Source organism: Taurulus bubalis (genome assembly GCF_910589615.1).
Source record: "Taurulus bubalis genome assembly, chromosome: 6".
Taxonomy (NCBI): Eukaryota; Metazoa; Chordata; class Actinopteri; order Perciformes; family Cottidae; genus Taurulus; species Taurulus bubalis.
Window position 1 is genome coordinate 10,888,234 of NC_136594.1, and position 121,896 is coordinate 11,010,129.

Below are 121,896 nucleotides of genomic sequence, written 5' to 3' on the forward strand. Positions count from 1 at the left end.
CCACCAATCAGATCCCTGACTCAGGCACGCTTCAGGGTGACCGCAAAGGAACAAAAAACAAATGCTGGCCAAATAAACCAGCGCTGATCTGAAGCCACTGAGCCCGTCCAGTCTCAACAACAGAGCTGTCAAGAGGCTTTCAGGGACAGACCCTCATTCCTCCACGCTTTCTCCTTGAGGATTTTCTTTTTACCCCAATTTTTGATCCTCTCCTCTCCTTCTTTTTATTGCCCTCTCCTCTTTTGACTTTCTTCCTCCCGCTCCGCATCCATCTCGCTGCTTTCTGGCTCCCTCCCTCCTTCTCTCCCTCTGTGTCACTCGGCCCATCTGGGCTGTCTGGTGGAGTTGGGAACATCGGTCCCTGTCAGGGGAGCTCAGTGGGGCCCTGTTGAAGACACAAAGGGCGGATTACTGCAGCTGCCAGTCACACTAAGACCCACACAGCGGCTCTTCGGAGTCTATTCCAGTGTCCTCAACCCTCACACCCAGCCCTATCACAAAGGGACATCATTAGCTCCGGCACAAAGGATCCCCCTGCACACCCCGTCTTGAGCAACACTGCAATCAGGCCCACAAATAGCCTGATTAGTCCAGATAATATGCATGTGTAATGTATGCTAAAGCAGTGTCATCTGCTCAGAATAGGAAGCGTGCGTTGGGAGGCTTTGTTTTTGAGGAGCATCTTTCACACACAGTTCCCATCATGTCCGATCATAATAAGGATTCTTAGTGGCGGTCTCACGTTTCCACGATGTTGTTGTTTTTTTGTCTGTTTTTGCACGATGTACTCCTAAACTTTCAATCACTTTTATTTACACTAGTAGGGAATGGTACATTAAAAACATAGAAATTACAGAATATGAAAGTACACCAGAGCTTTTTGGTTTTGTTTCTGTTTTCTTTCATTTCTTTTGAATCATCTCAAATCATTTTAAAGCATCGGAGGATTACATTTAGGCCTTATTATAAAATAGTTATGTTCAACTGAAAGGTTAAATTATATATTAAGTAGTTTTAATTATGCATCAAAAAGGTGTTTTAATTGCACTCTCCAGGAGAATTTCGCTCCACATTGAAAATATGTTTTTGTCTCAGAAATAATTACATTTGATCACAATTGCAAGAACAAAGAATTTCCCACCCATCACTCTCACCTCATCAAAAACTCACAGCATACATAGTTGTGCGATGTTGTGTTGAACCAAGTTTAATTTCATTTTCACCCACTGTGATCCAGCCCGATCCCCTATGACAGATCACGCTGAGCATCTGACCGGATCTGCTAATGCACCGAAGCCAGCAGCACTCAGGGTGCCGAAAACACATTTTCACTGCTCCAACACGCATGCTGGGCCGCTGCCTAGCCCGGTTATAATGTTGGCTGCATTTATAACTAATAATGTCTCCATTCATACAGTTTGGCTCAGTAACAGAGTTCATTGCTCAGAGAGCTGCTGTCTCTCTTTCGGACGAACATACAAATATTTCGTTCTTCTTCTTCTGTGGTCATGTTATTTGACCGGACACTTCACACTGCCTACAGACTGCATGACAAAGATCAAACGGTTAACAGCACTGCCGCTCATGCTAATAATCTCGAGATAGCCTTGACATTTCAGTAACATGTCCCACTGAGTGGATGTTATCATTTCTTTAGATCTAATGGGTCTTAAAGAAATAGTTCAACATTTTGGAAAATGCACTTAAATGAAAAAATAATACAACTTTCTGTCAGTTTTATAAACATAAGGCTTCAGCCAACAGCTGAGTAGTTTATCCTAGCATAAAGACTGGAAACAAGGGGAAACAGCTAGCCGGCCATGTCAAAATTCATTAATAAACAGGATGTATCAGTTTTATTTAATCCATCCGAAGTATGCATATAGAAATGCGTAAAAAAACATACATTTACAGTTTCATGGGTGTTTTTGAGATGTACTATTTCTTGGTCAGGAGCAGCTGGGGGCTGTATCTTTATATTCAACTGACACAAGGAACGGTGTATATTTTTTCATCTAATTCTGAAGCGTATTGCGATTCTTTTAAATACCAGGATATACGCCATTTAGTTTTCAAGTACTAGGGATTGAAGCAACATTGTCTTTGACAGAAACTGAAGGAAAATATCAGCAAGGATTTTAATTTGCCATAACTGCTCAAATTACAACGTCTTTTACATTACAATTGCATTGCACCTCTTCCCCTTTAATTGTTGGCTGAGGATCTAGACTTTTCCATATCAGCTGTTTTATCATTGACCCGAGGAATTCTCATAACCTTAAAACAGTCTTTGAATGTGTTGGATTAAAGCAAGGAACAATATAAAAATGAGGCTCAAAGGCGTGATAAAGAGGTTGAGAATGCCTTTTAAGTCTGAACCTGAACCAGTGGCGGTTTACAAAGAGAGGAAACTTTTGAATGTTTTATGTGGTGGTGGTGGTGGTGGTGGTGGGAGGGACTCTGTCGACGGAAATGTGTGAACATTTTAAGTGTCATCTCTGGTGGATTTGCCTCTCTGAAATCATTATCTGGGTATTCTCTCTAACCTCTATGTCTCTTTGTCTTTGCATCTGACTTAGTCGTTCCTAAAAAAGGTGACCCCTCCAACAGCACTGGCATTCCCAGACAAATACAATGTCTTGGCGGCGAATGCATTGGATGGAGATGAAAATGGAGAAATGCACCAGGGAGGGAGGCTTATTTATGAGCATTACTCTTAGCAAAGGCCAGGGCAAGTTAAGTGATTCAGAGGAGGGAAAATTATATCAACAGCATACGGAAGGCACAAACACAGGGAAAGACAGAAAAGGAACAGTTGGTCCCCGCACCCTGAATGAAATGCCTCCCTGATGCATTTTGCGCAAGGAAATTCGGAAAAATAGTAAGAATGCAGAACATTCTTTAAGGTGTGGTGGCACTAAATATCCCTCTCGCAGGCTTTTCGTGACTGCACTTCAGAAAGCAGATGGCAGGGCGAGGCAGGCCAAGAAGGATTTTTGGCACAGACACTTTACTATACATCCTCTGGGATTTTACTGTTTCAAATTTGGCTCAAATTGGGCCACGACTTGGGCGAGACCGAGGCCAAGAGTTCAAACGCTCTCCGAGCCGCATACTTCAGCTGTAATAAAATTAGCAACAAGACAAAACAGGCTGTAGCTTTACAGGAGACTGTACGTCTCGGACCCCACATACTGCCTGTATCGCACTTCAGAAATATTACCTGCAACCACATGTTGGAGCTCAGAGGAACGTGCGCAGGGGGGAATTAACATTTTCAGTTTAGGGTCAGCTCAGAAATAAGGGCAAGTTACACAGAGCCGAGGTCTCCGTTTGATCTCCCTTTCCACACCAACGAGAACAATGGCGCCGTAATTTACAAACACATGAAGTCATGCATGCACACAAACATAGACCTCAACACAAATATTTCAAAATCTTTCTCTAAAAACTCAATTACTCACACACAATCCCAGACAGAACTTTTTTTACGGACAAAGCTATTTTCAAATATGTAATTTAAAATATCACATAAAATGCATTTTAATATTAGTATTCACCACTACTTTCAGAGGTAATTAAAGCAGTGACAGGATAAGTAAATAATATCTGTCTACTTGAGAACATGGCTATTCTTTTTTCTCCCTCGCCTGAGGCCTGCCAAGAAGAAATGACTCATTTGCAACAATTTCTTCATGTTGGGAGATGTGGGGGTGGGGGTACGGGCAAACCCTTAGACAAAGGAATGAAATGAGTTGTTTCCCCACTCTGAAATAGAGTCAAACCTAAAAAAAACAACATCTGATGCTTTTTAAATACAACAAAGGAGCGGAGCCAAGGTGCCTAACTAAACCTGTCAAATTGGCAGCATGTGCCTGTGTCTGGAAATGCTTTCCTCTCTAGTAACAACTCCTGGGAATTGTGGACTTTTCTTCTGTGAGACTAAAAGAAATCAATCAGCACGAGTAAGTATCACACTCCAGTGGTTTTAACAGTTAATATCCTGATGGTGCAGGCTGGTGCACACAGGATCTCCAGCAGCATGGTTAAACATTGCTTGCTCGGGCTCAGAGGCCATCTTCAGCTGTGATGGAAACCCACACAACAAAAACAATTCCCAGATTATTATTATTTTTAATTTACTTATCAATTGCTGATGGCAGGGTATGGACCTAATAAAATAATGACGTGCAAAGGAGTGAATCTATGATGAAGAGTTTTATATAAAATTGTATGAGAATACAGTGGTTATTAAAGCTAAGATTAAATTTGAGCATGGCATATTTTTCATCATTTTACCTTTCAAGTACAAAATACTTCATATTTTATGACAAATGACGGGTTTATGGCAATTAAAAGGTGCTCCGATCAGTAGAGATTATATTAACAACGGGTCAAATGAGTGTGTATACAAAGAGGTTGCTCTTAGACATGACACACCTGGTACTTCCCACTCTGCGGTGTGTATTTTTTTGCTCAATGTAAGTTTGCTATGATTCTGTTTTTTTGCTCTCATCAGTAATATTTTCAGCCACAGGGGGCAGCAGTGAAAAACCCACTCTACGTCACCTGCTCAGCACCAAAGGACAGTCGACTAGCCGGTGAACATAGTGCCAGATATTTCCCTCTGGAGTTTGTAGAGACTAAAAACAGAGCCCAAAGAAGAATTAATGTTATACTTATTGTCATAAGTTGATTGAAGCATTAATTCAAATGATAATGGTCTGTGTCTGCTGGATGTGTAAATAAGCAACTGCTTTTCAGTTTGGTTCCAGATTATTTATGTTTTTATCTCAGCCAAGAGAATCATGCGTGTGCGTTTGTCCACGGCAAATCTTGCAGACGGCTCCAGCAAACTCTCAGCTGAGAAATCAAGTCAATGTGAAAGTGCCAAATTCTGCTTTTATTACCTGTTTTTTAACGCCAATGACACTCTGCTGACTCCTCACGCACTACACCAAACCAAGTGAGACGCAGCTCAGTGCATCGCCGCCTCTTCCCTGCAACGCTCCAAAGGGATACGCCTTGTCCGAACAGCCACGCAGAACACACGTGCACTGCGATGGTCTAAAGTTAACAATACCTGGCCCTAACCTTCTCACATCCAGGTGCAGTCATGCTTAGGCTTCCACACTGATATGTACACAACCTTGCACGCTCACGCGCACTCAGTGAGCAAAAGCAAGCTGACCGTGTTGACTGTTTAGCCCTCCGTGTTGATGTGATGAGACACCCAGGCTGATAACACAGGGCCAGAGGTACTGCCGCTCCGTGTTTGATCTCAGGCAGCCAAGGCCGGCTGAGGCTGGGCGACGGGCACAGACGGCGGAGCGAGGTCAGTGAGGTGTGCTGTGTGCTTGATTACAGGCTGGATGGGGCCCCGCGACCTCTTAGCAGGTCAGCGCTGAACCCTGACCCTGACCCAGCAGGCCCTGACGCAGTGCTCAATGCTTTCTCCAATAACACAGTGGGATGAAAGGAGTAGCAGTGTGAGCCGAGAGGACTGGACCACTTCCCCTTTGGACCTGAAGAATGTAGCAAACACAGCAGTGCACAGTGGAGGACGTCTGCTGGTAAAGCTTGGCCAGCCTCTGGACATATGCGGGCCCTGCGCAATAAAAAGGAGCCTTGTCATGCCTCTATAACCTGATCAATTACAACAGTCGAGACCTTGCCCTTTCCCACAGCGTAACTGAAGTGAAAACCTCGAAACTTTCGCTTAGTAGAAGACAAAAAAAATGAAGAAGATGTGTTTTTTTCCTTCATCTCCTGTTGGATATTTCAGTACCCACTGTGTTGCATTTTGTGTAGGTCATTTCAGATCATCACACGGAGTTAAACGACTGCCCCTATCAACAATAGAAACCCATGATGCCGATGGGCAAGCTCAGCAGATTCCTGCAAACTGACAGGAGAGAAGGTGGCCGTCCCAGCTGGGTGAAGTTTGTAGGTAAACACCTTCTCCATTAGTTTCCCTCAAGGCACCTGGGTCAGTCAAGTGTTAATCTGCCCATTAATCTTCAGGAGTGACAGCGAGAATGGGCTGCATGTGCACACACAGAGGAGAAAGACTGCCTGTCATGATATTCTAGCACCGGAGGATTTTTATTTGGGCTACAGTGAGGCAACACGTCCAAGTATGGATCGATGTGCGATGAGTTTTTGAGGAAAGTCAGCGAAGCGATAAAGATTATGTCCCTGCATGTTTGTCCAATGTTGTCCACCGATGATGGCGGCATGCGGCATTCAGGTTTTTGAAGCTTGGAGAATGTAAGTTAATACCGTCTCGCCTGTGAGTGTGAGCCAAGTCTGAGAGGAAAAGTGATCCCTAACTCTCCCACTCTTTCTCTGAGGAGCTTACTCAGGGCTTCTCTCTTTTCTGTCAGCTTCACTGGCTGGAAAAAGATAGGAGGGTGGAGTCAGGTGCCACTTGGTGTGAATCATTCTTTATCTTTGTGAGTAAGACAATAGATGAGTTTGCTGATTGGATTTGGAAATATGTACAGAGTGGATATGAGGAAACTTGTTTATCAAGTATATTGTTTCAAATGTAGTAATGCTGCAGCGTTTGCTGCATGGCTCTATGGTGGCAATGTCGGTTACTTAGAAAGAAAAAGAAAGGATCCTTTTTTAATTTAATTTAATTATTCTCTGCATTAAACCCATCCTTGGTGGTTAAGGAGCAGTGTGCTGCCCTGTAAGGCACCTGGGGAGAAACTGGGGGGTTCAGTGTCTTGCTCAAGGACACTTCGACATGCACACTATGGGGAGACCAGGGGTTGAACCGTGAACCTTGCGGTCGCAGGACGCCCGCTCTACCTACCCATGAGCCACAGCCTCCCTAAGTTGGTGAGTCCATCACTTTAGTGGAAATATCTCAACAACTATTGGATTGATTGCCATGTAAGTTTGCACATATTTCCACGGTCCTCAGAGGATGAATTCCACTGACTGAGGTGATCCCCTAACTTTTACCTTAGCACCACCAGCAGTCCAAAGTATTTACTTATCCTGTAAAATATCTCAACATTATCACATGGATTGCCGCAATTTCTGACATTTCCAGCTCCCGAATGATGAATCCTTTGGTGATCATCGGACTTTTCTTCCAGCACCACAATGAGGTTGACTTATGTGGTTTTACGTCAAATTCCTCCCCTTCAAGGATGAATTGAAACAACTGACCACCAAACTTTTTTTTTCTATTTGGTACCATTGTGAGGTCAAAACATAACTTTGACCAAAACAATAACTAATGACATTCCCATCAGCCTTAACTGTGCTTTGTGTTTAGTGATAATCAGGAAATGTTAGCATGCTAACACACTAAACTAGGGGTTATGAATGTGGGAAACATTAAACCTGATCAACATAACCATGTAAACCTTGTGAGCATGCCTGCCTGCTGATGTTAGCATGTATCGCAAAGCAAAACAAGCTGCTAGCATCGTCGTAGAAAAAAAAAGGTTTTACCTTCACAGCACCATCATGATGTGAGTTTCCTTGCCTTATTGTGTACTCAAGCCTCTCCTTTCATAATTGGACACATAAAAAAAAAAACATACATTGCAAGACAAATTCCCCTCCTTTTCCATCAAGGAGATCATTTTGTTTTAATGACAGTTTGTCTGAGACAGCCTCCTGACAGCGTGGCCATAAATCAACAGATCACACGTCTGCTTCTCTCTTCCTCACCTTACCCCCAAGACACTTTCCTCCCCTTCAAGAAGGTGAGTCATCTTCCACCAATCAAAGAGCAGCACAAATAATCACTCACCTCAAACCTCCCCCAATTTTGATTTGCACGTTTGATAAATGGTGTCTTCTCCCTGCTTTAATTGCAAGCTCTTTTCATCATAATTTGATGTTTGTTTCCTGTCATTTTTAGTGGAGATGGCCGAGAGCACAAGGGCTATAATTTCTACATCAAGGAAGTTGTTATGAATGACAAGCAGGTGGAATATAGACAGCAGAGTAAGTATTTCACCGCTGAACTCACCTGGCAGGTGAATTTAGGAACTGATATTGACAAGCCATCACACTGAAGAGGCGGACGCTCACACATGCAGACCCAGACACACACACACACACACACACACACACACACACACACACACACACACACACACACACACACACACACACACAGCAGAAAGAGGGAGATAATTAGGGTAATTTCTGTTTGAAGTATTGTGCATTGCAATGAAAATAGAACAGATAAAAGATGAGACAATAATAGATCTAAAGAGGACCTTGACTGAATGTTGTTTCAACAAAGAGTTTGACACAATTCATATTGTCTGCTAAACTGATATGCTCTCCCAACTTTATGAGACAGGGGGGAACATGATATAAAACAAAATATGCAAGACATGCATTATTTTCATTAACACTTCACACCACGATGTGCAGACCATTAATATCATTTCATTCTTCAGATTGACTGGCGTGGAGGGAAATAAGGAACAAATCCACTGATGATGAATTATGCTGTGTGTATTGATATATTCCTTCCTTATATAACATGCAAAATGTAGTATCTAAAGTGAGAGAATACTGAATTCAGGTCACACCGCAGCAGGAAATCTTCCTTTTCATGTGAGATCCAGAGCGGTCACTCTTATGAACTCATTAGGAGAGAAATGCTAATGTAGCTCTGTTTTTTTCTCTCTCCGCTCCTTAATTCTATCTCTTTTCTCTCCACTTCAACTTTCCTGGTTATTTTAACAACCGTGGCCGCGAAACACAGAGCCTTGCTGGAGAATATAATGTATTTTGATGTCAAGAAAAAGTGTGTAAGGTGGTTGTGACAGCATCGTCATTAGGGAGGCTGCATGCCGTCCACCGCCTTGGCATCAAGTCGCTAAACTAGAATTATTACACAGCATACAAAGCCTCATCCATGCTGGGTTATTACTGAGTATTCTACAGCTGCAAAACAATAGTCATTAAATAAATGAAAAACTGGTTGAAAAAGAAAATCTATATGCTCAGTGAAATATGTACATCAGTGTTGTATCCTGATGAACAAATGACCCCTCCTCACTTTTCTGCAGCTGCCTCTCATTGTGCAGCAGGGAGTGTTAAATAATAAATATCTCACTCACCCAAGACTTCCACAAACTCTAGTTTCCTTTGCAAGGCCAGCATATGCTATTTGGGTTATTCTGTTTAGGCTGTGCAGGAAACGCAATCCAATTTAAACCTTAATATACTTTTTTACTCGTTCCTTTGGAGGCCAATACAAAACTGCAATAAGTAACATTTGCAATAATAGGTTCCTTTTTTTGGGGGTCAAATATGTGTGTTGTTTTATTTGTCTTACCTGTAATTTGCACCTTGAATATTATTATTGAACTGAGTTTCAGTGTATAGAATACCTATAACCATATCTGTGCTTCTTAAAAAATGTACTGTCTGTTGTTTTTTATTACTATTTCCAGCGGGAATGTCCACATCTTGATTGACCCCTTTGTTTTGTTGATATTGGCCTAATAACCAATGCCTTGTGTGAATTTGTTTTACATTAATACAGTTTTTGTTATTCTTAAAATTTAATTTAATTTGCCACAAACTGGGCAGAATTGACATAATAATCCATAAAGAGTTATTACACATATATGGGACTATTTTGTTATTATATTTCATTTGTTTACAAAAAGAAAATCCCATTCACAGACGAGAAATGCACATCATGTTGTCTTAAATGGTGACATTACTCATGTTTGGGGACAATTCTAAACCTAAAAAACTGACATTTGAATAGACTGCTGCATAGAAAGTAGTGTTAACACCAATCAACAAATCAAATCAATCGAACCAGCTGTAAAACTTCTGGAGCCCCGTAGAGCCCAAACAGACAAAACATTTTCAGAAATTGGTTTAAAATCCTATTTATAATCAATTCTCTTTGGAATAGGACAAGTGATAATACGATGTTTTTGGAGCTGCTAAAGAAGGCCGAAGGTCTCAAACATAACATCAGGGTTAGTCTCCTTAACAAAGTCGTATGTATTGTATTTTATAATATAGTGGAATGCCAATAAGCCAAAGCCAAAAATCAAACGTGAATCATTTAGTCTTGTGATGTATTCAATCTGTTTCATTTTTCACAGTTTGGATCTCTTCACCTTGGGCCCTGCAGGCCTGCACTGTCTCTTTTTAGTATCTTAATAGGCCTACCAAAAATCGTTTTTTCCAGATTCCCCCTTCCTCCCAATTTTATGATTAAAACCATATCCAAGGTGAATGCTGTTAAAGACACGAAATAAAAATATATTTCAAGGGAATGAAATTGTTTCTAGCGTGGTTTTAGGGTGGTGGTGGATGAAGGTAGCATCATTTCAGATTGTGCCAAAAAAAAAGGGGCGGATAATTAAATTAAAGAAGTACTGTAATGAAGCAGAACCGACACTTTGCACCGAGTAGGAAGGGAAACAGCCAGAGTTTATACCTTGTATCACATTTTTCTTCTCCTAATTTTTTGGCTGGAAACAAGAAATATAATGTTAAAGATTTTTGTATTTTATTGAAAGGTTTGGTTGTTCGGGTCTGCCTGTGTGAAACATTTCTAATTAACGCTCTCTCTTTCAGTGCTGTATTTACGCGCGTGTCGGTGACTGTATCCCGCGTGCGTGCGTGCCCGTGTCTATGTGAGTGTGGGCGCGTGGGGGAGCGCGCGCTTTCCGCTATACTCTGGAATGCAGCCAGTCTCGGCTCTTTTGAATCCAGCCTCGGCTGCCTTTGATCTTTTTTTTTTCTCGCTGTATCCTTACCCGGAAGAGAACCCCTTCTCTCTCTTTTTTCTCTCTCTTTTTCTCTCTCTCTTTTTCTCTCTCTCTCTCTCTCTTTCTCTCTCTCTCTCTCTCTCTCTCTCTCTCTCTCAGCTGGGATGAACGCACACGTGGAAATGTTGGCCCGGCTCCATACTCGGACCAAATTTAGTCATACAAAGGCGAGGGGGAGAGCGAGGAGGAGGAGGAGGGAGGAAGGGGTGGAAGAGGGAGGTGGTGGTGGTGTGGGGGAACCGGGCGGGGGGAGTCGGGGATGAAAGAGCCAGCCGCCGCAAGATCAAAGGGAGCCGCGGCTCCGCCCCGCTAACCCCACCTCCGCGCTTTATAAAGATCTGCCTCCCCATCCCAACTTTGATTCTCACGCAATCTTTCACTGCTCAGACTGACACAGAAAGCACAGCACTTCTACTGCTTTTTTTGTTCTGTTTATTTTCTTTTTTCTCTTGAAATGTTCCGAGTCACAAAGTTCAAGTTCTTCTTCTTCTTTTTATAATATTCCCATATTTTCATTGCTTTTTTGTTGCATATTTGCTATTATTTGTTTATTAAACAATGTACTTATTTTGTATTTATTTGAATGCATTATGGTTATGGTCTGCCAATCATTACTCCACAAACTGTCTATTTAGATGTGTGTGTGTGTGTGTGTGTGTGTGTGTGTGTGTGTGTGTGTGTGTGTGTGTGTGTGTGTGTGTGTGTGTGTGTGTGTGTTTGTGCTAATAATGAATGAAAATATAACATGTGTCCTCTTTAGCATCTCCCCATAGATCAGATGTGTGTCTGAGACTGTATATAAATCGAGGTAGCTGCCACATGTAAAAGTTTTGGGACCCCACCATTATATCACATTTTGTCACATTGTGTTGCAGTAACAAACATGTAATATTCGCACATATTGTTAGAAAAAATGAAAGCACTATAACTGAAAGCATGCCCTTGATATTGCAATACAAAGCCATTTAAAGAGGCAATAATAAACAGCCCCTCTTCAATCCCCCCTTCCCCAAATGTTGCTGAACATATAAATAAACAAATGATAAATACATATGATTATTTTATAGGTTGATGAAAACGTATGACCAGATACACACATCTAACTCGTATTTTTTAAATGGAACAAACCCCTAAATATCTGTTTTATGTGGAAACCAAGGTTGTTGGGTATTACCAGAGAAAACGACACTATTGCTAATTCTTGCGTTCATATTAAATTTCACCTCTCCTGTGTCAGCCAAACAAGTTTAAACTCGTCTTTTTTTCTCCTCTATTTTTCTGTTATACTTTTTGTTATTCATCATGATTGTTTTAACTCATCGCACAGCGCGTCAGCCTCAGCGCGTCTCTCCCTCTTCTTCTTCTTCTTCTTCTTCTTTTTCTTCTTCTTCTTTCCCTCCTGTCTGCCCATTTGTTGTGAGCCGTGTATAAATCTCTCTCAGGAGGAGTGTCAATCGGTGCGGTGTCAATCAGAGCTTCGGCTTCCCTTTCATCTCTCCTTCCTCCCAATGACTGGAGAGAGAGAGAGGAGGAGGAGGAGGGAGCGCGGCTACATTACCAACACACACATACACACACTGGTTACATTACACTGTGGAAGCAGTGTGGGAGCAGTGGGAAGTCGGTCCACGGCGGTTTTTTCCTCCACTCTACCTTCTTTTCTGATTGTTTTATGACTTCTGCTTTTATCCCTCCTGCGTCGAGGATGTATTTTGAAGCATGAAAGCGGCGTACTGCGTTGCTTGTTGTCTTGTCTGAGTGTTACAACTGTGTTTTCTTCCAGTTGCACATCCATCAGTTACCTTTTCACCTCAAGGCGGTGTTTTGGTTTTGTTAGCCTACTTTTTTTTTCTCTCTCCACTTTCAAGGACGACGCAGCTTCTTCACTGGACCACGGAGGAAATATTATTTATCACTTTTATAAATGCACTTTTTTAAACGTTGAGGCATTTTTTTTTTTTTTTTTAACTGGAACATATCCCTCGTCGGGTGTGTGATGAGATTTTAACTCGTGGTTCGTCTTCCTTTTTTTATCCCCCCCTCCCCACCCCCCCACCCCCTCATGACATTGAGGCGTTCACTGGACTCGTATTCTGAGCCTTCAACATCTCAAGTTTAGCATATCAAGTTGTTCGGGTCTGAGTTTTCAGTCCTTTCAGTCGAAAACAGTCGTGGTGAGAGAGAAAAGGGGACGCCGGCAGCAGCTCCTCCTGTTGCTCCGGTAAAAACACACCGGCAGCGGTGCTTTGAACGCCGCTTCCTCTGCGAGAGGGAGACGCTCGCGCACTCGGTTTCGGGGGATTTCAGTGGGACTTTTCCCCTCTGTAGTTTCGCGCGCGCACGTGTATGTCTGCGCGTGTGTGTTGTCTTCGGTTTTCTTGGTGAAACAAACAAGAGTAAAAAAGAAAAGAAAAAAGAAACCCCCCCAAAAATGCCACAGTTATCAGGCGGCGGCGGCGGCGGCGGCGACCCGGAGCTGTGCGCTACGGACGAAATGATCGCGTTCAAAGACGAAGGAGACCCGCACAAGGAGCAGATCTTCGCCGAGCTCAGCCACTCGGAGGAGGAGGGAGACCTGGCGGACATCAAGTCGTCTCTGGTCAACGAGTCAGAGAGCAGCCCCAACAGCAACAGCCACGATGTGAGTAACGCCGCGGTGGTGTGGGGAATGATGAGGGAGAGAAGACGGTGGGTATTAATGTGACCTCCATCAGAGAGGAGAAACAGCCGAAACAAAGTTGTTCTGTGGGTTTAATCATTTAAAGACCTCGTTTTCATTACATTAATTACTCAGGGTTTACCTGAAGCTCACAGCATTACAAGATGATGTGAGCTTTAAAGAGAAAACAGGCCTAACATGAATTTCCTCCTGTGAGACCCTGCTCAGTTTCATAATGTGTTAAGCATCTTTAACATGAAGATTTATCTCAGATTAGAAAGAAAAAAAACAAGCTGAGTTCAGGTGCATTTATAGCCTTAACTGCACGTTGCACTTTAATTGTATTCATCACGGTACCACTGCAGTCTCCACACTCAGGTGTAGCAGCTTCACCTCCAGAAACCTCCTCTGCATGTTACATCTGAAGCACCCAATTTACATTTTTTGAAACCTTATAGGTCTAAATGCACACATGGACATCTGTGGCAGTTATAGTTTATTAGTGTGGAGTATAATATGCAAACCAAAAAACAAACTGTAAATATATAATTTAAGATGTAGGAATTGGGGCCTTGTGTGCTGCCAGTGACAAGTAGGCTAATAGATGTATTTGCAGGGATTCACGTTAACCTTCGGCAGCTGTTAACACCAGACTGATTGGCTTAAAAGCTATTGACAAACAAGATGATTCATTTATTTCAAAGGTCACAAAAGGACAACATCAACAATTATTTTGTTACCAAGGTGTGAATCGTTTTCTATCGTCATTGTCCTATTTCATAATTGTCGTGTTCGTTTAATGGTTACCCCAATTTATGTATTTTTTTGCATGCTTTGATGTTGCGAAAAATATTGAACAGCTGCATTAGTTTTTGTCAACGCTTACCAATCAGATTAAAAGGAGGCATCAAGAAGAAAATCAAAAGAAATGTCTTGTGTAAATGCAAATAGAATCTCAATTGCAGAATGTATTAATGATGCATTTTTTATATTTCCAAAATTTTTACTTTTTTATTCTGTGCTTGCAAGATGCCATTTTATACACCCACATAAAGACGCAGAGTAGCCATTCAACATCACAGTTTAAATGATTATTAATCAAATATTCTGCATCCATCATCCCGTTCACCAACCTCAGGATGCAGGCTGCAGCTTCCCCATCACGCAGTTAGTCGCCTGTTTTTGTCATTAACCGCAGTGTTAATGAAATTTTGGGCACATCCTGAACGAGACTGTATACATCCACCACCAAATGTCCTAGAGACACACGAGACAGAGGCTGAATGTTAATTAGGAATCCAGTGAAGCTCCCTCGCTCAGCTTGAAGCCATCCTGAGGGGTCTGAACTCCAAAAAGAGGTCCTCTTCCCAATTCTGATTCGGAAAAAAGAAAGGAAAACGGCTGTGCGAAAAGCAGGGGATTTTATTTTCGTCGAGCAAAAACTGTCTCCACCATTTTCTCTTTTCATGGGATGATTTTATTTCACTTTGAACAGAGGCTTTTAATTTCTAACATAAATACACGTAAACCGAGAGATGAAATTGAGAGTGGGCCTATGGTATTGAAAACAAGTTAATTTGTAAGCTCCTTAAGGACATGAAGCTTAATTAAGTGGTTCTTTTGAAGCTTTGATGCAGGCTGCTCCATCACCTCTCTAAAGATCGGTGTGTGAGTGTGTATGTGTGTGTGTGTGTGTGTGTGTGTGAGAGAGAGTGTGTATATATGTTTGTGTGTGTGTGTGTGTGTGCATGTGAAAGCTTGTTCTGCTGTGGTGACAAGCAAAAGGGACGGTTTTTGTCCCAGCAGTGTTTGTGGGTGTCTGACTCAATCAGCATGTTTGTGTGTGTGTGTAACTGCGTTTCAAGGCCATCTTAATTGATTCACCATCATTTACATTTCGTATTCTTTTTTTTTTGTATTTACAGGCAGCTAGAATGTCCCAAATACAGCAAGATTCATATCATGAAAAACACAGAGACCATTTGGAGGAGGGTAAGTGACGCCGCCTTGAGCCAGAGCTCGTTATATCAGCATGCTTTATAGGATAGCCAGCATGCCATTTAGATGCAATAAAAGCCTTTCAGAATGATTCGCTGCAGCTTGAGAAGTTGAGGTTTGAAGGAGAACAATAAAGTACAACTTTGTTTTCCCCCACACAGAAGTGATCAGTCACATTTGTGCACTGTTGATCCCCCTCTTATCAGAGCCCCTGTTGTTTTTTGCTGCACTCAGACAGATAAGCTCAGATCCAAGTCTAGCCAGGACAGGCTGTACCTTCATGGACACAGCTACCTGTTACCTACCTCGTAGATGAGGGCGCCCGCAGAACCACTCGAAGACACTCGAAAAGGAGGATGAATATGTACATTTCCGATTCGTTTTTCAGAATGATTATAAAAGACCACTCCTACAAATGAAGAAAAAAAGAAAAGAAAAAAAAATCACATTTCTGTCTCTTGTGTTCCTTATAATGCATCCCCCCCAATAAACTATTTCCCCACATACATCAGCTCTCTGGTCGCAGTGTTGCAGGCAACATGTTGCTGCCGCTCGGGGCTCTTTGCTCTCTGGGTATTGTATTCTGACCTCGCGGCTGCATGTCATCATTAGGCCTTTGAGGAGGAGTGTGTCTCCTCTTTGTTCCCCTTTCACTCCTGAATAGGATCCCCTCAAAGCAAACACTGGCTTTCTTCACAACAAGATCTGTGTTGCCATCAGGCTGTATACCACAAACACTCCCAACCCCCCGGCCTTATTACTCCGCGCGCAGTTGAGTGGCAAGTGGCGCTGCATTGAGGCCTCTTGTATAAAGCTCCCCCTCTTAGGTCAAAGGCACAGTGGAACTGTTGGGGCGTCTCCTGTTTTGACACAGTCTGTATGTTCTTCTAATTGGCGCTAATTGGCACAGAGGGGCTCCATTGTTCCTCTGTATAATACGACCTCCTCTCCAAGACGGGAAGAAAGGGCACAAACAAAAGGCCGAGGCGAAATGGGGCACGGGTTAAAGCGATCCACAGTGATATCATTACGGCTTCAAAAAGGGGGCAGGACGACTTTGTGTTCAGCGTTATCATTAATACCTGTCTGATTTATTGACTGAAGCGAATTTAGAATTTGTCATGCGTAAGATTTGTTTATGTGTTTGGTGCTCCAGTGTTGTGAGAAATACAATGAGTTTTGATGTTGAGCAATTTAAAAATGGCTTCATAGGAGCTTTTTTGCAAACATGCAGTAAATTGTCACTTTTTTCTTTTATCAGCAAAACTCCATGAACTGTACAGTAAAGGGCATCCGTACCAGGGCTACCCGGGCTACATCATGATGAGCAACATGAACGACTCCTACATGAACAATGGCTCGCTCTCGCCGCCCATGCCCAGAACGGTCAGTACCAACTCATTTTCTCTTTCTTTGTGTGTAACAATTAACGAGAGCCTGAAAACAAACATGTCAAAAAATCTTTTTGCTTGAGGCTGACAAAACTAAAATCAGCAAAGTGCACAAAGGTATCGACCTTTCCCAATTTTGCGTGACAAGGATTTATAGTTAGAAAATAAATAGCTGATGCTTTTAATTAGGGGGGAGAACAACTCTAGAGCCAGTGTTATTTGGCAGTATAGTTGAGGCAAGACATTTATTTTCTTTGGTGGGTTAAGGTTTCTGTTTTCTTTTACGTAGTCAGAAGTCGGTAAAGTCACGCTGAAAGTGCTGGTCTGAAACAACACATTTGCTTTGGCCATCAACACACTCTTGCACAAACCTGCGGGATGATGATAGACCTGCAGAGATGTGACGTCATGCTGCACCTGCTCAGGTTAAACGGAAGTTCAGGCACTTCACTTGTCATGTAACACACAGCATGCAGACTGAGGACGAAGACAGAAAGCCACCTGTTGCTTTACCTGTCCACACAGTCTCATGTCTAATACATCTGCATTATGTTTTCCATATGAATTAAGTAAAAAAGATTAAATCAAATTCCATTAAAGAATCACAGAAAAAAAGGATTGCAATACTTAATCAAATCAGTGCTTAATTAAATCATATGGTATTGCAGACATCTCATTTTTATTGACCTATAAAAAGAAGACATTGTTAGCATTTGCTGTTTTCAAGCTTCTGAAATAAAAGCATTTGCTTATATTTCATTTTTTGATTTGGACTGTTCCTTAGAAAAAAAGAGCAATTTTCAGATAACTCTGATAACGTGTTATATGTCTGCATTGTTAATTTTTGAAAATGTTAGATACCAAGCATTTGTTAAAGAAGAAGTTGATAAGGCTGATAATAATATAGTTCTTAGCTGCAGCCCTATGAGGTCAAAAAAAGGTCATTAGGCATTTTACGTTTTCATGGCCTCTTTTTTTAAATAAAAAAAAATGAAAATAGCGTGTTTATAGCTTATAAAAAGCTCTTGTGTCAAAATGCATGCAGCGCAATATATTACCGAATACATATTTAATATGATCTAATCTGTTGCTTTTAAGTCACTTTCATACCAGAACATTTAGTTTGAAGACAATTTCATGAGAAAAAGCGTCCTTGTACTGACCAATAACTTGATTAATAAAAGACAGTTTTTCAGATAAGATTTCTTGACTGTTAAACTAACAAACTTAAACCTCATAATACGATAACGATAAAAAAAAAAAAAAAGTCACTCCCAATGTTCGTAATGTTTGTATTGTTGCGGAGTATCTTTGTACAATATTTACCCCGAAGTACCAGCATTGTTGACACCCGTGTCCTTAACAACAATACGTGACCCTTGGATACTGAATGCCTGTCATACTTTCCAGAAGATTAAGAGACGGGATATACAGTATTTCTCATCTTGTTAAAATCTTAAGTGATGTATGTCTACATGACCCGAGTAAGCCCTCTAATTAGCCCAGCATGACTGAGGAGGCCTAAAGGCAACACCGCGTCTCCGAGGCTGCTCTGCACTGGAGTTTATAGTACCGTCAAGGGGCGGTGTGTGTTGTTGCAGATATTGTCCCTGTAATGGTATCAAATTCAGGCCAGCTGCAGGTCTCTCACTGGCGGCTTCCTGTGTCTGTCCCGTTTGCAAATTTCTCCTCTCAAGACAGACATGAAGCGCAGGGCACATCAGCAGCTGTCCACTCTAATCCGCTTTTGTCCAAGTCTCTGTATCACACTTGTGGTTTTGGTTCCTTCATACAGGAAACACTCACACAAGTTCTGGGTCGTTTGTGCTTTTGCAGCTCATGCGCGTTAGTTTCATCAGGGTAAAGTTGTGAAACGTGAGCTCCGCGTTATTGTAAGAATCGGCTCTCGGAGGCAGATGTGATTGTTGGGGGCAGATGCCACATGCTGTGCGTAAAGGAACTTCATTCACACGCAACTCTATCGCGGGATGGTGTTAAAATTGCATTGCTTTCCCTCTGCCAAAGTTGGGGAGGGTGAAAGTACGTGACATTGTCGCGTAAACGTGATTACCTCATGATTTGCCCTCGTCAGTTGACAAATAGAGTTGTTTATAAAATGTGGGGTATGATGCTGTTCAAATTCTCCGTCTATGGCTTGTTTTCTGGTAAATTTGATCGGTTATTCCATCGTACGCAGTGGAAATCTCGTAGCAAAATCTGCATGGAGACCAGCTGACGGTACGAGAGGAAATTACCCCTCACTGCAGATGAATCAGGCCAGGCAGTTAGACAGCATACTAACTGGCAAAACTTTTAAAGCCCCGCTTTCATTTCATTTACCATGGCTGTTTTTTTTTTTTTTCACCCAATCTCCCCCCTCACCCTTTCTTCAATAAAACGGTAGTCATTTTATATACGTTTCTCTCACTTATCCAATAAAAAGAGCCGAGGCTTGGTGGAGGGATCACGGAACATGAGTCTTCTGGCTTTCTCACTGATGTCAGTTTGCTGCGTCTGCTGCCGGCCACCGCAGCCATAGTATCTGCAGGCCTGGGATCGGTTTTCACTGAGATCAAAGGCACATTCTCCCTTTCATTCTCTTCCATCCCCAGCCCCACTGCCGCCCCCCCCCCCCCCCCCCCCCCCCCCCCCCCCACCCCCCAATCCCAGTAGTTTAGATTGATTTCCATTGACCATGACATTCCTGCACATGCCGTCCAGTCATGATGGAGCTGTTGGGAGTAGCTGATTGTCAGCAGATTTTTAGGGCTTCTAGCTTGATCGGTCGCCTCCACCGTGAGAGCTGAGACTCTGGTGTCAAGACGCTAATGGTGTTCAGTTGCGTATTCACGTTGACCACTTCAAAGAGTCGATGGTGTGTTATGGATACCCTCATGTTTACGTAATCGTATAGCTGCTTTAGGATGTGGAGTCTGCAGGGTATCCAGAGCATAACGTGTAATGATTTGGAGAGTTCATCTCACGAGGTAAATCTTTTTCTTGAAGGAGCAAAAATGCTGGGGAGTTTGTGTTTATATGCACACAAAAAGAGAAATTATGTAAAAGAAGAGAATTGATGTGTATCTTAAATTATGTTCGGGGTTAATGCAAAAAAAAAAAGAAAAGCCAACAATAACCTGGTTATTTAATTAGACAGAAGGACACTGATTACGTCTGTTGTCTTGATCAGGGGTACTGTTTCTCTCTCACAGCATTTTCAGATGAATCAGATAATACAAAGAGACCTGTCTATATGTTCTGTCTTTGTTATATATGTTGATACTTAAAGATAGGAAAGATTTTTTTCTCTGGCCTCTGTGTCTTTGTGATTGTTTATACTGACAAATGAACATGCTTTTATACAATGTTGGTCAGAATTATTATAATACCCGATTTCAATATTTAGGATAATGGTTGCTAAGTATAACTCCTCAGAGCATTTAGGATGTCATCACTTCAGGATTTATGTGTGGAAGAAGAGAAGTGCAGTTCAGTGCTTTGGTGGGCTTTCTCTTATCTTTCAAATACGTGGTCCTGCAGCCTCTCAAACTCAAGCGAGGATGTGAAAATGACAGCTTCTAAATAAAGATCAACAAGCTCGTGATGGCCAGTACATATTTTTAAACGAGCTGAAAATCTATTTTCAGATTTGGTTGTCACATGAATGTTCAAATGTGTTTTTGTTAAAATCACAAAAAGACCTGTCTTACATCTGTGGGTTGAAAGAAACCCCACAACTTCTTAGCTCATGACTTCTTACCGAAACCTTTCAAATAAACATGAATGCGTGGTTGACAAGATAAAGACACACAACTGCCTGTTCATGTGTGAGATGTTGACAGTGCAGAGATATGGTACAAGGTGTGTCACCTGACTGTGAGGATGTGCTGTGTTGCAAAAGTCGCATGGTCTTGAGCAACAGCTTGAGGAAAGGAACGGATAGAATCGCTTTTTTTTTTTTAAAGCCTAGTTTTGCTGCTATGGTGTTAAGAGAGCTCCCTCTCCTTTTTTCCCTTTTGGACCCTCAATTGCAGATCCTCATGGCGAGAAGGAGGGGGTTGGAGGGGGTGAAGCGCTGTACTTTCCTTTGATGTAGTGAGAACGTGACGGATCTGCTAGCCAGTGTCTCGCAGCGTGGAATCACTAACCCAGGCTTACCTAACGGGATTTGGTAGGACCGCTCTGGTGTCCCTCAGTGCCATGTGTGTCCTGAGCTCATGCCCCCAGCACTACCGTGGAAGATCCCTGTTAAAGAGAACACTACATTTACCAGCAGCCCTCCATGTCCACACATAATGTTCTAGATGACAGCTTATGGCACCTTGTGTAGTTTTTCTTAGTTTCACATGATGTGTGAAGTTTAGCAGAGCTGATTGCAGCATTGTGTCTTCATATTATCATCCCACTGTCTGATCATTTCCTTTAGCGCAGTACTTTTTATATGTGTATCTAAAAAAAAAGTCTCAAAATAAACTATGAAAATATGATGATATATAATTGCCTCATTTAATGATGGACACCAAATCCGTACATATCAAAGAGTCACGCTGACATTGATGTCATCTGCTGTGCAGCTCTATCAAACAGCGAAATGTGTGTGTGCACATGAAGGACAGCAGCAGGGACCTCACGCAGAAGAAACACTTGGCGTCTCAGAGTCTTTGTAGTGCCGCTGGCGCTGGGTCGTGGTGTTTTATAAACAGCACCATTAACGCCAAGGTCTCCTCTCGTCCTCCGCTGTATGGTGATGCTGGTTGACACATTGACTCCATATGCACGGTGCTAATGACGCCATGTGGCTGCAATCACCTTATCAGTATGTTTCATCTCGTGAAATGGAGCTCAGCAGAGTGATTGTCTACCAGGACTAAGATGTGTGTTGTTTCAGATGAGAGCCAAAAATACGACGATCGAGGTCTAAGTTTCTGGATTTATTTTTCTTGATAGTGTGAGTCCATGCTGATTGATTTGAGCATAACAAAATACTTTTCTATAGGTTTATACTCTTAAAACCATAACATTATTGGTATTAGCTATAAGTAGATATAATCAGATATATCTGACATAAGAATAAAAACAAAGATGAAATGCCATAGACAAAGTTAAAATGAAGTGGTCAAAGCGCTGAAAATGTGTGTTTTCTATATGTGTGTGTGAGCAAAGCAATCGGGAGCGTCATGGTTGTGACGTGCATGACGTGCATATGCACACTTAGCCCCAGTTGATGTTTATTTTGGGCATGTGTTACTGCTCAAAGCGAAGCACTCATAGACGATGGCACTTTCTTCGCTCCCCGTCCTCCCACTGAGTTGGATGAAGCTTAACCAATCAAGCAGTGCTGCCTGGAGCCAGCCAGTCAGGCTTCCATGGACAGGCCGCCGCTGAAGCCCACAACACCTGCTCAGAGGACTTCACTCTTCACCAGCAGCCTGCCACTGATCTCCAGGGGTCGGTGGACGGGCTCGCCAAGGTTGTCCCTGTTGCCCAATTCTGTTTGAATGGCCTGGGTGTGAACTTCCTGTCAGGGTGGATCAGAAAAGGAGACTAGAGGGCGGTGTATGGAGCGCAACTGACGTAACTGTTGGTGATGTTATGACTACGCTTAGTTAAGTTATATGGGATAGTGGGTAAAGTGGTTGTCACTTGGCAAAATGTTTTTTTGTTTGTTATCCCCCCCAAAAAATGTGTTGAATGCCCCTGCAGCGCTCGTTTGATTGACGGATCGGGTCAACCTTTGAGCTTCGATTGGCGCTTGTCATTAGTTCCCTCAAAGATGATCACAGTGCCTCACTGTTCCCTGACACAGTCATAAAATGAGTAAAAACATGAATAGCTTTATTGACTTCATCCTAACAGCTCGTCGGTCCATATAGAGGCGAGCAGTGTTCCAGCTAGTAAACGGCAGCAAGGGGAACAATAAGACCACAGGAGTGAAACATGGGTGCAAATCCAGCCGGCTGTGTCCAGACTTCAGAGAAGCTCAAACAGCCCTCACTTTGTCCAGCTAAGGAACAGAGCTATGATCAATAGCTGCTCTGTTTTGTATGAAGTCGGACAGTCTCTGTCGCGCTCTTTGCCTCCCTCCTTGTCTTTGCTGTTTCATATTTTTCAGAAGCTCATTATTTCTTTCTGCTGTGGGTGTGAGTGCTAAAGAGACTCACATGCAATGTGCATCTGACAGCGCTAAAATATTAATGGTCCCCAGTGTAGGAGGTTGGTATAGGGCCTACATAGTTGCAGTACAAAGGGTGCCTTCTAGCCACCAGGCTTTATTAACAGAGCTGTTAAATGAATGGATGTCTATAGCTTTCTTCTTGCCGCCTTTTGTGTTTTTTTGGCGCTAAACATCATCAAATCACTTTCTCTTTGTGTAACAATTTGCAACACATAGACCAAACGGGTGTTCCATGGAGACTCAAGCATGCACACAAATGCATTGTGTAGCGTAAGAGCTACACTACACTGTTGCGCTCTCTGCAAAGAGGAGGGCTTTGCTATCCGTTGATGTTGTGTGGTCTCGGCCATAAAAAAAAACACACAGTTCTTTGACGGTGAAAAAAGCCTGTCTTTAATTTTTGGGAAACCCATAAAAGTTTGTCGCTCCTTTCATATTGGCTGCAGAATTGAAAACAAATGCTACATTCTCCCCTCCTCTCCTTTGAACTGGCCAATTATGGAGTTGTGAAAATAAAAATCAGTCTGTAGATCTCTTTACCCCCCACCCCCACCCTCTCTCTCTCTCTCTTTCTCTCTCTCTCTCACACTCTTTCTTCCTCAGTCACTTTCTTTTTTTTCCGCCTCCCCCTTGTTTTTGAAGAAACCGAGGGGGATCACTGATGTCAAAGTCAAAACCAAGAGCATTAAGAAAACTGGCGAAATGCAATACAGCTGCAATCCGACATGACGCTAGAAAATAGGGCTGAGGAGCAGAAAGCCTCTCTCCCGTATTCCCAGGGCGCGCAACTGCTCCCGGCCTTGGCTTTGATCTCTTCAAAGCCTCCTGCCTCCTACTAGATGGAGAGTCTTGGCTGCCGCTCGTGAGCGCTGGAGAGAGGCAGGAAGGGAGGTGGGGGTGTTTTTTTGGGAGGGGAGCGGGGGGAGAGTCGTCGTCTTTTCCTTTCCAGGGCTAAAATCAATCACGGTGCCGAGGCAATTATGTGTAATTCAACCCCAGCCAGATTAGTGACTCCTGTTACCTGAGCGACCGGAGCTCTGTAATCTGTGAGACACACCGGCCTCACCGGCAAAGGAGTAGCCAGGAACAGGCCAGGGCACTTGAGGGAAAGGAGGGGATTGAGGGGAGAGGGAGAGGTGCTGAAAAGCAGGCTGCCATGCCGCCGTCCAGCAGAGCAGAAAATCTGAGTACAATAGAGTGATTACACTTGCAGATGTAGCCGCATTTATGACGAGGGGGGATATCGAGAACAGAAAGAATGACGAGCGCTGATGGCCATGGAGCTTGATAGTTAGTGCGCTAACTAGCTAGGTCTCTTTTGTGTTGAAACATGTGGGTAACGTCGCCACCGCTGCGCTTCCAGTCCTCCCCCACCATCCGCCACCCTGTCCCCCCTCCAGTGCCATATCTCTATCCCTCATGCCCTCCATGAGGGCTCCGAAATGCAAGCTTGGCTAAGGCTCCTGCCCCAGGCGCCCAATTTACTATGGCTGGAGAAAAACTCAGTGGCCCCAAGTCACAGAGGAAAACAGCAGAGCTGAATGTTGCTCTTTCCCTGCTGCTGCAGTTCGTCTGATCTGTGCAACTGTTTCAGTGTCTTAACACACAGCAGTGTAACAATTTACACCCTTCTGTTTTTTTATGTGGCTTACTGAGGAGATTTATCCCAATTATGTTTGCTCCTAGTTTAGGCAAATCTAGAACGTGGTAGGAGTTTGATGCTCATGACTAATACCACCTAGCGTACGTTATGAGATTATTTATTTGTATGACTTTTTTTTGATATTTTCATGTGGGGTTAAAGCCATTAATTGGAGGTTGGGTAGACGGTAGAGGGCAGAGGATAAAGTGCCGCTCCACATTATCGATATTTAATTGGAAATATATAATTACCTTGGCTGTTATTCTTTCCTGTGCTCAGTCTGTATGCGCTGATGTCACAGGGATGATGAGAATAAGGCTTTGTTTTTTCCCCTCAGCAGTCACTTGATGCAGGATGATGAAACCCACAAAGATATCTAGCAAGAATGTGTTTGTTCATCTGATGAGCTCGTCTAGCGCTCCATGTTCCTTTGATCATCGGACTACTCGGTTGGTGATTGAAGGCACTTATTTCCCTCATGGGATGTACACATTGAATAAATTACATATATTGTCCTGTAATAGAACGTAGATGATCAGGACCTTGATGTCTGCGATAGTTTTAACAAGGCAGGCTGACAGGCAAGTGGAGCTGACTCTAAAAATATAAAGGTCACACTGAATGGATTATGTGGCATCAATGGAGCCACCGTCCAGCGCAGCAGGAGCCCTTAAATCCACTAGCAGCCATAACCCCTCGGCTCAGGGGCCAGGTGACGCTTTTCATGTCCTCCAATGGAGAGACATCACAGAGGCATCCTCCACTTTGAGCTGCCCGTCATCAAACAATGCATCAAAACATCAAATCAATCCACCCCCACTGTATCTGTCTTTTGAAATGAAAGATGGGGGGAATGGAAGTGCCCACTGCTCCCCTTCCCCCTCCACCACCAACACCACACATCTACATCTACCACTACTGAAGCAACGATAGAGTGAAAAGGTTGTGTGAGCCATTTATTTGAAAAGTGTAACAGTGGTTATCTGACCTGGGGTCACAAATCCACACAGGGACAGTTTTACACGGGTCCATTTTATGAAAGGGTGAAAACAGGTTATTACAGTCTCTTGGATTACAACTCTAGGATTACTAGAGCCAGCCCTACCATGTATATATTGGTTATTCAAGCTGTACTTAAATTCTGCTGCCTGTGATTGCAAAGACGTGCGTGAACATGGTTGAACACAACTTGACATTTTATTCTCATGAGGGCACACAGTGAAGGAACGACACATGTTGACTTATATAGCGACTATCTGAAGGGCTCAATACTTCTTCCTATCCTATCGGAAAATCCTACATTTTACTTGCCTTGGTTTAAGATTTCAAGTAACAGAACAATACATGAATGATATACATTCATGGTTGCCAAGTATTGCAACCTAATTTTCTAAAATATACTGTTTAATATATTCGACATTGGGATTATTGATTAATCTGATTTTCCAATGAGTCAGAAATTATTTATTAATCCAATAGTTATATATTATCATTGCTTGTTTTATCTGACACATTGTTCAAAACCCAGGGATATTAAACTCAGGCCCTTCAATCTAACATTGCTTTCTTCATAGTCAAATGAGATTGAATTAAAACGTGTGAGCAGTCCACAATGAATACGTCGAGCATAGAGCTGAATTACAACCAGGGTGTGTTCATTGTTTGGCTTACCATTCTGTTTTTGTAGCATCAGGTGCATGAGTGTGCCCTGTAATGTTGCCGTAACCATATGCCCTGAGCCTGAGGAGCCCCCTTTGTGCTCCCGAAATTTACTATTACCATTTGTTTAGAGGTATCAAGGGATAAGCAGACGTTGTCCGTTGCCATGTTGTACACGGTGATTGTTTTGTTTGTATTAAAGCCCCCCAAAACCCTGCCGCAGAGCTAATTGACGGGGCTGAGTTTTCATGTGACCGTTCAGATCCTCGGAGAGGTTCTTGAAGTGCTCGCTGCTTCTGTGGGGATGGAGAAAAGACATTTGTTCGGAGGGGGATCAGATTTGAATAGCTTTGTGCTTTTCATTCAGATCGTAACAGGGGCGTGTGCGCCTGGCTGGAAAGAAACCCTAAAATGTGTGGTTTCATTAATGACTAATTCCAGGCTGAAAGGCAGTTGTTGGTAGTCTTTACCAGTTAATCCCTTAAAACGAGGAATCACACCCAAACAGTGGGCTGCTGGTTTTGTTGTACGGCCTCTAATGTGAATGAGCCGAAAAGGTTTGCAGTGTTTCACAACCATGAATGCCTCTTAGCATTATAACCAGGATGGAAACGGTTGCATGATTTGTTACTATGGCTGTAGGTAACCAAGACGATCTTGTTCCACTGAAATTTGACATACACTTCAATTAATCGATTGGTCGGGAAATCTGCACATTATGTCTTGATTAACTAAATTGGCCACAATGCACCGTGCACTCTACCTAGTAGCCTCAATGAATTCTATACAAACATTATATATAATATATATATATACAAAATGAAAAAGTAAATATAAATAATTTTATACTTCAATGATAATATTTGGTTTAAAGTCGACCAGCACACACCTGCCCATATTCATTTGATTTCAAAATAGAACGAGCCATCGCGAGGGGATGCAGTCATATTATAATCAAAACGATTAAACTATTTATTTGACCAAACTTATTGACATATGACAAATCTGATATGTTAAGCCTATTAAGAAGTGATGCACGTCAGGGTATTTTTAATTTCCGCCACACCCACCTGACCCAATAAGAGAGCCGATACGCCCCGCCCAACCCGCAAAAATATGCATTGATATCCCGAATCGCAAGCCGTCGACCTTATGCATTATAGTAGCACATATGTCAGGACGGAGACACTGAGGACTGTGGTTTTCTCTCAGGCGCTCCTCGAAGGTCCTCCTGAGGGAAACCGCCACAGCTGCCACAGCTGGAGTGATCGAGGACTCTCTTTCTCCCCCGCCCACAGTAGTGAGAATATCTACACTAAGTATTTGTTAAAATGATTTGTTAAAATGTTATTCTTTAATCTTGAATAGCAGCAAAACAAGGAGCCTAACCCTTGAAAAAAGACATGAGCTCTGTGACTCTCTCTCACACACACACACACACACACACACACACACACACACACACACGTTGCTCCCGCCCCGAAAAGAATGGATTATGAATGAATGAATGGACTTGCTTGTTAATGTAACACCAGTGATTGTCCAACCGATGAGAATTAAGTCAGACAAGAGCATATCGACCAACCGACCAGAGGGTGTCGGCGCCATTGGTAACATAATGAAAAGCACAGCTTTGTCTGGGAGCTTGTCTAATTATGTAAAAAGGTCCTTTTGGAAGTGAAGGGATACAGAACATGAAGAGCTCGAAGGGCAATCGTTCATTGAGGTGACAAGAGCATCGGTCATGTGACTACGGGGTCAAGGGTTCAGATCAAGGCCTGGACACAGGTGTCAGGACACCTGAGGCAACATGGCTCAGTGTGACCCGCAGTTTTCAAAGCATTACATAATCTACACGTTTAACCCTATCACAAGATAGCGTGTTCTGTTTACAAAATTCTGGCTTTTTCTGTGCATTTCATTTTTTGTTCCATTAAGTCGTCGGTGGCATGGGCTCACTAACTCATCCAATGTTTTTATTCTTCCTATTCTTGCTTGTTGTGCAACTGTCTGAGTGAAATACAGAAGGAAAACTAGGTCAATACTCTCTACAGCTCAGGCAGAGGCAGCTCTCATTCAGATCCCCTTCCTATCCACATTTTCCAAGTGTGTGCCATTAAAAAAACTTCCCCACGAAAACATTGCAGCGCCTCGACAGCCGGCTGCTGTCTGCCTTCGTCCAGCTCTCCCTGGCTAGCTTGCAGTGCTAATATTTACCCCTTCCTTTCCGAAGATGTAATGTGCAATGTTGCATGGGAGCTCGCTGGGGCTTAGAGAGAAGAGTACTGTCTCTAGCTCTCGTCTCCACAGGTAGGGACACACAAAGACCCCCACCAGACTCTATTTTCCCCCTCAACGCTGAGCTCCCAAATCCAAACTGACAGCCATTCATGCCCAGAATACCTGGGCGAAAGCTGAGGGGGGGAAACACTATCTAGGTGTAGCAGGCAAATCCGCTCTTGTTCGACGGATCTATGAAGCTCCTGCATAAGGCAACTCATCAGCACTTTTTCCCCATTCTGCGCTGCATTTTCTCTCCCTCTTTCTCTGCGTCCCTGGTATTGTGCCGAGGCTAAGGTTTTAGCGCACTTGCCACACAAAGTTAGCTTGTGCTGCGATTTTATTTGTGTACATCTCTCAGGGCCTTCGAGTGTTGTTGTTGAATGTGGATGTTGGCACCATCGTGCTGCCTGGCATGAATGTAGCTACTCAGCAGACCAGAGCTGGCTTCTAATGATAAATCATGCAGTGTGTTAATGCAGCAGCAGGGCTGCTATAAATAGTTGCTGGAGAGGGATGACGATTGATTCAGGAAGAAAAATAAAGCGCGCTCCAAACATTATGGGCTGAGTTCAAACATCGGGCCCCACAATTTACATGTAATCATTTGTAACACAGCTGATCAAGTAAATGGCAAAATGATGCATCTAAAGGTCACGAGGCTTTGTGACTCAGATTTTAATACAGACACATTGACAGTATCCAGATATGCCAGCTATACCCGATATACCAGGGAGCTGTTTCTTTGGTGCCACAGGTGATGAGAAATGACACCGTTTTGGTGTCATCTAAGGTGCTGTTAAAGGATTTTCAGTTAACTTGTCAGTAGATCCAAGGCAAGTGATGGAGCTGCAGAGAGCAGCCATGTTCTTTGTTGGGGTATAGATGCCTAGTGGGTGCTCAAATGTGTGTGCGGTCTGCCTATTGTGTATGTGTTTGCGTGTGCGCTCGCAGGCCTGCTGACAGTGGCACTTCAGCAGAATGTTTGCCCTTTCCTCAGTCCTTTGATGTGACCAGGTCCTGCTGTGATAATGAGCCCTGTGCCCCGCCGCAAGGTGAGCATCCTGCAGTTCGCCCAGAGCTCTGCCAGAGCAGCGGCCCAACCCCCATCACTCCTCTGCCATACACACATGCATGCACACACACACATGCACACATGTACATGCTCTGCAAATACAACAGTGGAGGAGCAGACCATCACTTAGCCAGTCAGAGCTGATCGACTGCCACACAGTGCTTGGGTAGTGTAAAAATGACGACAATCCATCATGTGGCACAGAAGCATTCAAAACCTGTACATATATATGCACACCATGGCCGGGCAATATAGCTGACTGTGGTGATTAATATCAGAAGTTTTCCGAAATGGAGATGTATTCAAATATGGAATATATATGCAAAATTACAAAGAAATAATCATTCATATTTTTGAAGCATGTAAAGGACAGGTCTGTTGGTAGTTTATATTTTTCCTCTTGGTAGTAAATCCTGTTAAAAGACCAAAACCGACGATGAATTGATCCTGCTAACAAGTATTGTATATCATTTTGAACTTTTGGAGAAACTCAACTCTACGTCCTGCTGCGGTGGCCAATCCCATAATTGGCCACCCAGGACTGTGCAACAAGGACACAAATTACGTCAAACTTGTTGCAGTCAATGGGCCATCAGTTAAACGTCCACCCGGCCGCGCAGCCCTATGGCAAATCCTGGAATTTTCTGATCTGGTTTAAATTCACCTTAAATGCCAAAGCAGCAGGAAACCAAACTGACACACGTGATGGCTTCATTACAATGAACACGGGCACTGTAGTCCAACATAAACTGTTCTGCGGCCGTAAATAAATGTGTTTTTTAATTTGACACAGTGTATAGTGCCCAGCAAACATGCTGGAAAGTAAAAGTTTATATTATTGACCCTTTTTAAAGATTAACATCTTCAGTACTAACACATTGTGTCTGAGAGCCACAAACATGTCAGGGTTAAGTTATTGAGAAACAGACTAACATGTCGCTGGTTTTGGTCTCTTCATGGGATTTGTTGACAAATCGAAAAAATCCTTTAATTATGTTGCACTGATATGTATTGCATCAGTCAAAACTCTATACAATAAAAACCTCAATTTATTAAGTTTTTATTACAATTCACATAAAAACAATAGTTATTGTATTACAATAACACTACATTAGACCATATACAAGCTGCAAGATGACAACATAACAATTCCATATATAAAATGACTAAACTCTGATCCAACCCTCTACTGCAGCTTCCAGCCTTCACGATCTTTTTAAAGCCTGAACTCTTTGAGAACAAACCCAATGTCATAGTGATTTGCTGTTCCTACTTAACTTGCTGTGGCTTAACAGCAAAGAAAAATAGCAACTGGATCATTTCTAATGTTCTGTTGCTCTTCCCTCAGTTTTTTAATAGCTCCGCGACATATAGAAATTAAGAGTTGAACACTTTAAAAAGCGGATAAAGTCTTTTCATCTGGGGGCAAGGCATATTTCACACAAATTATCTCCTTTGCACATCCAGTATGAGAGCTAGCGTGATTGGTTTGCTTGGAGCACACGCTCTTCATGCCAACTGAAGGATGATGGGTAATCCACCTTGGTGGTAGAGGGAAAGAAGACAGTCAGCTGTTAATAGCTGCTTTGTGTTCACATGTCGCATGTATGGGTTAAATTCATTAAGCGTGTGGTTATTGCAGTCTCTGATCTCTTCCCCGTGTACCGTGACCATATTTTACAGCATGTCCATAGCATAGTCGAGTTTTGTGTGGATTCCATGTTAATACTGTGGCATGTGTCGGTCACGTGTGGTTAATGTGAAGTGTTTGACATGTGGCTTGTGTGGGTGTATCGGTGGTATATAGGACAGCGTGACAAATGTCCTCGCTTGATAAATTTGTGCTGCAACTTAGCTTCTAAAACCATAACATTGCATGTGGAACATGCCTATTTTTGTCCTCTAGCAAACATCATCCTGCTTCAAGTTTGTGATTCATGTTTCTTGATGATTTGTACCTTTATTCCCATTTTTACCAACTGGCCTTGGTCATCAGTGTCACAGCTTCTGTTCAACCTTTGGACTCTGAGTAGCAGTAGCGAGATGGCTGATTGAAATAAAGGAAGAGGAGAGAGGGAGAGATTAGGAGAGTTATCACAGATGTAAATGTCTCTCTAGGGTAGGATTTCCTGTTATTCGTAGCCTCCTCCGCTCCTGTCCCTGTGGTTGGCTTCGCTTGTTCGTCTCATTACCCCGGGCGCGTGGCGCTCCTTCGCTTGCTGGCGGCCCAGCTTTCTTCTCCATTAATTGGGTTTCGTTACATTAAGCCCCCTGGCCGAGGGGCCATCCTGCCAATAAAACATTCCATTTTTAGCACTCCACTTGAAGCTGGTGGGGTTCAACCCGCTCTGTGAATGGTAATTGGTTATTTATTTAAGCTTCCTCAGGTTGGTCTCCACTGATTTTGGTAAAAGGGGAGAGGGGGAGGGCTCTACAATGATCACATTGTCAGTGGATACAGTAGCCAAAGACTGTATTTAAACAGCCAGAGGTGGGTGTGCTCTCTCCCAGTGATTCACAGTTATTTTAAACCATTCCCTCAGGTGATGGCAATCACCATTTTATTGGAAATTTAAAGCAAACTCTTGATGGAACTGACACTGTGTTGCCTCATCTTTTGATTCTTTCTTCTGTTAACATCCTGGGCAGAAAATCCTGTGAGTAGGTGAGGTTGCGTTTTGGGGTGAAATGGGCTTCTTAGTGAAAAGATTTAGCAGCATGGGAATCCATAGCCACCACTTGAGCTGCCATCTCCCCAGCTGTTTGTGAAACAGCTCATATGGTTTCCACACACTTGATTGTAGCTGCAGGCGCGAAGAGTCCTCATTGCATATAAATTACAGAAGTGGGAAGTGATTATTATAAAATTCCCGCTTTCCCTTTTTTCCACTCCTCTCTGCAGAAGTGGTATAATTGAGTGGAGTACAAAAGCCGTGCTGTGTGAGGAGAGAGAGGGAGAGAGATGCTAAAAAGGCAATATTGCAGGGATAGTTATGCATATACCACACAGACACATGTCCAAACACACACACACACACACACACACACACACACACACACTCGTGCTCCGAAACCATGGCAGGATGCTGGTGGAGTATGACAGAATGCAAGTTCAGAGACACAGGCGTGCCGTCAGAAAAATCCTCCCTCAGAAAAAACAATAAAGAAACAAAAAAACGAAACGTCCCATATCCCTTCCCCACCCCCATTTACAGACTGCACGCCAAGTCACTGGCTCCCCGTACTGAAACACACTGGAGTGTCTCCTCTATGGAGGGCTTGCTGCCAGCTCCAGTTCCGCACAATGAATTTCTCTTAAAACCACATCTGAGGGGTTCTTTAGAAGGGCCGGCCAAGCCTGGATATGAAATTCCAAATGGAACGTTTTCTTTTCAATCCTCACCGCCTCTCCTCTTTCACTCTCCCTGAAAAATATGAATAGAAAGATCCTAAGCCTATTATTTCTCCTATACAATAAAAGGGACCTCCAATATGGCCGCCCTCCATCACAACATCGCTGCTGCTGCTGCTGCTGCTAAGGGCATTTAGAGTCGGGATGGGGGATGAGAGGGAGTTAAATTGCAGCAACGTGCCGTGACACTCACGGTTGTGGTCACCTGAGTGTCTCCAACTACTTCCTCCAGGAAATTGGTAAAAGGGTGTCCTGCTTTTTATGTGTAAACTTGCCAAGAGCTGCAAAGTGGAAGAAGCAAGCCAACAAGTCTTCACCTGGAGGAAGTGAAATGGTGGCTCCATGACTGTTGGCACCGTAACTTACCAGTGTGACTATTTTGCTTCATCCCGATAGATTTTTCACCATCCTACGAATGTTTAGAGAGATGTAAAGATGTAAGACGCCTGAATAACAATGCATTGCTCTTCTTTTCCTCTGAGAGTAAACCATGGTTAGTTGTGGCATGCAGTTTATGTAAATGTGAACCCAAACAGCCATAAACTGTGTATTGGTCACAGTGGCCTGCAGGTTTTTCTCTGGTGGATTTTTGCCCTTATGGAAGCAGTTTATTAAGCAGTTGAGAAAAATGTGATATGACAGCTGTAACTGGGAAAAGCACAAAAGAGGGCTTCTCTTCCACGGCGGAAGCCTCTAGCCTTCTTGGATGCTAAGTAGTCAATCACCTTTTTTTCTTTTTTTTTTGCGCTATCGTAGTTTATGTGTGTGTGTGTGAGCAAGTATGAGAGACTAACTTTTGTTTCTGCGTGCTTTTTCTTTCTTTTCTATCTGCTACAAGTTGGAGAAGACTTCCAGCTAAGATGGTAATCCCTCAGGTTCTCATCTCATTCCCACAGGATAACAAATGGGAGTGGACAGGCGTAAAATAATATGGGCGAGAATGCTATCATTTAGCCCCTGGTGTAGGTTTGTCCCAGCCACCCGCGTCCTGGTTAGCCCTCCTTTAGGGTTAGCATCCCTTAATAAAAAGCCCTCCCCTCTGTAGGATGAGGTCTGACACTCCCACAGTCGCAGATTATCCCGTCACCTTTGACTCTTGTTGACAGGGGTCAAAGAACCTCACTCACCTGGGCTAATGTGAAAAGCCTCTGCATTATGGCTGAATTAGTTTGCCTTATTTGAGGGCAGTGTGTTCTCAAACGCTACAATGTGGACTGTGATAGATGGTGGCACACGAAGGCTCTTATCAAGAGAGCAACTGGGAGAGAAATTGGCCTTGGGAGATGAGATCCTCATCCTGATAAGAGGAATCTGATGCAGATGATGCGTCATGTGGTTTAGGATATCTTTCTCGGTACACACACACACACACGCGCACGCGCATCCACGCACACAGCACACTTACTGCCCTTTTTGTTCCTAGTTAGGACGTTCCCATAAGTTGGGGAGAGGGAGAGGCGGCTCTTAAGTGTAGTCCGGTGCCAGTCTGCGAGAGGTTCAGCAGAAAACACACATTCCAGCCATCTTTGTGTCCAAGGAGTTTTCTGTCTATATATGTGTGTGGGGTGGGAGTGGTGGGACTGGCCGAGGAGGGGCACCAATCACCACTTAGTACTGCAGGAATGTCACCTTGGCCGACACCTCGCTAGGACAACGAAGCGAGAGCTTACGAAGAGCAGTCCCGTGATTGGATCGTCTCTTCAGAAATCTATGCTAATACTAAATTTAGAGTATCTCCAACAACATTATTTATCAGGTGACCGTTCCTTTGAGAGCATCTGAGAGCTCTTTCTTTCAAAGCTCATGGGAGCCCTTCGGTGTAAGACGTGTCTCGCCCAACAGTGAACTAATGTCTTTCCGATTAGCCACATAACCTGTGGAGGTGATATTTTGACTCCAGCTCCAGCCCTGGGCTCAGATTGTGAATAGTAGATTTAGCATGGCTAAGCATTGCCATGTGTTCATTGCCGCTGAAGCATGTAAGCGCTATTGGATGGGGGGGTTGGGGCCGGGGATTTTTTTGGACCTGGCTCGGTCTATTTTAGTTGTCAGGAGGCAGGTCTCTTTGAGTCAGCCGGTGATGGGGGGGGCCTGTGCTCAGGACACTCCTGACGTGATTACCCCTGCATTAAGTACCACTGCAGACATCTGTCTCACTCGCGCTCTCTGTCCGCAGCCAACCCCCTCCTCCTCCTCCTCCTCCTCCTCCTCCTCCTCCATCCCTCATCTCTCCTTCCCCCGGCTCTTGCTCTGTAATGAACTCCCCTTATTCACCAGCTAATGACTGCCTTTGATCTCCCGCCGAAGACCTCTGCTCTAACTCTACCCTGCGAATCTTTCTTTTTTCTCCCCTCCCTTTGCTCTACCCCTCGCTCGCTCCTATTCGCTGCAGCTCTGTTTCTTTCTTTTTGCTGTCTCAAACATACTCGTGCACCTCTTTGACTTGTTTTTCCTCCTTCCTTTAGGGAATGTGGTTTCAGGTCATGCTGACCTCGGCAAAACAAAGTTTTTAAGGTGCTGCTGCTAAAAAAATAAAAAAATAGTTTTTAGTTATACCTTTTAACCATACTATTAAGCGTCATCCTCATCTACATGGAGGCAGACCACCCGCACTATATGTGCCGTACCAGTCGCCAGATCATGTGGTTGAGAATAGGGCCAAATTGTGCATGGAGTGGTGCAGCTGAAGCTCATGTATAATGTCATCCCTTTTTATATTGTTTCAAATCTTGTTTTCTCCACAGTCCAACAAAGTCCCCGTGGTGCAGCCGTCCCATGCAGTCCACCCGCTCACCCCACTGATCACGTACAGTGACGAGCACTTCGCCCCAGGTCCTCACCCCCAGGATGTCAACAACAAACAAGGTAGAGACCAAGCCAACCGATCACGACAACACACGCACAGCCTGTACGACATGCGGGAGGCTGCAGGGTCTCAGGAATATAACTTTACAAATGATCCATGTTTTCCAATATTCTGGACGTTCTTTTCCTCCTTTGGCTTTTTAAATAGTAGTGACAATGTTTTCAAAATAGACAAAAACTTTCCATTTCTCATTTAATCTACTTCAGTAAGAAAGAGAAGGACTATTAATTAAAGATGCACAGATCCAGTTCCCCCCGAGACTGATTCTGATACTTCAGCTCAGGGTTTATGCCCGTACCAATCTGATACCGGTGGAACTCATCGGGATAATTTTTAATCTATGATAACAAGAGTCCAGGGACTACGGTCGGACCAAAAACATGTTATTCATTCAGTCATACCAGGCTGCCAACTGTTACTGGGAACACTGAATAATAATTATCGAAGAAGAATCTGTATTTCATGAAATGGTTCCCATGATGTCCATTACCTGATCCGCTCAAGTAAATCAGTATCTGTGCCGGATCTATCCTCATCTTGATTCATATTAAGTGTCTGTGAGAAAAACAGTAAACAACTTAATTTAATTGGCACGAGTTAAAAAAGAAAGAATTTCGTGATTCTGTTTGTTGCTATTAAAAGAGGTAATGCTATATTGATAGTGTAATGGGCTGTGTTGCCCATTACTCCCCATAAGGGCTTTATTGACAGGACCACATTGTGTCCACAATTTAATCAGAACTGGCATTCAGAAGTCCTGAAGTCATTTGATTTACAGATTCAGTGCACTCAGGCTGAAACTGAGTTTTATTTTTATTTAAACATCCCTTTGTACCGACACTGTCAGGAATCAATAGAGACAAACAGACGAAAATGTGTGACAGCAAAATCAAAGTTGTCCATCAGCTCTTCACATAAACTTATCTGAAGCATCCTGTGGGACGGCGCGCTCAGCTTTGCTGCCCTCTCCTTCTGCACTCGCCGCCTCTCAGTAACAACATCAAGCTGCAGCTCTGACAGCTGCAGAGGAGCTCCTCGGCAGGTTGGACGAGCTCCTCAGCCCCGCACAGCTGGAGACTTTGGCAGCTTCTCACAAATGCGAAAAAAGATGTGGGCCCTGCCATAGTTTTGTCCCACACCTTTTCTCTTCTCGTGGAGGAGAGGGATCAGACAGGATGTAGGCGATGATGAAGATGATGATGAGGCGGGGAGGTTCTGAGGGACCGACTATAAATAACAAAGTAGAACTGAGCATTGGAGTACACAGCGCAGTGAGATGAAGGGACAGACATATAAAGAAACTGTGCTCCACATATGCCAGAGGAATCGTGCATCAGACACATTTTTATTAAATACTTTTCGAAAGGAAACAGGAAAGAATAGTGTTGACATAGAATTGAGCGATAAATACTTTGAGCGCACATGCATGCATTTGATTTCAGAGATTTGTTGTCATGTCGTACAATTTATGAAGTAATGTCGTCCATTTTACTGTTTGTGTTGGTCTTGCCATCCATCGAGATCCACTGTGTTTCTGACAAACACTGAGGAGCAGAAAAGATCCCTGGAGGTCTTTTTTTTTTTTTTTTGATCTTTACTCCCGCAGCCTAACAGAAATCCATGTCCAAGCGATCCAGTTTGCAGCAGAATTTGCTTCAAATGATTTCCCCAGGCATATTCATGTGTGTATACCAGTCAAGTTAAGCTGAAGATGCTTAAAACGAAATCTCTCTTATTCTCTTTCTTGCTGTCCCTCTCTCTCACTCTCTCTCTTTCTTTCTCGCTCTCTCATATCGACCAATTGCTGCTCTGCCTTCCTTAGTGGGCTCAGACTTTGATCTGCTCGTTAATTATGAAAAACAATCATGGATTTTCTCATTATGAGCTCTAATATGCACAGGGCCGCAATGCAATGGAAGGAAGGTCGAGCGTAGGGGGGTGGGGGGGAGTGTATGTGTGTGTGTGTGTGTGTGGGGGGGGGGGGAGTCTTTGAACACTTAAACCTTCTATGTATACTGTTTTAAAAAAAAAAGAAGAAGCAACATGGGAACACTCATTTTAATTTGCATTATTTCCAAGTTTTACGATGAGAAGCATGTTAGTGTTGATTGTTTTGAGAGGAAATGAAGCCGTGTTGGGCGTCAACGGGAACTTGTGAATAGGGGAGTGAGTAATTAGGCACCTTTGGGGTGTGAGTGACAAGGTTAACACGCTGGGGCTCTCTCCGCCTCCCTCGCCGCCTCACCCCTTGCCTCCTTCCCTTCTGCCCTCAGGAGGGCCCTCAGGAGTGTTAGGTGGTGGATTAGTTGGCAGGGGGTAGTGCTATGCGTGCTATGAATCCAACGTTGCAACATTGGCTTTGGAGATATAAGCCCCCCGTTCGCCCTGCCTCTCCGAGGAGAGAGGCCCCTTCAGACCACAGCCTGGAGAGAGAAAGAAGAGAAAAGATAGAGGCAAGGAGAAAAGGCTTGCTCCAGCAGGGATTAGAAGATGGTGCTAATCTGGAGGCATTTGGCCTCTTTTCTTTGTGTGTGTGTGTGTGTGTGTGTGTGTGTGTGTGTGTGTGTGTGTGTGTGTGTGTGTGTGTGTGTGTGTGTGTGTTGTTTGAGCACACATGTAGGCACATGGCTCTTGTATGTGTGTGAACAGCAATTCCTGCTACAGACTGTCAATCGTATTATTACTTGCTCTGTTCTAAAATACTAAAAATAAAAAGTTGTCTCACAAGAGGACATGAGCTGCTTCAGATTTAAATAAATATGAATTATTCTCGGGTCCCAGTCCCAGTTAAGTCTTTCTACGAAAAAAAAGGACCCCTCGACCTTGAAGCCCAGTAGGAGCAGACGAGCTGGAGATGGAGGAGCTTAGTCCTGAAGATCCACCGACAGTTAGTCCAAGTCAATCCCGTGTCTACTGGGAAAGCTGCAGCCTCTGCCACAAAGAGGAAGCCTCAATTAACCGGCTTAAAGATGCTGAGACACACTGGAAGGACTCTCGCTAAGTGGGGAAAAAATTATCCTTTTCTTACTGGTTGATAATGTGAGGTCAAGAAACGTGTTCAAGCCCCGACATTGTGCGCCGTCCTTAACTCGCAGTGGAGCAGGATGGGAAGGTGGGAAGGAGTAATAGCTTTTAAAGGATACCATCTTAACCCAAGGTCAATTATATTACACAACACAATTGGCAAAGTCGTGACTTAAATCATAATGGGCTCAAAGAATATGTTAACAAGACCTGACAAAGCATTCAATGCAAATTGTTGGTACTTTGTGCTGTTTATATATGATCTTTTATATCCTGAGAAGTTGTTTTTCAGTCATGCTCATCCTCTTTAAATGCTCTTTGCCATGTGTTTTTAATAAACCTTATTAGGACCACAAACGGAAACACGTTGCTCTAACAATAACATTGTTCCTTATTCTCCAGGAGCTGCTCTACTTCTGCCACCTTTAACTTTGGTTTCTCACTGTTTTAGGCACATTTCGATTGGTACTTAGATCCACAGGATACAGATGTATAAGTGAAAAAATGTTACCTGAATACTTTCTAACAGTTGTGTACCATTGTTGCGTGTCTGTCAAGGAATGCAGAGGCATCACCCTGGACCAGACATGTCCAACTTCTACTCCATGTCTCCTGGAGGAGTCGGGCAGCTCACGCCACCGCTGGGATGGTGAGTCAGACAGACAAAGGCAAAAGCATGCGCAGTTGATTCACGTAAACAAGGAGCAATTACAATCCCGTCTCTTCACATCAGATGCACACTGACACTGTGCTAGTTTTAATGGAGGAAAGCTGGCCTGCAGCAACAGCAGCAGCCGACACAGGGAGGTCTGCTTCTGGCTGTTCCTGCTGCGGCTTCAGCCACACCGCTCCTCTGTGTGCCCAGCACATGTCAAACACATCACCGCATACATGCCCCGGCATAACCATATGGCTGCTTAGCCCCCATCAAAGCTTTCTGGAAGTATTCCTCTCTCTGCATCCTTGTCACTGCCATTCCTGTACTTTTTCCTCTCTTGTTCTCAACATATCTTACCCTCTTTCTTCTTCCTCCATCTATTTATCTGTCAGCATGATGTTTGCAAAGACGGGGCTTCAGGCTTACATTGAGTGAAGCCAGATGTAAGGTGTAGGATCAGGCGACAGTTGAAGCTCGTGCACTTCAGCTCTCCTCCTCCTCATCATATCTGGTTTAGGGTATAGTTTTGTTTTAGGAACTTTATTCTAATTTAGGAACTGTTCTTGCTGAGGAACCAAATTTTGGCTATTTGGTCATAGTTGAACCCCCACAACAAGTCCATGTACTGAAGAGGCATTGTGTTTGCAGTACTACACATTGCTGAATCACAAGTATATTTGTTTCTATATCAGACATATTTGAAAACCAGCAACCAGTTGATTGAAACACGACTACAGCAGAAGTTAGTGTTGAAACAAATGGAAACAGACATCATGGACCCACTGATGGACCGATGACAAGGAACACAATCTACTATTTATTATTTCAGAAGAAGGGTCTGAAAACGTTTGAGCCAGGAAAGAAAAGCATGTCTAAAACCTTCCCCATGTTAAGCAGAAAGGAATATTAAAGCAGTTCTGGAAATTTAAACAGATTAAAAAAAAGAACTGAAGTCAGTTCCTCGTATTTCTCTTGATCTTCATTCTTCTCAACGGAGAGAAAGTTCAAGCACAACTCATGGAAACCCTCCCAAATATGAGTCTTTGGACATTACAATAGCACTGAGTGCAAAACAAACCGGTAGTGCCCAACCTTTAAATAGTGATCCCTTAATATGAAGCAGTATCACCGTGAACCTCTGCTCTAATATTGCAGGATATATAATAATCTAATATTGGAAAAAGATCTAGAGCTAAAATAACTGTACACACACGCTACTACAGCCAGCGACGACTCCCCACCACCATCTTTTTCAGCTGAAATAATTTCTGTAATATTCAGCATTTATCGTCAAGAAAATAAACATGTGTTCATGGATCTCTTTCCTTGTTTGTGCACGCTGTTGCAAGTGTGCACCTACTGTCACTTGACAGTCAGGGGACCCTTTCCGTGCTACTGTCCTTTTTGGTCCTCCTTAATTAATCAAAGCCTGCTGTCTGCTGTTATTGCAGGTTCTCACACCACATGGTGCCCGGCCCCCAAGGTCCCCACGCCACAGGGATCCCCCACCCGGCCATCGTCAACCCACAGGTCAAACATGAGCCTCTGCACGAAACAGACATCATGCACATGTGAGTCCTGCAAACACAAAATACCTTCATCGAACACTCTCACACACTTCTTTTTAAAACAACATACTTCCAGGTATTGGTGCACTCCACCACTACAGTAGGGGGTATTGCTGAACAAACCCTATGTCAGAGCCTTGTTCTCATTCCCTTGATGTGATCAGATAAGCAGCGAGGGCCCGTGCTCTACTGATAACAGGCCTATGCTTCATTTGTCCTCAGGGATCACAACACACTTAGCACTCAGCAACAGATACAGGTCCTAGATTAGTGCTCGGATGAAATGAATTCACATCCCCAGTGTGTGCAGTGGGAAGTGCTGTGAGTACCCTGAAGTGGTTATCACTGATATTTCCATTATTCATGGCCATCCCAGCACCAAGACTTTACTAGTATCAAAAAGGTTGTTAGAAAGTAAGTCACGAGTGGGAGCAGAGTGTTTTTGAGTGTGAGCATTTGGCTTTAAGCGTTTGGCAATGTGCGGTGGACGAGAAGGTTTGGTTGCCATTACTGGTGAAGTAATCTCTCCGACTGTGCAACTGCACATGATTAAAGAAGCCGGGGCCCATTGCGTGCCTCGCCATTGGCTGAGAACACCACAATTTCTCTCCTCTGCTGCTTTGCGTTTTCATTCTCTCGGTTTCAAACTAATTTGTGTCCTCCTCTTCTTTACCTCCATCTATATTGTGGTTGTTTTCTTTACAGGAAACCCCAGCACGAACAGAGAAAGGAGCAGGAGCCCAAAAGACCGCACATCAAGAAGCCGCTAAACGCCTTCATGCTCTACATGAAAGAAATGCGTGCGAATGTGGTCGCCGAGTGCACGCTGAAGGAGAGCGCTGCCATCAATCAGATTCTGGGACGAAGGGTAGGTGAAATAGTCTGTGCACACCGATGAACCGATCCCGGCCTCTTTGTCGCTGTAGTTGATCTTTTTTGATTTGAGTTAAATCACCGGGAGATCACAGTTCAAGCTGTGGGTCTAATGAGTCTGCATGGACTGACTTCCCAGGCCCAATTAGTTTAAAAAGTACAAAGCTCCCTCTCTCTATTAACATACAGTCTTTTATGAACTAGTTGCGATTATTGTCATAATGATTGCCCTCGCCAATTACTTCCCTCTCTGCAGCACAGATACAGACTTGCCTATCTAGCTGACATTTAATCAAATTGGCTTTAATAAAATATGCCTGGATAATGGCACGGTTGGAAATGACAAAATGTGTTCCTTTTGAGGATTGGGAAAAGAGTGGAACCACAGAGCCATGTTAAAAGCCTTAACGAATAGGCCTCGTGGTTGAGGCAGCCAGCCACAGCAAAGCCTAGTTTGTGGCCTGCATAGGGTAATTGCTCGCTGACATAGTTTGAATAAAAAACGCTGCTAAATTGGAACCAGTGTTTTGATATGAAATCAAAGTTCCCCCCCCCCCCCCCTTCTCTTCTCTGCCTCCCTCTGACTCTAGTGCATGTTAATCTCTTCATCATGTGTCCCCCTTTTTCTTTCTCTCTTTCATCCTGCTTTTTTTCTACACCAAATGTTTGGAAGTTGAAAAGTTTTTTTTTCTTTTTACCAAAACTCCAGCACACTATGCAGGGAACATGCAATTGCATGCCAGTAATTGACTGTATGCAATTTTTTCCCCTAATCTCCTTGGTACTGAAACAGTGGCATGCTTTAACTCGGGAAGAGCAAGCTAAGTATTATGAGCTAGCCCGCAAGGAACGGCAGCTCCACATGCAGCTCTACCCCGGCTGGTCCGCTCGAGATAATTATGTAAGTATCAACAGAACAGATTGGCAAAGGTGCGCGTGCGCGTGTGCATGTTGATTTATGTTGTTTGTTTATGTCAGCGTTGCATGACTTGTTCTTTAGATGGCACACAGTAGTCACACACACACACACACACACACACTAATTCACACCAGTCAGCTCCATGCTAATGGGGTCCATTTGTGGAGCCTTTTGTTTCCGCCTGATGTGTAATTCATAAAACTGTGATAATATTACCATCGTCAGTAAAAGGATCGTAGTACCATGGACATTATCATTGCCACAAAGAGTGAAAACTGCCTGGTAATGGTTATGCTAGTCTTTGATGTTCCATATCAGCATGGAGCTTTGGATGTAAAAAGCACCTGGAGGCCCAATCGTACATTCAGCATTCAGCAGCAGCAACCTTTGCTCCTCCAGCTGCCCATTTTGTTTGTGAATGTGGGAGGTTCAGCTGCATTGAAGACGCAGCCTGTTTATTTGGTGTTTATCACGGTGTGCTTGTCTACGTGTTTGTGTATGGGCTAGGAAGTTGTCAAATCTGTCTCTGAGTATGTGGCGTGTATGAATTTGTGAGAGAGAGCACCAGCCTTTATTAAAAGTGTGGCTCCGGCACTCACGTTCACTCCACCACCAAAGTGCTTTGTGGTGTTTATCTGCCTCCCCTCGGACACCGACAGCATCCCTCCTCTTTCTGCCTCCACTGCTCCGCCGCCAAAATGCCTCGCTGAGGGGGGAGACAGCTTCACAGCTCTGCTACAGTTCCAGATACACAGCATCAGCTCGTGACAGTCAGCCCAGTTCCCATTTAATTTCCAGCTTTGTTAGTACAAACATATTTTGACGGGTAGGAAAAAAAAGAGTAGAGAAATGGCGTTCTACTTGGCATACCGAAGAGATAAAGGGAAGCGATATGTTGAACGCAAAACATTTCTTACAAGTACATTTTGTATCCCTGAGAGTGCTATTCCATGACCCCTCACACAAATAAAACACCTTCAGCTGTACACAGGCAGCACATCATGCCTGGAAACACCCAAAATAAGTAAGGCACTGGCATGGACTAGAGCGTGTGGCGTTCATAGTTTTGCTGTGTATCCCCTCTCTCATCCTTTCTCTCACCCACTCTCACTTAGTCTGTCTTCTTCCCTGTCTGCCGCAGCAGTAGAAGGCAGATTAGCTCATGAATAAGTGGATTAGCAGACTTTGCAGCAGGAAACCAAAGTGCTGCTCATATTTGACTAGAACGACTTGACGCTGCTATCTATACCTATAGTCTCCCCCCTGGGGATTTAGCATAAGCTATAAATCCTTACACACTCCCACCACCTCGCTGGAAAAAGAGTGGCACTCTTAACAGTCATTGAGCTAGACTAGCTTAATTACAGTGAGCATTTTTAATTGCACTTCATGTTAATATTTGTCATTAGAGGGACTTCAAAGGAAGTGAAAATATGACACAGACGGGTCACAGCAGTGGGACGAGCTGCCGCCGTTCTGTTAGTGGTCACAACTCTAAAACGGGCCTAAACATGTATGAAATTAAGTCATTTTAAAGCAGCTGAGAGCAGGCAGAGCACACTTAATATCAGCTCACACTCTTGGTTAGTGCGTCCCCGCTCAGCGTGGCAGTTTGCGGTGGAGTCCGGAGTCCAGGGGATGCTGGTTGGATGCCCAGCAGGGGATGAGTAAACATGGCAGTCAGCAGCAGGATATCAGAGTGGTCTAGTGAGCGTGAGTGCTGGAGCCACACTTTATGTGTTCCTCTGTATATTTTTTAGGGAAAGAAGAAGAAGCGGAAGAGGGAGAAGATGCAGGAATCAGCCCCAGGTACGCACTGATCCCTCCAGTTCCTTCTCTGTGTTGTTTTTTCTTTTTTTTTTGTCTGTTGCATTTTGAAGTTGTGAGTTACACCATCCTTCCATAGACGACACATCATCTTTTACAGTATGCTGCATTTGTACAAATGCAGCAACAAATTTGTACAAATGCACACAAATCTAATCTTATCTCCTCTTATCTCCTATAAAACTAGTTTTATAAAAGTAGAGGTTTACGCTAACTTAACTATCCTCATTCTGGCTTCAGTAGACTGGCTTGGTTCTGTGAAGGCAGCATCAGCGTCCTTCACTCGGTTTTCTCATAGGTCGTCTTTGTACACAACCCACCATCCATTTGTCCACTGCTCTCCCTCATCCCCGACTTCACAAATTACACCTACTTTGGGATTAGTCTGTCCATTCTATACGACTACTTACCAACTCTGGGCTTTGCACTATTTGTTTGCCTGCTGCACTACAGTGTGTCTTTCTGCTGACCTTGTTTAGCTGCGCTTATGAGCCTCCTCTCAGCACTGCAACTCTAATCCATTGAGAATTACATTTTAAGTAAAATGTTAGTATTTTTTATTTTTTTGGAGTCTGTACACTGTGTAGGCCAAATGGGCGGTAAAGATCTATACCGTCCAGACACCTCAAATTTTATTTTAAAAAGATGCAATTTTCTGCAGGTACAGGCCAGAGAATGAAAACGGCGTACATCTGAGAATATGGTAAGACAAACCCTCTATCCCATCACTGTCTGATCAGTTCAATATATGTCATGTGTTTTTTTAAACTGCTAAACACTGACTTGAGAATAGGTACTCACAGACTAATCCTGAAAAGGTCCACCCTAACCTTGCCATAGTCATTGTGTCAGTGGTGTTAAGGCCTGAGGAGGGATTGTGCTTTGTGTGTGTGTGTGTGTGTGTGTGTGTGTGTGTGTGTGTGTGTGGTTTGCTCAATGCCCCCAGCACAATACTCATTGGATTTTCTCTGTGTTTGTGTGTATGCAAACGAGCATGCGTGTGTATGTTGAATGGGTCAATCCAATGTTTTTTGTTTTGAGCACTGGTTGGATTCAAGGTCAGATGCTGTGTCAGCAGTTTGTGGCTTATTTCTCCTCCATCATGCGTAAGGGAAATGTCCAAATATAAAAGAGGTTTAGTTAGCTATTGCTTCATAAATCAGACAGCTCACCCACTCAGCGTTTTCTAAACATGAACCAAATAATACATCTGAAAACACTTCTACTTGCCCAGTTTAACTGCTGTTGGAGGCGAAGACGTCAGCGCTCAGTCCCATATGGACTACATGTGTTGTCTCTCTCTGCATCTTTGTGAGGCGGAGCAGGATTCAGCAGCCTTTTTTTGGCAGGAACTTAATGAGATGCTATACCTTAATACGATTTCATGGTATCTGGGGTTTCAGGGTGTGTATAATGCCTTCATAACAAAGGCACTCGGTCGTCGCTTTTTTTCACATGTGAATGATATGCTGGGATATATTGATTCAGATGACATGTCAAACCCGCACTGAACTGTCACCTATCCTCTTTTTTTTTTAATAAAAGAAGGATTAACGTTCTCAATATGTGGCAACGGCAACTCTATTTATAGTCTTACTTACTCTCTCTGGATCTTTTTGCTTTCCATCTCTCCCCCGGGGTGGAGGGGGGTTTGGTAGCATCCTGTTGTTCCGCTCCCTTTCGGCAGCAGAAAAAGCCAGGCAGATGTGACAAATCTGGTTTTACGTCAAAATCACCCCTACCAGACAAAGGTTTTCCACTTGATCGATTCCTGACCCGGTGGCTCTCTCTGAACCCAAAATTGGGCGGCTTTTCTTTTTTTTTTTTTTTTTTTTTTTTTTCTCTTCTCCTTTTTTTTCGCCACAGTCGTTTTTCAAAGCTCAAAAAGAGAGAGAGCGGACTCTAAAAAGCACTTTATCTCTGATCCAATAATTAGCAGCGCCTAGCCGCAGCGGGATGGACACCCTTGCTGATTCTCAGTGACAGCCTTAAACTAATATGCATAATACCAAGGATACTGCCACAACTCCCCAAGCCCTCAATTTATGCAGATCCCAAAGAGCTGGATTGAGGTTAGCTTGGTGTAGACGCCAAAAAACATTTTTAAATGAACTCGTTTGTCTATTTCTTTTCATCTGCCCTCGCCTCTACCCCGCCTGTCTCTCCGTCATATTAAAAAAAATCTAAAAGGACATTTGTTAATGAGTAAATTTGGAGACACAACTTCAACACCTTTTTGTTTGATACACAGTGAACATTTACTGCGTTTGATTTTATTTATAGTCACAATGAAGATTATTCAGCAGAACAAAGTGAAATGCTCCCGTCTAGGCAGATTTTATAAAGGGGAAAAAAATCACTTAATACAACTTCATATTAACATATTTTATGGCTTCTGCTGAGTTTTTCTGCCTGTGAGGCAAACCAGGAGTTGAGCAGTCGAGCAGTGTTTTATGGCATGACGTTGGTTGTCTTTGTTATCTTTAGCATGTCAAACACTGGGCCCGACACACAGCTGGCTCTCACCACAGTGGAACAGCACTCAGAAGTCATTACTCCGACCGTGTGAAATTAGGGTTTCCGTCTCGTCCCATCATCACCCGTGCCCCAGCACCCCTTTTCTTACACTGACTGGGAATGTGCAGTTTTACTCACTGTTTCTGCACACTTCTTTATTTAGTTTCTCTCTTCCTCTCATGCTGTTAGCCTTTTGTCTGACTAAGCCCGCTGATTCACAGCCTTTTGAGATAGTTATCTAGCCGAGAGACACACATGCCCTCGAGGCTTTCTCCCATTTCAGCCACTGGAAAAAAAAAAGGGAGGGAGACACTTTTAACAAAGGTGGCCTTTTAATCTTGCTCGTGAGGGCCTCGAAGTTACAAACACTTGCAAACTGTCATAAAAGTTCATTTGAGTCGTCTTGCTCGGACTCTTATGAAGCTGCTCTTTTGTTGTCAAACAAAATGGATGTCTCTACGAGCCGATTTGTCCTAATGCTTGTGCAAGAGGCTGCGTTTTTAAATCACATGATCCAGGATATCTTTTTTTAAATCATGCTTTACAATTGGTAAAGTCTGGTAAGGGCAGCAAGGGTCATTTCTAACCTCACGTCCTGGTCCAGAGACATGAAAGAAAATGGGGAGCTTTGGTGGCCTCTCTCTCTCTCTCTCCTCCTCTCTCTCTCTCTCTCTCTCTCTCTCTCTCTCTCTCTCTTTCTCTCTCTCTCTCTCTGTCGTGCCCCGGCTCTGCTCCCTCTGATGTGTGCAGCCAGAAGTCAGCTGTCAGAAGACTTTGATGAGCGACGAGGGAAGAAGAGGAGAGAGGAGGGCATGAGTATGTGAGGGGAAAAGGGAGCGTAAGAAAAGGGCCAAAAGAAAATCCCTCATTCTCTCGAGTTCTCAGTTTACCCAATCTCTCTCAACTGCCACTCATCCTTCAGTCTCCATCTCCCATTTCTTTCCCCTTTCTCTCTGTGTATTTGTTGCCTCTCATCTTCTCTCTCTCTCTCAGACCCTCATCACTCGCTGCACATTTCTCTTTCTCTCTCTCTCTCTCGCGCGCACATCTGAGCAGCCAGCCACACGCTCCGCCTGCAATTAGGCAAGATTCAGCGTCTGCCTCCATTTCCCGAGTCGTTTCAATTTGGCACCGAGCCTCTAGGCCACTGCGGCACAGCCCAGTGCCTCCACACCCCGCCTTATTAGTGACCTGGGATAATTGGGGGAGGAATCCGGATTGCAAAACAGACTCTGGGTCTCGCTTTGAGCAGGGCACAGGAGATGAGAGGATGTTTTTAAAACTGTACTTTTTCATACACACACATAAAAAATATATATATGAGTGGGAGGTGGAGGAGAGAGAATTGCACTTAAATCAGAGCGACCCCCCAGCTAATGTTTTTGTGGGTAGGAAATAGAATCGGAAATGTTCACCCCCACAGTCCTCCCGTTCTCTCCCTCCCCCTGACCTCCACAAAGCCAGCTCTGTGAAAGAAAAGGACCCTCTCAGCACTTAGTATTTGGACTTCCAAAGGGTGGCAGTATGTCAAACTCCATGTAATTCAAGTATGTGGTTTTAGCTTAGAAGTACAAATCTTTTACACTGACATGGTTGTCTTATCCTGGCCTGGCAACCTTATGGGACACTTCAGAGGGGGGTATAACCCTCTTAAAGGCCTTTGTTTACATGTGAGCAATGCAGCTATAGTGCTCCCATTGTTTAGACTGGGGCTTGAAATTTGTTTTGATTGAGTCACGGGCCTATTGTGTTGTGGTTTGGTCAGCTGCAGTAACAGTATGAGGGTCCAGTCTGTTGGCTTTTTGTGATGTCTTCTCCACTTCCTCTCTTTCTCTCTCCGTCTGTACCTCTTTACCCCCCCTTCAAATTCACCCCCATGGCTCCTGGAGGCACAGCAGCGCTTTTTGAAAGAGGCGGAGATATGTGACCTCATAAGACGCCCCCCTTGTGAAACGCTTATCTCTGAATTAAAGGCCCCCAGGTAACACAGGGACACGGACTGTGGAACTGAAAGAAGCAGTATTTATTTTAGTTTTACTCATCCTAGCCATTGTTAAAGGAATCCTTTTTTTTCTTCTTCTTCTTTCGATAATTTTCGGCCTCTTTACTTCCCTCTTTTTTTTGCTCCTCCTTCTCCTGCTCCTCTCCTCTATCCTGACGGTGGATGTGAGTGGCGGTGGATGCCTTTGAAGCGAGACCACAGCAGAGGCAGCAGTAATTGTGCCGGCTCTTTGAATGTGCAGCAACCCCCCCTCACCCCCTCCCCATCCCCTTCTCCCGTCATCCCCCGGCCTGCAGCGGCTCAGACTGAGCTGTTTGAGGGCACACAGCCAGATTTCAGCTGCCCGGGCCCCCAGCGATGCCGCCTTAGATGTGGGCAATGCCCCCCCCTCTCCTCCTCCCACACCCTCCTGTACTTCCATAGTCTCACCCACGCATGCCTGAGGTTTGGGGTTTTGGTGACTCCCCCTCCCCGCTCCCCTTTTGACCACAACCAGACCCCACCCTTCCCTTCTCTCCAATATTTAACACAGACACCGTCTTTCCTCTTCCTCCTCTTCACCCTCTTAGTTTCAGCCCCTCCTGACTTGACTTGCTAGTTTCTGATAGCCCGTGTGGAAAAGATACATCCCCTGAGCCTGCCTTTTGATTGGAGGTTAAAAATTTCAAAGCCTTTTTTTTTTTTTTTTTTTTTAAGAGGCGATTTCTTTTATGTGTTATGTCCCGGAGCTGAGGAACGTGCTGACAGTGCAGAGCGTTTTGTTTCAAACATTGCTTTGTCTTCCAGGTGCTATTTTTATTGTTATTTAATGCCCCGCTCATTTTATTTTCCCCTCGTGTCTTTAAAAGCGGTGCTGCTACAGCTGTTTTTCAAGGAGGCTCCTTTTGAAACGGTGTCACCAAAGCCAGCTGTATGTTCCAGGCCACGGTCACTGTCGTGCCAAGACACGCCACCGCACGAGACTTTAATCTAAATGTGTGGACAATTATACTTACCAGAGCTCACGAGGCTGTTCGTCTGAGAGGACCTCAGTGGATGATGGAACAAAGTTATGGCACCTTTTGTTTTCTGGATCTCAGGTTGAAATTAAAAAGGGAGGCAGCGACTTCTGCATTCACGTCCTCATCAGATTTGAAAGATACTGACAGAAAAGTTGGTTCTGTTTCTGCCTAAACACGTGGCACTCATCCGTGATGGTCGTTGTAACTCATGTGAATTGTACTGCATCCATTAATTGGTAAATGGTCTGAAAATGTATTTATTGCAGCACTACTCGTGAGCATCATTTCAAAGTTCGTAAGGGCATAATAACGGACAAGTCTGGTTTATTACAATTTGGGGTTATTTTCCTAAATGTTGGTAAGATTATAATCACTAGGTAAATTGCTGAGATGTGATACGTTTCCTTTTCCCCTTCAAATCAAGTGACTGCACTTGTTTCTTGCCCTGTCAGACTTCAAGCGCTGTCACCATGTTCCCAGATCTTAACAGCTACGATGTTATAATAACGGATAGAAAACAGATGGACCCAAATCTACAAAAATAGGTTGTAATAAACCAGATTTGTCTTTCAAGATGACTCTGGCGTGTCTTTACTTGGATTGCTCTCTATCTCCGGTCTTTCCCTCTTCGTTTGTCCTCCAAATCCCCCCTCTCGTCGCTGCCATGGTAAAGTCTGCGCCTCAGCCTGTGTTGGAGACACCTCTCTCCACTTGGCTTATTTTTAGAGTAATTTGTCGGCAGTGTTTTCCTTTTTAATGGCACCAAAAGAAGCCCCAGAGCTGTGAGTGGAGAGAGAGAGAAAGAGAGAGAGAGAGAGAGAGAGAGAGAGGTGGGTGGGTCGGTGGGTTTGGAGGTTAGGGGGCTATAAGGCAGGCGGGCCCCAGCTGCGGCCTCTTTGAGTTGGCCTGGGAGGTGAAAGCGGCGATTGAGACGTGAGGTTGTGCCAGTTATCTTAACCTCCCACACTTCAAAAGCTGGGCGAGAGCTTGTCCGACTCCTTCCCCCCTCCTCCCCCCCGCCACCTTCCCTCCCGCTGTCCCGTAGCAGGAAAGGAATTGGGGGAGAGAGAAGGGGGAGACTAAACCTTCGCTAGCCCTCTGAACAGAGGAGCGTTTCATTTCCTGCAAAAAAGTCTAGCCGGCATTCCTGAGCGCTAATGTAGAGGGAGGAGGAGGAGGAGAGGAGGGGTCAAGTTGCTCCTGAATCCCAGTGTTTGTGTCGGCTGGACCTTGTGAAGAGCTGGCCTGGTGCCCCCTGCAACCAACCGCCACGCAAGTACACATCCCTGCTGTTACCACCAAGCTTTTTTTTCTTCTTTTTTTTTTTTTTACTTGTGCGCACGCACACGCACACACACGCACACACACACACACACACACACACACACACACACACTTCTCGCCCGCAGCCCCTCAGGCCTCTTCCCCGGGCAGGAAGGCCAAAGCTTTTCATGTCTGTGGTGGTGGGGGAAGGAAAAATGCTCCCCAGGAAACAGGGTGCAGTGCCGGGCGTGCGGGCCCGCTTTGAGATCCTGGGATGAAAAGGGAGAGGGCGGCGGAGGTAAATAAAAGCGACAGGGGCTCTCTCTCTTTCTCTCAGAGCGCTGCGCTCCTTTCAGGCTCTACTCTGTGCAGCTCGTGGTCAGCTCTCCTCGGGAAAGGTGGCCTCTGTCCTGTTCCCTTTTATCCACATGTGGTAAAGCAGTCTGCAGGGTGGCGTGTGTGCATGTGCATGTGCGTGTGTGTGTGTGTGTGTGTGTGTGTTCGGGCTTTTCGACTGTTAAGATGCAGCGAGCAGCAGGGATCAGCTGACTTCTCTCCTACAAAAACACACTCTTGGCTTTGCCACAAGAGAAAAGCAAACTAATACCGCTTCTTTCCCTTTTTTCGTCTTCACAAAACATCTTTTTAGTCGCAGGAGGCATCCTTCCACCTCTATCTCCGCCTCTCCACTTTGATCACAGATTCTATTTGATGCTGCTCGGGTCTAAAATAACTCTCCTTGGCTTGTCAATAACTGAAGCTAACTCTGTTATGTTAGCTCAAGCCCGGATCATGACTGGGAGAAGAGCACTTTTGCAGCATGACAAACAATTTCCCATCAGAGAAAGGGGCCAATTCTGTGAGAGTCCTGTGAAGTGGGTTGAGCAGTCAGGTAACATTTTTACACCGCTGCGTCAACCTGCACCTGAACCGCGTTAGTTTCAGATCACCAATTACCAACACAGTTCCATGAACTCTGCTAGTTTAACTGGGTCAATGCAGGGATCCTCCTGTGTGCAGAGTATTTCCTCGCCTTGTTTTCCCATCGCCTACCTGCAGCGCCAGCCTAAAAGTCAACCAGGAGCTACACAATCGAGTGCTCGCCTTGAGAGAGCGAGAGGAGGGATGAGTCAGTCAAGGGAGGGCAAAGAAGAGCGTAGCGCTGCCAGCTGGGTCACGGCAACCCCCATGTCAGACTACATCAAAGCTAGACCGGCCCACATCCTGTCACTGGCCTACGACCCCCTCTGTAGTTCCGCGCTTTGGCTCAACACAGCTGCAAAGGCTTTCATTCAATCAGCTGTAACACTGCGAAGATATAAATAATGATTGTCGATGGTAGTGACAAAGGTAATGTGTCCCTCCCTGAACCCGGGGAGGCATGCCTGCATGGTGAGACACTTTCGAGTCACTCTGAGTCATCTTGATATGTCTGGTTTGGGTTAATGTGTCGTGAATGCAACCATTGTTTTGGTGTGGGTTACTGATGTGCTTCTCATGTTTTCCTTTTGTTGGTATACAAATGCAGTGACTTCATAGTTTGGTTGATTTAAAAGTCTTTTCTTTTGTCCCCGTCTTTGTTTTGTTTCTGTTTTGTTCTCTCTCCAGGAGGGAAACGGAACAATCTCTCCACATGCAAAGCGAAGGCAGCAGCTACGGGCCCTCTGCTAGAGATGGAGGCCTGTTAGATTCCATGAAGACCCTTAAATCTCCAAACTAAAGCCTCCAGTTCTCAGAGGACCCCACTCCCCCCTCCACCCATCTCTCCCGACCCCACCTAAAGCCCTACTCCCCGCTCCTGCAGCACAGTCACATGCCACCACCTCCACCGAAAACCCTTCACTGTCGGACTCGACTCCCGTCCTGAAGGCGCCTGCTGTAGAGACACTGAACTGAACTGAACAAGACAATCATGATTAGTAGGAGCACCCTCACGCAACCACATGCTCTCACCGGGAACAAAAAAAACACATCAATTTGACGTCTGTGTTTTGTCAGTTTCCTTTTACAATCAAGCTTTACTGCAATCCAGAGGCACGGCACTGAAAAACCGCAGAAATTTTGATGTGCGCACAAACTTCTCCACTGCACCGCCCAAACACTCCAAACACCTGTCTCTACTACGTTACTGTAAGTTATTTGTCACCTCGGTTCCTTTGTATAGTTCATTAGGCCGACATTCACCCCCTCCACTCCCCCATGCTCTCTCCCTGGATTTTTGAGACCATTTGGGGTTTTGCCCGACCGACCAAACACCTCTTTTTAGACTGCACTAAGGAAGCCGGAGGAATCTCATCTTGTCTACGAAACGTCCTCAAGACGCCATTTTAGTTTGTTGCTGACCAGTTGGTGCAAAAAAGGATCAACGTTTTCATTTGCTTTTCATTTTAGACTGAATTTGATTTTGAATGCTTTTTTTTGTATTTTGAACCCTTGTTTCAATTTCTCGGTGTATATTTTAGTGATTTTGTTTTTTTTAAATATTATTTTTTTTTTTTTTATATAGTGGTATATATGAAAATAAGCTTTGGACACAGGAAAGCCATTTTTCTTGTTGAAGCATCTTGCAGAAAATTGAAACTTATGGCTTCTTTTGATAACTATTTGTAACAAATAGTGACCTCGAGTCTTGCTCAGATGTAAAATAATGCTCAGTATGTGTACTTTTTAAAACTGTCAGGATATGTCAATTTTCTTGGTATTTTTGCAGGCAACATTAGGACAAAGGCGAGAGTGATGGCTCAGAGGCCTATATTTTATTGTTCTAAAACATGACAAATGAAGCAGATATATATATTTACCCCAGCACTTGGCAGTCTTTCTTTTATTGCAATGGACCTTTGTCTTTTCTCTCTGGTAGCTAATAGTGTGGTCTTTAGCCATGTTGTTTATTCCATGCAAGCATCTCTGTAACATTATGATTTTAATGCTCTCTTTTAGTATTACTTGATGAATTCCTTTTTTTTTATTATCATATTTCGGGTCACTGTCATCTTGGTATAGCATTTTGCTTCCCAAGTGGTCATATTTGAACTGTTTCAACATGTTTTTTGTTTTTTGTAAGAAAAATAAAAAGGCACCATTGGCTCATCTGATCACTTGTGTGGTGGAAAGACCAGAGCTGGGAGTGCCAGATGTAGCAGTCTGTGTGTCATCCTTGGAGATTATAATGTATTGATGCATAGTTGGTAGTGCTATGTATGTACTGATGGTGTGAAGCAGGTAAAACACATCGATATAACATATTTTAGTCTTTGTGGAAACTTTAAGATAATCATAAAAACTCCAAAATCACACAAGGCTTGGGGCTACATTTATTCAGTATTATTGTGATAATAAAACAAAAGAGACCTAGATCACACCAGTATAAACATCTTTGTCAATTGGATCAATTTAAAGGTTAGAGTCTCTCAATGTAAAAAGGGCCTGTAGACTTTAAATAATGTAAAAACTCTTAATTAAGATAACAATTGAATATTGAAGTAAAAAAATATTTTGTATTAAGGTGCCAAGATCAAAGGAAAACTGTATTTAAAGGCAAATCTGAATTGAAGATATTATTTCAAGTAAAACAGCTCCACCTTGTGTTCCTGTTGAGTAACAGGACAATTTTAAGAGGCTAAACATTCCCAAAAGCATGTGACAAATGATTCATTCTATGCATTCAAGTCAAGTTTATAAATTCCCAAATGCCACATTTGCCTCATGCACACTACAAAAATGTGTCTCCATCTTAAGTCTTGATTTGGATAATCAAATACACCTTTAACATGTAAAGAAGCAAGTACCAATAGTAGCAATACAATAATGAGTAAATGAAAGGTTAAGTTGAATAAATAGTTCACTGGGTGTACGGATACAGCAGTGGCCCTCCTCTCAACGTGCTTTTGCCAATTACTTCCCTTTGATGTTTGAGCTTAAGTGAGCAAAATGATGTACATGCAGAGTTTGACACTAGAAGACTGTTTTCACATTCACCTGAAGGAGGAAACGTTCTCTAATCACTCGTCCGGACACACAGCGCGCCTTCACAATTATGTGACGGTATAGTGGCAGAAGTATTTTAAATAATAAGATTTGGGCGAAAATGCACGTGTGAGAAGTAAGCGCACGACTGTTTAAACAAGACTTTGGTAATTGTCGATATCGTTCTGCTGTTAAACCTAGAACCCATTTACTGCAATTCATCCAGGATTTACTCCATATATTGTGGTGGGAAGGCGAGTAAATAACTTTAAACGCGGTGAGTGATTGATAAACAAAGGTTTAATTTGAAGCAATATCAGACAATGCCTTATTATTGAAAGCAGTGTATTTTTATATCACTTAAAATCAAGTAGAAACCTCACACCAATGTGAAAGTCCCAATAACTGCAGTTCATCGAACGGCCACTTGAGGCTGTCTCCAACTTTACAGCAGAAATACTAATACATTTTATTTATTTAGCACTTTAACCTTTTGGAAACCAAGCGCATTCTCGGACAAAAAAAAAAGAGTTTATCTCCGCAACTACATGGTTGTTTAACTTCAATTGCATTTCGAAATGGCCGTAACCCTTGTGAGAAGAGACTATGGTTTAACAAAAAATATAAGTAACCGTTAAGGTTAAGTACTTACGGAAACTCCGTAAATTTGCCACGCCGATCGTACCGTTTCACTAAAACATTAATAAGTACCCCTTACTACAACAGATTTCAATAAAGGACACATCTCCGTAACCCTACGGGTTTGTGGGAATAATAGGGTGTTTATCAGGATTGTATTGCTTTATAAAGCAATACAATCCTGATAAACACCCTATTATTACCTGTAAAGGCACAAAACGACCGGAGCTTTTTTGTCTTTTGCTGGCGGACATTTCTGACTCCTGAACCCTTCCTGGTCCGCCCACATTTCTAAAACCGTCAAAAGCATGTGCGGAAGCTGATGATCATTTCGGTACCCAGCATGGCCAAATCGGCCAATGTATTGCCATAAAATAATTAATTTTTCCATTTTTGAACCGAACAACATAGTTTTTTGACTGAAACTCCTTCCTAAAATGCCAATGCTTTTTTTTTATTGTGATTTGGATTCTTTAGGTTCTAATCTTTCCAAAAATGTGTCTTATTAGTATGTCGGCTGTTGTTAAGGTCCTGAACCATACAGTTTGAAAAACTCAGGGACCGCTCGAGGAGGCATTTTTGGGGAATCTGGCTCATATCATGCTGGATGTTCAATGAATGTAATGATCAAAATATAGTATCAAAGTTGTTGTTTTTTTAAATATACTTTTTTTTTCGCAAAAAGATTCTGAAAAAAAATTATATAAAATAACACAAGTATTAGAACTCATTTGGGGTTCATGAGACTACTTGAACACTGCTTGAACACAGGAAGAAAAAGCAGTGCCCCCCAGATGGAGGGTACTCCAAAAGGTACTCAAGGCACTTTACATGGTAAAGACAAACAATATAAGCAACAATAAAACAAGAAAGACGACAATAGTAAATAAACATATTTACGGGTTTTGGTCTCTACAGCTAATTTCCCCTTTCCTGGCCACTGAACGGAAGTACATGTTCATACAAGTCCGCTGTATAAATAATATAAAGCCTTCAAGTTATGAATAATTAAGGGGACCTCACTTTGATTGACAGGTGGGTGTCGTCGAAAAAAGGAAGAGGGTTGACTTTATGGTGAATAACATCATGCACACATTTGTACTCAATTGATTTTGGGAGGTATCCACTTTGATTTGTCTAATTTTGAACAGATAAAGCATCCTTAGCTTCAGATAAACCAACAGGCGGCGGTAATGCGCCAAGATGAGCAGCAATGTGCCGGCAAAGGCAGCGAAGAAGAAGACTAGCTCGTGGCTGTATAACAATACATTTTCAAATGTACCCCCAAAAATGTCCTTGCAGAGGTTTTATGTGTAAGGAAACGTAGTGAACACGTCCGTTACAGCTCATGGATGTACACAACACACTTTACTCAGCACAGCTGAACGCCTCAGGTCACATTAGTAACGTCCAATAAAAGTTGTATCTTCCAAATCAGTGTTATTGTACCACAAATATAAATTTAACTGATGCTAGTAGATATAAGAGGCATTCACTTTTCAACACCACTCCTACAACGAGAACAGACACCAAGTATTTGAAAAAACTATTTTAATCAGATTTAATCTCTTCACACACAAAAAGATGTAATCTAGTTCACGTCTATAAGAAAATAGACATACAGACAAAAGTCAGCCTTTATTGTAGAAGGCACTTTTTCTTTTTCTGTTTCTAATCAGTACCAGTTGGATGGCTCATTTTCTGTAGTTCTGACTAGTTTCACAGTGGCGTGAGTAAATCACTTGTACTTGTAGAATCCTTCTCCTGTCTTTTTGCCCAATTTGCCCTCTGCAACCAACTTGTTGAGCAGCTCACTCTGGGCAAAGCTCGGGTTCTCAGGATTCGCTTCAGACCAATCTAAAGATATGCAATAACAAAAACAAGTTAATTAAGTGTTTTACATTTAACACATCAGTCCATTTGAATTAGCTTTGTTTCTCCATTGCAGCAGTTTTAGATAATCCCAGCCAATCACACTTTTAAAGTAAACTCATGTCTAGTGGTGGAGGAAGTATTCTTTAATTAAGTAAAAGTACTAATACCAAACTTAAAAAAAAAAAATACTCTGTTACAAGTAAAAGTCCTTCATTAAAAATGTTACTCTAGTAAACGTTTGCAAGTATAATCAGGTAAATGCATGTAAGACTATTTTAAGTAAAAGTACTCAATGCGTATTATTGACCCGTGTGACTATTATATTGTAGTACTTAAATATATCAGATTATTACCCTGAGCCCTCATCAAAAATGTAAAAAATGTTTTTCAATTATTAAAATAATTCAAAAGGAAAAGCAGCACATTTGTGAAGCTGGAACTTGACTTAAAAACGACTTTCAAAATAGTTGTCAATTAGCTTTACTTGAAAATTTTCATATGTTTTGATTGCAAAAATCTGAAGTACTTCAAATTTGTACTTAAGTGCATTACCTGAGTAAAAGCACTTACTAAAAATCCACCACCACAGGTTAAATCAGGGGTGTCAAACATATGGCCCGCGGGCCCGATCCGGCTCGCCAGGGGGTCCAGTCCGGCCCGCGGGATAATTGTTAAAATTGCAGGAAAAAAGAAAAAAAACTAGCTGACCCGGGGCTCAAACCACTGATCCTCTGATTGCAAGACAGGCAATTGACCATTGAGCCACAGTCTTAATTGATTGGAGCACTGACATTACTAAAGATATTACCCAACTACGAGGGAATCTGCAGAGGAGAGCCCCGGCAGGTAAACAGTGGGCTGATGTCTGAATTTTTGGTTTTTATGTTTCTAGTTTATTGTAGAAAGACGTTCAAATAGGGTTTATCATCCAAAAAGCTTCACCAATGATTTCAACAGAGAAATATTGTCATTATGTATGCGTTATTATGCTATGATTTCACTGGTCCGGCCCAAAAAAAAAAAAGGCAAAATGGGCAGTATGTGGCCCCTTAACTGAAATGAGTTTGACACCCCTGGGTTAAATCATTATTTTACTTATATTTCCCACAGTTTTACTCACAATCCATGATGAACTTCATTGTATCTAGTCCGACATAGTCCGCGAGCTCAAGGGGTCCCATGGGATAACCACATCCAAGTTTCATGGCAATATCAATGTCCTCTTTGGATCCATGACCTGAGGGAGAAAACAGACAAACCAAATCAGAACCATACAAAAGGTAGATAAATCAATCAAAAACTAGAAGCTGCTCAGAAGATATCTAAACTCTTCTAAATTTGTTAATCGGTGAGAAACTACAAAATATGTATAATTGTATCTTTCTGTTTATAAGAAAAATGAGTTGACCTTTCTTCTTATTTGTCTTCTTTGCATCATGGGTAACACTAGACAAACTTGACTGTTTTACTATTGACATAACACACAGGTGCACATGCAGGTATACACACCTCTCTCATACATTCGGACGGCCTCTATGAGGTAGGGAAGAAGGAGGCGGTTGACAATGAATCCTGGCGTGTCCTGGATAAAGAGATGTTGGATGCTGCTGAGTGGGCGGTCAAGAGACGACAACTGTAATGACATCAGGCAGCAAATCTTACCTTGCAGGACACCGCTGTTTTCCCCAGTATTTTGCTGAAGTTCAGGAGAGAATCAAGAGTATCTTGGCTTGTTGCTGAGGTTGCAATTACCTGTAAAAAACAAAAAAAAGATTAATACGTAAGCAACTTGGATTCTAATTAAGTGTTACGAGCAATATACAGGTGTCTCCGACCTGGGATTTGAACAGGACAACATCTGGTTCCCAAGCCAAGTCCCTATGGACTGAGCTACTGGAACGGACTGTAATGGGAGCTTCATACTGACCATACAGACATGAGCGTGGAAAAAGTAATTTGCTCAAATTTACTGTATGTATATGTATATATATTTTTTTTTCTTTAAATACTTCAAATGTTATGCAATACATTAACTGAAAAAATGATTGTATTCTGTTTCTTAACAGGTGCCCTTTACAGCCATGTAATGCAAAGTAATTCAACACTAGCTTCCTCTTTAAGCTACATCTAATTCAAGTCAATGGGTGTAAAAAAAAAAATAGTTCAGTTGCCAATCAAATCCCTCTCCGTGTTTTGTATTTCTCAATTCTCACACAAATCAATAATTGTAGTTTATTATGAGAGTTTTGAAATAAGGTCTAATATTTGTTGTCAATGAGGAACACACATTGCAGCAGTCTGAACTCGTCTACATATAACAGTTGGCATAATATTAGACGTTAGAAGCCCCACCTGCCCAGTCGAGTGGCGACAACGCAAAAGTGGCCAAAGCAAGACGACTTGACGGCTAAACTGTTCCTTTTATGTACTATTTTATTACTGAAGGCTGTAAGGCGCGGCTTTTCTGTGGCTTAACTCCGTGAAAACAGTTACCTTTTTAGCCATTCTCCATTGAAATAACCACTAGTTCTGCTTTATACTTGTTGTGGAAGTCCCACAAATGTCAGAATATCAAACGCCCCTGTGTCTGGGTTCATAATATTATCCGTAGTCGCACACAGCGCCGACTCCTCCAGGACGAGTGTCTGAATTCGTAACCATTCGCGTCTGTGCATTGACTTTGCATGTAATCTACTCGCGCGAATAATTCGCAACTCTTTTGGTGTGAACGCACCGTAACTATGACAATCAGTAGGCCTTTAAGCAGAAAAGAGGGATACGGCAACCAAATCAAGACAATATTTATATTATGTTTCTGGAAAATGGGAATTAATGTTTAAAAAAACGTATTTCAAGGTCTGTTTTGTTCTCTCGAGGATCATTCTGCCTGTTGAGAAAAGAGTGAAAGATTAAGCAAAACTGAGCTGCTGGGTTTATGGCGTTTACTTTTCTAAGTCAGTGGTCTCTGAGTAAATTCGAATTAAAATAAAAGTCCCTGACAGTTAAAAGTCGAAGCTTACTGCAAAAAGGAAGATGACAATTTTCCGTGTAAGCAGAAGCCCCCAAGGCCTGCAGCTTCATCCAGGAAAATAATCTTACAGCCATTCACTTTCTGCATTTGTTTTTCCTCAAACAGGCGCAACACACTTTACTGTGCTCTTGAGAAAAGGACTTTTTGGAAATACTGTATTCATTTCATTACTAATCCAAGGGTGCATATCTATGTGTAAATTATCTTTTATCTCTCTGAACTGCCTTTGCCATGCACAGGGTTTACAACGACCCTTTTTAGAAACACCATTCTGCAGGAAAATAAATGCAGGCTCAAACCTCAACAAGCTTCATCACAGGGACTGGGTTGAAGAAGTGAAGGCCGGCGAATCTATCCAGCCTGTTGGTGGAGCTGGCGATGTCAGTGATGGACAGGGAGGATGTGTTGCTGGCAAAGATGGTGTGTCTAAAAAAAGTGTGCAGAAAAACAGAAGCATACATAAAACATAATATAGACAGTGGTTAATAATAAAAGAAGACGTACCATTCAGAACCTTCCATTTTATTCTCCTTTGCAAAAGCACCAAATGTACCATGCCTACTTCCGTTTCCGATCAAAACTTGGTCTTAAATTTAGAAATGAACATTAACAGTATTGAGCTTCTAATCTAAATGATATAGCTAAAAAAACAACAACACAAAAACAGAACAATACTCACGCTGGTGCCAGCTTGTCAAGACCACCGAAGAGATCCTGCTTGATTTTGATATTTTCCACAATGGCCTCCACCACAAGATCCGAGTCCTGAACTACAGATGCAGCATCAGTCGAGGTTGACACGTTCTGCAAGGCTTTCTGGATGAACTCTTCACCCGCCTGAAACAAACCACAATGCAGGACCTCCCATTAATTCATCACATTTCACTCTCATACTTTCGTGTGTTATATTTTGTCTGGGGAGCTGATGTCTCACCTCTGGTTTGTCAGAAAACTTCTTCTTGACCACTCTTTTGAGGTTCCCTTCAATTCCTTTGACGGCCTTTTTCAGGACCTCGTCATTTGTGTCTACGAGCGTCACAGAGTGGCCAGTTGATGCAGCGACCTTTCAGAAAGAATATAGGTCAAACATAACTACAAGCACAGCCTTCAATGTCAGTGATTTTGAAGTGCTGACAATTTTTTAAAATATTTTTTAAATAATGTTTATATATACATACATACATATATATATATATATATATATATAATAATTTAACACATATTGTTTATTATTTTATTGATTATTAATATGTTTATTATACATTCATAATACATATATTAAGAATATATATATATATTCTTATTATAATATATGTATTATGAATGTATAAATAAAACAGTATTTCGACAAAAGTAGGCACTACATGTACAAGTCAGATTTTTCCTTGTATAAGAAACGCTAAACAGTGTATATTGTGTCATAAGTTAGTATGTAGTATATAATAAACTGAACTTGGGACACAGCTCAAATTCTCTAGTTTATATAGCGAGCGACCCCATGCGGCTAAATGTGTATCCTGCACTTCAGAGTTGAGTTGTCTCGTTACGTCACACCTCAAAGTAACAACTGTGTTTAATGAATGACCACTAAACTATTTCACAACATAACTTCCTTATGGGATCAATGCGCGGCTGTGCTGTGAGACAAGACACCCATTCACCCTCAACGAAATACAATACAGCTACAGGCTTTTATTTTGAAAGGTTATACGACATGTCACATTGTGCAGGTTTGTACACATTTCACGCCACACAAAGGTACTTTGTTGAAAGAGGTTTTTTTTTAAGAGGAGACTTTAAGGAAGAAGACAAACTGGTTGGATTGTCAAATGTACGTCTGCGCAGCCGCCAAGCGCAGCTGCTTCACGAACTATAATGAAGCTACTCGCTAGCTACGTGGCTAAACATGGACCAGAGGCACACTGCGTCGCTTACCTGTGCAATGCCTGCCCCCATCTGTCCACTTCCGATGATCGTGACATGTTTAATAACGACGTTCCTCACAGCCGAGGACGACAAACCTCTGCAGATCTGATGAGTGAAGAACGCCATGATGTGTCAACCTGCTGCGGGACAGACCGGGCACGTAAAGAAGCAGGAGGAAGGTCAGGCAGTCACGTGATCACGTCGCAAGACGACCTTTCACACAGATATGTAGTTACTCCCGAGTAAAAGGACACAAATGTTACTTAGTTACTTATTATATATTCAGAATCTGTAAAACAGAATGTTTAAATACTCCATACAAGTAAAAGTACTTAATTCAAAATGTTACCTTAGAGGTACTATCAGCCAAACGTACTTAAAGTATTGAATGTAAATACTCGTTAAAAGAAATGGAAGTCCTTTCATCGTGTTTAGAATATTATATTATTAATTTTTGATCAAATGCATGTAATCACATTTTAATGTTGTAGTTTGTCATAAATGTAAAATACTATGTATACTACTTGGTAGTATAGCACTAATTCATAATCATACAAGCATACCACGTGTTTTATGTAAAAGTAACAAGTAACTTTAAGTGCCAAATACATATAGTGACTACGACCCACAAAGTGTATGCCCTTGCCTCACTGTTAGTCTGCTCATGGTGTTTTTTATTCCCAGTGAATCAGAATGTATTTAACCAGGATTTCAGACTGCAAGTAAACAGGACTTGGGTACGTTTTGGGGTGAATCTTGCTTTACTTTTCACCCGTTCTCGAACTTAACATGTTGGTATTGGTAGAAGAAACACTCTTATATCAATCTCAACTTAAAATGCTGGTATTGAAGTTTTATGTTTATTTCAATAACAAAGTTTCTAGCATTGAGCCAACTATTCCTTCTACTGTTTGGATAAAAAGATGGTCTTGTGTTTTTCACAGGGCTACATAATCAATATAAAATGTCAAACAGACAAAAACAGAGAAAAACATTGAAGAGTAAATTAATTGAACAAAGTACATATTCATGTTAAATTGGGGTATTTATTATTAAACTCTTTTTATTGACACATTGCTAAAAATCCATTCATCAAATGAGCAAGGAAAATATATTTTTTAACGTAAAAATCTTTCTAACCATAATGCCCTAATACAGTGGTTCTCAACCGATTTTCAGTGATGTACCCCCTTTGAAATAGTGCAAAATTATTTTTGGTTGAAAAAAATATGTAGTACACAGCATTGTGCCATCAGTGTCTGATTTAATATATAATATATACAATTATCTTCATGATTTTACACTTACATTGTATTGAATATGTATTAAATAACAATTGTTAAAGATTTTTTTGAATGGCTGCTAATTTAATATATATATATATATATATATTTTGAAATCTCATGTACCCCCTGGAGTACCTTCACGTTCCCCCATTTGAGAACCACTGCCCTAATAAGCATGTGTGCCAATCTCTCAGTGGCATGCATCATACAACTGACCTTAATTATTCCTTGATTATCAAGTGTGTGTATACAAGTAAATACGATAGCAAAATAAGCTACATTCCAATAAAAAAAAAAAATAGGTTTTTCCTATCATGTACAGATTATATTGTCTTGTATTGTTGGTAAATGTCTTTGATTTAGAGAATCAGTTGGAACGAAATATTCCAGTGTTTCATCTCCGAGGGCTCACACACACATTGTAAGGGCAGGGAGCCAGCGTCAGGCCGAATCGTCCATTCAGCGTAGGAGGAGGCGTTCCCTCTGGCAGGCTGAATCTGAAGGCCTGCAGTAAGCTGGTAACCGTCAGGAACAACTCCATCTTCGCCAGCTGTTCACCCATGCACACCCTGCGACCTGAAAGATACAGAGGATCAATCATTAGTGCAATGGGCACGGACAATTAAGATGCATTCATAGATCAGCGATTCTTTTGGCCGATATGAGGCAGGAATAGTTTACCAATCCCGAATGGTATGAAGCACTCCTTCCTGAACAACTTTCCCTCCTCGTCCAAGAAGCGTGCTGGGTTGAAACTGTTGGGCTCGTCCCAGACTGTGGGGTCTCTATGGACAGACCACAGGTTGGGCACGATAACTGTTCCTTTCGGAATAGTGTAGCCTCTGAACTCTGGAAAGAAAAGAGGGAAAACACACTAAAAAGCTATCACCTCAGCAAATCAGATGTCAACTTAATTCAACTCTTTAGATATGTTTTGTTATCCCTGAGATACGATCATTATCTGAGACTCTGAAACCTGACCAGTTGATTATTAGCAGAGGATTCATGCTTTACCTGTTGTCTCGGAGGCCATGTGAGGAATAGCCAGCGGGACCGCAACAGTCAGTCTCTGCACCTCCATGATTGTGGCTTCAGTAAAAGGCAAACTTCCTTTGTCAGTCAAAGACAAGATCCGCTGTGTGCCCACCACTTCATCGATCTCTGTCTGGACCTTATCTGAAATCAAAACAACGGAAAAAAAACATTAAGCACGTCATTCTTGAATGATTAATGAAGTCCTCATCCGAGTACAATAAAGTTTGGCTTAGGGACACTTAGGCCAGTTTAAAGTGCTAGAACGATGCATGCTTTGATGTGACGGTCGATGTCGTTGTGCAAGAGTTGGAGAAGTGGTTAAATGCAGAATCAACATTTTGGTGTCCTTAAACCAGGAAGTGTTTTCCGAGCCGTGGGTTCCCAAAGCAGATGTCCAACAAGTAGTTGTTTTCTACTCAATAGAAATTGTACAAAATTTCCATTGGAAATCTGCCATGAAAACTTTGAGCTGAGGTAATTTTCTGGTTGACCCCTAGTAGGCGATCATTGCTTTTGCACATTAAAACTTTATCCGAAGTGGACAATCCGATTGGACATAGCTCCATGGTAATTTTGAAAGTTACTTTTGCACAAGCAAACTACACAAAGGGCTCCATTTCACAAGGTAATGTAAGCAGCCTGAAAAGGACTTGTGCTACTTGTACCTTGGATATCAGGGTGTAGGACCATGTAGAGCAGAATCCACAAAACCGAGTTTGCGGTGGTATCAGTGCCGGCGATGAAGAGATCTCCTATTATGTAAAAGAGATAGTCTTCTGTGAAGCTGCTGTTCTCCTCTCCAGCAGCTTGCTGGGCCGACATCTCCATCAAGTACATGTCCACAAGATCCCTCGGGTGGTCCGGGTCTAATGTTTCCCGATGCTTGACAATAATCCTCTTCAGAAACGCTGTGATGTCTCCTTCCACCTGACGCAACTCCTTGAATACCCCAAAAGGCAAGTAGTACAGCAATGGGAAGATGTTGATGAGCACCGCAGGGCTGTTTATGCAGATCGCCAGCCCACGATCCATCAGGTCCAGCATGTTGCGGAACTCGCGGTCCTCGTGGTGGAAACGCTGTCCCAGGATCAGCGAGCAGATGACGTTTGACACTGCGTGGCTAATCAGCGGGGCCAGGTCCACGCCGGTGGCAGCAGACTTCTCACTGCGCTGCAGCAGCTCCGTCTTGATGGTCGCCAGGCCTTCCTGGATGCAAGGCTCCAAGCTCAGTTTCCCCAGGCCAAAGTTGCGGAGTGTGGTGTGGCAAAACTTGCGCTGCCGTCTCCACACTGGCCCGTAAGGTGCAAAGACTATTCCTGAAGTTCAATTCAACCAGAACAAATATTATATAATATACATATTTTGTTATCGTTATAGACTCATCAAACTGCAGCATAACACTGCCTATAAATATCCAGTTACAATTGTCAGAATCAGAATAATTTATTGCCACGTGTGTTTTCACATACAAGGAATTTGTCATGGCAGGTGGTGCATAACATTACACAATAAATACAGTGCAAGAAATAGGCGCATATTACATTTACAATAGAATATCAAATTCAAATTAAGTGCACAGGCAAAACAGTCCTTTAAACAAGTGTAATGTGAAAGTGACAGGTGTCTTTAAATATGAAGTATGAAGGGATGTCAGTAGGTTCTATTATCACTACTAAACTAGTATTACTCCTGTCTCATTACCATTAGTTTAGCTCGGTGGATCTAATAAATCAGATATTCATCCATCAACATGAAGATGAGGCGAAGAATCAATCAATAATTCCTGGACTAAAGCAGTTGCTTACCTTTGCGTTTGGTCATGATGGTGACAGCGGGGATATCCGGTCTGTCGGAGAACACCTCGGGATGGTTTGAAAGCGCATCTTTGACCACCTCGTATCCGTTCAGCACCACAGTCAACTGGCTCCCAACAAAAATGCTGAATATGTTTCCATAAACTTCGGCTTGTTCCGTTAAAGCAACCATCGCGTTTTTGTCGGCGCTGTCAGATTTCTGTCCAAACCTCCTCCGGATGAAGGCGGGGACGAGGAAGAAGCCGAAGTTGCCGACTAGCGGCCACGGCGTCGGTCCTGGCGGGATGTTTGCGAGGTGGTCCCGTCGTTTCTGATGAGCGTACAGTAAACACAGCACGAGCAGGAACACGAGCAGCGCTACAATGTCGCCCTGTGACAGTGCAGCGCTGCTCACACGCTGCAGCCATGACAGCGACACCATGGAGTCAGAGTGAAGGTCAGTGGGCTGATAATACTATCCCATGTTTAGGAGTGCTCAAAAAGTCAGAGTAAAATCAACAATAACTAGGTTAAAGAACGGCGCTTCCTGTTGTGTTGTGAAACAGGGGGACAAACGCTGCACCGTTATTGGCTCCTTATTGGCTGACAGCGCTGGGACCTGTTGTGATTGGTGCACTTGGACAGTGACGCCATCAGATGTATAAGGCAATGCTAGGCAAGTCAGGTTTATTTACACCAGACACACAGGTTAGAGAAATACAAATGCATGTCAAGATAAGCCCCCACTTTAGGCCGTTCTTCTTTAGAAAGACAGTGATCTCAGTTTGTTCTAGTAGATTATGTAAAGGTATGTATTTAGGTTGATTCTGATTTGTTATGCATGGTTGCAAGGTATACCATATGTTAGGAGTATTTAAAAGTGTTTCAACGTGAAGTGAAGGTTTGAAGTATGGCTTTTGTAACTTAACATGTGTAAAGAAGTAAAGGGTTTCACCTGCACTTATGGTGCAAACCAGATCTTGCTGATTGAAGGCTGTATTTAAACAGATGCCTTTGGATGTTTGGGGGGGAGAAGACCTTTTGGGTTATAAAATAAAATAATCCTTTATGAGTCCTGCAGTGGGGGAAAAAAAAAAAAACGTTTAAGAAAATACATGTAGCACTGAGTAGCGTGTGCGTGTGTGTGTGTGTGTGTGTGTGTGTGTGTGTGTGTGTGTGTGTGTGTGTGTGTGTGTGTGTGTGTGCGTGTGTGTGTGTGTGTGTGTGAGTCGAATGGCAATAAACACCTTTGGATTTCTGGACTAAGTATCGTCTGCTGCCTTCTACCACTTTCCAAGCCACTTAGGTCAGGCTTCACCACAAATTCATTCAACAACAAAAAAAGCACACTGAAGCCTTAGAATAGGTCAACTTTAATACAGCATTACAATGTTTAGACTACAGGTATGGATATACACACGTAAGGCTACTAAATGAATAAAAAAGGAATAATAATAAAATGAAAAAACAACAACAAATATATCAAGACTCATAATGGCATTTGTAGTACACCTACTGATCTTTAACACACTAAGGCACCTTGTGACTTGAGCACATTGTTATCATATTGAGGTAACGTAAACACATACAGTATAAAAAAGTTACAGTAGCATATCCAAAATCAAGTCTTGCAAATACTGTAACAAACCTGCAAGTCTGTTGCATCAAATTGTTCGTTCATGTCTGAAGGTCTGTGAAGCTGAGTTACAAAAACAATGAGGACTTTGCAGTTGTTTCTCTCTTAAATAAATTACATCTACAAAGAACACACATAGACAATACAATTATCCTTCATTTTTGCAGAGATATTTCTTTCATAGCTATCCATTCGGTATCATTATGTTGCGGTCCAGTAGACAGGAAGATCGGGGTCGTGTCACTCCTCTCGTGTGCTCTGCACCATTGAGTACTTCTTGCAGGGGCTCTTAAGGCAGGCCGGAGGCCAGGTGATGGGCCAACTGTAAGAGCAGGGCACCGAGGTTTGGACGTTCCTCTCCATGAAGTTGAACAGTGGGTTCCACCAGGTGTTGGTGAGGTAGTTGTTGGGCGAGCATTTCAGAGTCTGTCAAGAAAATAAAAGTCATCCTTTAGAATAACATCAGTAATAATGCGGCTTAAAGTGCTGCTGATGAACAGACCAAACACAGTTTGTCATAATGTGACTTGTTTATATGATTTTAAAGTTTCATGCGAGAAATGTCTCATAGCCATATTGCAAGAATGAAGCTTGTGTACCGTTTTTTGTTGTAATTGTCTTAGTGGCCTAGGAGTGTAAAAGTTATACTAAGAACATCTAATATTTGTTTGACCAATATCAAAGGATAGATTCATTTATTTTTCTATTCTGTCTTAAAACAATACTCACATGACAATGTACAATAGAGATGGGTGACACCATTGTATTCTAAGGTTCATCTGAAGGTAATATAAAGCCTCAGTGCTCAAATGCCTTTTGCCATTTGTTCATTACGCTATCCATCAGTTATGTGAGTAGGCTTTTCATTAGAATGCCGTCTTTTTTTGATATTCTTTGTTTTTCTAATGCTACCTACTAATGTATAAACTAGTTAATCAATATGTTGCAACTGCAACAAAAAAAACAAAGCATATTTGTTTACAACAAATACATGAAACCTAAAATAAAACTGAACAACGAAATTCAGAAGCCAAGGTTGTGATGTATGTGTGGTAAGCATGTTAACCATATGATTTAAATATCCCTTGAAAAGTGATTTAGCTTGGTATCACCCTATCAACAGTCTATTTCTTGGCCAGTAGAGGGGGTATGTCCCCATGTTTAGAAGCCACATAATGCCTGACTGAAATGATATCCAGTTCTGACACATAGGTTAAAAATAAACGTGTACTTACTCTAAATATATAATTACATGTACTAGATAGATCATTTCGTAACTCTGAGCTGGTACACTTGAAGTAAATGTTGTGAATACATATCCATTTGTCACCAGGCTGACATTAAAGTCCTCCATTCATAATGATTGATGTGTAACAAGGTTCCACAACAATCATAACTCTGAGCTGGTACACTTGAAGTAAATGCTGTGAATACATATCCATTTGTCACCAGGCTGACAGTAAAGTCCTCCATTTATAATGATTGATGTGTAACAAGGTTCCACAACAATCATGACCCAACTTAAAGCTCTGTGTTCGGACCTGTAAGTTGGCCATGGTGTGGTACCACCAGAACAGGCGGGAGGTGATGAAATAGGCCACGACCACATCCACGCTGTAGTGCTCATGTGCCACCAAGATGCACACCACACCCACGGCGCTCAGCAGCCAGCACATCAGATGGTACCACCAAAACGACCGTGGCGAGTCTTTAGAGAGAGAGAAGGAAAGACAAGTGTTGGAAATATTTATGGCAACATGCATTTGGGGTCTGTTCTTCCATATTTTAACTGTTAAAAAAGGCCGTCTGTAGCATTTAAGCGCAATGTGGCAACACACAGACAAGCAGGGCTACAGGAAGGAACATGATTATAAGGAGAATACAATTAAATTAACCTCTGCTTTTAATATCTCATCCTCACAGCAAACTTTTTACATGCACATTATCCATACAACAGATCTTGAGAGATAGATAGATAGATGTTTGTTGTTTAGTTTTTAGTTGTTTGTAGCAGCAGCAAGCAAAGTTACAGAGTAAACATATACATGTTAAGTATGAAAAATACTCAATATATACAATATATTAAAATAGCAGAGCAGAACATATTCAATTTAAGAAAATTAAATAATAAAGAAAATGCAAAGTATATACAGTGTATATCAAGTATATACAGTGAAATAGAAGTATGTACAGTGAAATAGAAGTATATACAGTAAAATAGAATAGGTATTAAATTAACTAACTAAACTACAAAAGCGGTAGTATGGGTTATTGATATTGATTCAATTGAAGGAGGATCAAACTGATATTTGAGTTTTTAAAGGAGACATATGCTCATTTACAGGTTCAAATTTGTATTTGGGGTTTACTGAAAACCTGAATATATCTGTTTCTATCCTCTGTCTGAAACTTTTTGTTTTAGCGTGCTAAGCAACAGAGTACGTCCATGTTTACTTCCTGTCAGTCATTCACATAAACTGCAACCAGAAATAATGCTGCAAGTCAGAAGTCAATAATTTCAAATCCGTTTTCCCGACTTCTGATCTAAATGCGTCCCACTTTGAAAATCCTCTTCTGAAAATTGAATTTAAGACATTTCAAGGAACTGCAGGAACCCTATTACAGGAGACGGAAGGGGTAGTTGAGAAGTCTAGTCCCACGTTGCAAAGCACAAATCAACTGAATGGAAATGAACAACGTTGTTGCAGTACATTTCTGAACACAATCACGACATAAAGTTAAAAAATAATTCACTGTGTGCACTGCCATGCCGTTTTGACGCCAGGTGTTTTTATGGTGGCAACTCGGTTTCCAGCTTGGAACTCTGACTTGAATGACTGTTTACCCTTTTTTTTTATTACAATGGATTGCAGCATTAACTGCACACACAGCTGGAATGTTTAAGTTTAAAAGTGTGAAATGGTCTATGTTTTATCTCAAACACACAGAAATCCTGATGGCTCAAATAAAGGCACAGTTCTGAATACAGGATGTATCTGAATGATGAAGCATTTTGATATGTTTACAATAATAATATAGCCCTTAGAATAGATCATGAAAAGGCACGACAATCTCACTTTCTACAACATGGGACAGAGAAGCAATAACAGTGGCAACACAATGTCAGTTATTTCATCTTAATTGTTTGTAGAAGGTCAACATGTGGCTGAATGTCAAATACTGTGGACTATATGGGCTGAGAGTGGAAACAGACAATGCAATGTATATATTATTCATGGAAAATTCACATAAATTATTTAAAACAAAGCAAACAACCAAGTGATGCTTTGAGTACTCACATTCCTTGATGAATAGGTAGGTGAGGGTGAGCATCACAGTGTGTCCACTGTAGAGGAAGTCTCCACACAAGAGCTGGTTGTTTGTGATGGACAGACCTCCACCGGAAATCAGCCGCAGAATTCGCTGGATTTTTGCCTGTGAGTCTCCGTGAAGCTGATGGAGAACAGGAAGTAACCAGAGAGACGCAGAAAAACATTGGATCAGCAGCAACATTACGATTGCAACTAATAATTGAATCATCGATTATTCAGCCACTAAACTTTTTTGAAGTTATCAATAATGAACTAATAAACAAATCAGTCACAAATTCCCAGAGCCCAACAAATTCAAATTGCATGTATTTTCTGATCCAACACTTCAAAAGTAAAAAAAAAAAAAAAAGACAGACGGCACTTTTGCTAAAAATACAAGAAATAGTCTGGCAGAAAACCACCTGATAATCTGCACTGACGAGCTCTTACCCTCTGTTTTCAAACCTTATGCTATGCTAAGCTATCCAGCTGCTGCCTGTAGCTCCGTATTAACCGAATAGATGTGACAGGGCTACCAATCTTCCCAGCAAATATGAGAATTTACCAAATTGTCTTTACATTTTTTTCAAATCTAATCAACATAAGTCGAATTGACGAGAAACATGTAGTCAAAATGAAGAGTAATTAAATAAAACTACACATGATCAAATCCTGTGCTTCTGCTGCTCGGATTACTGTGGATAACTCACTTCTTACAAGTAGCTGAAGGCTTTCCTAAACTGTCCAAAACATTTCAAATTCTTGAGGAACACAACTCCTAAACTCCTCGGATCCTTTTGCACAACACAAACCATCAAACAACAGCTTGGAGCAGATGTTTGTGATCAAACACTGATGCACCTCCAGTATTGTTGGTATCCTGAGGCGGTAAAAAGTCGAAATGGCTTTTTTATAGCCGCCTCTCTTGTGTTGTTGTGCAAAATGAATCCCAGAGGGTGCACGAGAGTACACGCTTGAGCAACGACAGCTGATGCCCGCTCTGATGTTTGCATGATTCTCACCTTAGGAGCACAAGTCATATGCATGCCCGGCACAGGCAGGGTGGTGATGTACATGGTGACACAGCGGTACAAGTACAGGGTGCCAATGAGGAAGAAGAACCGTCTGCATGCTATTGATCTGCAAATAGAGATTATAAACCCCACAATGGAGTGATTGCAGATATATTGCATATTTTTTTGTCCAACATCTACTTAAATCAACCACATTCTGGAGACTATCTTGTGCAGTGTGATGATGACTCCGAGGGCTCCTGCTCAGCAAGTCAAATTGAGTTTTATTATCCAGATAATGGAAATCATCCAACCGTTACAGTGTTAAATATGTTACTAGTCATTTTGCTTACATTGCTAATCCCATTTTACTGTGAGATTTGTGTTTCTATAACTTGAGGCAAATGCCAAATGTGGAAGACATGATGTCAAATTAAACAGCAACAGTTCAACTTCAGTGGTCTGGTGTTGATGCCGCTAAAGAGCAAAGACTGCTTTCTAAACTATTCATGTTGAACATAGAGGGAAACCGCCAATGTAGAAAAGACAAATGCGGCCAAAGTTTGATGCATTTCCTGAGTAACAGGAAGAGATATTAAGAGGAGAGATACGTTATAACATCTACTACAAAACAGTTAACTATTTATTTGGGTAAATAAACATTGTTGACAATATAGCCTGGTAATATTCTGTATTTATTTATTTTTTATAGTTTTTGACAACAATGGAGGCCTATGGCACATAGACAAATGAGTGATATCAGACTTTTGCTGACTAGACAATACTTATTATGAGAATCAGTTTTCGATCATTGTTTATTTTGGTCTCTGGAATTACAAGCTTTGTTGACTATAACATATCGCTAAAGCTGAAAAAAAAAACATGTACAATATATAGTACCAAAAGTTCTTACCTGTATTTGAAGAAGAACAACTGGATCATCCAAATGGCCAGCAGCACCATGCCATTGATCTCTGTGACCGTAAATGCCCATTTGACCCTGTCAATATAGTCAAAAAACTTATCAGGAAGAGGTGGGCTGCTTTCTTTCGCTGGGACCCTTTCGTGGACAATAGTGATGACGACTGTCGTCAGGACCAAGTTAAAGCCAGCATAGAAGATGGCCAGTGCTGTCTTCATCCACTCCATGGGCAGACGATTGATCTTGGACTCTGGCACGGAAATCTTGACGTAGTCATTGTGCCTCCCTATGCCTTTCCGAAAGCCCCTCTTCGTATCCTCTCCACCAGGCGTGTGGACAGGACAGATTTTACCGTTGCTGGGCGCAGCTTCACCATCCATTCCTGGGTTCAGATTATCAGCGGCTCTCGCATCCACAAGCTCCTGTGACGCCATGGGTGCCTGCTCTGTCCATCCACAGGCACCGCTGCACTGGGTTGAGGCTTATTAGCTGCCATGAGAGAAAACAAAAGGCTTAAAAACTGACAAACTTTCAGGTTTTGGAGAGCACAAGCACACTCCTGTCATTTGCACAAGATAGACGGTAAGCAGGTAGTCCTTAGTTGTAATGATGTCAAATCAAAGTGATGAGAAACAGGGAGGAGATGAACCCTGTTTTACTTTTGTTTGCCTCTTCCGTATCCGAGGGATTATCCAAAGCAAGAGATAAAGCTTTTATTGATGCACAGTTCTTGATTCCACCATCTGAAATGTCCATTTTAGACTGGAAAACGATTTTGGAGTTTATAGCAGTCAACTATGCTAATGTTTTCCTTTCCCTGGACATTCACCAGAACCACTGGGACAGTTTTCTGTTTGGAGGTTCAGTCAGACTTTTATTTTGGTCCTTTCAAAAATAGTCTGTCCGCCTCACTGCTTTAATTTTCAGACTTTGTCCTCAACAAGCAGCTGCTATAGTCACTTCAGCGATTTCCATGGTCAAACATCGTCAGTTGCCACAAACTAATTTGCATGCTCATTATAAAAGTTTTAAGCTAAACTTACTAAAACTAAATCAAAATAAACTTGTTGACATTGAAAGTCAATTATTGACCCTTGAAACAATGTCAACACCACCTGATCTGGAACTTTTGATCATATCGATCCATTTCGCGCCAAACTCCATCTGCTGAGAAAGGCAGTGTGATTCGATTGAAAGCTCCATCTACTAAATGGATCGTGTGGTAAGACTGTTATGTCAACACCGCCCCTAAAAGAAAGACTACGGCAAAATGAAAACTAAACTAAAATGAAATAGAATAACATAATGGGTGGATTGTTGGAAGCCAGAGGTGAACGGTTTGTAATGACCCTCAGAAGACAAAATTACTGCAATGTTTGTTGTTGAGCTCTTTCCAGTTAATGACTTGAGAGAGCACTACAGCAATGACCATTTTCTTTCTTTCGTGTCTAAAAGCCTTCTAGTCCCTTTAACAGCTCCATTAATGGATTTGAGGATTATGCTATCAGCCCTGAAATGCATCACAATAAATGTCATCCGGGATACATGCAGAATGGTATGTTTACTCGGAGGCAAACCTGGCACTGGGAAAAAAAGAGGGGATAAATGCGGTGTATGGATGGACACAAGAGAGCTGCTGAAAGTATCAGTTTCATAAAAATCAATTTTTGGGGAAATATTATGACAGTGGAAAAAGGATTATTGTAGAATGCCCTCTGACTAACCCACGGCAGATTCAAGCTATGTTATGCAACTGATGGATGGCTACAGAACATAAAGTCTGACAGACTTTGAGGGAGTTAAAGCGGTCATAAAGGATATAAATAGAGACTAAGACGGCAAATAAGATCAACAAGAGCAGACCAACAATATGAGCCAATTACAATGCCATACCCCTTCTGTTATTAGTGAGATTATATTGCAGCTCTGTGGTTGATTATACTGTAAATTGTGAACCTCTACGTCAAAGACATTTATGTATTCATGTGGTCACTTTGTTTCTGATGTACCAAAGTGTCTCATTAACTGGCTCAGTTTAAACTTTAAGATGTCTGTCGATAAACATCAGAGTGACAGACTGTGGTGACAATGTCATCTAGTAACAAATCCTGCTGCTGCTCCATATACTGTGATTAATGAAACACTATGACAGCACATGACATCAGCAACTGATGATGCTGGGTGAAGTGAGCGGTGGTGGTTTGGGTAGCAGTCTGTGGGGGCTTGGAAGCCGGAGGGCTGACCAAGTCCCTGCAGAGACCAGTTTGCCTCCTCACTGCGAGGGTCGCCTGGAGCAAGGCACCAAACCCGCAAGCTCACACATGCACACACAGACTCGACATAATTACATTATTTTTCTTTCTTTCTTTCTTTCTTTCTTTTGTTATCTATCTTATGCATATTTCATTTTATGTTTGTAATTTTGTAAAATTTTAAATATTATATAGATGGAGGCTTCAAATAAGCCCAGTTGGCTTTTTGTCTCTTCCTGCACTGTGATATTCATTTATCACATTCATTAAAACAACTATGTGATTAAACATGAAAAAAAAAAAAATGTATTTTTCCAGTGTTCACTGCTGTACATGGGACATCAGTGTCTTCATGAGACCAGTTTTCCACCAGTCCGTACCTCCCCAGTGTACAGTACACTGTGTTTTCCCACCAGCTGGAGCACCCAGCACTCTAAAGGGATGGGTGGTGATGGAAAACTGGCAGAAAAACCTATTCCACATGGTCACAGGCTGTAATGGACAACTTGGCTGCTTCCACTCGCTCAAGCTATTTCAAGAAAAGCCACCCAGTTGCCTTGAAGACTGTATTTTACTCCAGGGGAATCAAGGCTTTGACTCCATTTCGAGACCTTCATAATAACATGGTACTATTGCTATCCACTCATTTAGTTCTTTACATCATGTGGATTGTCTTCATCAAAGGGAGGGTTAAAATACACCAGAAGTGGTCCAGCCCCATACGGACTGTTGACACAGAGAGGAGTTGGCTCCATATGTTTGAAAATGCATGGCTGTAAATTAAGCATGGAAACGGCATGTTCAGCAGAACAATCATGTTTTAGTTTTGTTTCCCACACAACAAAAGGGAAAATACTCTTTAGGCTCTTCAGGCTCTTTATACATAAACATCATAGTGTTATGCATTATATTATTGGATTGTTGATACTGATGCACTAATATCTTTCACTGTTGCAGCTGGTTCAGGTGGAGCTAATTCTAACTACTTTATACAGTAAATTAGTTTGACATCATATTATATAAACTCATCATATGTTACTTAACTAAACTCGTAATCTCCACAGTATTTATAGCTGTCAACTAAATGTACTGCAGTAAGTAGTACAGTGTTTCCCTCCCATATATAGTGTGGTATTAGTATGAAGTAGCATGGAATGAAAATAAGTAGAGTATGAGTATGTCAAAGTTAAATAAATGTTCTTAGTTACTTTTTACCACTGATTAATAATAGTAGTAGTAATAGTAGTAGTAGATGGTTATATTAAATAGTATTAGTGGACATATGCTTAGTAGATGTTGACATCACAGCAGCAGCAACTAACAATACTGCATATTAATTTATTAATATATAAACAAATAAAGTGAACTACAGAGAGCCAATGTTTGAAACCTGTGGTATTACCACAATGATATTCATTTATTATACTGGATGCATGACTATAACTTATTGTAAAATACTAGTTGACTGTGCGAAGCTTTTCATCAAAACACACAAATACACATTCTGTGCTGACAGAAATAATACATTTTGTTTAGTTTCTCAAACAATATCCACGTTTATAGCGTACAAGCCAACATGGTCCCACTGAGCATGGAGCCACCCCTATTCCTCTGGTGCCATAACCACATGCAGGGTAGATGCTGGCAGTAATGTCAGGGTCAGGACTGGGTGTCTCCCATGCATCCTAGTTATTACAGGACAGCAGTCTGCCACATGTGGTGTGTGCAGTACAGCCAGTTTTGAAGTTTACTTTTGGGGTGTAGCACAGTGGCCCCACAGACAGTGTTAAATACCATGTTCCATAAGAGGCTACTGGGTGGGGCAACAGGTCATTGCAAATCCTGTAATTAAGCCCTCTCGTTTTCAGTCAAAGCTATGACAACTGAATTATTAAATTGGGATTAAAGCAGCTGCATGACAAGCATAAACAGTCGGTTTGCTTGGTATACACAGTATAATTCAGGAATAATATTAGGTATATGAGACAACTTGTCTATTAGTCTCTATATCACGTGATGCTACTGATTATTACCCTGACAAATGATGTGTGTAACTTACATTAACATACCATAAACACATAGTCTCCCAGTTTATCACTATTGATCCACCGAATAAAACTTTTTGTATGAATGTATGCCAACACTTCAGACTTATACTGTAAAGGACAATTCCGAGATAGTGTATATACACAGTGTATTTATCTCTCTCTAAACAAGACTGATGGAGAGAAAAAAGAAAGTTGAATGTCAGGAGCATTTAAAGCAATCCAGCTATAGGCTACCATCCTATTGAAGAGCACACATGAATGCCGCAATTAAAGACATGAAACCCAACACATACCGACGAGAACATGAAGACCTGTGTTTCGATACACATGTTGCACGCTGTTTTGTGTTGCATCCTACCTGCCTTGCTCGGGCCTCCTAGCGCCTCTTCCTGTAGTTGCAGTTTCTTGAATCTCTAATGCTGCGCCCTGCTTGGTCGCTGCTCAGGCTGGACTGCTACATTACATGACGGTGCCGCTCGCTTTTGAGGGAGTGCTCCTCCCCGAAAGCCCCACATGTTCTCAGATCCATCCTTCCTCCGCACCCAGCCTCCTGCCTCGCATCCCCTTTAATCCAGAGTAACTGTCCTGTAATCAGCACAGGCATCGCCCTGTAACTCAGGGCATGTTAAAAAAAAAAAAAAGGCTGCTAGAACAGCATCTTGAAGCAGTTAGGAGCAGTAGAACGTTGTTTTATTAATATAATATAATTGCATTTGTATTATTTAAATGTAAGATCCATTAAACATGTATTCCTTGCTTATTTGGTTATGAGTCATTCCCATTTTCAAGTAATTTCACATCACGTTATTTCTAGCCATATCAGTGGTACTACAGTTTTCACTTTCTAAGCCTAAATATTCATATTTATTAATAAAATCGAATTTCATCCATACGAGAACGGCTCATGTTCTAACGACAAATCCCCGTTGCTTTGTGAGTACTGGTTGCAGATCAGTTGAGTCATTCAGTCAGTTTCTGTGGAGCTAAAGGAAAACAACGAAACCAAACTGACATCAGATCAGTTTCCCTATTTGAACCGCCCACTGAGGAAACGCGTCACTCCGTGGCCAGGGACGTGGCTGCTGGAAAGCTCTTCCCGGTTGTTGTCCTTGGTTGTCGCGCCAAGCACCTCCGGGTTCCTCCATTCATTGGAGATAAGTTATATGTGCCGAAACAAATATTAACATTTGGACGAGCAAACAAAAGAGACGAGCAGTTTGTCGTTTTATGTTTTTTAAAAAGTGATAGCCCGGATAAATCAGCCGCTGACTACGACAGACATGGAAACGTACGGCAACTCGAACAAGAAACAGAAGCTAGGCAACACTGCCGAAAACTGGGTGAGTTATTCTTTTGGCAAGTTGTGTGGATTCAACGCTTCTCACATCCGTCCAACCTCCACTAACTCGCTAGTGTTAGCTACTAACTAATGAGTTAACGTGCTCCTTAGCTTCCGGAATATTGTGTAATCTAACTGAACGTTTAAAGCCTTGTTTGCTAGCAGGCTGACGTGTTGCTAATCAGTTGATAGTTAATACCTGCTGAATACCGTTAAATGAAGGGCATCGACTATTTGTGAATGTAATTTAGAGCCGTGATAACGTTAATCTTGGTTGTTGCTGGCACCCAAAAGTGTCAAACTAACTAAATACTGTTTGATGTTGCTAGCTAACCTGCTGCTGCTTGCATGCACGTATTCCTCTCTGATGATTAAAAAGTACACCGCTAACTCTGAACTGCAGTATTTACAGACGTCAAAGATAAACATGTAACATGCATACAGTGTGCTCCTCCAATATGCATAAATAAACACAAACAACAACACCAGACAAACTCACAAGCGTGCAGAGGCAAACCATTATTTGATTAACCTAGAAAGCCTCTTCACAGTGATGGTGAAGTGAATGTTTACCATCATACATGACTGTGACTGTGGTTTTGGACTGATGGTCGGATAAAACAAACCCATAATCTTTGGCTGTGGTCAATCATAATGTCCAATGCTCTCAAACCGTTTAAAATGTCTGAGAAGCCATATTTTAAAGCTACTTTGAAGATACTTTCTTTTCATTTTTTTAACTCACTTTTTTTGTTTGTCAACAACATAACAACACATATTTTCAGACAGTCACATTCTTTGTCAATTTTTCATTTGTATGTCTTGGTACACATGATATTCAGGTAGAGTGTACACAGAAAAGAACAACAAACATCAAATGGTGGTCACTCCAAGAAAAAAAGAGAAAACAAAAGAGGGGAAATAAGGATTATAATAATGAAAAGTAAAATACAAAATAATTAAAATAAAATGAAGATACTTTCTGAAGTGATCATTGCATTGACAGAAAATCTGTATGATTCCAGGGAATGCAACGTGCAACTAATGTCACCTATCAAGCTCATCATGTCAGCCGAAACAAGCGCGGGCAGGTTGTTGGCACAAGAGGAGGGTTCAGAGGATGCACCGTTTGGCTGAGTGGTAGGTTATTTTATTATTAGGGTGTTTTTTTTGTCTACACCTGTATATCATGTCATAGCTATTTCGTAATGCTGCTGTTTTCTTCGGCACCAAGGTTTATCTGGCGCAGGGAAGACCACTGTGAGCATGGCTCTGGAGGAGTACCTGGTGTGTCACGGTATCCCTTGCTACTCACTGGACGGGGACAACATCCGTCAGGGGCTGAACAAAAACCTAGGCTTCAGCCCAGAGGACCGTGAAGAGAACATTAGGCGCATTGCTGAGGTGGCTCGGCTTTTTGCTGATGCTGGGCTGGTCTGCATCGCCAGCTTCATCTCGCCCTACAGCAGGGTGAGTGACTCTCCAAAGAAAGCATCAGCTTTTGAATATTGGATGAGAGAAACGGATGACTCATATTCTGTTCGTCAATCTTTATTGAACCATATTTGAATGAACTATGGCCCTTTAGGAACAGCTTTGTGCTATTTTTGGGATTACTTATAGATATTGGGTTGATCATGATATTACTGATCATGTCACTGTCTATCATCATTATCTTGCTAAAATGGGATGATGCCATAGCCAACAATAGATTTTAAATGATAAAGTAGAGATTTTGAAGGCAGTTTTTTTTTTTGTTCCTGCCCTAATTTTTTTTTTTAACAAGGTAATTTGTCAATGTTCATTTGGAAAAAAGAAAAGAAAATGTGTAATTCCTACTACATCAGCAGTGCAACAACTGTTCTAATTACAGTCCTATGAAGGACTGGTGCATGATTAGCAACATATTTGCTTCCAGTTACTGTCTCTGTTATTGAGAATTCTGAGCTGTGCTTGCTGCAATGGGACCTAATTTCTTGTGCACTGCAATTAAAGGCATTCTTCTTCAGCAGAACACTTTGTTGTTTAGTGAAACCAAATATGATAGTGAGCCTTAATAGTAACATGCTATCTTTTACTAGCACTTTGACTAAATCATGCGTGTACCTCACTCTGCATTTGGTTATTGTCTATCAGGATCGCCTTAATGCAAGGAAGATCCATGAGGCCGCAGGGCTGCCTTTCTTTGAGGTGTTTGTGGACGCTCCATTGGATGTCTGTGAGCAAAGAGACGTGAAGGGGCTGTACAAGAGAGCTAGAGCGGGAGAGATACGAGGTAAAGTATGGTTTAATACTGTTTATGTGCAATGAGTCAGTAGATCCATGGCCTTAATCATTGTATTGGTCATGTGATCAATTCAGGGTTCATACTGTGACATCTGTTCCATAGTACTTTTACCTTTTAATAGACTCAGTCACTTTGGACTTCCATACAATACTTTGTTGATTACATGCGAAACAGAGTGCAAATCAACAATAGTACCATGTTTCTCAGGAGACACATCTACAATGCGTTTACATTTTTATCAGTGGGCCTTCTGCTGTTGTTTGACACATGGAAATACCATCATTTCCCATACTTCTCTTCCTTTTTCAACTTGTGCTTATCTTGTCAATTACATAAAAAAGAGTAATGGATCACTGTTAGAGGAAGTGTTTCTTATCACATTGTGGTGCAGCAAGTTGTTATTTTGCCGCCGGAAAGATGTTTGCCCTATTTCCGGAGTTTTGTGTATAAGATTGACCATCTTTAGTCTCTCTTCTGTCTTTGTTATAGTTGCGACATTGTTTATCGAGACGGAAATTAGTATTGACCTGTTCTCTTAAACTCCACTTCAATCCTTAACAAACATGAAGACTTCAGATTCATTGTTTTCTAATCAATGGCTATTTCCTGGCTGCAAACTCTGCTAAACCTGCTCATGTCATACTTCTTGATACAAGAGAATGTTGAAAATAGTTAATAATCATGATTTTGTGATTGATTAAAGGGTATTCCAAGAGAAATGTTTTCAAATGCTGTTAGAACATTGTGATTATTGTTCACAATTCAATAAAGTGTTAGTTTCCATTTAATCCATTCAATAATGACAATAGAACAAAACCAGCTTTTCATGTTGAGTATGTGTTGTATGTTTTGTAGGGCTGTACCAAACGTTGAATGCTTCATTAATAACATTGGCAGAAAAATGATAAAACATGTGAATGCTGTGCAACAATTTTTTTTTTCTTCATGTTTATTCATTCTGTTTAAGCCTGGTATTTCTGCACAGATGCAGATAAACATTAGGCTACACTAATATTAATAGTATTGTACTATTTCTAGAATCAGATGCCAGTGGTGGCTTAGTAGGATTGTAAAGCGTTGTAAAGCCAAAGAGTCAACAATTCTGGAAATTTCTATCCAACATGTTTTTACTTCTCAAAATATTCTGCCGCAATCCAAATATTATGGAAAACATTTTTCACAGTGGTTAAACTGTTTGTTCTTCTCCTTGCTGTGCACAAAGCACTGACGACTGACATTGATCAAAGAAAGTTGATTTAATAAACAAACACAAACTATAAAAAAAACTTTTATTTAAATGTATACTTTTTTTTTTATCACATAGAGGATAAGGCTCACACTGTGCATGCAATTCTCTTATTTTATCAGGTTTCACTGGGATTGACTCTGAGTACGAGAAGCCAGAGGCCCCAGACCTGGTGCTGAAGACCGACTCCTGCAGTGTGAATGAGAGCATACAACAGCTTGTTGACCTGCTTCAAGAGAGGGTGAGGGGAAGAAAATCCTGCTTTGACTTGTTTAAAATATGTGGATCATGATTAGAGTCATCCGTTGTCAATGGCCCATTTAAAGAATATTTGCGCAATCGTCACAGACAGAGCTTGAGGCTCAAAGTTCAGACTTCCCATACAACTGTGCTATCATTCCTGTTGGCCACGAGGCGGCAGTAAAACCTTATATTTGATTTAATGTAACTGTTACTGCATCTACACCAGGGGTGTCAAACTCATTTTCACCCTGGGCCACATCAGTATTATGGTTGCCCTCAAACGGCCATAATAACTGTCTTTGCATTTTATTATTGTTTATTCAAGTGTAAACATATTGTACATGCATTTATATGAATGACAAAATATATGTAAGCAAATTTCTCTGTTATGACAACCTTTTTTTTTTTCAATTCAGTTTATTTTATAACATCACAAATACAAGTTTGCCTCGGAGGGCTTTACAATCTGTACACATGACATCCCTATCCCGGGACCTCACATCGGATCAGGAAAAACTCCCCCAATAAAGATAGTAAAAACCTTTTCACAGGGAAAAAAAGGGGAAGAAACCTGAGGGAGAGCAACAGAGGAGGATCCCTCTCCCCGGATGGACAACATACATCGATTTAATTTAGTGTTAAGAAACCCACATTACTCGATCAAAGATCAACCTAAAAATAACAAAGACAAAGATCAAACGCACCTTATTACATTAATTTTTTTCAAAGCCTTTTTGTCACCGTTGAGAAGGACATCTGGTCCAACAAATAATTGTGAGCTGCTAAGAACAGGTGTGATCCGGGGCACACCTGCTCACATACCTTTCTGTGTTCTGGGGCACACCTGCTCACATACCTTTCTGTGTTCTGGGGCACACCTGCTCACATACCTTTCTGTGTTCTGGGGCACACCTGCTCACATACCTTTCTGTGTTCTGGGGCACACCTGCTCACATACCTTTCTGTGGTGGCTAAATTACGTTATCGCCTTATTTGTGCAATTGTAATGGTCGCTAGATGTTTAGCTTATGTCACAGAGAGGTACACACACAGTGGACGAGGTGAGTAAGTGACTGAGGCTGTGTAAGTCAAATGCAGTGATTTACTTTAGTGTGACAGTGAAGAAACATTTACAGTTACATCGCGCTCTGTAAGCCAGAGACGCGGAGGTGGGTCTCCTCTGTCTGCAGCCGGGACTGCAGCGTGAGGTGAGACTGACTGCCTGTGAGTGCTTTGGGACGTCGGTGGGGCTCGGTAACTGCAGAACAATACACACTCAGTCAGGTGCCAGGACAGCGGCAAGTGAACGTCACTCGTTCGGCAACCCTGACATGTTAGGTCAAATCTATTTAAATGTATTTTTCCGTCTCTTATTGACACTTAATGAAATTCTACAGTTGAATAAAGAAAAGAAAAAAAAGAAGCTGTCAATGTAGGTGGAGCCACATTTCCTTTTTTTTCAGTCAAATAATATCTCGACTTGTCCTCTCTCTTTTATGTAGTTAGGTGTTGGTAGGTGCCACAAGCTTCTAGTGCCAGTAGTTGTCACAGGAGAGCAACAACTCCTTAGTTGTTGCACTCGGAGACTTATCACCATTAGTCGGAGACGTGCCACCACTAGGGGTCAGACTATTGCCACTCGTGAGAGATGTGCCACTACTCGTCAGAGTGCATTGTAGGAGATGTAGTCTATGGTCACTGTACACCGTAAAGGAGCATAGTCTTTAATTGTAAGATGATCATATGCCTTTCATGCTGTCGCGTGCCCCATAAAATGACGTGGCGGGCCAGATTCAGCCCGCGGGCCTTGAGTTTGACAACTATGATCTACACTGTACCTTTCAAATCAATATTTCTTTTGTGAATAGGAAACCTTCACAACATATTTTCCTAACCAGGATGTTTGGTAAAGATTTACTTTACATTATTTTCTGCAGGATATAGTTCCCATTGATGCCTCTTATGAAGTGAAAGAGCTGTACGTTCAAGAGAATAAACTGGACCTGGCTAAGGCTGATGCAGAGACTCTGCCTGCTGTACAGATTGGGAAGGTACCTCTGAATTCATTTTTGGATTTTCATAAATCTTAATAAACTAACAACGCTAAATGACTATTGTTGGCCTTTGTATATAAATTGAGCAGTTATTCATTATTTATCTAAACATTTACCTATATCCTTTTCATTTGAACATCATATTATAAGTTAATCGTTAATATGCAACCTGCTGTATGTGACTGTGTATGCGATCCTCAGGTGGACATGCAGTGGGTGCAGGTGCTGGCTGAAGGATGGGCCACTCCTCTGAATGGCTTTATGAGGGAGAGAGAATATTTGCAGTGTCTTCATTTTGACTGTCTGCTGGATGGTAAGATGTCATTTATGTTTTTAAGGAAAATAACATTTTCATATTTCATTGAAACATTCAGTATTGCAATACTTGAGAACGGCACTAGATGGAGATGAGTGCTCACAAAATGGATTACTCAGATTGCCCATACTATACCTCTCTCTCTCTCTCTCTCTCTCTCTCTCTCTCTCTCTCTCTCTCTATATATATATATATATATATATATATATATATATATATATATATATATATATATATATATATATATATATATATATATATACACTAGAACTTGAGCACAGTGAGCTATTTTTTCCATCAGTTCAAACCCATTCTGTCAGGTGTAGCTCTCTATGCTCTTCACTTGCATTTAAAAAGAACTTTACTATAAAGATTAAGCACTCTTATTAAATGAGGTATTAAATTAGGTTTAACAAATACTCTCTGCATGTGTCCCTGCAAACTGATAATTATATGTTGTACTGCTGTATGTGCTGAGCAGCCTAAATTAGTTTTTTATTCTTCCGATATACATATGACATGCTGAAGAACTGCTCCATTACACAGCAGTGATGTACAACTTTGCTAGGTCGCAGAATGACACATTGGTATTCTCAGGAATGATTTATATATGCGTCATTTTTAGAATGACAATGTTTTACATTATGTTGGTGAAGTAATAAGTCCAGTTGCACCCAAGTCTTTGTTCTTTGGCACTTTTCAGAATATGAATATTACATTTGGTATAGAGTCTCTTGGCGTAATTACAGCAATTTCTCATGTATTGTTTGAAATTCCAAGAAAAAGTCAATTTACTTTTATTGCCCATAGAACCGCTCAAACCTCAGTTGTGTGTTGTGATGCCAGATATTTCGCTACACGCACAGTAAAAGGAAAAATGCATTACATTAATTGAAAGTTAACATAGCCTGTATTTTATCGTTTTCAGATTTTGACAGGTATATATTTTACTGTTCTCACTGAAAGATAAAACCAGCAAGGTCTTACAACTTGATGGTTTACATTCTTTCCTCAGAAGGATAACTAGCCTGAGAAATAGAGCTGTCTGGACAGACGGAGCCAAAAATATGTATTGATGTGAAATGTCTCGATTCCACTTTTCCTGTTTGTCCGGATGGAGACAATAACAGAGGAAGAGGCTTCTGTATTGATTGACACCAGACACCACCATTTGTTCATTTTTACTTGCTTCCAGAGATTTGACAGTGATATCCCAGTGAAAGGATTGATCGCCCACACTATGACACTCAAACTGGTTGGGAATCAGAAAACTGCATGTTTTACTAATCAAATAGTCTGCAAAAATAAACAAAGACCCAAATCCAAGCCTGCGTCTCTCTCGCTCGGACATTTGGAAGTCTCGTGTGTGTGTTTTATTGAAACCAGCTGTTAGCTCTACACTGTGACAGAAGGGACGAGAAAAGGGTCCAGGAGGAGCTGGGGCGAGCAACAGTCGGCGTCCCCTCTTGTTTCCACTGCATTTGATCTGATGTGATGTGAAAAGCGTGCCGGTATAAACTTTTTCATCAACCTGGACGGCACAATGAACCAGCCAACAGAACGCTGTCAGTGCACAGCTCAAATGATAGAATTTGAAAGGGTCAAGCTCCAGCTTAGCTTGAGAGGGGATTTTTCTCCTCTGGCTTCTTAAATTGCAGCCTTGAAGACTCACTGTAGCCTGTGGTTTAGCTATATATCCCCCATTTAGCCCAAAGGAGTACAGAATGGAAACTTGATGAGAATAGTTGAGCTGTTTGAAAGTTTTAACCTGCCTTTTGTAAGAAGTCTGATCTCGTTCTCCCAGAGCTCTGCATTGGGGTCCTTAACATTGCTTTTCTTTGATCGTTATCTGATCTTAAAGGTGCCCTGTTGAGCTTTCTTGTAAGCAAGCAAAAGTTTTGTTTACATGCAGCGTTTTCCATTAATACATGTTGCGTTCGTCCTTCAAGTATAACAAGCGCATCGTTGAATGCATTTAATTCCTCATTTAAGATTTACAAAGCTGATTTTTAAAAAGCAATGTTCATATCAATGTTTGCTCGCTTGCAGTCGTCTTCTTCACTTCTTGGTGGGTTATTGCCAGGAACTACTGATCAGTGGAGTAGCTTAAAAATGTTGGCAGGACTGTGAAGTAATAATTACTATTTGACATTTTTGGGATAAGACAATTGATTATTCAGTTAAATAAGCAGGAAGTTAAGTTAATTGTAGCGCTAATATATTTTCTCTAACCAAAAATCTGTCTTTAACCCTCAAAATTATTGGTTTCCCCTTGTCTTAGGTGGTGTCATCAACCTGTCGGTGCCTGTGGTGCTGCCTGTATCTACGACCGATAAAGAGCGCTTGGATAGTGTGACAGCGATGGCTTTGGTCTACGAGGGCAGACGAGTGGCTATCCTCCGCAACCCTGAGTTTTATGCACACCGCAAAGAAGAGCGGTGTGCTCGTCAGTGGGGCACCACCTGCAAAGACCACCCTTACATCAAGGTAAAACATGTTTTTGTAAATTATGTTTATTCTAAAAAGCAGAGTACACACTCATAAATTGTCATTTTCCATCTTCTCCCCCTCCATCTTTCCATCGAGGCTTATGTTAATCTTAATTAAAATGTTGAACTGAATACAGGCTAAAATGTTAGAAATGCTATGAAAAAATAATCAAAAGTTCAACCGTGGTAAAAGTACTGAGCTGAATGCAGAGCTGCAGACGGTCTGTCTCAGTGTGCTATGTGATAAACACTGCATGCAAAAGCAAGCCTCCTTGGCTTCAGCACTGATCGAACACAGATCCGAGCTGGCCTCTTCACATTGCTTATGGAAAGACTGAATAGGAGGAGGTAGAGCTTTTCTCAGTCTGTCAGGATGCCCAGTACAATCACTTGATCTCTTTGGTCCACCCTCAGTTTGCAGGTGTTATATTTGGATGCTGAGTCCACAAAATGCGTTGATTGTACTGCTGAACTCAATAGGCCGTGGAATCCCTGCCAGCGTTCACCTTTCCGCTCACCCAGCTCTTCTCCAAATATATTCAGGAATAGTTTCCATCTGTTTTCGATCGACTGCTGTGGGGCTCAGGTAGACACGAGATAACGTCCTGAAATGATCCTGCACACCCAGTGGAAAGTGACACTGGTTTGTAGCTGGAAAAGAATGGACCAGTCTGGTGTTACAGACAAAATAGTTGTCAGATTGTCTTTTTATAACGGCATTGCGTGGACTGGCTAATTTTAAGTCATCCCATTGTTTTCAGGATTAATGCAGTTGGCTGGCCACTTGTATTTTGGCAAAGGTGCAAGACGAAATGGAAAATATCCTATACGGTATTTAGTGATTTCCGCGCCTGAGGTCAGACTTACTGTGAACCTCATTGTCTCATTCTAAAGCCCTGTGCTGCTAAATATCCTGGAAGGAGATTAACTCGAGCACTCGACTGCAGCTGTCTCAATATCTCAGCAAACTTGGTTGTCATTTTTCTCTCTGAGCAGATATCTTTGTCTCACCTTGTTTGTGATTAAATCTGGTAATGTGTTTTAATGCTGCCAGTTTCATTAATTGGTACCATAACTCTCCAGTGTCAACACCTTTCACAACTGTCATTCTTTATCCGCTCTAACCTGTCATAGCTGAACATATGTGGTCAGCTTGCCGTGATAAAGGCGTCACTCATTAAAAAGTGGATATTTAACTCCTGGAGACAGTTGGCTTGGCACACACCGTTCTGCTCGTAGCTACAACTTTATTATCCAATCTCTTTCCGACCAGAAACGACCTGCTCTGTATTACATGTAGTTAATCCACTTTTTCCTGTTTACCTGTCCGTCAGTCAGACAGGAGCCCGCTTCATCGGAAATCATGGTGTAGTGTGTTTATTTTCACATGTGAAGTCCCGGGGCACTTACGGTTAAACAGAGCACATGTGTAGAGGGTGGACCCGCTCCTTTGATGTATCCACGCAGACATTATATTTTCCATTCACTTATGTCAGGAAAATAAATTGTGACATGTCTGTGCTGTTGATCTCTCTAAAGAGTAAGACCGTTAGGCATATGTTATGACTGTTCTCAGGCCAACAGTGGACAGGTTGGATTAATTGAAGTGTGGAAAACAAATCCTGACATGATCCTGAATACTTCTTACGACGCAGCCAAGTGGTTATTGATCACATCACGCAGACACCTCTACTGCTGACAACTTAGATTTTTATATATAGCTTGTCAGATCAATCAGCCTGTAAATTATGGACATCAAAGAGTTTTTGTTGGGTATTTTACTCCCATGATGAATTACATGTTGAATGAAATAAATGGCATCTTTTTTTCCCATCAGATTCCAAAACGTCTTCTTTCGCAATGCTTCACACTTCATGTTTCATTTGTGGCCTTTGTTTAGAGTGCTCTGTCTCAGTGCTGGGGCCTGTAGAGAAATGTCACTTTGTATTGCATTAACATCGCACAGGCTAGTCTTTTCAGTAACTCTAGTCTCATAAATGCCACACGAGGCAGGCGAAAGATATTGCCTGAAACAATAGCAGCCTTTGCCTGGATCCTGAGCACTGCTGTGACATTGTTGGATAAATCTCTTGAGGGAAACATTTCTCTCCAATGTCGTCATGAGGCTCATCACCAGGTTTTATTGTGGAAGACAATCTTGTGATGTCTCTGCTCGGTTTTGAAATTCAGGTAGTAGATGTGGCCAAATGCAAAAGAGTGGACATGGCACAGTTCGTCTGACTGTTTAACGACACCAGACACTCTGATTTATGCCGGTGTGTCGTTGTTGCAACTGGCTAATAACTCAGGTGTTTTATTTGAATTCTGGCCTGGTTCCAGCACAGTGAAGGTTTTGTGGGCCTCAGTGTCTTAAGTCTGGATTATGTTTGAGTTATGTTCCTTGTCATGATTATTGTGTCTCCTATTTCAGATGGTGATGGAAAGTGGGGACTGGCTGGTCGGGGGAGATCTGCAGGTTCTGGACAAGATCTACTGGAACGACGAACTCGATCAGTACCGACTGACACCTACCGAGCTCAAACAGAAGTTTAAAGAAATGAATGCTGGTATGGGCCAAGAGATCTTGAACCAAGGACTTTTAGAGATACAATAGTGTAGCAATGTTTTTCTTAAAAAGGAGAAGACTCATGTGGTAGTCCACTCACTTCAATGCTATTATTCTTTGTTTAGTCTTTGGGGAAGAAGTAATGGACACGGAGTAGGAAAGTCATCGGAGAGAAAGCTCTGGGGGATTCAGTCCTTCACTTCATGTGGAAAAATCACGAGAAAACTCCAAAGCACGCTTTTAAATCCCTTATTGTATTGGCATCATCATGTGAGACCCAGAAATCCATTTTGACTCCCTGACAATAAAGGCATTTAATTGATTAAAGTGCCATGATTGTTCTCTCTAAATGATCCTTATTCAAAGAGCACCTCAAATTAACTGTATTTGGCTCCAGGTAGCTGTCCTACCAAACATGTTTTGACTTGACTGTGTGTGGTTTCAGTAGTTGGACACTGAGTTGCTTGATTATCTCTGGGTACACTGTGGTCTTTTGTTTGTTTTGTACAGATGTGTTTGGTCGCAGTCAAACAAACCCTTCTCAGCCGTCTTCTTTCTGTCTTTTTAGATGCCGTATTTGCCTTCCAGCTCCGCAACCCGGTCCACAACGGCCATGCTCTTCTGATGCAGGACACCCACAAGCGTCTCATCGAGCGCGGCTACCGCCGGCCGGTTCTGCTGCTCCACCCGCTGGGAGGTTGGACCAAGGACGATGATGTGCCGCTGCACTGGCGAATGAAGCAGCACGCCGCTGTGCTGGAGGAGGGCGTCCTGAATCCAGACACTACTATCGTGGCCATCTTTCCTTCACCCATGATGTATGCTGGGCCAACTGAGGTAATGGTTATTAGGAATGTTGTATCTGCATAGTGACGTGCTTGAGGTTTCTTTTTAAAACAAAAACTGACGGGGAACAAAGGATGTGACTGCAGCACTGAGTGATGTGAATTGACACAGGGAGGAGGAATGTCATTTACTTTTTCTTTTTTGTGTGAAAAATGGCAGGAAAGGGGTTTTACAAATGACTTGTGGCGATCTATTGAGTGCTTCTTTGCCATACACGGACGTCTTCATATGACTGAGCGTAGCTTTGAATCTTTTAATCATTCACTTACAATAATTGGAAAGCTACAGCAAATTTATTGAGAACAGATTGGAGGCTAGTGGATGTCAGGCAGTGAATTTATTCAGTTTGTAATTCTGAATCGGAGGTTTAGAGAGCCAGGCTCAGCCTTAGTATCATTGTTTTTACTTTATTTTCCTACCCATTAAAACAATGTATTCTCTGTCTGCAAAGAATGAAACTGCCTCTCTAGGGTCTGGAGAGGCAGTTTCTTTTTAAGCCTAATCTGAAAGTGTAGATCCTAAAATATACAGACTACATGGGCAAGAACGTAATGGCGGTAGTATTAGTAACTGTCCAGAAGTAATGTGGAGATTTTGCAGTTATAGATACATTAGTCATGAATACTTATAATGAATTCAAATATGCTGTGGAGACTACCTGACATAAACAAATTAACATGGAAAAGGTAGCTTGAGTTTTTAGATTTGTATTTATTTAAATGATATAAGGTTTTCAGCTAATCATACCCTTTACGTATACATTTCTGTTAGATAATACAATGAGACAATGTCATATTGTCGCACCCACAGCCAGGTAGAGACAATTGGGACAAACATCATATTAAAAATAATAATCGTTATTGTAAATTATATTGTACTTGCAATTTCTCTTCGTAGCTTTACAAAGAATACATCTTGTCTATTCCAGACTTTTTCCAACAGTATTTAAAGTGTTTATTTCTTTTATCCTTGTCCACAGGTTCAGTGGCATTGCCGAGCTCGAATGGTGGCTGGAGCCAACTTCTACATTGTGGGCCGTGACCCTGCAGGCATGCCCCACCCTGACACGGGAAAGGACCTGTATGAGCCTACTCACGGCGCTAAGGTCCTCACCATGGCACCGGGCCTCATCACCCTGGAGATTGTACCCTTCAAGGTCGCCGCTTACAACAAGGTCAAAAGAGCAATGGATTTTTATGACTCCAAAAAGTGAGTACTTGTTTATGCCCTCATTTTAAAACCTGCCATGTGTTTTAAGTTAATGGGTGATGGAATAGAGGAATAGTTTGAGGTGGAGGGCATGTATCCACATACCAACTTTTTTTTGGCATAAAACCTCCTGTAGAGAGCTGAGGATTGTTTCATCCCAGTGTTTCATCAAAAAAGTGTTTCTACGAAAGCAATATATTGACAACATAACACCACCATCGTATGATAGACGAGCATCACCCCTTTGCTTATTATTATCTATTTGGGCTACTTTCTATTTCGTCCGATCTCCTCGTACAAATGGGCTTTTCTGTCTGACAAAAAAGTTCAGGATAGACGGTCACAACCAAAACAAAACCAGTGTCTACTCCATTTTCTGCAGTAATTTCAAATAATGTAAATTAGAAGCACTCCGAGAGGCCGCACCTAAAAAGGCGGAGCACACGCTCTCCGCATTGGGAGCAAATTAAAAAAGACGCAACGTGGACACAGGCCCTAAAGCGGCAGTGCTCACCCTAAATGAAATAGCTTATTTGTAGATTTACTCCAGATTAATACCTCACTTTAAATCCAATTAGAACCAGCAGCCTGAACAGAAATCACATTGTATAACTCAATTACTCATTAGGCTTTTCTTGTTTTTCTGTGTTTTTAGTTTTTTTAAACCCTTTCATCCATTTTCTTTCCTTCCTTCTCTTCTATCTAAAGCACAACGCAAAGCCAAGAATAACAGCAATTGTTTTTCTTTCTTATTCAGTTTAAATGTTTTGTGGATTAGACTGAGCTTTGATGTTACTCAAACATTACAGAGACCTGCCATTAATTAAAGTCTGTATACAAACATTCCACATGATGACCCTGATGAATCATGCAAACCCGGACATTGCCTTTTGTCCGGGTTTGATGCAGCCTCCACCGTCGGGTTACGCAACTTCAGCTGTGTTTGGCCAGGAACGTTACAACTAAGTGTGGCCAGACTAAAAAGATTTGCTTTGTTTTCCATGATGCATATTTTTGATGTTGAGTCCGAACTGAAATGTTCATCAGGAAAATCTAGTACTTTTAGTGCTGCCAAAAATTCAATTTTTTTAAAACTTTGAAATTAACATGACCAGGTAAGAGAAATAATTGTTTCCTGAGTTTGAAACATTTTAATCGGTTTATAACATATTCTGTTCTCGGTTGAATGTCCCCTTTTCCACATTCTGAAAGTTTATTCATCATGTATCTTAAATTTAAACTGTCTTAAAATGATTGACTAAAATAGAGAGAAAGCAGTGAAATGAAACGATTCATTGTCATCAGTTTTGAATTCAAGGTATTAAAGTATGGGGTTAAAGTAATTATTTGTCACATACCCAAGTACATTTGTAGTTCAATGCAATATGGTATACTCATCGTGAGTAGCATGAAATATAACATTAAAGAAATCCAGATTCTTTTGCTATATAAATGTATGCAAACTATACAAAAACATTTTGTTCAGACTCTAGGGGAAATAAAAAGTATATGCAAGCATATAATATGCATTGGAAGATGGAAAATCACCTTATTGGCCTTTTTAAACACATTTCAGATTGTCATGTAAAATCAGTAAATTACGGTACTCCCTCAAGTTATTTATATATATATATATATATATATATATATATATATATATATATACACACACACACACACACACACACACACACACACACACACACACACACACACACACACACACATACACATACATTTGTTTTATGTCTCATTTATCCAGTGGCTTGTTATCATCTGAAGGCTAAAGCTAGAGAGAGAAATGCAAGAAGGTTCCAGGATATCAAAAATCTGTCGTCATCACTGTTAGATTCATGGCATTCCATTCTCTCATGCAGGCTGAAAGCGCCGTGCCAAGTTTCAGGAGGAATATGAATGCTTATCCTAATCACCAGCAAAACCCTCCAGTCTCCCTCCAAAGTGTAATGGCTCAGATCAAAGCAAGCTGTTTCTAATTTGACACCGTATGAAAATGCACTCTGAACAATTCGCCTGGAGCTCTTTTAGCTCACGGCATGTGAAGTGTGAGTCTTCTTTGCAGCGTCTCATTGTTGCTCTGTCATGTGATAGCAATCAGAAATGTGACTTCCTCACAACAGGACCCTCTCTGAATGTCAACTCAGTGGAGATAAGTGTAAATGTCTGCTAACAAGATGTCTAAAACGCTGTTGATTATCCCCGACAGTAATTGTTTGACGAGGTTAGTGAAGAGGTGACTCTGCTCAGCATCGCTCTGTGGCTAAAGCTGTTCCTATCTTCTCCCAACTGAACGTGTAATGAGACCAGCCGTCACAATGTTTTGACGAGAAAGCTGTGTACCAGTATTTTATTATCTGATCAGTTTGAAGCGTGTCACAGCTTCATTCCCTCATTTTGTGATTATGTAGGGTTTTTTTTAGCTAGCAGTTAGTGCTTTTAAGTGTTCATTGAATAGTAATTTGGGGCGTTTTCTTAGGAAATAGATTCAAATAAAAATATTTGTGGCTTAAGTATTTCTATTCCTCTCATTCAAGTCGATTGTTGAGAAAATGTGAAAACAAAATTCAATAGATATGGCCTGAAATGTTACTAAAACATGTATTTCCAAAATGACTTCTCTCCTCCTCCGACGGCACCACTGGGTGTCGGTGACACCGAAAGCTCTCCTGTTCTCATCTGTTTCTTCAAAGTAAATTGATAGCTGTTGCAGATGTTTGTGGAGAAGTTGGCAGCTTGTAGTGGTAGATTCGCAAAAATGATTCAGCAATGAGTTGTAAAGACCCGTTAAACACATGCATATACATGATACAGCCACTCCAACACACTGAACTTGAAGAACTCATAAATGTTGAGGGTTAGCACCACTCCTTCACTTTACAACCATTACTGCTGCGGTCTTCTGGTGCTTAATGGAACGTCACTGTATCTCTGCAGCCACAGAGGGATTTATGAGCAGTTACTAAGGAAGCAGCTGCCAGAATATCAGCACATGAAATGTAGAGTTCGGTGATCGAAATATTGTTTCGCATACAGTCCTCATGTCTTATTTCACTGGGTAGGATGTATCGATGCCCTGAGCCGATCCTGAGATACCCAATGTGACATTTCACATTGTTGTGTCTTAGCATTGGCTCTTGACCTGGAGCCAAAACATCTCAGTCAGGACGTTTGTAGTGGGATGTTTTAATGTTTCACAAGCGTCTCTTCTGTTTTCGGGCTGTGGATCGTGTGCATAAATGCAAACTGGCCTCCTGCTACGCCTCATTGCACTTGATTACAAAGTTGCAAGCAGTTATTGTTGGCTCACATTTCCTGTGCTGTTGATAAGAATCTTTTCATTGATTTGAAATATGTCTCTCTCTTTTTTTTCTTTTTTTTTTTTTTTTTTCTTGCAGCCATCAAGATTATGATTTCATCTCAGGCACACGTATGCGTAAGATGGCTCGCGAGGGAGAGAATCCTCCTGACGGCTTCATGGCAGTGAAGGCTTGGTCTGTGCTGAAGGAATACTATAAGTCACTGGAGAAGGCTTAAAGACCGAGTCCCAGAAGAAACAAACATGGAAAGACAGTGATTAAACGGATTCATGTGGGGACCACTCATCGACTGTCGGAAAAAAAATCACACTCTGGCTTCTGTCCGTGTCACTTTCACGCTCAAATGAACATGAAACTAATCTTAGTTGCTTTTAGTCTTATGCCATTTGTGTTTTAACTTGATGTACTTTTATTTCACTAAACTCACTTTGATTGGGAATTATAGTAAAGGCGGTCAACATACTGTTGAATTTGTATTTCAAAAGGACCAACGGAAGCATTTCTTTAAAATAGATGTGTGTTTCTCACTAACTTTCTAACTGTACATTATGTTAACTGTAGAGATTTAAAGATCAAGACTTGTAATGACCTGTATGGAAAGTACTGTTGACCAGTATTTGGAAAGGCATCGATGAATGTTGAGTATTCGTGATGTCCAAATTTATAAAGTTACTGGAGTTCACTTAAATCACTATTGAAACCCAAAATAGTTACTTTGTGCTTGATGTTTGCAAGTGGCAGTGGTAATTGCTCAAAATTTGGTGTACACAAATATTAGATGTAAAAGTCGAGTGCCTTGGTCCTCGGAAAGTGAGTTCACATGATGTCTTGTTTGAATTAGCGCACACACACACACACACACACACACACACACACACACACACACACACACACACACACACACACACACACACACACACCCCTCTGCTTCTTGTCTTTGTTACACTGTCTGATACAGTCCAGTATCAGAAGAAATGGTCTGCAAGACGAGATGTTTTTTTTTGGATATGCAACCGGTACATTTCTTCTTTGAAACATTTTTATTTAGTCTATTTATTGTGTCCCTAACATTACATTGCTTTCTCTTTTTAACGGTGCTGTGCATGTAGTTTTGGTGCTTTTAATTTGTCTCTCAACAGTCTTATAATTTTGTTACATTTTCATCTTTTGCTCCCCTCCCCTTCTCACAGGTTACTAATATTTTCCATGTGGTAATTCATTTTTAAGTGTCGGCCTGTAGTCAGATGGTTGATGGTTACATCAAGGGATCAGATTTGTAATCGTCCTTGTCCAATAAACTATTTTATATCAAACAAGAACAATTTGTTTACTTTTTCTTTCTGTAGTCTGTTGTTTTCTTTTTTCTATTGCATCACACCAAAGAGTTTTAAATACATAAATTCTCAAACAATTTAACTTGATTCTAAGTGTCAGCGTTGGAGTTCATATATTTTGGAAACCAACTTACGTTGATGAGATGTCATCAACTTTCAGCTGCTCCAAATCTCTTTGTGTCTTTCTGACTTACTCGTTTTTGTCATCTACGTGAATGCTCTTCATACTTTAATTTCTACAATTTCGTAGACTTTGTCAGATGGAACTTTTGTGACCTCCCAGTCGGTCAATCAGCTGCATATTGAATGAGACAGACCTTCTGCTGACCCCAATCAGACGCCGACGCGCTCGCACACTGTATACAAAGAGCGGCAGCTGGCTCCCAGATGCAGCGAAAGTGGAACATTCAGACGGAGAAGAGCGTCTCTGTCAGAAATGCCGTAGATACTTCATCTAATTCAACTCCAAGATGTAATGAATAGACCTGCTCGCAGCTTTCTTTCTTTTTTTTCTACCTTTCACCAGATCTTTTTCAATCCCAAATGGTAATCAAGCTGCATCCTCTGAACAAATTCAAAAGATGAGCTGGGGTTTTTTCACACAGAAAATGAACAAATACGTTTGGAGCGGTTGCCTTGTAATTTGTGTAGTTCTTGAAACTGTCTGTAGTAGTGTCTGCTCTGTCTGCTCTCTGGGTAATGCAGATGTCTGTTACCATCTGTATCCTTAATGTCTTGATGTTACCTTGCTTGTTGCATGCACTGTGTATTTTTACTTCTGGGTCTTTTTTCAGCTTGTTCGCCTCATAATCAGATTTTTTTGCTTTGAACATTTTCATCTGTCTGAGGGTGTTGTTGCAGTGTGGCACCCTGCCAGGAGAAAAAGGTTGAAGCTGCCAGAGGATTTGTAGTGTCCCAAGTACTTTTCACACAACACATGCCTTCACTCACCTGCACCACCTCATTTTAGCTGGAGCAAAGTTTAGTCATCACAGGTAATGAAACCGAAGAAAGTTTTTGTTGACATTTTTTTTATAGGATGAGCATAAATAAAATTAAGTGTTGCCATTTAAGAGATGCATTAAAAAGAGATTTTTTCTTAGAAAAATAAAGTGTATATACATATATATTAAATGCATGCAATGTTGTACATGCAATGACATCACTGCCGTCTCATCCCATACCACCAAAAGGTTCAGCGCTTCTTACATGGACTCCAGCTGCATTTATCTCCAATTTCCTTCCATCTGGTTTGAGTTTCACTCAAAGCCAGTCATGATAAAAACAGGCTTTACTTTGCAAAAGGCAATACTGTGATACAGGACATGGTTAAAATTCAAGGATTGTGTCCCTCATAGATGGCTCCGAGGTGTGTGTGTGTGTGTGTGTGTGTGTGTGTGTGTGTGTGTGTGTGTGTGTGTGTGTGTGTGTGTGTGTGTGTGTGTGTGTGTGTGGGGGGGGGGGGGGGGGGCAGCGCTCATCAGCAGGAATGATTTTGTGATGATCTGGACCTTCATGATACTAGTGTGAAGTGTTATCTCACATACTGAGCTTCAATCAAATTTATACATGTTTTTAGGAGGTTGACATGTGGTTAACATATTGCACTGTTAGTTTGATCTTGAAATACAATGCTCCTATAAAGAAGAAATTCAGCCACTATGTTAGATTGGATAGATTAAAATGAAGGGCAGTAAAAGTACATCAACCAAAAATATAACATTCTTTCTGTTCCCATCTGGCAAATGAATCCTATACCAACATGTGTAAGGACATTTCACTTGAGGTTTAATTCATCTTCATCATAAACAGTCCACACATGCTCCTTTATATCTGATCCCAAATTATGGAATATATTGTTTTAGCTGCATAGAAATATACATTTATTGACTATGATCATTTACTGGCTTGCGTAATATGACAAGATGCAGTTTGTTCACTAATGGCTATCATCATTAGAAAAGGGGGTCAAATTGATGTATAATCGCCAATGGGCCCGGCCTCGAGCTCAGGCCCTTCCTCGAAAATGACAGGCCCCGAAAAATGAGTGTCTCTGTAACAACAAGGGCTTTGAATAATTGTGGTATCGTATGCGTAAGCATCAGTATATTTGTTACTGGATCAGAGAAAATGAAGATGAAACATAGAATATATAAAAGTTTTAATTTCCGCCAAATAAAGCTGTACACTTTGTAGTGATTATCCCAATTGGAAGGATGTTGCAGCCCAAAACCTCAAGCATAACATTGCACAACATATGAACACTAATTACGGGAAGCAGTGCATAGTTAGAGAGGTTTTAGTCAAGGCATGAAGAGGTGGAATCTCCAAATTGGTAATTTACATTTGGGTTCCATCTGTCATTTGAAATGTTCTCAGGGAACTGTAAAACTCATTTAGTGTCACTACATATATTAAATCCATCTGAATACAACTGTTTTTGTCTCTTTTATTTATTTTTTGAATCTCTAAAACATTTTCATTCATGTTCCTTTTCAAAGGAAACCATAACCCATTGGTCCAAGTCACTGGTTTTCAAACCTTTTTTGTCACGGCCCACTTTGGAGGAAGAAAAATGTTCATGCCGCACCGCCCCAACAAAATTGTAACAAAATGATCCACGCTGATTTTTTATTGAAATAACAACTTGTTGTGACTCCTCCATCTGTGCTTTTCCAAATAATAGAACAAAGAAAATTGCAATCACTTTCAAGTAAACCAGCCAATAAAATGTGTAATCACTTTGCAAATAAAGTTATATCTGTGCAAACAAATAACTAATGTTTGGCAATAAATAATTAAAAAAAATAATATATATATATATATGCATTTCCCCCTGCGCCCCACCTGTAATACCACTGTGTACCACAATTATTCCACCAGAAGGAGACACAGACTGTGTTTTCCCATGCAAGGCTGAGGACAGGCAGCTCCATGCTGGAGAAAGGCCTAGTGCAAATGCTCCTTCATGCAAAAGAATACAGATGGCTGGAATAAACTCAGAAATGATCCAGAGACAATGCAGTCGGCATTAGAAGCGTTGATATGCCCATGAACACAACTTCACAAAACAGAAAAGAGAAGACATGATTTATAGTTGAGGCTGCATGAAGTGAAGTTCATTTATTTTCTCTCCTCCGGCTGCTGGTTCAGTAAATTTTGGTTGTCGAGTGATTAGACTTATACTTTTATATCTGTGGGATCTCTGCTTTCATTTCGCGCTTTATTGTTTTTGTGGGTAGCATGAAGTAGCAAAATTGCTACCAGCAATATACACTCCTTATTGTGTTTTTGCTATGTGCTCATTTAGTTGGTGTTGGAATTAGGTTTTTGTTTTGGTAAAGATGGTTAGCGTGAGATTTTAGCTGAGTTTCTTCCTTTTATGTGTGTATGCTGCTACTTGTTTAACATGTCATTCTCTGTTTTTTGTTGGGTTCAAGAGCTTAGAATACAAATGTAATAATCTAATAATATCATGTTGTAATTGTCAGACAGCCCAGATGGCACTGAAGTAAAACATATTTAATGTGTATGCACAGTACACAAGTCATTGTATACTTCTTAATCACATTTGCCTTTGATATAGAATTCAGAAGACACTCATTACTACAAGATGATCAAAACCTGATAAATCCTCCTTAATGATTTTCTTGTCAACGCATCATGTCAGAGTAAGGGCGGAGCTAGACAGACTCGGGAGCGTTGCCTCAGGAGCCAGAGGCTCAACATGAAGAGATCATGCAGACAGACAGAGAGCATGCATCAAATGTTAAGCTGTGAGCACATCAAAGGAAAGCATCTGCTTCATAACCTTAGAGGACTCTAGTAAAGAACAATTCCAGGCTCCTTCTACAACAGATACGCTGTCAGGCACAGAAGGTGGGCTGTAAGCTCATACTGTAGCATCCTCAAAGAGGGTCCCACCTATAATGCAACAGTATGTCTGTACCTTTCACCAGCAGAGATCACAGATATAAGTTACAAAGCGCTTGGCAGGACATGCGTAAAGCTGATAATGATGACTTCTTGTTGTCTGTTGCCATGATGTAAACTTGGTGCCAGAGGAGTCAGAACAAGTTGCACATGTGAAATATGAAGAGTGAAAGAGAGGCATTATTAGCATAATGTAGCAACTTAAATGTACTTAAAGTCTGTTCGAGGTGGAGTTTATAGGTTTATAAATAGCAGATGCAACTGCGTATCAATGATCAATAATCCTTGCATCTGAGTCCCTGTGATGGGGCCACATTTCTGTGCTTCTGCTTGCAGACATTTCAATCTGTTTCCAAAATTCAATATTATGAAGCAGCTCAGGGTTATGTTTCTTGACTGTGTCACGGTATGTCCTCTCAGTTACTCTGGTTTCTATCTTTGAGAAGGAGTGTTTAACTTTTAACAAACATTGGATTGAATATTGGAGTAACTTTCCATTTTAGGTGGATTTTTGGATATATACAACAAGGCCCTTCTTTTTTAGTTATTCATGCCAAATCCTGTTTGGAATTCAAAGGCTTATTAAACCCAGACAGTTTCAGCCTGTGTCTGCTACCAATCTCTCAAAATCTCTTTTTTCCCCATCTTATGTTCTACAAAATGTGTGTTAACAGGTGCAGTTAAATGGGAGGAGGAGAGCAAAGCTGGCATGACACACCCCAGTCAGCTGATCACACTATATGCAGAGCATTTCTGTATTTGAGACTACAAAGTCCTCACATGCTGCCAGAGTGTAACCCTGACCACCGCCAGGGTTTCTGAGGTAACAGAGCCAAGCTGGAGGTTTGACCGATCCGTGAAACCAGTGCACGAAGGGAAGAGTTGTGCCATGTGAGAAATGCGGTAAGCCTGTATTGTCTCAAAATAAATTAAATTTGGGAAACCACCACAGACATATTGACCAAAGAGGGAAACATGTTGCTGTAGATCACATTATTATTAGTTAGTGACCATCATAGCGTAACAAAAAGTTACGTTGATTTGATCAAGAAAATCAATGTGTATGTGGAGAAGATATTCCAATACCAACTAATTACACTGGAAGCAACAATAAGTGGAGGTGGAAAGCACATTTAACATTTCAATTTTAGGTTTACAGTCAGGGATCTCCCTGTTGTTTTGGCCAACAAAACATACATTTAAGATGTTTTGGTGTTTGATACTTGGCAATAGAAGCTCATGCCGCTGAAACAAATCAAGTGAACATCACATCAAAAATTGAAACCGAACACAGCTGTGACTGTGAAGGCCATCCTGCTATAAAATACAAAATATTCCGGTTACAGTGAAGTTGTGCTGTGCTTAGGTGAACTTTTGCTTTGCAGTTTCCTCTTGTGAACAAAACAGTCTCTTCACATCACACATGTAGCAAATAGCAAATAGTGTCCACACAATAAAGAATGTTTAATTATAACATTGAGATCATTATTTTGTCCGATACATGTGGACGACAGCAAAATTAAAATAACCACTCTATTTTGGGAGTCAACAAATACAATTTGGAGAGCAGTTGTTTGTCCTTTTGAAAACAAGTGAGATGGGAATGATCTGCTGAGCAGATGAGTCACAATGTTGTTCAGCTGCACTTCACTGTAACTGAAGGGACTAAAGCATGGCAGCATCTGGTTATGGACATCAGAGCACGTTTTCCCAAAGGCTGCAGGGAGATATGACTACTTAAACGTCTGCTGCAGCATGAACCAAAAGGTTTCCAAACAAATTAAGTAATTGAGCTTGTGGTTGAATAAAATGAGCTGTTAAAAGAGCATCTTCATTGTGAAAGGAGAAACAAACAAACAAGGATCCAAAAGATGTTGAATACATGACCAGAACATATAGGTTATGGCAGAGGGCATGAGGAGGTCAGGTTACTGTGGAAACTAAAGCTGTAGTGCCCTTAATCAGTTGTGGAAGAAGTACACAGATCTTTTACTTGAATATAATTTACCTATGAGAGCCTGAGAATGAGCCCTTCATATCTCCCCAAGGAGCGGAGTCCTCTTCACAAAGTCCGCCGTGTTGCACCGCCATATTATTCCAGAATGGACCAACCAAGCACGGTAAATTTGACTTTACCCTGAGGGCCACCGTAGCTCTCCGGGAAGCTTGTTGAACTGTAAAGTAAGAGTGCAAAAAAACGTTGCAACTGCAGCCGCCGTATGGATTATGTTGCTCCTAAAGTAGGCTCGGTGGAAGATAACACAACATTACCCAATTTGTCCTCAGCGAAACCTCAGTCTCTGAAAGGGTATTCATTTCGTTGAAATCTGCAACCACACCGCAGGATGCCACTAAATCTTTCAGACTGGCCCTTTTAACATAATATATTATAATATCTTAGGAAATCCTACATTTTGTAATAATAATCTAAATCTGTGAAACGCACAATATGAATCAGGCCATCATTTATTGCATCACACTGCACAGTCAGCTGACCCGCCTCACACAACACATCTCATGGTGCTGGTGGACAGTCAGAGGCTCACACTGCCACTCACTCTGTCTACGGATGTTTGCTCGTCGCCTTTGGCGGGAGCCTTCTTCACCACAGCCTCCACCTGCTTTTGTTTTCCTCAGTTCCTTAAACCCCAGTCTGTGTTTATGTCTAGATTTACATGCGCCCTGCATGTTGTTTATGATGTTGTTGTGTTCCATGTTTTTATGCCGTATCGTCTCAAAGGGAGCGTCACTGCGAGCTAAATACTCAACAAAGTCACGACTGTTTGCTGTCCTGGCTCACCCTCAATGGTGGAATGAGCTCCCTATTGACATCAGGATAGCAGAAAGTCTCTACAGCTTCCGCCACAAGCTAAAAACACATCTTTTCCGACTATACTTGAATAAAGAAAGTAGCACTTTAGTAGCACTTAAATGGTACTTGCTTACAGAACTTTGTAGTTTGGCTTTCTTGAAGAAATTGTACTTTCTTGATTCTTGTTGTTCTGAGTTTGTACGCATGGTTGAATGCACTTATTGTAAGTCGCTTTGGATAAGAGGGTCAGCTAAATGAAATGTAATGTAATGTAAAAAGAGAACATTCCGCCGAGTCAAAACATACTGCCATTCTGGATATATTCGTCACTGCCACCAATTTGGGATTAGATTATTTGTTTCTTTTACATGAACATATTTTAATTTGTCCCTGCATTTATTCATTCCCCATCAAACTGTATAGCTGATACATTTATCAGCTATTTATTAGGCCAATACGAATGACCCTTGTTTTGATTTTTGAGCTTGAACACTTGGTATCGTGTTGGGATCAGAGTGAATATGACACAAATTAATCTGCTTTCTTAACCACATAAACATTATATTTTAGGTAGATTTACAAAAACCTAATTACACCTACATTTGTGAATTCTAAATGCATTGAACAATAATTCAAAAGCAAAAGGTATAAAGTTACTTTGAACAATGATAGAGGCAGTTTTGTTTATTTGAACTTTTACAATCACCACGAGGTAGAGCAATCAGCAATGCTAGCTGATTGCTCAGGAGGATCAGTGAGACCACAAACTGCTGGTCCTCAACAGGAGACATTTGATAAGACTTTAACTCCTTCTATGGGAGCCAAATATGAGCTTTTCATTTGTCCCTGTTTTGTTATGGCTTAAAACAAGTCTGACAAGTAACCAAAACTTTCCCTTCCCTCTTGTTTCATTATTATCTCACTACTGTTGACTTGAAAAATGGGCCTAAAATATAAAATACTTTATCACATTACATGCAAAGATAAGTTATGCAATATTTATCTAAACAAGTGATTATGGTTATGGTCAGTAAGTGTTTTGCAGAGATTAAATAAGAAAACAGATACATACCTAAAATGTAGATTTTCTCTACACTATATGGCAGCCGGTTTGTATAATACAGCAGCCATGACGTTGACCCCGATCATGTTCTGTGAATCATTAATCATATGCTGAAGTTCACTCTGAGTTCATGAGATCGACTCATACGTGAAGACATAATGAGTTCCTGTGATTGACTTCCAGCCACTTTTTCCTGCAAAACAAGTGTGGTGTGGTTTCAGCCTCTAGCTGGCACGGCTCACTCATGCGATCTCAAGTTCCCCCGTATCATCAGATGTACTGCTATCCGATGCCACGATTGTATTTGTCTTGGACATTGTTCTAGCTTTGATCATAAATTGCAGTAATTACTCCGGGTCTTATCGTTCCCTCTGGAAACAATGCGTGGAACAGGAGAAGCCAGTGCGTACCGACACAGAGGCCTACAGTATGTGTGAGCACAGGGGAGAAGATAAATCGCCTGATTAAATGCAGCCTTTATGTTTTTCATCCACAATACACTTCGCAGCTTCCAGTGTGCAGCCACTTAGCAGCGGATCACTTCAGTCCGGATGTGCTAACGAAACAGGGTGTTCTGTCATTGAACCGGATCTTTTTCTGCCTCCACCTCCACCTTCCTACTCCCTTTATCCTTACATCTCGAAGCACAAATAAATAAATGAGCAGAACCTGAGACGTGACTAAAGGGAATTGTTCATTATGGACTCTGGAAAACAGCAGCAATCAGAACTAACAACAGGCTCAGTGACTCATTTCGGTCCCTGAATAGTACAGGGGCCACACATTTAACCCCCCACTTGCCACATGCCCTTTCATCTTCTTCACACAACTTCTTTTTTCGTAGCCTCCCCTCAACAGGAAACAAACATGTTTGAATTCCGAGTGCTGCGTGCATACCAAGATAACATTATTATACTACACTGTAACTTCCTGGAATATCAGGAACTTCTGTCTCTGGGAATTAAACACCAGGCGGCGGTGGAACCTCAGTGTGGTTATCCAAAAATATGGCAACAGAAATCCCCCAAATTCTCTATTTATAACCATAAAACATGTAATGATGTGAGATCTAACTTTCTGTGGTGTTAGGACACGTTTTTTTCTTCAGGCAAAGATGTTGTGAGAGAGCTGATCATCAAACTGCCCCAGTTTTCAATTTAAAAATTGGATGTACTGGAGCTGAACATGTAACCATAGACGTTAGACGTTAGATGGTATACTTTTGACTGCAATCTTTAAAATCACGTTTCAGCTAGTTTCTCAAAACTACGTCTGTTTACGTCCAAGTGACATAGCCCTCTAGAGGCATGGGTGTATAAAGAGAACGGGAAAACAGCGTTGGAGGCAGAGCCGCTTTCATTTCTACAAAAGAGCAAAAGTCCAGCATAGAGCCAGAAAAGTTTTACTTCCGAGTATAAAATGACTCTGGTTCTTCCGCACCGGGGTCATTCACATAGAGGAAGGGAAAAAAACCTCTGAATTTGGCTATTAGTGCATTTAATACAATGCCATTCACTGAGGAAGCAGTAAGGAAGGAGGTAGCAGTTTGTGTGATTCTGCTGGCGTCTTATTTGGTTGTTATATTTTCTTCTTTTTTCCCCTTTAGCTTAATTGAGCTTTGTTAAATTTCCTGGGTTACATTTTTGTCATCTGTTTGACTAATTATTTTTGTTATGAAAGGCCCCAATTTGCACTTACCACTGCATATTGACCTTCTCTTTAAACATCTCTTTTCATCTTCATCATTATCTTCATTATCTTCATCATCATCAGCAGCAGCAGCAGCAGCAGCAGCAGCCATTTATATGGGGTGGCAGCAATGCACTGATAAAAAGTATATGTATATGACCGAGAGTAGAATGGTGGCTGCTTCATGCTGAACACTGAACATGCTTTGCCACAAAGTTCTCCTTCAATTACTACAAAGCCACAAGCTGACAGTGATCTTTTGTCAAAAATATGCCTCTTATTTAACCATTGTTCCCAGGATTTAAACCCAAATAATAGAGTGATGATACAAGGAATGTTTATTTCAAGGAATTTAAAACCAAATTCCATGTGCAATAATTTAAGAATAAATGCTTTTTTGGACTATTGTAGCATCTAATGAAGTTTACAGAAACTCTAAACCCAAATGCAAAGCTGCGCTTCAAAATAAATGCTGATGAGTAAATAGTTGCCAGTGTGTCTAAAAGAGCTTATTTTCACCAATAACTAGAATGAATATACTTTCAGAATCTGCCTCAGATTTGCAGTGCATTGTGCAACACTTGGGTTCTTCTGATTTCCTCAACATTTCGTATTGGAAAACATTGAGGGAAATATGCACCCACCAACAGTATCAAATGTGTATCCTGGGGGAGGTCATTACTTTAAGATGTGGTATGTTCAGATGCCAACGAGCAATGATCCACCTCAAGACGTTTTGTTCACTGTCTTCTGCAAGTGAACACTGCTGTTCAACATGAGCATTTCCATTCAGCTTTTTTCAAACAGTTCAATGCTGCCTTCGCCTGTTACCACATGAGTACCGAAGAGGAAAATCATGTTGCGATTTCACTGCTCGGAGCAGTTTTTTTGTTTAAAACTTAAAATTGTGTTACCAGAAATGCATTGCATCTCTGCCAGCAGATCAGGACCTATTATAACTCCAATTAAATTTGATTTGTATCTCTCTTTAACTCACTAAAATGATTATATCACTTGCCAAGTGACTGCTGATGAAAATAAGCTTCAGGCTAACTGGTAAAATACATCAACGGTAACAACATGTTTAATGTTGTGCAAGGTCCCTTACAAACAAAAGAAAAAAGATAATTATCTTTACACCTGGATAGAAATCCAATTGGCCTCAATGTGGTGCTTTTAAGCAATATATATTACAATTTTCTTTTTTTTATATTTTATATATTATATGTAATATTTAAAAAATCGCATCAGAGGAAACTTGGCCTTTACCAAGCCTTGGTAGAAGTCGGGTAAGGAGAGAAGCTAAAGCTGATTCTTCAGAGAATCATCACACTGCATCTGCATCAGTCATAATTTCAGACTCTTTTCCACTTCTTCTGCATCATCAGGAAGGGAGTCGAGAACAGCTTGATTTCTTTCTCAATGGCAGAAAGATCTTGGAAGCGCTAACTGAGTTCTGTCATTTGATGTGATGACCGACACATATTTCCTCATTTTAGCAGAAAGGTTGACCTCTGGAAAAGCTCATTTGATTCTAGACAGCATGAGGAAGTGCGCAACGTTGACGTTATGTAGTTGTGTCTCAAAGAGACGGAGCTTCACACAGAACGGGTTCATGTGAGTGTGAAGTTGTGGTACCTGCTCTTTGCCTTCCAGGCTCTTGTTCAGTGTGAGATGATGATAAGATCAATTAGAGGCCAGGTCTGCCAACCATACAGGGTCAGTCAGCGCCATGAGGAGGTTGGTCCTTCTCTTTCAAAAACTGGTCCATTTCTGACCTCAGGGAATAAACCTGTGTTCAGGTTCGCTTTAAGTTAGCTGACAAGTCTCCGTGCTCTGTGTTATGAAGGCGCGTCTGAGAAGGTTTCCTGAGTTCAGTGACCTCGTAGCTGCTCGTTTGGCATTTTCTCGTGTTTTGTTCGGACGGCAAAAATATGATTGTTGAGCTAGCGGGCTAGCTGTGTGTTTGCTTGACTTTCTCTCCATTATATTTTTAGAATCTGCTGCAGGGCCAATAAAAAATGGCCGCCATTGGCCCGCGCGCCGTAGTTTGGACACCCCTGATTTAGAGTCAAGTTTTCCTGCTTTCTCATGAAGGTAAATGTAATATTGACTCTCCTTTTTAGCTCTGTTTTGATCTCCACCAACTCCTAAAGGAAATAATATATAGCTCAAGAGCTGCTGAAATGCTGCACTGTCTTCACCATCTCCTCACTGACATTGTTTGTTTACCATTTAGTGTGTGGCAGGGAGTGTGCAGTTGGTTTATCAGAGCTTTTTGCTGTAAATATGTGCCTGCTACAGTCAAATACAATGCTGTTTAGCAGTATGAAAGAATCAGAACAGTTGTTGGCCAGAAAACCAAAACAATGATCTGAAAGACTGCAGAGTCAGCAGATAATTCTGTGGATTTACATTTCACACATTATCCTTGTGATTGGTGCAGCTTTAAAACTGGGAATAAATATGAAATATAGTCACCACAAGGCTGCTTAAAGAATGGTCATATGCAATGTACAAACACATTTTTAATTCTCAGTTTATGCAAACAAATTAAACTGCTCTGTTATTCCAAATTCTCTGTGGTTTCTGAAAATCAAACAAACTCTGTTATGAACTGCCTTCAAATTAATTAAGCCATACATCAAGGTGAAGTAGCATTCATCCAGCTCTGTGGGGTTGGAGTTTTCTGCCTGAGGCTCAGTTTGCTCTTTTAGTCATCAGCTGTGATACAGCCTGAACCTCAGCATTATAATATTATCCTGCATTTGCCTGGGGATAAGGACCTCCAGTACATGAACACCCTGTCTGCTGGTGCTCATGTACTGTAATTACACATAAGCGGTAATATCATACAGAGTGTAAACAGATTTTTTTTAAATCGTTCAGAGTTTGTGATTTTTTTTTTCCCCCCAGGAACTCTGTTTGTTAACTACAGTAACCACCCATTGAAAAAGCTTCTTGTTTTGCCTCCACTGTTGTCACTTCCACTTGGCACCTTTCTGACCAAGGCAGTGTTCAGTCTTGTCCCAGATTGTCTTGTTTCAATTCTCAACTGTAATCACAATTTAAAACTGCAACCATATTCTGATGGATAAACAATCAAATAAAAATAAATACCCACAGTTGTTTTATTTGTATTTCGTTACAAAGTATATATATTATTCCAATAATGTTGCTGACAAGTTAAAACACTGGTTTTCCAAAATGTCAGCTCTTCATTAACTAAAATAATAGCTTTCAATTGAACTTAATGACAATACATATTAAAGTTTAACCAGTGGGCTTTAAAATTACTTTTTAAGGACAAGAATTTAGAACTTTTCACCTACTTAAATATATGAACCTCAAAATGTTTGTGAAAACATGATGAGTTATGAGGTTGTAGCATGACAACAGCAACATGCAATATCAAACATGAAAAAAACAAAACTCAGCTCTATTATGTACCTCCAGAGACAAGTTTGTGATGTGTGGCAAGCCGTTTTTCATATGTGATTATTTTACATTGCCTGCATTCAATCAGCATCCGACTGTGGAGGAAATGTACTTATGATTACTGATTCATGATGGCTTAATATTCACTTGCATGAGGACAATGATTTACAGCTTTCGGATCCTATCAGGATTAAAGATGGCAGATTCATCTTTATTCATTGGTTGCAGTTACTTAAAATCTAAACAAACCTAATTATAACTAATTCAAAATTCATGTTGAAATAACAGCAGATCTGCCAATTTGAGCCCAGTCAATTAAATAAGCAAATCCAGCAGAAGGAACCTATTCGCACTACAGATGTGTGGACTGGATTGAACAATATTAATATTATGATCTCATGAGCATAAATGGCATTGCTTGTAAGATTTAAGCATAGACTGTAAATGAGAAGTACATGTAGTGACCGTGATGTCGCCCATTGCTGCTCTGCTCTGCCGCTTTGAAGCCTCAAGTCCGGTATTTTGGCTGCCGCCATCTTGGTTTTGGCCGTTGCCATCTTTGCTTTTTACAACCAGAAGTACAACAGAACCCCAATAAGACATTTTCAGGCAACTAAACAGGTTACAGTAAACTTTCGTGACCTGAAAACACATTGTGAAAGGGTTAAAGGGTTGTAAGACGAAAAATACAGACAAGTCCCAGATCAGACAACGTTATGGTATTTAACTGTCAATTACAAGGTAGCCATGCCCTAAAGCATACCCTGCTTTATCATCTATTCTACTCCAAGTGGGACCATACTTTACTAAATCAACATCATGCTGTATTAAAGAAGACTTGAATTGAGTGATTGAGAACATAAACAAATGTTTACAGTGTTTACTGAGGTAATAGATCATGTAAGAAGTATTTTTCTCTTCCGTACATTCAGACTTCTTTTTGCAACCAGAAGTGTTGCCCTTTGATGGATCTTACTGTACCTTTCAGACCCAAAGGTTGCCTTCTGGATTTCAGATACATTCAGCCATCAAACTCCTGGTGCTTCCACCAGCTCATGAGCTGACCTGTCCTTAACATCCTCAGCACAAACCTGACGCAGTTACATTATTATATATGAGCTCAGTTTCTACTGGCAAACTTTGTGGGTTTAGTTAACATGAAAATCGATCTCAATAACACTGGATTTGGTGACGCTCATGCTTTAATTCAATTCAGCTGTGAGATATGACACTAAGCGTTTTTAAATTGTTTCTAAGTCATTTCTTATTCAACCTTATTTTTTGTAATTTCTCAATTTTTCAGCTCACAGTCCAAGACGATTTTTGCTGGAGGGTTTAATGTAGTAAAGGGTTCCAATTTCTCATTGCTGGGAAATGTTTTCAATGTCATTTACATGCAAGAAAAGGGACATTTTATTTTTCACTGTCGCCTGAGGAATGGATCTTTTTCTTTGAGCCTCGGTTTCCCCAACTGACCACAGACACTTAGTTCACTTTCTCAAGGCAGAGTTCCATCAAACGTCCACGGCATCAGCATGGTGACTGAGGAACAAAACATGTCCATCCAATATGCATCACATCTGCCAAAACAACTCCCGGGGGGGACAATGGGTCAAAATGCCAAAGATCCCTTTGGCATTAAAGCATTGTCAAACCACCAGGACAAATATGGTTCTCACTAAAATTAGGACCAATGGCAATTTTACCATATATTACTGAAGATAAATGTGCATTTATGACATGCTCGCTAAAAATGAGAATTCAAATTAACTTTATTTGACTGGGCTGTGTATTTGTCATTGCCAACCCAACTGTTGTTGTTTAATTTGGTTTTACCAAAGACAGTCAGCGTAAATCAATGGTCTCTTCAAGTAGCAGACCTCCACGAAGTCTTAACATCTGCTATGTAAATAGGCTTGCCCAAAAAGGCCCCGCTTCACATCACTCACCATGCTGTGGTGTCATCTCATGCAGTCACAGAAGCTGTCTTTATATAGCTTTAAGAACCTTGCAGCACGAGCAACACTAGTCTGCCTGCATATATTCCTTGTGTTTGTCAAGATCATTTTTCAGTTTTTGTTTAAACACTTGGTCCCCTACGTGACAACGGATGAGCGGCTGGCATCCATTACACCGCATATTGGATTCACACACGTACAGAGACGCAGAGGTAAACATGGCGAATCACTAAGTCTTTGTTATCATAGTTGTCATAGCGTCCCTGCTTTCCCATGGATTTTATTTATAAAGCTGGCGTCTACAGACCTTTTCATCTTTTATTTGGGGCTTAATTTTTTCGTTCTGCCTTTTTTTCAGTGACACAATGTTTGAAACCAGTGGCGTTGCAGGAAGCAACAAGAATTTGGGATTGTCTTTGACAAGTGAAAACGGAAACCTCAAAGCACACAATTTACACTCAGAGCTGTACCCAACTTAAAGGAATATCTCTGTATTTTTCAACATCGATCTAAATCTAGTCACTCTGACGACAGGTCTACCTCTGTTGTAGAGATTCGAAAAACTGTCAAATATATTTTCCTAAAAAAGGAGTCTGTCAGAACAACATACTATATCATCAGGGTAAGCAGTAGGGGCATCCTAAAGCTTTCAAAATGAACTTGCATTTTACATAAATAATTTAACAAATTTGTCTCAGAATCTGACCTTCAGTGGACCCCGACATTTGCCCGGGGGATTAGTTATATGTATCTAACTGCAGAGGGATTTAACTCTGGGAAAGTTGCTTGCCACACACACACTGCATATTTATCTGCACCCACCATTATTAGTGCCAATATGTGTGTGTGTGTGTGTGTGTCTGTGTGTGTGTACGTGTGTTCAGGCCAATCGGCAAAATGGGGATGTGGCAGTGAGATTTACCTGTAACAAAAGAGCCCATAACTTCTAATCGGATTCACATGGCCAAACTAGTGAACCGTTTCTCGTAGATTCTTGTACATCATTGGTCTCAGTAGAGAGTTCCTGTTTCAATAGCATTGCAGGGATCACACATTTGTATCAGCCAACCCTGGAAGTTAGCATTGCACTGTTTCCCTTTGACAAAAAGCCAATGGGATTTTTCCCTTGGATTTTGGATTATTGCGGGGGAATAAACTCTGAGGGAAACATATGTTTTGGATATTTACACGCTGTGTTCTATGATCTTCTCAAATGAACACCACTGCAATCGGCAAAACTAAAAAGCTAACGGTAGGATATACAAAAATTTCACCATGGTCACATGACTTCACATAACCGCTACTAACCTAAAGGCTGACTAGTCAGTAATCTTTCGCAACTTGACCCGTTGTCTTTTTTAAAGCATGTAAAAGCTTCAAAATCCATGAATGGCATATTTATTATATATTTACTGATGTATTTTAAATCGTAGAACAAAATGTTGAAATCATCACCAAAGTGGTAATCCTTAAAATGTCAGTCCTGGTTAATGAAGAATTTCTATTTCTATAAACCCTCAACAACAAGCGTCCCATGCCATAGTATTTCAAAAGCAGCTTCTATAATGAATTACTAACTATTATTCCTACCAGCAGCTGAGCATATGTTTACGTCTATGACTGCTGTTTGATCAGCGATGACTGATTTGAAACTTGTAGTTGATGCCCAATTAAGAAAAATTTGAAGGTGTTCACCTTGAATACTTCCTGTGTCTGTTGGTGTTGTTCCTTCGGGAACAGTGAAGTGCTGGTTGTAGCAGAACGAGCAGAGGAAGAGGGTGCAACATGCTTGAGATGTACTGTAAACAGCAGTTTTGGTCAGTCCAGCACAAAGGAGCCAGTGATTATATATTGTAAGTGGAGATAGGGTGCACCTCGCCACATGGTCATAAAGCATCTTTTCTGAGTGGTGAGATCATGCTCTGCCAAGATAAGCTTTCAGCTAATTGAATGGGTGGCTCAGACACAAGACTGCTGTCCCTTATTTTCTTGTTGTCACGGAAATATCTTGGAGCGCTTAGTGTACAGTAATTGGCCGAGTACACATGAAAGGAAGCTTTGCCTGAAATATGCTCTTTCAAAAGTTGCCAGGTTTGACTTATCACTGTTAGAGCATACAAATTGCTTCATTTTAACTTTGCTGTAGGGAAATTGAAAACATCCCAGATGAACATGTTTCATCTTTGATCTGCCTTTTTTTTTCTGTGGGACAAAACAAGTTTTATGAGGTCAAAGTTAACACCTAGAGACATCTGGTCCCATGCCATCAAACCAATAGAAACGCCAAGGACCAGGACGGATGACAGTAATACAAAACACCCAGATATTTTTTTTATTTTTTCTGCAGTTCTGTGATGTATGGATGTTTGACACGCTGAGGCAGTTTAGAAGATGTTCTGAGTTTGTCTCCGGGATATTGCTGAAGCTATAAGGGTGAGAGGTTGTGACAATTTAAGAGGCCCACTGCTGGAGAAAAATTCCAGTAGGATTATTTTATTAAGAGAAGTGGGTGTCCGAAGAGATAATAGTCCTTCAGGGGGTCCATTATTTATAGCTGCGTGGCGCCACTCCACATATGCTGCTCCACTCAACAAGCAAAACCAGAAAACACTGATTTGTCTCCTCCTACTTCACCTTTTGTCACATCAAATAGTAAAACAGTAAGAGTGTGCAGGCTTTTATTTTCCTTTTGGGAAATGTGTATATTTGACACATGAAGGAAAATAATCCTAGAACACCATTCTTACTCTTATCCATAGACTGCTCTCAACATTTCACTTTCAATTCAGATTCATTACAGCTTCTTATTTTCATAGTTTGGGCCATAACTTCTTACTCACAAGTGAATTGCTAAGATCTTGAATCACTAAAAATAAGTTATACAGGGCAAGACACATGAGCAGCCAGGCGATCCAACATAATTCAAACAAATCTCCAGGTTAGGCACAGTTATTTGAAAGAAAAAAGAAAACATCTCACAATGTATGTGGTTCTCTAGATAAACAGGCTCGCTGTCTTCCTGGATCTCTGTAATTAGTTATTGTAAAGGATGGCCAAAGCTACATTGTTTGAAAGTACAATGTTATAATGAATTGGAATCATCCTTAAACAATGTTTGGTAGCAAGTCTCGTAAACAATTATATATTCTGGCTACTGTGAGAACAAATAACAAGATTTTCAAGGTCCATAGCATGTCAGCACTCCAGTGATTTAGGTCTTCTGCTAAAACATGCATGCATGTGTGTGTGTGTGTCTGTGTGTGTGTGTGTGAAAGCAGGATGTTGCGGCCAGAATAAATGTGTTAAACTATTTCCTTCTGTGGATGAGTGGTTGTTGGTGTTGACTGAATGCTGGCAGATGGTTTGTCCATCTATGACCAAGAAGACTGGATGTCCAGGGATGAGAGATCTCTTTTACGACGGGAGGGTCAGAGAGTTTGGGCTGTAACTTAACAATATCCCCTCACACTTGTCCAAACCAGGACTATTCCATCACTGACCAACACATCTGTGTGCCCTATGACTGAACTGTAAAACATCCCAAATGAAAAGGAGAAGTCACAGATGTTTGTGGTCATGAGGTCAACGGTGGTATTGGGAATATTAATTTGAAATTGTTTGCTTGTTTTTCTGCTGAAAGAGCACTTGCCCCTCCCTCACTAGCATTGCTATGGAGCCACTGAGCAAAGCCCTCGACCTCCAACTGATTCCACTGCTCGTGCAAAAGATTGGACTGTGTTTGTAGAGGACCATGGTTCTCATTTTGATTTGAAATGGATGAGGACAAAGCTCCTCTGAACCACATTCATTATGATTTTAATTTTTTTAAAAGATACCTAATCCAGAAGGGCTCCGAGGACAGCCAGAATTAGTCAAAACAGATTTAAGGATTATTGTGTGTGTATGCTTGGGAAAAAACTTGGACATGAATATGGGGAAAATGTTGCAGTCACGTCACAGGGTAAGGATGGTAAAGTCACAGAGGCAGTTGCATGATTACAAGGTTGATGGTGTGAGTATTAAGATACTGTGCATTGACAATGAAATTGACTTAAATGTGGCTTTGAACTATAAACCTCAGCTGAAGTGAGGCATCCATATCTGTTTGGTTTTCTTGCACTTCCATAATAATAAGTGGCCAGAGCTTTCACAAAATCGGAGTTTCCCAGTCGTAATTAAGACTGAACGCTATTTATGTACATTTTGTTCAGTCTAACAGAGTCGCTAATTACGAAACTCACTCACTTCACTTTTGGACAATCTTTTTTGGAAGGCATTTATAGTATTGAATGCACAAACACAGACACAAAGACAACTTGAGAGAGAAGTTAAATCCCTGCTTACTTTCCTGCTTAATTTCTCATGCTTGTCATCCAAGAAATGACAAGCACATCCAAAAATGTAAAGTATGCATTAATTTTAAAGGGCCAGCAGAACTGTAAAGTGCATGTGATTTGCGGTTGAGAAGCTAATTGCAAACATGTGGACCTTTAACATCCAACACCTCTTCCTTGTAAAGCAATTATCTCCTCCAACAGCGTGCACTACAGAAATATTTGTCTAGATTACTCTAAAGATTAAATACGAGCCAATATAGCACCTTGATAAGAATGGTCCGTATTCATTGAATCACATAGTCCACTTTAAAAACAAACTAGGCAGGGAAAGCCCTGGATTCTCATAGGAACACAGTGCTAAGTGTTCACAAATGTGCAGGGATGAAAAGATCAGAGAGGGAATTACTCTGATAGAACCTACGCTTAATGTACAAAGAGGTCCACCTCCGTGACTCTGCTGTGCACCGACATCACACGTTTGGGGACAATGGAGCATTGTGTGGCAGTCATTCAATCCAGTCTTACACAGTAACACTGATAGCAAATGATCACAGAAAAATGATGTCACCACAGCTGCTCGCAGGAACAACAAAGAAGTACCTTTTTTAGGATGGGCAGATCTGAAGTCAGATTAAAGCCAGAAGGGAAGTCAGAGTCAGAAGAGCCCAACATAACACACAGAGAGACAGTAGGCTCGTTCGTTAGAGCTGCGCCTCGCCTGGAATCCAGACGAGAGCAGGCGGCCGCAGCAGGCGGCGTCGACAAGAAACTGCGATCAAGTCGGACAGTTTTCAGCTGCCTTCAAAGTATACATAGGAAGTCACAGAAAAAATGACTTCCTGTTAGTTCCGAACTTTTGTCTACTTGTAGTTTACAGATCACGTTTGGATTCATTCATATGTGTTTGTAAATATATATTTATGTAGAAATGTATGTGTATCTGCATCCTTTGTTCTTTTTATGTCTGCTTGTGAAATACATTACGACTGGTTTAGATGTGTGCTGGATGAATACGATTTTGTATTATCAACCACACGATATATGTTTTTAGATGAAACACGAGACGAATCGCCAACAATTGAGCGTTAAGTATTACAACTACATAAAATAAGGATTTTCTACAACATGTGGGGTTTGCTGTCAGATCTAAGAGCCAATCAGCGATCTGATGTAGCGACAGCCAGGCGTTTCCCATCATGCACTGGGCCACGCAGTCGTTGGAGAGCTACTACGTCACCTGACTCTGAAATTGACGGCCGCCTTGATCTCGTGGGATTATCGTTGACCACGTGTGCATGACGTCAGAGCAAGTCGGGACCAAGTCGGACGCGAATCTAACCATCGATTCTGCGCAGAACTGGCTCATCTCGAACGAGCCTATTGATTACATGGCACTGTCGGGTGAGTTTCTCAGAAGATGTCAACTGTGAAGCATTTTGAAAATTTAATCTGATTTTTCGAATTGATTCCTTCAAAATCTTGAAGTGTGTTTAGTGTGTTTAGGCTCACTGGGGGGCCGCAGAAACATGATATCAACAAACACTAACTTTTTATCACCTTATAAAGATTTGCTCATTTACACAACACATTAACAACATTAGCATTCATTTCGCGTAAATGTTGTGTTCAAAGTACTATAATCACAAGTGTATTTTAGCACTGCTTTGGTCTCTATCAATTCTTGAGGGGAAACATCTGACTCTTTAGCTGCTAAATGATCTGTTATGTTCACCAGCTCACCCCTAACTTGTTCTGTCTGTTGTTTGATGCTGTATAAGAAGCGTTCAGTGGGTTCATCTGAGTATTGTTAATGTTTTACTGAAAATAGGACCATCGAGAACAAGGACCGGATCACTACAAAGCTCTGTGGAGCTCTGGGTTCTGGGTTCATTTCTAAAAAGGACCACATTCACATTTAATGTAGTCATTTAATCCATTGTTCAAATGAATGTATATATGTATATATATATATATATATATATATATATATATATATATATATATATATATATATATATATATATATATATATATATTGTTTTGTTGTTGCAGCATTTAGTTTTGCTAGATTGCTTCATGCATGCATTACCAGTATGATTTAAGTTGTTTTGCCCATTGTAAATAAGAAATAGGATTTCAAAGATTCCTTGAACGTTTTGATAAGACTTCATTCATCTAAGCAACTGGATCTGAAATTGAACCCAGCAAACAGTTTTCTAATTGTTCCTATATGGATCTGAATGACACAATTTATAAACATTTATGAGAATAAGAATTAGCCCCAGTTGTCTTTTAACCCCTAGAAAAAAACATTAAGTACAATAGTTGAAACTGTTTAGTGTCTTTATAACCATGGCTGCAGCATGTCTGTGTGCAGCTGTACAGGACATTATATAACTTCTAAAGTTAGTCAACTTGCTGATACAGCTATTAGCTACAGTACAGCACCCTGAGAACACTGTACACAGACAACTTTGCAAGGTACAAACCAAAGATTATACGCTATAGTAATTGCTGCAGACATTTTAAAGCAGCACTTTAGGTTAAACTGCTGAGTGCATACTTGAGCCAGACATAGCATAGACACCACCGGGCGCTCGTGCGTTTGGCCAGGACTGGCTTCAATTAAAACACAATTACTGTCAAAGCTAATCAACACTCCTCATGGGGATCTCAGCAGGAATAATTAAGCAAACATTTATCTCCACTGTCCATGCACTGTTGGGCTCCAAGTATGCTATTAAAATCCCACAGATGGTATTATCTAGATTTCTGGTTTACCATATTGATTCAGTGGAATATTTGTAAAATCACAGTTTATCATTGAACATGGTATTTATAGCCCATATTGGTCAGACACATTATAAATCTCATTTGGAGAGTCCACCACAGGCTGTCAGACTCTGGCCACAGTGTATACTGCTCTGATGAATATGTACCTGGTGTCTGTTATTCATGGTTCATACTAATGCGAACCACAGGCTGAAATTGACCTTTCAAATATGTCAACCTCAGTGTAGAAGACTATATTTAATCCTCCCTCCTCCCATGTAATATTGCAGTGAAAAAAGTCATGTGTTCTATTCTGTGTGATACCTTTTCTCTAATGTCTTTCTTTGTAATACTGGGATTTTGCCCATGAGACATGATGGTGGAAAGCCAAAGCTGCCTTTCCTCTGATATCAATTATCTGTCGTGAAACTTCATAAGGACAGGCAGCTGCATCTTTAAAGAAGACTTTAAATAGCAGGGGCAGCAGTGACAGTGCGCCTCTGTGTGTCGCCGCTTCCCACAGCCCAAGGCACAGACATCATCGTTTGATTTCGAGGCAGGAATGCCCTTCTGGACCCTTGATTACCAGAACTTTGTGTGCTTTCATGTGGTCAGCATTTTACCAGAGAAGGGTCACTGTTATCGTCAGTTAAAAGCAGAAACAGGGAGCATTCATGTTTCAAACTGAAGGCCCGACTCTTTGGAAATGGCCTAATCCATCTTCCTGGGAAATGAGAGGATAAGAACAATTATCTGCCAAGCAACAGAGCCGCGCCCACAGCTCACTGCAGCCTCCAGTTCATCTTCCTGGAATGTGCGGTTGAAAAAGGTTATGAAAGCAGTGTTGGACTTTTGATTAAAGTGATGTTGTTAACTATCCATATCAGAGCTGCGTGACGTTTGCTGTATGTAGCCTGATGGGCTTCGCTGGAACAATGAATCATTTGATTAGGGAGGAAGTTATTCAGTGGATTTTGTTCCACTGGCTCATAACTACTATCGTCACAGCTATTCTACGCTCCTGTATGCTGGGTGAAGTCTTACAAATGACTCTCATTGACTAATGAACATACAAATACGACAGAGATTACCTCATCAGAATCTTTACTAATGGCAAAATAATTCTTCTTCTTCTTTGCCCAAGTATTTGATGTGATTAAGCTCTTTGAATGTGTTTTGTGTCATTGATATTACGGACTTTCATATATAATGTTTGATGTATTTTATATTAATTCTACTAATATTATTTAAAGCAACTAATGGTCAAGTTTCCCAGTACATTTCTGACTTTAATCCAGTCAGACAGTCTTAGGTTTCGCTGCCTTATTTATTTTAATTGTATTCATTATATATTTCTGTGGATGCTATTTTATGCTGTATGTGTTTGAATGTTTACTTAATAAAATGTAGTATATAAAACAAAGGTGTCTTCAGCAGTCAATCCTGCTCTTATGTTCTATCTGTGCCTGTATGCGCATTCAAACTTGTATTATTATTCAATGTTCCAATGGCCTTGCAAGTACTATTTTAAGATAGACTTGAGAAAAACTTTTCTGTTTTCAAACGGTATTGCATCAGCCAAAGTCTGCCGGATGACACCACATTTTCTTGTTCAGCGTCATCGAGCAGATCTTCGCTGGCAGATAAGCAGCGTGGAGGGAGGTTGGACGTTATTTGCATTCACTAGCTTAACCAGATCTCACTCCCAACGTGTCACATCAGTGCTCATCGGTGCTCGAGCCTGTACGTGAGGCACCCACCCGCCTCATTATGAGCAGAGCAACAGATGGAGCATAAAGTGTCAGATAGTCCTCACAGGGCGGGAAGGAGACGTCCTGGATGGGTCCAACGAACACAGGACCAGGAGACCACTGTTGGTGTCCTGTGCGAGGCCTGAAGGAAAGTCAACATCTTGTGAAGTCAGTCGTTAGTCAATCAAGTTAATGTCTTTTCCTTAACTTAGTTGTTTTGTTGGCTAAACTTCCTGTCACTGGCGTGCAGGAAGACACAAGAGGGGTACGTAGAGCGTCTGACCAAGCTGCATTATGTGTTGAGGCATTGGCGTGAGAACCAAAACTGGTTGAAAATCAAAAGTTTCTCTTTAACATGAAATAAATCAGTAAAATAAGTCCTTTAAAAGTGGTCAAACTGCAATGCATCAGTATTCATGAGTTCAATACTTGACAAACTGTATCCAGTGAGAAGTTGAAGTATTTCTTGAAACGCAAGTTTTTGTCTCCATTCAAGTTTGAATAAAACCTTTTGATCCCAAATTTCTTAATTTTTTTGCTTGTTCTTGTA

At 41.4% G+C, this 121,896-nt stretch overlaps 5 protein-coding genes across 5 annotated transcripts; 2 read left to right on the forward strand and 3 right to left on the reverse strand.

Annotated features, from left to right (window-relative positions):
- Positions 1 to 13,000: 13,000 nt before the first annotated feature.
- On the forward strand, positions 13,001 to 45,509 carry lef1 (lymphoid enhancer-binding factor 1; the record flags this gene model as incomplete). Its single annotated transcript, XM_079219681.1, has 10 exons — positions 13,001 to 13,428; positions 15,372 to 15,438; positions 16,706 to 16,830; positions 35,823 to 35,943; positions 39,527 to 39,617; positions 41,078 to 41,197; positions 41,900 to 42,062; positions 42,861 to 42,968; positions 44,747 to 44,795; positions 45,475 to 45,509. The coding sequence occupies exons 1-10, from the start codon at positions 13,219 to 13,221 to the stop codon at positions 45,507 to 45,509; spliced, it is 1,089 nt and encodes a 362-aa protein (XP_079075807.1). The 5' UTR covers positions 13,001 to 13,218.
- A 12,234-nt stretch (positions 45,510 to 57,743) lies between these two features.
- Positions 57,744 to 63,180, reverse strand: hadh (hydroxyacyl-CoA dehydrogenase). Its single transcript, XM_079219683.1, has 8 exons — positions 63,043 to 63,180; positions 62,042 to 62,170; positions 61,787 to 61,944; positions 61,407 to 61,533; positions 59,739 to 59,828; positions 59,586 to 59,658; positions 59,197 to 59,313; positions 57,744 to 58,058 (listed from the first exon to the last, which is right to left on the reverse strand). Exons 1-8 carry the CDS (start codon positions 63,157 to 63,159, stop codon positions 57,940 to 57,942), a joined length of 930 nt encoding a protein of 309 aa, XP_079075809.1. The 5' UTR covers positions 63,160 to 63,180; the 3' UTR covers positions 57,744 to 57,939.
- Positions 63,181 to 64,065: 885 nt separating this feature from the next.
- cyp2u1 (cytochrome P450, family 2, subfamily U, polypeptide 1) lies at positions 64,066 to 67,589 on the reverse strand (the record flags this gene model as incomplete). The annotated part of the gene is made up of 5 exons (XM_079219988.1): positions 64,066 to 64,895; positions 65,001 to 65,168; positions 65,334 to 65,495; positions 66,020 to 66,670; positions 67,160 to 67,589. 5 exons carry the CDS (start codon positions 67,587 to 67,589, stop codon positions 64,714 to 64,716), a joined length of 1,593 nt encoding a protein of 530 aa, XP_079076114.1. The 3' UTR covers positions 64,066 to 64,713.
- A 913-nt stretch (positions 67,590 to 68,502) lies between these two features.
- Positions 68,503 to 74,463, reverse strand: sgms2a (sphingomyelin synthase 2a; the record flags this gene model as incomplete). The annotated part of the gene is made up of 5 exons (XM_079219682.1): positions 68,503 to 69,209; positions 70,325 to 70,491; positions 72,083 to 72,236; positions 73,117 to 73,234; positions 74,021 to 74,463. The coding sequence occupies 5 exons, from the start codon at positions 74,461 to 74,463 to the stop codon at positions 69,024 to 69,026; spliced, it is 1,068 nt and encodes a 355-aa protein (XP_079075808.1). The 3' UTR covers positions 68,503 to 69,023.
- A 5,085-nt stretch (positions 74,464 to 79,548) lies between these two features.
- On the forward strand, positions 79,549 to 97,567 carry papss1 (3'-phosphoadenosine 5'-phosphosulfate synthase 1). Its single transcript, XM_079219360.1, has 12 exons — positions 79,549 to 79,669; positions 80,694 to 80,808; positions 80,903 to 81,138; positions 81,805 to 81,943; positions 83,324 to 83,442; positions 85,382 to 85,495; positions 85,700 to 85,811; positions 88,096 to 88,301; positions 90,735 to 90,870; positions 91,438 to 91,706; positions 92,695 to 92,924; positions 96,338 to 97,567. Exons 1-12 carry the CDS (start codon positions 79,610 to 79,612, stop codon positions 96,474 to 96,476), a joined length of 1,875 nt encoding a protein of 624 aa, XP_079075486.1. The 5' UTR covers positions 79,549 to 79,609; the 3' UTR covers positions 96,477 to 97,567.
- Positions 97,568 to 121,896: the final 24,329 nt, after the last annotated feature.

What these genes read in the sequence shown, in the direction of transcription:
- hadh (XM_079219683.1), bottom strand. Translation starts at nt 63,159, where the DNA reads ATGGCGTTCTTCACTCATCAGATCTGCAGAGGTTTGTCGTCCTCGGCT. An exon ending in CTTGACAAGCTGGCACCAGC is followed by an intron (nt 61,534 to 61,786) that starts GTGAGTATTGTT and finishes CACTTTTTTTAG; the next exon opens with ACACACCATCTTTGCCAGCA. An exon ending in CGTCCGAATGTATGAGAGAG is followed by an intron (nt 59,314 to 59,585) that starts GTGTGTATACCT and finishes TTTCTCCCTCAG; the next exon opens with GTCATGGATCCAAAGAGGAC.
- papss1 (XM_079219360.1), top strand. Translation starts at nt 79,610, where the DNA reads ATGGAAACGTACGGCAACTCGAACAAGAAACAGAAGCTAGGCAACACT. An exon ending in TAGAGCGGGAGAGATACGAG is followed by an intron (nt 81,944 to 83,323) that starts GTAAAGTATGGT and finishes TTATTTTATCAG; the next exon opens with GTTTCACTGGGATTGACTCT. An exon ending in TTGACCTGCTTCAAGAGAGG is followed by an intron (nt 83,443 to 85,381) that starts GTGAGGGGAAGA and finishes TATTTTCTGCAG; the next exon opens with GATATAGTTCCCATTGATGC.